The sequence below is a fragment of the Excalfactoria chinensis genome, chromosome 7, assembly GCF_039878825.1.
Source record: "Excalfactoria chinensis isolate bCotChi1 chromosome 7, bCotChi1.hap2, whole genome shotgun sequence".
Taxonomy (NCBI): Eukaryota; Metazoa; Chordata; class Aves; order Galliformes; family Phasianidae; genus Excalfactoria; species Excalfactoria chinensis.
In genome coordinates, this window is record NC_092831.1 from 7,713,187 (window position 1) to 7,834,149 (window position 120,963).

Consider the following 120,963-nt stretch of genomic DNA (forward strand, 5'->3'; position numbering starts at 1 on the left):
GACCTTGCTGCTCTGCTGTTTTCTTGTGCTTTCTATCATGTTACATCTCTCCTTTTGGTTTCTATGAAGTGTTTGAGAAGTCTAAAAAGAAGTTCAACACTCCTATTAGTTTAGCTTCATTTTTTGCTAGCAGAGCAATGTGAATTTGTGGTGAAGCCCGCATAATGCACCTGTAGATTTGGACATGCCATAGGCTTTCCAGATAAGTAAGCTGCAGGGCAAATGTCAGGTTCTTGTGCCCAGATCGCATCTCAGGAGCTTATTGAAACTGAATAGAAGCATTAAGGTTGGAAAGTACCATTAAGTTCATCTAGTCTAAGCCATCCCCACTATACCTGCTGCATCCTATAGGGCTACATCTTCATGGTTCTTAAACACAATATCTCTAGCACTAGTAGGAGTAGAATAGCACAGGAGGTAGGCAAAGTGAGCTGACCCCAACGAGGGGTCAGCAGCTCAGAGGAGCCCTCTTACCCAGAGGCAGCCCAACCAGGTTCCCTCACACCCAGAAAAGAGAACTTTCCTTGGGAGAAGAAGCTGCTTTCTGATTTTTGTTGTTGTTCTTCTTCTTTTTCTCTTGACAAAGAAGTCAGGGCATTACCAAAGGCCCAGTTAACAACTTCTGCTTATCTCAGTTGTATTTTCTCCTCATGCTGAGCTGGGGTGGCTTATTGAGCATTCCCTAAAGACTGAGCAGGATGAGCTCCCCAACCCTGAGTCCCAGGTGCCTGATCAGTCCTGACCCTGTGCTCCCCTTCATCACTGATTCACTGACTGCCTTAGATGAGAAGGGACTGTAAATCCCAGCCAGTCCCGATCCCCTGCCATGGGCTGGTTGCCCTCCACTAGCTCAGGTTGTCCAGGGCTCCATCCAACCTGGCTTTGAGTGCCTCCAGGGATGGGACACTCACAGCTTCTTTGATGGCCCCATGCAGCTGCTCTCTATCTCTGTAATCATCACCCCATGTAGAAATCCCCATCTGGACTTGCTTTATCCTTGCTGAAGTCTGTATGATGAGTTGTATCCCAGCTGTGGCTGGGCTTCTCAGGGTGTGCCTGCAATGAATGGTGCATCTTCATTCATCAGCCTCTTTATGCTGATTGTGCCCTTTGCTCCTTGCTAAAATGTATTTTGAGGAGGTTTTCTATTCTAACGTTATTTTAAAGCAAGAAGAGTCTTGGCAGGGCAAGCAGTATAAAAAAATAATAGCGTATTAATGAAGAGTGGGAGGGAAGGTCACCCGCCTGTTATTTGTAGCACAGTACCTGATAAGAGGTCATTAGTCATTCAAAGCCACTGAATGGCTTTAATTAAAACTGGAGCTTCGAGAGCTGGGTTGAGTCCTCTGAACAGACTTTCAGGGTGAAAAGACAGAGCGAGGGAAGGAAAGAGAGCAGGAATTGACCAAAATGACAATGAGCTTAATTAAAGGCAGAAGGAGCTCCAGGAAACTCTCATTTCCATTCTCCCAGGCTGTTTTTTCTTTTTCCCTGGTGCCCTGGAGCTGCATGGGAATAGCATTTTCCTCACTGAGTACTGCCTGATGGCATTGCTTCCCCATTGCGCTGCACCAGTGTGGGGACAAGGAAACAAGTGCCAAGGCAAAAAGACAGCTGGTACCAAAAGGGGAAAAAAAACAACTCTGCAAAAAACTTTAATGTGCTTTGCAATAGGAGGAAATCAGCTTGCATTAGGAAGAAGGCAGTTCTGCCCTTCCCAAGGGTAAGTTTGGGACTTGCCCTTCGCAGCTTCTCTTTCTTGATTATATCCCCAGCATCTCCATGTGCGTGGGGATGCCAAGAAGCATTGATATATGTGCTCTGAACAGCTGCAGAGCAGACACAGCTTCACAGTGTGAAAATAAAGCAGGGTTTTTGTCCTCTGCTATTTGCTATATACAACATATCATAATTAAGCAACACGAGCTTGCTGCCAGCCTAGGACACTGATGTAGGACTGTGATGTGCTTATGTCTCAGAGTTTGGATATATTTCTATCAGTTGTGTTTATTTCTTCAACTTGTTTTATTGAGAACTGTGGATGACTGGCCTTGGAAATGCTGATGGACTGAACTGTGGCTGCACAGTGTGACACCTGCCATTAGCAGCTGTTTGTTCCTTCCCACGCTAGGTCATATGAGAGCTCTGTGCAGTCCAGGAGCAGACAGAAGCCCCCATCTCCTGCCCCATTACCTGTGTGGGTACTGGGGTAGAGTCTCCTCCTCCCACAACCAGCATCTGCATGCAGGTGGCTGAGGAACTGAACATGACTATTTTGTCAGCACAATGTGCCCTCTCCAGGTAGGGCCACTGAGACATCACATCATACTGTGTGCACCAGGGTAGGACTTTCTGTGCCAGCAGAGCTATTATCATTTCGACTAACACTGTTAATAGGCTGACAAAACACTGTCTACAACAAAAGTTCTCTTGGCCCAGCTCTCTGTGAGGAGGTGAGATGGACTTTTGCTCTCCAGCCATCACATCTCCACCAGAAACACGCTGCTCTATAGCCTGAGCACCACTGCTTTACAAAAGGCATCCAAGTAAGAGCAGTGCCTAATTTCCCATCTGTTTCTCATTTGCTTGGATCTTCACACTCTTAAGCTGGAGAATGAAATGGATGACCTTGATCTGCCTTCTTTTCATTATGCTGTAGGATTTGCTGCTCTCGTTGCTTTGGGAAGCATTTTTGCGACAGATTCTCGACAGCCACTTCTAATTGAGTACTGCCATTTTCAAAGTTGCTGCCAGTTGAAAAATGTACACCCAAGTCTCTTCATAGGGATTGCTTAAACACCCAGCCCTCAAGTGGCTGCAGGTTGGATATGAGGAAGAATTCATTTTCTGGAGGAGTGGTGATGCAGTGGCACAGGCTGCACAGGGAGGTGGTGGTGCCACCATCCCTGGAGGTGTCCAAGAACTGTGTAGATGTGGCACTGAGTGATATGGCTTAGTGGGCAGTCTTGATGGTAGGTGGATGGCTGGGTGAGGTGATCTGAGAATCACTGAAGTTGGGAAAAGAACTATGGCACTGTGATTTGAAGGTGAGGTGACATTTGGGAATTAGCTCATTTCTGCTTTGATGTGCATATATATATGTGTATATATATGTATATTTTCCCCTAATGGAGTGAGCTACTAGGCTGTCTCTCTCCATAAAGGAATGCCTTTCTTTAGCTTTCTCTGATGGACTAATAGATAACGCATTTATTTCTGGCACATGCTTTTATTGGCACGCTGACATCTTTTTTAATATTCTTCCCACCTCAGGTCTCTCCATCAATCCGGGGTCCTCACACAGAGCCTTTTTAAAACACACCTCAAAGCAGAAGTCAGGTTAATATGTTTTTCCCTCTATAAAGAGGGACCATCTCTCCCAGGCTTCCTTAGTCTTATACAAAGGTTCGCACGAAGCCAATCTGAATTCCCTTTCAAGACTCAAAATATGTTTAATCAGAAAGGTATGGTTTTGTAAGTAGATTAATGCAAGACTGATGCTCTGCAGACAAAATCCTGTAATGATTAACATGTGGCATCTCAGACAAGTTCACACTGTGATAGCTGTGTGAATTGCTCAGCAGCTTGCTTGGTGCAATTGAGAGAAATTAGGACAGCCTGAAGCTCACTGTGATTGTCACATACTCCATTGACACCCATGTCTGACTTTTTTTCTTCCCTGTGTCTTTCTAATATTTCTGGCAAGGGGAAGGAGGTCTTGGAGCCTTGTCCTGAGCTCTTTGCAAATCCCTTTCAGATGTGGGTGGGAGGGGAGCAGGGCCAGGCTGCCTGGCTCAGCCTCCTTCTGCCTGGGCTGGCCTCCCTTGCTCAGCCCCACGCACGTCCACCCCCTTTCTTCCAGCCCCAAAATGTGTGTGCTGGATCTTGCAGGAGCCTCACCAAGCAGGGAGGGTCACCTGAGGCACCTGCTGTGTTTTTCTCCCATATTGAGGAACACCAAGGAGGGCCTTGAGGACCACTGCACTCCATAGGTCTCCTAGTGAGCACTGTCTGTCTCTCCTGCCCTATTGCCTTCATCAGCAGAGGAACTCCCTGCTTGGGCATGGTGACCTGTCATCCCCCTGCACCCTACCTCAGCCCTCCCAGCCCTGATGACTGTCAGTCTCCAGCAGAAGCTGCATCTTTATTCAATGCATTTTGGAAGAGGCCCCAGATTCTGGTGCCTGCCTGCACCCTGGGAACATTAGACAAGGTGCAGCACAAGCACTTATACCAGCTCAGTTAATCTAAGCACTGCAGGGAATGTAAACTGGGGTCCTCCGTGTGGAAATTCCTGATGCCATCAAGTGTGCTGCACTGAATTAAAAATATCCATCTTATTAACAAAGGCAAATAATGACAAGCAGATCTTATTATTTTATTGGGTTAGAGTTAAATATTTGACCAATAATGAAAAACTATTTCTGATGGATTTCTCCCTGTTCTCTTCAATCTGTTTCTTTTAAAGAGTATATATATGCATGGTTTTGGTGTTTGTTTTTGCTTAAGTTTTGCCTCCTGCCAGGTTTCCTGGTGGTTGGAGCAGAGGGAAATCATTACAGGTCATACTTTATTATTTCTGTGATTACTGTAGCTCTGCTTGATGTGTGGTTAGAGAAGAGAAATCCTCCAAGGATCCCTCCCTCATCCCTTCTTACTTCTCTGTACTGAAGTACCTGGCATTCACTCAAACTGGCAGTGGGATTAGGATAGAGGACTAAAACTTGTGTGAAGTGGATGGGGCTGTTGGCAAAACACTGGGCCCTGGAGAAAAGTTTGAACTGGGAAAAGAGAGAAAGCCCTCATTCACCTTGATCAGGAAAAGACTGGGAAATGTGTTAGCAGCATGGATGCTGGCATCTGAAGCCCTCTTCAACAGCTTGCTGTAGAAACTCTACTCAGGCATCCATGGGCCTGTGAGAACAGCAGTTTCTCCTGAACTGATAGCATTAGAGGCTTCAGCCACTACTGGAGTCACTCTGGGTTTCCAACTTTCTCAATAAATGTGAGAACCCAAGGGAAGACCTTGAGACTACTGGGGGGGGGAGGAGGGGGAGGAATGGTTTCATGTGAAGGCCTGGAATTAGAGAAGGGTCAGGGCTGTGGGGCAAATTCTGTTTTTATTCATCAAAACACTTTAGCTTTGCTTGATCTGTCATCGCCAGCGTAGCAGGAGTGAAAGGGAATTCCCAGTGAGTTCCCAAAAGGAGCAATGTGTTGGATATGGAAATGGGCACCAAGGGCTGCAGGCCAGTACAAAAGCATTGGTTTTACCTAGAAGGTGCTGCCTGATGCCTGGGGCAAGCAAGCTGCTGGTAAGATCTGAGCATCACACCACTCCCCAGGCACTTGGGCACTTCCAACCACTTTGTTAGACAGAGCAGCATCTGAAAGCATGTACAGGAAAAAGTCTCTTGCTTTGCTCTTTGATCCCAGTTTGTCTACCCTGATACAAGTATTACAGCCCATTCTGTGAGATGATGGGAACATCAGGGTTTTGCTTTTGTTTGGGAAGGAAAAGCAGGTTTCACCCCACTCCTGCCATTTCTCACCAGCTCCTGATTCCCTTCTTCTGGGGTATTTCCTGACCCATGTTGGCTTCAGCCTCAGCTCCATGCTGAGAAATGAAATTATTTATTAAGCATCAGTTCTCCTTGCAAAAGACAGCACTGGAGAAGCAGCAGTTGGTTATCAACCCTAACTAAAGTGAAGCAGCCACACTGACCTAAAGGTGAGAGGTGTGGTTTCCTGTCACCACTACGCCTTGAAGGGTGGCAACATCACTTCCACAAAAGTGCCTTTTCCTCTTCTGACGATTTCTTTCTCCCATGTGCTGATGTCAGTGGTTTCATGCTTGAGGTTATCATTTCCTAGACGTGTGTTGAGCAAGCCCATCTCTGTGGGGCTGTCACTGGGAGCAGGAATGGACCTCACTGGGGAGATGAGGTTTGCTGTGGAGTTGGCAGGAGAAGAGGGATGGGAGCCTGAAGAGCTTCCCAAGGCTGGGCTTTAATGCTAGCATTGCACATCTGTTTTACAAGACAGGTGCTTTGAGTTAATTCTATACAGGCTGCTGTCAGGGATGCTTCAAGTCTGTGTATATAGCTGCTCACATGTCTGCTCTTTGCATTCATTGAGTAAGGGGCATAGGGTGTTTACAGGTTAATGGATTTTCAAGCTGAAGTGTTTGCTGATAGCATTCAGGGCATGGAAATTAGGTCCAGAAACCTTATCAGAGACAAACCATCTTGTGATGTCCTTCTGTGGAAGCCCAAGTTATTAGCTTCTTAATTTGTTTACAGTGATAGACCTACAGTAACACATTAATGTGCGTGCAACTAATTGGGATGTGCCCCAGTGCAAGGACAATATTGGATAATAAACCTCTTCAGGAATGTCCTTCTGAATGATCTGCTGGCTGCTTGCATAGTTTAAATGCATTGTTTCATGTCTGAAATTACGACCACCCTGAACCCCACCTAACCCCAGAGGTTCTCCAGCACAGAGGAGGTGAGGACAGGCTAAGGACCATCTTGCCTGGCTGGGTAGGTTGTGGGCATCCACCTGGGCAGAGGAGACCACAGCAGCACATACAGTGATTGCCTTGCCCAATGTATTGCTGAGCTCTGAGGGTGGCCTGCTGAGCCAACCCTGAACATTCCACTGAGCTGCAGAGGCCAACCTGGTATTAATTCACCTCAAAGAGCAGGTTGAAGTTGTTAAAATATTTTGCAGGTGGTTTCTTGAACTCATGGTGCAGCTGGATCCAGCCTAAAGGGCAGGAAAAAAGAAAAAAGGGGAGAGAAGAAGCAAGTTCTGATGAAATACAAATTAAAATAACTCATGGAAGAGAAAGAAAATCTGGTTTCCATCTCTACAACAAAGCCAAGCAACGCATCAAGCTGGAAAGGAGAGATGTCAGCCAGGCAGTGCTGGGGATTTTATTGCTTTAACACAAGTGCTTTGCCATGGCCCTGGGTGCTGCCCTAACAGCTGCAAGGTGACACATGGGGGTACAAGATCTCCATGGGCCTCATGCTTGTGGGCAGCACCAGGGATGAGGAAGGACGTGAAGTGGAGGTAAATGAGTCCCCAGGCGAAGGTGGGTTTTGCTCCCATGTGGGTCTGAGATCCAGCTGTGCTTCCATGCCCCAGCACAAATAAGGTGTTCAGGTTTTGCATGACTCTATTCTGCATGGAAACATTCCAGGCACTGCAGCATTCCTTGCCACTGAAGCCAAATCCTTTGTTTTTGTTCTTTTTAGTGGTTAGGCAGCCAGTGTGATACCAGGGGCACCCCAATGGGCAGTGAGTGAAGGGATGTGCCAGACCTTACCTCTTCAAGAGCTGCCAGTGGGCAGATCTCTCACAACGTGCCTTGGGATCCCCTGAATTCAGTGGTGCTCCCAGATGTGCGCATGCACCAAAGATGTTGGTCTTCCTCTGGGGAGAACAATGCAAACCCAAAACTGATCATGTGGGTTTTTCCACTCCACAAGACCTCGTGCTTGGCAGTAAAAGGTCAGGCGGAGGAGAGCAAAAGGGGAGACAGTGGTGGTTATAGCATTTGTTCTCCCAAACAACTATCACGCGTGCTGATGCCCTGCTTTCCAGGAAGTGGCTGTGTATCTGTATGCTGGTGGGAAGTAGAGAATTAATTAATTCCTCTTTCTGCCTTGCTTGCGCACACAGCTTTTGCTTTCCCCACCAAACTGTGAGCATGTCAGGATTCTTCCTTCTGACTTTTTTTCCTCTTTTCTCCCCATCCCATGAGAGAGAAGCATGAGTGAGCAGCTGGGCAGGCATTTGACTGATGGCCATGGCCAACCTACCACCAGCACTGGCTGGGGTGCCAAAGCTCACCAGCCTAATTCAGTCTGAAAAGAGGAAAGGATAGGAAAATCATGTGAGAAAGGGCAAATGAAATAAGCAAGTTTATGAGCAAGCCTACTGCTGCAGAAACCAGCTCTGGTCACCAATGGCTTTGTGGTGCACATCTGTCAGATGTGTGCTATGTCAAACTGTGGTTTTGTTTCTGTGGGACTGCAGTGTGACCTGTGGACAGGACTACTATTTCTTGAAGCCCAGCTGCAGAAACATGAGTACAAGTGTTGGGATGTAGAGTAACCATCAGCTTCTTTAGGTGTCATTTGCTTCAATCTATAGGCAACTGCCAAAATGGTGGAGGCTGCTTCCCTGGTTTTCCCAATACAGTCTGTTTATGGCCCCACCTCTTTTTTTCCTCATATTTGGAAGGCCACCAAAGCCCCCCAGATTCTGCTTATTTATGCCTAAGACAGTTTGGAATGTGTTAGATGAGTCTAGAAATGCTGCTATGCTGAAAGATAGACGGGTAAACACCTCTGAGCTAGAGCATCTTTTTAAGTGGGGGGGATAAAGAGATTTATAACTTGAGTTATTTTAGGATAAATTCTTGCCCTCTATCATCAATTACCTGTGGGATCATGATAGTGATGCAGCTATAGTCTATCCACAAAACTCAGTCCAGATGCAGTGCATCTTTGCAATGAGGGCTTGATGAGCATCTTCATCTGAGCATGTACTACTAGCAGCACAACATGGGAAAAGAAGGGCTATGGTGAACTGTAGAACAGCAGGCCTTTCCCCAAGATATTAGCAGAGCCTTTCAGGAGGGGGAGGCTGATGCAGACATGTCCCATACTGTGCTGGAAATTGCTGTTCTGTTATGAATCCTGTTGTTTCAGTAAGTCTTCAACCCAGGACAACTATGCTGAGTCAGCAGTTTCTTTTACTTTTGCTCTTTCTTTCCTGAGTTAGTAATTTCAGTTGCACAATCAAAGTTTATTGCTGCAACCAGTGATAGTGCATCAAGAAACGAAAGATCAGGGTGCATTTGGACTGTCAAAATGTGTTCCCCTACTTTAATGCCTGTGTCACCTGAGACATTGGGAATGGCATAGCCACAACGCAGCCATGAGAGGTGAGAAGATGAATGACTGAACCTGGCCCAGCAAGAGCAGTGACTTCAGGCTGGTTCAGTCACCCAAACTCACGGGATTAGTTTAGCCCTTTACCATGAAGCAAACATCCTAGTTCCTATGCAGCACGTAGCAGAACATTACCAGGGTAGAGATCTCCTCTTCCTCTGTCTTGGTGCCAACCCAGGTCACAGCTGAGTGCTTGAAAGGAGAACACAGAAGTGGATCTCAAAATCCCCACTTATTTTTAGTTTAAGCCTTTTAGAGTGCTATGTTCCAAGTGCAGAAGCAAGGATCTCTGCACTGGCCTGGCTGGGGCTGGCTGTGGATTTCCATCTCCACTCTATGCAAAGCGACACTGCTCTTTCTCCAATGGCCTTGCAAAGTGATGTGGTCTCGGCAATCACACAGCTGAGCGAGGATGTGCAGCCAGGGATGGGGCCTGGTGACAGTGGCTCATCCACACCTCAGAGGGGACAGCAGGTGGTGAGACAGTGGGAGCAGAAGGCTCTGCCCGTTACCTACCGACAGCTCTCGCTTGGCTTGGGTGAGTCACTTCCTTCCACACAATGCAAACTGGCACAGATTTCAGTGATGGTGAAATGTAAGAGTGATATGTACAGGGTATGAGAGAAGTGGTGGTCAGGTGGTGGGGACTGTGTCCATGGGTTGAGGAATTGGTTCAAAGAGACCTCAGCAAGAGGTTGTGTTACACCAATACCGACTTGGGCATCAACACCACCCACCAACTGCTTGTCCTCACAGCTCCTCCTGATTCTTCATCTCTTCTTTCAGTCATGCACCATCACTTTGCTGCTCATTAATGTGGATTTAATCACCACATAGTGTTTCACCTCATCTCACAGGGGACAGATCCTGAAGCTAACATTGAACTAGGGATTTCCTTTCCTTAGGAAGGAGGTTTACTTGCACTAGAAACCACCTCATGCCCAACCCCAAAGTGCAGCCATACCAAATCACTCATTGCTAAACTTCTTTCAGGAACAGAGCTCTGTGGATGTGGTAGCTCTGAGCAAGCACACGAGAGCTGCTGAACATCCTAGCTTGTGGGATTTTTTTTGAGGAACCATTCAAATTACCACATCAGAGTTCTCATAAGTCTATAAAAACTGAGCAAATAGGAAAAACCTATCGGAGAGCGTACCAAAGCAGGAGGCAGAAAGTAAGTTCCTTCAGTTCTCCACTGCCCTCCATCTGATGAGGCTCTAGGTTAGCCACAAGACATTTGCCATGAAAATCAAAGACAGATGCAGAGGAGATGGCAACTCAAGTGATATGAGCACCTTCAGTATTTCAGACAAGACTGGCTTTGCCTCAGCTGCTACTACAACCTTTCAGATTAGTGGTAAGGCTTCTTTTTATTCAATTCATTGATGCAGATTTTATTGGGTCTATGAAGAAAACCACATAAAGATGAAATTTTCTATTTGCATTGAAAATGAAATGTGTCCTTTTTTTAACAGATATTAAAAAGTGTAATTGTTCTTTCTGGCTGAAGCTGAGCATCAGAAAATAGTTTTCCTTCCCTGCTTCAAGAAATGCCTAATTGCACTGAGACAATTTCATGTCTTAACAGTTAAGATACTGGAATCACCAGATCCAATTTGAAAAAGTTTCTCAGTTTTTAGCTGAATATAAATATTTTATTGCTGACTCAACCATCCTATTGGAAAACTAATTAAGCCATTGTACTCTTCTAAAGCTACAACTTAAAACTACTCACTACATTACTTTGGGGAAAAAAGAAACATTCAATTAAGGGTAAATTATTGCATGTCTGAAGTAATTATTAGCACTTCTGAAATACTTCCCCCCCACCCCCCCTTTTTTTCCCCCTAAATGGCAGAATTCAAATTCAACAAAGTATTTTGTTTCTTTTATCTTTGCTGGTGACTATTTGCCTTATATGTTACGACCTGTTTTCATCTGTTCTGCAGTTCAGTTTGTTATTGATTTTTCATTTGTTTTGATGTATGCATGGATCACTGTTGGAGACACGTGCGTGCAGTGCTCTGGGGAGGGAGAACCTGTACTTTGAGCAGCCCTCCTTGAATGGCAGCAGCCTGGGACATAGATATGGGAGGGAGACAGGGTTCATTGGTGCAGAAGGAGAAGTGCCATGTTGACACCGTCACAGGCTGGGTTAGGTCTAGATGGTAGTAAGCGTGTTAGGGCAGCTATGGGGAAGATGCTGACAGTGGATCACAATGCACAATCAGTGCAGGAGGCAGAGAAAGGCTGCCTGCCTGGCTTATCAGACCTTGAAGGAGAGTTTAGGGTCCTAAGCCTGAAGTGGTTGGAAACAAGTAGAGATTGTGGCAGAAGAGACATCAGGATTTCTGTCCTACTTCTGTTGATTTGTAGAGCCTCAAATCCGGAGAAAGCCATCCACATGCTGTACTCGGACTGCCCTTGTCATCTACCTGCTGCTGCTCACAGTTGGCCAGGTGCTGTTGGCGTACAAAGGTATGCATCCACCCCGCTTGTAGCCTCCATCCACCGTTTGGAAGCCTGGGCAGCTTTGCTGGCTGCTCTGGGACAGCACAAGTGTAGGTGATGAGCTCAGAGATGGGAAATCTCTGCAGGAGCACAGCTGCACACAAGGCAAAGTAGCTGCTTCTGCAGGAAGCTCATCCCCAACCCCTATATGTTCCATGCATCTGGGCCAAATATCTGCACTCCTGGCTGACCAAGCAATTCCCAGCCAGATGAAGTTGTATATTCACTGCATGGACATTTTGTTTCCACAGTGTTTAAGATGAAGGAGGAGATACTGAAATGTCAGGAAAATAATGCCTTCCATGCTGAAGAGATGATAGGAAGATCCTATGCCGACAACCTTCTCTTGGAGAAAAACTCCACAGAGAGGAACATGGGACGTGAAGAAAACTGGAGGAGACACTTAGAAAAGGAAATCACCGTAATTAAAAGCAGCAATGCAAACCTGATGATGATGATGAGCAACATCACCCTGCTTGCAGGTACGGCTCAGTTTCTTCATGGTGACTGTTTGGTGGGGAGGAATGGCTCTGCTGCACCACCTGCTGAACCAGGGGAAACCTAGTTCTGAAGGAATAACTGTGGCAAGATTTGGTCTCGTTGTCATGCAGTTAACAATGCTGCAGTGCACCGGGTCCTGACTACAGAAAAATAACCACTATGTATTTGTTTCAGGGCGTCCTGGATACAAAGGAGAACCTGGTCCACCAGGTATGTGGGTAAATGAACTGTAAACAACAACTTCTCTCTTCTTTTATTTTTTTTTTCCTGAGAGACATAAGGTGAGGATTTGAGATTTCAGTTGCTAGATCCAGATCCTACTAAATGCACAACCCCCCTGTGCCCTGTCACAAGGAGAACTGCTGCACACTTTGATTTCTTGGACGCTTCGGCTTGCCTGAGTGCTCCCATGGTTGTTGCTGACCACAGTTTTGTTTCCATCTGTTTCCACTTTGTTTCCATTTGTTTCCACTGTTACCTTGCAAGAGAAGCTAAGGGTGACAGAGAAACCATGGCTGGTCGTTGTCTGCAGTACCCTTCCCAAATCCTCATCTGAGAAAAGAAAGGACCATGGAGGAGATAAAACATTTACAAAGGGTTTATGTGTATCCTGCCACTGGGTTTTCTGCCCCAGGCACAGCAGGACCTGGTGCACAACTCTAGAACAATTCAAACACAATTCCTGAGTTCCTGCTCTTTAGGGGCCCCAGCTGAACTATGCATATAATGAGTAGTGACTGATTTGTGATGGAACGGTACCAGTCATAGGAGATAAATGTCTGCAGTCTGTGAGGATGCGGCAAGACCTGATCTCATGTTGGCTCTGTGCTGAGAAGAAGTTGGACTCAGCATTTTCCAAAGAAACTCAAGTTCCTGTGATCCTGTAATGATCTAAAATTCACCCCTTGTTAGGTCAGGTCTGTATCTCATCCATTCTCAGTTCTTGGCTATGTTGATGAGCTTTTCCAAGGGGGGGTGAATTAAAGAAAAATAATTTTCCATGTCTTCCTGGCTGCATTCACAATGTTGAAACACCACATCCTGCCAAACGTTAATACAGTTCATCAGAGCTCAATAACTTAGTGCTTGTTCAAGAAAGATCTCCCCAGAGGTCCATGTGGGTGGGCAGGTGGCCTGGCTTGGCTGAAGCACAGCTGGTCCCTGCCCAGCACACCCAGCCCAGCTCCATGGACCCTTCTTGGGTGCCTGTGCTCACCTCTGCCAGCTGCACACCAGTCTCAGTGGTGACCGAAGGCACATGTACAAAGGATGATGAAAAAATTCACCTATCCTTCTCAACCATTATTATGAATAGATGATGTGTATCAGCTGATATATGTGTCTCACATCTCAGGGCTGCAGGGACCACCAGGGATAAAGGGAGACCGAGGAATTCAAGGTAAGGCTTTTCTAACATCTGAATAACCTCTGTGGATGAGCATAACGTGGCTTTATGGATTATTTTAAGGGTAGCCTTCAGTCAAGTTGCAAGTCAGCAGGAATGTCACTAGAGTTGAAAGAAATAAGCCTATATAAAATCAGTGCAAACAAAAGCAAAACTCAGCTGGAAAAATACTTGTTTTAAAAGTGAGCTTTTAGTGCCGTTGCACTGGCCATGGTGGGCAGACATCCTCTGCCCCAACACCTCTCTCTAGTACATGGGGAGCTGAGTTTGTCTTGTGCTGTGTGGCCTCCTGCTGACATTAATGAGACATGATACCTAATGCAGCATCATAGGTGTGGTGTTGTCCCTGCAGGCTTACAGGGACTGCAAGGCAGTAAAGGAGATCGTGGTCCTGCTGGCCCAAGGGGTGAACAAGGAGAAAAAGGAATAAAAGGACAGGCGGGAATTCCAGGTAAGGCATCTCTGGAGGCATTTAGGGTCAGGCTGGATGCAACACTAGGCAGCCTGGTCTAGAGGTTCCAACCTCATGGCAAGGGGTTGGAACCAGATGATCTTTAAGATTCCTTTTAACTTAAGCCATGCTATGATTCTTCACTATCCCAGCAATATCCCAGAGGGCAGCTGGGAGAAGGAGACATGGAAAACATTGACTTTACACCATGGAACAGTCCTTATAAAGTTAGCTTTGCCTAAGGAAAGGCACAGATCTTGAATTAGCAGCCTATTCCAGACTAGCACAGTAGCACTTTCACGGTACAAAATAATACAACATAATTTATGTGCAGAAGCACACGTTAGTTCTCACTATAGCAAAACCTACCTCTGAGAATTTTATCTTGTTTTAAAAGCCAGGCTTATATACCTTAAGTAGAAGAGTCTTGCACCATGTTTCTCCCAAGCAGCACGTATTAGTGGTATATCCTGAATAAACCACATTCAACTCTCTTGCTTGGGATGCACCTGGAGAGGAAAGGCTGAATGCAGCACAGCAAAAAGAAGCTGTATGTGGTGCAGCTGAGGAAGGACATTTGGATGAGCTGGCTAGAGATTCCTCAGAAGTATCAGAACCCACAAGAGCTAGCACAGGTCCAGATTTTAAAAAGGGAAAGTGGGAGAAATAGCCAAAGGTGAGGTCTTAGGGATAATTCTGGAGCAGAAGCATGAAGGAGATATCACTCTAAATTAAACAACTTAAAGTAATTCAGCTCTATTGGAATATACTGAGAAGTCTAAGGACAGATGTGGCAATTGCTTGAAAGCACAGGAGTACCATAAGATGTCCTCCATCTCCACCACAGCTAGAGGAAGCAAACATTATAGACAGAAGTAATGGAGGTTTAACTAGGGAAGAAAACCTATTTCAGGGCAGGGATACTTTGGGAATAGACTGGGGAGTTGCAGTGGGATTATTTACCAATGAATGGTAAATGTGGGTATGAGGCCAATCTCTGCCACTGATGCAGCTGGAAGGGGGTGCTATCTGGTTTCTGAGATGATGAATATTTGATGATGATGGTGACGATTATTATTATTATTTACACTTCCTGTGCTTCTTGGTAGGGCAGAAAGGTGAAATAGGCCAGAAGGGCAATCCAGGGAACCATGGACCCATGGGTCCTCCAGGACACCAGGGAGTGCCAGGACAGCCAGGCTTCAATGGTAAGTGCAGGAGACACAGCACAACCTGCCACCAGCATGTGAATACTGTGGTGCAGGACTGTTCTTGCTGAAGCATTTGGTTAAATCCTGCTAGCACTGATGCTAGGATGTTGTTACAGGTAGCGCAGGGGAACCTGGACGTCCTGGGCAGAAAGGAGAAGCAGGTAAGCAGAAAGGAGGTGCAGTTTTTTCTATAGGTATGAGACTGTTAAAGAAAGATTTCTTTAAGAGTGGCATTGCCAGGGTGGTCCACCATTTGGAAGGACCTAGCATGCGTTCTGCCTCCTCTGGGACAACTCAGTCCACATAATGCAGAGTTGGTGACTGAGCTATCTTTCATTTTCTTTCTTCATGTTTTGACTGCTCTTCACATGTGCTGTTGTTTATCACCTCCAAGGCTCAGCTGGACCTCCTGGCCCCCCAGGACCTCCTGGCCCAAGCAGCCCTGGGCAGAAGGGGGAGAAAGGGGACCTTGGGCCCAAGGGCTCTCCAGGTACCAAGCTACTGACATCCATACCCCTTGGCACTCCTATACTGGCTTCAGTTCGTGTGATGGCTTCATCTTTGCTGTTTTGTTTTTAATTTCAGGAATGACAGGCAATATGGGACCCAAAGGTGAAAAGGGAGACAGAGGAGTACCAGGTAAAGAAGAATGAAAAAGGTCTGTGATCAAAAGCATGTGTTGTGCAAAGTATGGGGATGGGATCGGAGCAACAGGGAGGCAGTTTATTGAGTTCTGCCCTCCTGGCTCCATGCATCCCAGGATGTGATGGTGAGCACCAGCCCCCTGCCTGGCTGCTGTGGGGTAGCTGCTCATTGGCAGGTTTGTTTCAGGCATCTGCAGCATGTACTAAGAAGTGATGTTGCCGGCATTTTTACGTAAACAGAAAATGCACAAACAAAGCAACGGTTTAAGATGAACCAATAAATAAATAAATGAAAATCCAACCTCCCTCCCCTGGCACTACAAGCAAATTTTACAGGCTATAAATCTGGTGGAAGACTGACTAACAAGCACCTGTCTTGGCCTGTAGCACTGAAGGCAGAGGTCTCTTAAGAGGCCAGCTTGGAGTGCTTAGCTCAGACCTTTTCTCTGACCTTCCACCTGAAGAAGTTGACCTCACAACCCTGGGCACCCAAAAACCCAGGGTAATGTCCTGGTGTATTTTCTTTTTCACTCTGAGTTTACGTAGTGCACACTGTCAGGTCCAAGTGCTGCACCCTCCTGCATGCACTGATACCTGGATGCCACAGAGCCACCTGGCCCAACATTATGTACTTATATGTATGCTGCACCTGGGTTTATGTGCCTAGGCTTTCTACATGGTCAGTGAGGATCACTTGAAAGTCCAGTCTTTGTTCTATCAGTGAAATTTAAGATGTGATACAAATGACCAGAAATCAATCCACTTCAGAAGGCAACTTGCACCATCTTTATTTTCTGAATGGGTGAGGTCCTCCCTGAACACAGTGGGAAGTAAGAATCCTACTTGACTAATAGATGCCTGTAGTGCAGACTGCTAACGTGGACTCGGTGAAATTCATCATCAGTACATGTTTCCACAAACATTTTAAATCATATAAGTATTTATCTTTCTTTCTTCTGCTGATTGTAGGTATTGAAGGGCAAAAAGGAGTAAAAGGAGACCAGGGACCACCAGGTAAACATTCATTTGACAACACTAAATATTCTGATAATGATTAAGAATGGTACTTTATATGTCGTGTTCCCATTCTCAATATGAAATGCCTATCATGCTTCTCGTCTGGGAAAGGACAATGGCATTTCTGCTTTCCATACAGGCATCCAAGGTCCAATTGGTCAAAAAGGAAGCAAGGGTGATTATGGCAGTAAAGGTCTAAAAGGTGAACCAGGAGTAAAAGGAGCCAAAGGAGACCAGGGAAATCCAGGTAAGGCTGTTTGCTGTGGTGTCTGTGGAGCTAATGGGACATTTGGGCTTGACACCGTATATCACAGACATGGCATAGATTGGCACAAGCTACACCTGGAGTACATTTACAGGAAGAACTCAACAGAAAGATCAGTCTTTCCAAAAGTTGAATCTGAAGAGTATTGCATTTACAGCTTGGGGACCTTTCTAAAGATATGCAAGTAAACAGATACATTGGATTTTCTCAACTCTACCTTCTTCTTTGCGGTCTACAAAGACATCTTGCAATATGCACTGTGCCACTGAGATTTACCTGGCAGTTAGGAACACAAGGACTATTTAACAAAGCCTCTCTTAATTGCTGAATAAAACAGAACAAAAAAGCCCACAATAGTTCAAAAGGGACAATACTACAAAAACTCACAATCCTTACGCTGTTCCTTTACAATCACAGAATGCTTTCCAAAACCCTAAGACCTGTATTTAAAAAGCTTTCAATTAACAGTAAAAGAACCCTCAGACAAAAAGCAACCTGCAGCCCATCTGGGTCTCCTCTGTGCACTCCTTTCCTGGACCTTTGTCTCTAGGAGGAAGGTGGAGGAGGAGAATAAGTCTGTGGGTGATTTGCAGCTCTCCTTCCCTAGAAGGAGGTGGCAATAGGTGCTCTGTGGTGGTAGCTTTCTGGTGATAGAGCTCATCATGTCTTTTCAAGCACAGGCACTCTCTTGGGGAGAGAGTCAGCCACTTCAGTGGGTTCTTTCCACACAGAGACCCACCCAATTACTCAATAAAAAGTAATAACAGGATCTTTCCCCAAGCAACAGTCAAATAACTGTTTGTTTTTTCATCTTGGAACAGGTTCTCCAGGAACGAAAGGCAACAAAGGAGAACAGGGAGGAGGTACTGCACTTTTATTTTCTCTTCTGCCACTTGACTCTGGTATCACAGCTAACAGATCAGGCACACAGCAGAACAGTTACCAGAGCCAAGTGATCTGAGCTGAATAATATCACTGAGCTTAGCCTCTGGAGACAGGACAGGACCCTGAAATATTCAGACCTGAGATAAAAGTAACTTCTGGTTCCACTCCAGCTGCAGCAATGGAGATGGGAACATTCGTGCAGTTTGGGCAGTCACTGCTTCTGTCTTTCCATGCGCTGCTTGCCTCCTGTCCATATGACTAGTACAGTTATTTTTGTCTCCTCTGATCCATCAGGTTCTTCCAACAACATCATACGAATCGCAGGAGGGGGCAGGAGGGGCCGTGTGGAAATCTTTCACCAATTGTCCTGGGGAACAATATGTGATGATGACTGGGACATCAACGATGCCTCTGTGGTCTGCAGAATGATGGGGTACAGCTATGCCATCTCTGCCTACACTGCAAGAGGAGGTGAGTCTTTAGCAGCTGCCCAGGCTGGGCTGCAAGGCTGTCTGCCTGGTTGGGAGATAACGTATGCCCTGCAAGAGCCACAAGCAATAGGAGAGCAAAGAGGATGGATTCAAAGGGGAAGATCAGCCCCCTTGGGACCAGGCTACATGTCATTTGCTGCTTGAACTGTGCCCAAAAGCTTGGTTTTCAGTTCACCAAATTTGCAACCCAACGCATGCATTTGGAGTAGCGCATACTAGTATTTCTTCTGTCCATTGGTGACTGTTTCTTTTGTTACTCATTGTATTTATTTTTCTTATTTCTTTCCCCAAAGGCACTGGGCAAATTTGGCTTGACAACGTGAACTGCAGTGGGGATGAACATTCAATTTACGAGTGTGACAAATCGGACTGGAGTGCGCACAACTGTTCCCACGATGAGGATGCTGGGGTGGAGTGTGTCTGATGGGACACAGGGCTGCACAGGAACCACTGCCCACTCATGTGTTCTGTAAGAACCTTGTTCATAGCATCCATCCAGCTTCTTCATACAGATGGAACCCTATTTTCCATTAATCAGCAACAATAGCAAGACTTGCAAATAACCTGAGGCATCCCAGCTGTCAGAAATCAACTGGAGCTCAGACGTGATCAAGCACATGGCTTTGCCACCTGCCTGCCACTAGCCCACCTTGCAGCAGCTGTAGAGCTGCTCTGCTTTAGCTCAGCGCAATAGGAGAGAACAGGAGAAGCCAGCAGAAAGTGCTGCAGCTTTGCTGGCCAGCCCTTAACACAGTGCTCTTGTCAGCCTGGCCTAAAGCCCGTCGTAAAAAGCGTATATCCAAGACAGAGATCATTATGTGATCTTTTTGGTATGCAAACACAAAAGTCCTTCAGCTGAGATGATGATCACAGGTCAAAATGCAGCCATACCAGCCTGGGATCCAGGTTTAGCACAGATCCTGTGTTTGACCTTGGCCAAGTCCCCTGCCTACTCTGTCAGCATTTTCTGACCTGTTCTCAGGAACAAAACCCTCACCATATCTCATGTATAAAATTAAGTGCCATCAGATCTTTAGAAATGAGATGCTCTACTAAAACAAAGAGATGACAAATAAAAGCAATAAGGGTGAACTATCAACTAACTAGCCTTTCACAGTGAAAATATGGTCCCTAAACCAAAGGCTTTTGCCTTAAAGACTTGTGTCTGAGATAATAGCTGAAAGACTCTTATAACCTAAAGTCTTCCCTTTTTTAACAGCACTGGGCCTTTGGCAGGTGACAAGAAGCATATGTATAAACATTGCATGCACATTGCAGCAACCCACTTGTTGACATTATATTTAACATGTCAGAAATGTCTGTAAGCAACCCCACATCTCTGCACCAGCATTAGCCACATCCGCACTTATCTACACAGCTTCTAGACTCACTTTTGGTGCTCACAAACCCGGATCTAAGTGGAAAAAATGAGTGGTACTGGTAAGAACAGCAGGTGACTGTATGTAAATAAAGCACTGCCACTGCTAGGGAATAAAGGATTTACAAGCTGTATTCCTGTCTTGGTGCTGTTTACATTCCCATTTTCTCATCTTTCTTGCTAATGTAGTATGTTTTGCATCAGACAAAACTGCCATAAAAGGGAAAGCAGCCATGTACCCAACGCTAACCCTTAAATCCCCCCAGAATCTCATTTTGGAACAATAGACATCAGGGAAATAGCTGCTGTGCCACAATAAAGATCAACCAGCAAGGGTTATAAGTGTGTGCTAGGGCAAAGAGCTCAGCCTGCCTGCTCCTCAGCACAGTTGAACCCAGCTATGTCCAGCAGTGACCAGGATGGGGCTGAATAATGCAGAAGTGCTCACATGGCTATGGTTCACTCTGTTCTGAGAAGGGAAATGAACACCCAAGCAGGAGCTTTGGAGGCTGTGAGCTTCCTGCTGGGTTGTAGTCTCACTTCCAGGTGCCAGAAGCAAAATTTCCAAGTCCACCTTTAGCAGATTCACATGCTCACACTAACTGACAACAGTAGAACAAGAGATAAGTTATCCAAATAGCAGGTAATATGTCAGATAAGCACTCTGTAGATCAGCGAGAGCACTGGTGAACTGTAATGGAAATGCTAAAAGTCATGACTTGAGCCAGTGATTGAGCACCTGGTGGGAAAGCAGGGTAAACCCAGGGGAACTCAGGTGTATGCAATGCAAGTGAGTGACCAGAAGGGCTGGAGTCAGGATCCGTCTCTTCCCAGACCTCATTTAAGGGCTGGCAGAAGGAGATGCAGGTATCTCTCTGGAGATCTCTGCCTGCCTGAAGCCTTCTGAAGGTAAGCAGCTTCTTTCCCTTATTTCTGTCTCTACAGCTGTTGTGTTTGAGTGAATCCTCACTTGCTGCAGCCTGGGATCTTTCTGCTCTGCTGTCATCACTGTGCTTTCCATCATGTTACACTGGCCATACACCAGTGCTCAGACCACAGCCAGCTTGCTGCAACATCAAAACCCAGCACGGCTGACAGAGGCTTATTATTGATTAAAGATGCTGCTTCCCGACACTAAGTGGAGCTCAAGGGCCACCACCCACTCTGCTCCTGCTGCTCCGGCACTGCACAGCTTCCTCATCCCAGTTCAGGCCATGCCATGCCCTGGTGGATGCATTTCAAGTACCAGCATCAGCATCCCTCCCTGCTTCTTTTTTCTCCTTGCAGCAAGACTTCACCCCCACATCCTGCATTCCAATGAGAACCAGAAGGGACGCAAATGTGCTTGTTCTCTTTGATGGGCTATAGTGCGTACCAGTCAGCCTAAAGCTGTGAGACAGGGTGAGGATTCCCAGTGACCCAAGTTGCAGCCAAGCAGTCTTCCCAGAATAGTATTGTGAAAAAGGAAAAAAATACCTCTTGTGATTCACTCTCTGGTGTGTTCTGATCTGACCTGGAGGGCACTCGTGTCCCCACATTTTCTTCTCCAGCCCAAGGGAAAGCTTATCAGGAAAGGAAAAGTGTCACATGTCACCATGTGACTGTTGTTTAGGAGTGGAAAAACCCTTGTATCCACAAAAACATAGAGGCCTGAGGTCATCTTATGTGGCCACATCCTCTTCCTCACCAACATGTAGCTCAGTGTTTTCAGTCCCATCTTTTAGGACTCCCAAAGATCCAGCCTCACCATCCCATGGTGGCTGTCTACAACAGCTAGCAAAGAATTGTACAGCTGTGCTTATCGTTCCCTCCCAGCACCAATTAAAAAGATTTAGTTAAGCAAAATTCAATTACACTGTCATGGATAAAAGGGATACAATTAATTAGAAAGGAATAGTTTCCCTTAGGATTACTGTTATTTCCAGACTGTCCCTGACCACTTCTTGTCCAAATCAGAAGAGATGCAGGACAGTTTGGGTCATCAAATGTCACCTACTCACCTATTTCTCCCACTGGGGAGAAAACTGAGCATTCTGTCAACAGGCAATGGTCAGAGACCATTAGGTAAACAAAATGATGTGCAGATCTCACAGCCCTGGAGCTTTAGATCACAGAGGATAGCACTGAGAATATGTGTTAATAAGTCAGGAGTATTGATTTAACCACATCTCAGTGTTGGCATAGCTGTCAAACCACAAAAACAGCAACATGGAGGGGAGGGCTGCAGGTTACCAGTGGGGTGTGATCGGAGGCTGAATGAGATATTCATTGCCTCAACAGAAGTCACAGGCAATTCAAAGCACCACCCAGGCACTGAGGGATGCTGAAAAGCAAAACATTTCTAACTAAAAGCCAGGTCCTTTGGGTTTTATAGCCTCAGGTTTATGCTGAATGCATCCAATACACCCTAGCAAAATTATTAATAATTCCAGATGAAATTGTAAAAAGGCAATTTCATTTGTTCACAGCTAAGATATCGTTCTGTCTGAGGGTTGTTGTTCTTTTTAAAAGTACATTAAAGCCATCATATTAAATGTCAGGTGTAATAAAAGAATGGCTTCTCTGCTCATCTTAGAGAGGTAAAAAATTGATATGCATGCTGGGTATATCTAAAGATCAGACTCATCTTGTAATATATGGGTCACTAATTGCATTTTCATCCCTCTCTTCCAAAGTCTTCTGTTGCTTGTGAATTAGAGTCAGAACTCATCAGCACAAATCTGTGGACAGGTTTCTTAGCTTTCTCTGCTAAACATAATGGTTTTCTTCCATTTCTTCCAACCAGCCTGAGATGCAAGGCTCTGCTCTGAGGGAAGGGGCCAGGCTGGCTCCCACTGGCATTGGTGCAAGGCTGGATGGATACATGTCAGTGCAGGCAGCTGTTCTGCCATAACATCAAGATGAACATAGCCCAAAGTATTTAAACAAACTGCTAGCGGTAGCACCCAGTGATTATCCATTTATTTCAGTATTTGTCTTTTTCAAATGTGACCTAAAATCTATAAGTAATTAGTTATTGTACTGGCTACAGTAGCGCAAAATGCTTTGCTTCATTTTTTATTCAGACTCAGAGCTGCAACTCCAGAATCATTCCAGTCACATCAGCCTTCAAAGGTCTAAATGGGGAGGAAGGGGGGCTAATGCCTTAATATCTTTGAGATTTGCAGGAATATTTGAGGATTTTCTGGGGATTCGGTGCAAGATGAAAAAAGAGTTTTGCAGGCAAATAGAGGAACTTGTGCCTCCAGTTCAAAACGAAAGACACATCCAAATGCAGAGATTTAAATGTTAAAGTGCTAAATAAACATTGCTATTCAACAGTGGTCTTTGTCTTTTGAGTCCTAGGTTAAAACTACTTCACAGGGACTATAAAAGCTCCTTGCTCATCTTTGTAGAAGCAAAATGAATTTTAGCAGTGCAAGTTCCAAAGTGAAAAAGAAATTCTACCTAAATCCCCTCCCAAACAACTGAGGTGCCACACAGGGAGAAGGCAGGAGATGACTTTTGGGGCTGTAAGGTAAGTATGGCTTGTGAATAAGAAAATAGTACACAAACTGCACGTATCCCAGGGCAACTTGGTGTAATATGTACTAATATGGAAGTGGTGATGTGAAGGGGCTGGTTCCATTCCATCAGGGTATCAAAAAATGCAACGGCAGCTCTTCAATGACCTTGTATCTTGCTGCTTTAGGAAATCCTGCTGGAGTCAAGGGATTCAGAGGGCTTTCAGGCTTGGGCCATAAATCACTCAAGAGATGAATTACTGCCTTATTAGAGCAGCTTCATAACTGTAATTCCAGATAAGTGCACAATTAGTCTGATCTCTTCTGATAACATGCCAACAGGAAGAAAAAAAACCCATCATCTCTTGCTAAGCTGAATGGCTATTCAAAGGCACTGCAGCAGACTTTCACAGATGTTGAGGCCAGCGGGACCATTATAATAATCTCATCTGACCTTCTGTGTGGTGCAGGGCAGGAAAACTCACCCAGGAGCTCCTGCATCATCCTGAAACTGTAGCTGGCTTAGCAGGAAGGTGCCTTCTCTTGCTTTGAAGCTTTCTGAAAGCAGAGAGAAACCACCATGAGAAATCACTGTGTTCTAAGAAACCACCAGGTTCTTGGCACATGAGTTATCCTTCTAGCTCTCTCCTACTAACTTCACTCTTAACCTGTGTTGGGGCACTGGGAGTGAGTCAGTGTGCTTGAGTTGAGTGTCATCTCTGGTACTGTGCAGGCTTGTAGGAAGGAACAGCAAGGAGAACAAGTGGACAAGGTGGACAGGTGGACAAGGTGAACACATGAAAAAGATAGTCACAAGGGCATGTGAGCCCTTCTCTCACCCACTGCCCAGCAGATGGACAGGAGACCTTGCCGACTGCTCTAGCACTGAGCAGCTGGGTGAAATAATGGGAAATGACTGCTGTCATTAAAATGTGCTCTGCATAGCGCAGTGCTGGTGACTTGTCTGTCAGCCTGATGTGGTCAGCTCTGTGCCCACAGTGGTTTTACTGGGCAGGGAGAAAGCTGCTCTTTCTTCCTCACTGTATTTTTTTTTGGTGCTCAAATTCATTCAAACTAGATTCAAGGCAGAGCAAGAGTTTTCCTTCACACAGACAACTCCAGATAGCCCACAATTGGATTTTGGAAGACTACAGTATGTGGGAAAGAGGCACATACAGACAGAAGTGCAATCACACTTGCTGGAGCTTAGGGAGAAGAAGAATGCTTGGCACATGCCAAGATCAGGCTGGAAGTGCCCTTTCTGGCTTTAATTCTGTTTGGCATCCAAAAAGGAATTACCGGAAGGTTCTTGCCAGCTGAGGCTCACATGAACATCAGGATTGTGTTGCTGTTCTGGTGGCGCTTCTCTCTGGTTTTAAAGGAGATGCTTTGACTTCGTGGAGTAGCAAAGCGAGGAGCTCTGTGGGGGTGGAAGGCTCTCAACACACTTCAGAAACCCTCCAGACATTTTATGAGTAGAAACGAGATCAAAATAAACTTCAGTGGCACTGTTTGGATGAGTAACAGCTAATTCCGATTACCCATGGCCCTGAGATGAGGATCCCAGGGCTAAATAACAAGGGCATATTTCCCAGATGTGGGTAAAGACTGTTGACTTAACTTGCAAGGCTATAAAATTTCTCCAGTAACAAGCAGGGACAGACTCCTATAGCGATGCTGGAGGGACGGGAAATACCCTGCCTCAGAAGATCTAGTTATTTCTATCTGCCTTCAATAGCTGCACAGTGCTGTAAGTGGGTCTGCCTGCAGTTAGCAGATAGATGGGCGGAGGAAGAATATCCTTCACTTCTGTGTTTATATTCTAGAACTGCAAGGCAAAGGGTGGGGAAGTTCCCTACTTCCAGTTTATTTTCTTCAGAGGCCCTTTCAAGGCATGAGGAGGGCATGAGAAGGGAGAAAAGCATCTCTTTTCACCAAAGGCTACTGTAGTCACAGTGCTCTGGGGTTTTCCACCTCATGGACTGGAAAACATTGGGGGGGGAGGGAGGGGAAAAAAAATCACTTTTTCAACATTTTCTCTCTGTTGCTCCTGGATGTACAGTGCCACTTCTGATCACAGGCCAGCATGTCACTGTGGCCTGTTCCTGCATGACATGCTGTGACCCCGTGGGGCAGATGCAGCACACTGAGGAGGCGAGGATGAAATGTGTGGTCTGGGTAAACACGTGGGGCCCGGCTCAGTGAGGGGGTCCTGGGTGACAAGACTTCAGCAAAAGGCCTCCAAGCATCACCCAGTGTGGGAGATGGAGCAGGGAGCTGTGACCTGGGTCACATCTGCAGCTGGTAGAAATCAACATTGCTCTGTTGATATCTGGGGAGCTATTTGCATTAGCTCCTGCTATGAACATGGTCCCTTTTTGTCCATTTCTTGTTTTGCACAGCCCTCTCAAGCACCGCTTAGCTCCCACAAAAGCTGTCCTAATGATATGCTACATTCACCTCAGCTTTAAATATATCTTCCAAGTGCCAGACCACTGTCTCTAGTATCTTCTCACATACTATAAAACCCACTCCTTTTGAGCATAGACACTTCTCCAGTGGTGGAGTGAAAATCATCCTCTATGTAAATTATAAAACCATAGAATCATTTGAGTTGGAAGGGACTTTTAACAGTCATCTGGTTCAACTCCCCTGCAATGAACAGGGATACCTATAGCTAGATTAGGGTGCTCAGAGCCCGATCCAGCCTAACCTTGAACGACTCCAGGGATGGAGACATGAAATCCATGATGAATCAGACAAGCTGCTGTGCAAAGGCAAAAGCTCTAGAGTGAGCATCCCTTGAGAGATTCCCAAATTTCCTCATCTAGAAACACATGATGCTATGAGTGTAAAGAATAACACGGATTTTGGACCCTGACATGCTCACTGGACTATGAGCACTTCTTTAGGCTGTGCTTTCTTTATCACAGAGAATCTAGATAAAAATCCCACCAGGATGGGTTTTTACAACAGGGAAATAGCAAAAAAAGGTTTCTTTAAGGGAAAAAAAGATCATAAAATTCATGTTCTTCATGGAAACACTTCTGTGGCCATTCTGCTAAAGGAAGCATCTTGTGGCCAGAATAAGAAGAAACAAGCAGTTCCTATGTAGAATTTCATTCTCTTCCAGGAAGTTAAGTGAAAGGAGGAGAGAAATGGCTGCAGGAAGGCCTTGTGAACACCATAGTTGTGCTGATCTGCAGGTGTTTTTTGCAAGCTAGATAATAAAATGGGGATTGAACTCTTATTAATCCAGACTGGACCTCAGCCAGACACAGGGCTGCTTGCTGTTCTTACAGACACAGACTTCAGATCTCCTTCTCTAAACCCTGCTTTCTTTTCCAGGATCCTAAGTGGGAGCTCCAGCATGGTCCTAAAGCCCAGAGTGATTTTCCTTCCCTCCTAAAGCACAGCTGGGATTCAGCATAGGCTTCTGGCATGCAGCATACTCACATCCATGGGGGATGGCATCCTCCTGGGCCCAGTCCCTAACCCGGACTCCATGTGTGGGCAAGAAGGGAGAGCTGAGCAGACCTTCCTCATCCTCTCTCAGGGCATGTGATGCCCCTCCCTCCCTGCAATACCAGAGGAAGGAAAAGAAGACCTGAAGAAATAGAAGAAACATCCTCATATACAGTCCTTGCAGGGCACACAGGACAAGTTGTGGAGCTGGTGACACAAATAGTGAGGGAAAGACAAAGCTCTGCCTTGGCCGATGTGGAGCGCACACTGAGGTGGTTATCTCCTAGGAATTCATCTATGGCAATTACTGAGCTGGATAGCTCCTTCTCTGACATTTGAAGCTTCCCTTAGAAGGTCTTTCTAGGGTTAGCCTAGCAGTGAGTCAGAGGCTAAGTACCTCCTGGAGCCAGACTTCTCTGTTGCTCTGAGTCCCTCTCAGCTGTTATCACACTCATAAAAGAAATCCTACTCCAGTCCTTCCTCTCCTCTTGAAAACCCAGAGCCCACTCAGGGCCACGAGCCTCCTGTCCATCACTCAGCACAGCTCCCATCAGCTTTCTCAGCTGCTTATAGCCCTGAAGTAGCAGCCAGAACTGAACATTGCTAAGAAGCCTCAGGGACTTTTATGAATCCTTCACCACCTCCTTTTCACTGTCAGTAGCAACCCTTGGGTGGGCACAGCTTCCCACTGAGGGAAAGAGTCCCCATCTTCCCACCCCCTCCCCACAGAGACACATCTGAGGGTGAACCTGCATGATCATTGAGCACGTTTCTGCTAGTTGCCCAAGAATTAGGGATGGACTCTGTGTTGGAAATGCTGGGTCTCTGCTTGAAGCAGTGATTGAGCACCTGGTGGAAAGGCAGGGCCAACCCAGAGAAGCTCAGGTGCACGCAATGCTCCTGGGTGACTGGAAGTGGAGAAGCCAGGATGCACCCCTTCCCAGACTTCATTTGAGGGTTGGCAGAGGAGGCAAAAGTATTTTGCTAGAGATCCCTGTGTACCTGAGGTCTTCTGAAGATAAGTAGTTTCTTTCTCTTATTTTTGTGCTCACTGCTGTTGTATTTGAGCAAATTCTCACTTGCTGCAGCCTAGGACTTAGTTATCATTGCTGTGCTTTCCATCGTGTTAAAGACTCACTACTCCTGATGGGCACCAACCTGGGGCTCGCTCTTGCACCTTCTCCTGAGCCTGCTGGGCAGCACACACTACCCAGCCACATGCCCTGCAGTCACCCCCATGCTGATTTTGGTGCAGAAAGCAGCAGAGACTCTCCCGGGATGGTTATTTTAACAAGGCATTTTAATATGAGCTGCAGTGATTATTAGAAAGTGTAATGATTTGCAGGCTTGTGACCCAAAGGCATTATAATGCTGCCATGAAGAGCACTTTATCTGAGCCTCTGGATTGCAGCTTTCTCTCACATTAATACTTCTGCAGTTTAACCCTGATTACTGACATTTCTCTCTTCACCCATCATGCTGGATGCAGTCCCACACCATCCTTCAGTTCTGTGGTATACAACAATGAAGGATGCAGAGTTAGAAAATCATCCAGAAAATGTTGGTGCAAATGCACAGAAGAGAACAGCTTAGTTTTCTCATTCATGTTTCTTAAAAATGATAGGTATTTGAACAGAAGAACTTCCTCCTCCAGTGCAGGAAGACTCATTGCCCAGCTAAACCAAGTACCACAGCTAAGGCTTTCTAACAAAGTATTTGTGAATACTTTTCCACATCTTTAGGGTTATTTTCCTCCTATTCATTTGCACATCTTCTGCTCTTCAGCTGTAAATGGTTCCAAGATGTTCATATGATATAAATTTATAAACCAGATGATAGCTATCATTTACCCTTCAGGGAGGGAAACTCATGTTTTCGCTGCTCTATTGACATTTCTGACCTTTAGTTTTCCAATATTCAGTCTTTTTCACATGAGATCTTGGTAGCTGGCAGTATTTGAAGATACTGATGTTACCAATCAGCAGAAGTCTTTCTTAATATTTTAAGAGCACCTTGTTTGTCTTGCATGACACAACAGTAATGTTATGTCAGCTCCAGTCAACACGATAAGATGAAGAGAAGCAAGTGTGTGAGGTTGGTTTAGCGGAAAATATTTTAGTCACAGCTGAGAAAGGAAGATCCCACCATCAGGTTTACACAGACCCAGGCAGGTCCACAAGCTGAGGTAAATTATCACAGGTCTGCTGGGGTCAGGATGGTTTATACCCACCAGTATTCTTCATGAATGAGGTGAATGTGCAAAATCCTTTGTTGTATCATTTTCTGCGGTTCTCACCGAAATCAAGAGTAATTTAAGGTTTAAGAGGGGACCACCCAGGTTACTGGAGGCTGCTGGTGTCTTTCAAGGAACAACTGTCTTTAAGCCAGAAAAGTGTGCAAGTAAATGGCGAGGACAGCATCCAGCTTTCAGAATGGACAGAGAAAAAGAGAATCCAAATGTACACCATAAGCAATGAGAGGAAATGTGGTGAACCTCCAACAGACTGTCAAAATCATCCATTAATATAAAACCAAAGGAGCTTTTTCATGGAGTCTGGAGTCAGAATTTAGACGCTGTGTTTCAGAAGCAATCTTAGCACAATCAAATTAAACTGGAGGGGGAAAAAAGGAAGCTCACAACAAGCCAAAGAAGTCTTGGCAACTCAGGTACGAGAACTGGAGCAGTCAGGGGCTCTTTCTGTTCTGTGAAAGGTAAAAATTAAAAAGACACAAAATCAAACCTTGATATTGAGACAAGACAGGAATTTCTGTTTTCTTTCCAAAACTGAAAGAAAAGTGTTTTATTTTTTATGGAAAGTGAGTGCTATGGATTTCACCAAGCTTGCATATTGTTGAAGTCAAGCTCCCAGCAGTGCAGAGGTTGTTTCAATGGTGAGGAAAGCATACCCTAGGCACAAGTAGCCAAAAAGGTGACTTAGACCCACCTGGCCCAGTGTTTATCTGTGTCAGTGACTCCAGTTTCAACCTGTTGACCCGGTACTCACGCTGTTGGTAAGGACTTCTCAATATCCCAGCTACTTTCTAGAAACACTGCTGATGGTGACCATCTGTCATCGGGAAAACACGAGAAGGGAGATTATTAACAGACTGGCAGAGAATAATGGAAAACCGGCAATATATTTTACCAAGGACAGATGTAAACACAATGGGGATATTGTTTTGGAATTAAGGGAAGAGCAGGAAATTTCACAGCTCTCTCCTGAGGTTTTTCTCCTTGCCACACTAGTGGGGAAAAAAAAAAAAGCTGGCAAGTGAGAAGACTAATTACAGGGAATAAATCTACCATTTTGTGGAATCTCCCCTGAGGTCTGCTCCTCCTCCATTACTGCTCGATTGCCACCATTACTGAGCGTGAGATGTATGTATCTGCTGCTGCTAAATGCCACAGATGCATCTCTATTATCCTTGGAAGCATAAACTATTTTTTCTAACAATCAATTGCCCAATTCAGAAACAAATATAACGAGCTCATTCTGTCTTACTCATTAGAATCCAACACCAATTCTACTGGGACGAAGACAAAAAGGAAAGCGCGTAGAAACAGCTTAGAAGAACTAAGTGGAGTACTTAATTACTTCAGTAATTTTGCTTCCTGAATTAAAGAAAAAAATGCTTCACAGATGTGGCATTAGGTTTTTTTGTGTTTTTTTTTTCTAAGTGTCTTAATCCTAGTTAGAGAGCTTTCTGTTTAAGACACCAACAGCTAAAAAAAAATCTCCAAAGCCATCCATGTTCATTGCAGAAGGGGAAAATATGCAGAAAACTGCCAAAAATGTCATCCAGGGAGGGAACCTCTCCCAAGATTTTTGTCTGCACTAACAAGAGCTTGCTGGCACTTTTGAATGCAGGCATGTCTTCTGCTGGCAAACCTTTTCCATTCCCTATCTGCAGTAAGATGCGCTTTTCAGCTGGTGTGAATCCAGGTATCGCTGCTCCTGATAGCATCTAAATGTCATTAAAAATCATGGCCTGAGCAGCACTGCCAGCACCTAGCCCTGCACCCCACAGCCTCAGGGAGTTACACAGCAAGTGGTGGGTGACCACCACATCTAGAAGGCATAAAACCCATATGAGCCAAGATGGAAAAGGGAATGAAGGCTCATTAACCAGCCAAACCTGCAATTAGTAGGGTGGTGCTAGGCAAGAGGAGTGATTCATGAAGCGGTGGCTGGCTGGCATGGCTCCTGTCCCTCTGTGCTTACTTCTTTTCATCACAGCTCTTGAGAACTGGCCCAAAGCTAACTGAAGAAATGGAAATACCTTATCAGCTTGAACAGACTTTGGATCAGGTGTGATCACAGTTAGCTTTTCATGACATATTATCCTCTGATACAACCTTAAAAGGCCTTACATGACGAATACGCTCTGGAGATTTTTCAAGTCTACTTCCATCATTTCCAACAGAGTCTTTTCTTCCTTCCTGCTGAGACAACCCTGAGCAGCTTGCGTTAATAATTAAATAAGAGCTGTGCATCAGGAAGGGGAAGTGACAAATCTGCCAAACTCGTTCTGAGATATTTTGACAATCCAGTCTGCAAAGATTGTAAATGAGGGACTGGTCTCTCATTACACTCCTACTCTCTCATGCTTATCTTTAAACATAACACGGATTACGCACCATCCATCCCAGAGACACATTTTGATGTCATAACAATAGTTACGATGCTGGAGTACACAATACTTAACTGCAGACACCTTGGCACCATGATTAACAACCGCTCCTGCCACTGTACCTTCCAGACTCTCATCCAAGGAAAATTTGTCCCTATTAATCACATCCAAGCATTCATAGCTGAAACGCTCATTTGTATTGAGAAGATTTCTAACGTTCATCCCGAATGCTGTGTGTGGCTGCTAACCTTTCAGTGGAGCCCACCGGGAGTTTCTGCTCATTTGTATACAAAGTGTGTTGGACAAAAGGGCAACTAAACATAATTTACCTGGAAGTGAGGTTAAAAGTGGTTTGCCAGCTTGATGGTGTTTGGCTAGAGAAACAAGACATTAATTAACATCTAACCATTGATTAATATTGACTAGCTCTTTTTCCTTCTGCAAGATTTAAGTAGTCTTCTTTGTTTTTTTAGTTACATTTTCCCCTGACCTTGAATATTTTACCAAAATTTTTGGTCAAACACAAGCTTGCTTGTGGTCTGATTGCACAGATAAAGGGAAGATTGTGAATCTCCATTATGGGCTGCAAACACTGCTAATCCAAGACACCCTACTGCACAAAGTGAGATGCCCCAGGATCCCAGTGCAGCACCACTGAAAGCAATGAGCTTTGGCACTGCCTACAGAGAGCCTGTGTCCAAATCCATGCAACCAAATCCAAATAAATATCCAAATCCCTGGTTTCTTCCACAGACATCATGTGGTGGCAGCCTCCTGGTCCCACTGCAGCTGTGACACAGGATCTTCACATGCCCTGACTGCCCCAAACACTGCACTGATCCCACCGGCAGAAGTTGAGCTGTTTTACCCTGAATGAGAGTGAAGCCCTGGCCCCTGCTTTGCTACCATCTCTGTGTATGATGTGATTGGCAGTGTCCCTGCTACCAGGATGTTCATGGAGAGGGAACTTGACATCTGCTCATCCTCTGAAAGCACTGCTCGTGGTTAGAAAAGGGTTTGTTAACGCCATCTCCAGAATTTCCTCCAAAAACTTCCTTCAGGCTGGGCAAAGCCCTTGGAAGTGATTTCTATCACAAACAGAGCAGGTGGGGGAAAAAACTCCAGGAAATAAAGGCAAAGCCTTGAAGCTGCATCTGCCTTGGCAGGCTTTGAAACACAGCTCTTCTCTTGGATATTTTTCAATGGTTCTGTTAACTGATGGTTATTAAAAAGTGACCACTTTTTTTAACTTAAAAGATCTCTTTCCAAATTGCTGTAATTTTTCTCAGCCGCTAAAAATGTGTTGTTTTTTTTTTCCTTCTTGAAATGAATTTTCCATAAATAAAAGACCCTCTGCAACTTTGAAATCTACTTTGATTGAAAGTTATAATAAAAAGCGTTTGAGGCATCCTTATTGTCCTTGTCTAGAGGGACAATGCTTGTTTGTTTGTTGGCAGGGTGGAAATGCTGGCAGTAATGGCAGCTTCAGGAAAGAACTATATTTTTTTTTACAATTGAAACTCCAAATATTTGTACAGAGGGGTCTATATCTCCAACTATATAAATATTAAAGCTTGTTTGACTGTAAGCTACTAAAAGATCTCAATGCGGTGAAGCATCATCCTTGCCAATGCATCTCAATCCTGGAATAATGTATTTTAAAAGGGCTTCCTTTTATTGTGCTCTTCTCGTGGTAGATACTGGAACAGGCAATGAAATGTTATGCTTTCTTTGTTATAGCATGATGTCTGATTATGAGCACAGAATCTCTAAATTTTCAGTAAAAGTTCACTGAGATGTGATTTTAGGAAGGGGAGGGGGAGAGGAAAGTTTAAAATAAGCAACAGTGTCAGATATGGCAAGTGCTTTCAGCCACTTCACAAGGAAAAAAACATGTTGAACTGGTTCGAGCATTTTCCTTTGGAAATTTTCTGTTCTCACTTCCCATGGGATGACTTTGCACTTCAGAGCAATTCTTCTCATTTCCAAGCTGACCGAGCTCTTGCAGGGCAGGTGAAACAATCCCAGCTGCAATGTGATTTTAATCACAACAAATATTCCCAAAACATTTCAAATACTTCATAAAAAGCAGCCCATCCCGAATAGTATGATGCCAAACAGAAAAGCCATAAAGATTGTTTTCCTGCTTCTAACTACAAAAAGAAGATACACAGAGAAGCTCATAGGATAGAGGGTGCTGCTGATGGACACCAGCTTGGGAGTTTGGTTTGGTGTGAGTCATTGTGTTGCTGGCTTGTTGTTTGTTTAGGAATAGATTAAAACAGTACTCTGTCCCACATGGCTTGCCCATTACAGAGCAGTAACCTGAGAATGTCTTGGGCCGTGTTCTGTCCTCTTAACCACCAAACTAGACCAAGCATTCAAGGAATCCAAAACTCAGCTCCGGCCCAAGCAATTGGCAGTACCCATTTCATGAGGGTTGGATCTAGATGGTGTTTAAGGTCCCGTCCTACTCAATTCATTCTGTGATACTATGATTCTGTGATCTTACTCTCAGCTGTTCTACAGAAATGTGTTTCATTCTCTGAGCTCCAGAGCCCTCAACAACATCTTCAAAGTCATCCCACCAAGTTCTCTGTATCTTAAATACTGACCACAGGTGAGAAAGCCTCAACACTGAGAAGCTGCTTCATGCCTTGAATGCTTCCATTATCTGCAAAGGGCTTGGGATTTGCTCCTCAGCATGCATTTTATGAGCAGGCAACAGGAAGGGCTGGTTTTCTGAGGCTCAGGTGAGAGATGACGCATATCCTTACAACAGATAAAGAGACAGATGAGAATATTTTGATACGTGGCCTTAAGAGAATAAGTTATTTCCTTACAATTGAAGCCTGATGTGTTCATAATGGAAGGAGGATGCATTTCCTCATAGCTCAGTCAAAGAAGTCCCAGTTTTCAGCTGAACTTACCACAGAGACCCATTCCCCTGCCAGGATCCATTTGCCATCCCCCAGTGCTTTGTCTGTGCAGATGTTCAAAATCATGTCTGTTTGCTACACAGAAAATATAATTTCAGCACTCATTCTGCAGAATGAGCAAGCCAATTTTGCTCTCAATCCCTCACACTTTCTTTTTGGTATCTCACCCCCACACATATCATAAAATTAATGAAAAAGCAAGAGTCCAGCTCACCTTCTTGCCCAGTCTGAAACCAACATCCTGGAAGGCAAATATGAAACTGAACCCTGAGAAACCCAAATACCTCTTTAGTTGATCAGGTTGACCCCTTAGAAGATCAGGGGTTGGTGGAGCCAAATGCTCACAGGTGCTCTGGTCTGGGTGCCCTTGGCAGATGCTTGTCATGACTGAGCAACTTCTGGCCCTGCAAAAAAACCCTACTCTTCTGTCACTTGTGTTTTATGAACTTCTACAAGCTGCCAAGAAAGAGACTTTGACTAAGGAAACAATAAGACAAGAAAAATTACCTCCAGACCCCATTTTCTCATTCATCCTTGAGTTAATCAGAAGTGTTTGCAAAGGACTCAGGCAATCCAGCCCACGCTGCATTCTGGGTTTTGCACACCCACGTAATCCCACAGGTACACAGCATCACCCAGGGCTGGCTTTGTGACAGAAGGGCCCACCGTGGCCAGAGCTACAGTCTTTAAGAACCACTCTTCAATTAAGTTAAAAATATTCTTTGCAATAGCATAATTCAGAGCCTGAGGCTTAAGTGAAGATTTCTGAATGCCAAATAATCCATTTATTAAAAATAAAGAAAACATCCTTGCTTTATCACCTGCTATTCCAAGGTAAGAGATTTATACCAAACCTCTGCAGAATGCAACTACAGTGACTACAAATGGGATTACTCACAGGAGCTTTTCATACGCAAGTTTTCTGTAGAGCTTGAAGGTCAAACATTAAAAAAGGCTACAACCTTCTTCAAAACAGCAAGGGAGAATGCATTACCTTTGCTGCTGCTGCTGCTTATGCAAGGAAACAATAAATGTCTTTCTTAACTAGCATAAATCAGTCTGTGCCAATGTTTCACAAAACCACTTGTCTTATTCAAGCACCATTTTGCTTGCTCCTGATTGAGAACCACAGCACTGTGCCAAGATGGACAAGTTTAATTCAGTAGCTCAGAGATGGGAAGGGTCAACCCAAAGCCCTCTGGAGGCTGAGCTTTGACATGGTTAAACGAGAGGAACCTGTGGTCACTTCAAGGATCCCTCTCAAGTCTCCCAAATCTAAAGAAGCAACCCTGAGCCCTGCCAAAGGAACGTAACGTGGAAGGAGCTTTGTGGAGACACGGAAGGCATCAAGAACCTGCTTTGCACCACTGGCAATAGCTTCCAGCATCTCAAATAAAGAGCCACAGGCATGCAAACACTGCAAGGCCACAGCAACGTGCTCTCTTACCTTCTTTCCTCCACCTTGGGATGTTGTGCTTGCTCTCCTCATTTCAGGCAGGGATGTGGTGGAGCTGGTTCAGGAGTAAAATGAGCTTACCCCGTTTTCTGCATTAATTACTTGTGGCTCACAAGAGCCCTATGCCAAAAATCACACATCTGAAGAGATCCTTTTCATTTTGAATTATTTTTCAGATTTCTTAACTGTCCACTTCAGCAAATCCCAGTGACATCTATCTTTTAAGAATGTCTTAATTAAAGGCCAGCTTTTCATGACTTTGAAAGACGGCAATGGAGGTGTCCTTTTATTTGGTCACTCAAGACCTATCCCAACCCACTGTGCCATGTGTGGGGACCTCTACAGCTGCCACCCACCTTGCCTCTCCTGGCTTGCTTAAGTAGAGTGCAGATTAAGATTTTTCTTGGGACAAATAGTAATTTACTTTCCTGCAGTTTCCATTGCTTTTGACATTCTGACATGCTGGTGTTGTCTGAGGGAAGAAAAGGTGAGGTGAATGGAAAACCTGGAATGATCACAGATCAGAACAAATGGTTACAAGGCAGCAGCATAGTTGGGCTCCTGCTGCAGTTGGATTGTTCATCTGGGTGGTATCATGGGAAGTCCACAAATAGCTCTGGGACAACAATGTGTGGCGTAGGACTGTGCCCTGTGCACAATGAATGCCTTGGAGAGGCTCTCCCAAATAGCCAGGAATGATTATCCTGCACCCAAGCACTAGGAAAGCATCCAACATTGAGAGGAAGCTTGGTCTTGGCTGGCTGGGCTGACCCTTATTAGTCATGCAAGGTCTGCTGACTTCCAGGAGTCCCCCAGACTTGGCACCCATGTTCTCCTGAGAAGCACGTGGCTGTCTCTTGTGGCTCTGGGGTGTAGGTCATCTCAATTTCTTGGCATCTTCATCAGGTATCACATAGTGACACAGATTCTAAATACTAAATAAATCATGTCTTTCATAAGCATTTATTGCTCATTAGTTTGGACATCGAGCTAATGAATAACTCATTTGTCTTCTAAATCCCTAATGGCCATTAATTACAGAATTTACCCAGCCTCCTTAGAAATGAGAGTAAGAAATCAGCTGTCAACTCTTCATAAGTGTATACAAAAAGCATGGCTATTTTCAAGACTCTAGGATGCTTCGTCAGGGCACTGCAATCATTCACCAAAGTGCTGCTCTTTAATTTCCAGTTTGAAAGCCTCAGAGCTTCTCTCCTGGCAATTGTTAAGTGGCTGAATGATTGCTCCCCACTGACAAATGAAGGGATGGCAGGTCGCAGGTGTTTATACGCATTCATATAAAGTAGCATGAGGCGAGTCGGTGCTGCTTAGACATGTGTGTCACCTCTTCATATTAACAAAGAAAAATACCACAAAAGGTTTCGAGTGTTTTGCTTATTAAGTAGTTGACTGATTGCTCCAGACTGGCAAGTGACACAGGGAAAAGCACCAGGTGCTGCTGCTGTATGGCAAACTGGAGATGCCCAGCTTCCTCTGGGGCTGGCAAATTAGTCAGTAGAGAAGATTAAGTTTTAGCTGGATTAAATACTTCAGACTAAGTGTTATGTGACTTGTTCTTGCCAACCTCAAATCCATCTTGTTACAGAGGGAGCAGATCTTTCTACTCTGAGAACAACAGAACAGGACTTGGCTGACCACTTGAGGCACAAAGGTTTCCATGGAGGCAGACAGGGCAAGGCTCAATTAGGTGTTAGGTGAGGAAGACTTTCCTTGTGTTTACTTGAGCTTGCTGTTCAAAACACCCCGTGGTGGTGGCCTTTGTCCTTGAATTCAACGCTGCGAAAAACACCTTTTCCCCAGTCACTCTGTCCATCCTCTAATAAATATTTCTGCTTTTACATCATTTTGACTGAATCACTGCATGCACAGTGCACAAGCTACAAAAGCATTGCCTGCGTGAAGGTTGGGTTATCTGGATCATACCTAACAAGATCTTACTGATAGAAGGTGCAATAGCCAATACATGGCTTTGAAATTCAAAGCACTCGTTTAATTCCTACCCTGCAATTTAAATATTCAAGTGTTGGCTTATGAATAGAAATGAAACTTTGTATTGGTAAAAGAAAGTATTCAAAAGTCATATTAGATGCCATCCTGCCTCCAGAAAAAAACATACGGGGATATTTTCTTCTATTTATTCTTAATTTTTGAACCTTTGAGGTCAGCTAAACTCATGCCTCCAGGCTTCTTGCTGTAACCCCCCTCTGAGCCATCATCTCAGCACACCGAGGTGACCTGATGGAAGAGCTGACCCACAACAGGGTTTTGCTGCAGCCCATTCTCTGGCAGCCACCTCTGCCTCTTGCAGGCTGTCATGGTATGTGGTTGGGCAGCGTGGTGGTGGACATTCTGTGGTATCTGATGTGGGGTTTTAACAAAAAAAAACATTTAAAACCACCCCCCAAAAATGGCAAATGAGACACTTTTATGACCTTGCTCATGCAATTGCAGAATAGGGCAGTGCTCGCTGGGTGTCTTTGATGGAGTGGAAAAAACATTTCCCAGATAGCTCTGCCTAATTAAAGCTTCATTAACAGGAGAATTGAGTGTGCTGAGCCATTGGCAAAACCAGGCTGTTACAAGCAGGACCTGTGAAAGGCCATGAATTTCACGGTCTCTACTACTGCCGGGTTACAGAGCCAGGGATCGCCTGCAGAAGGTCTCATGAAGATCCATCCAGATGCCATGTGTGTATACAAACACACCTGAACGTATGGCTCTACATTGTCATGGATGGAGTGACTGACACACAGCTGGTGCCAGCTCAGTTCTTCACTGTTCTTTTGGGAGCATCCCAGCTATTTGTTTCTCTTCTACTCCAACTACACAAGCAGCTCTGCTCTCAAGCTTGGTGCTGACTCCAGCAGCTCCCAGCTGACAAGCTGGAACAAAACAACCATCATGAAGCTGGCTTGAAGAAAAATCACAGGGCTGAGTATTTCAAAACACCACTACCAATGAGTAAATACCTTGGACTCATTGCTCTGAGTTTGCAGTGCCTTGGCAAGAGGCACAAAACAAACACAGAAAGCAAAGGCTTGGGCATATACAAAACATACACATGATGAAGCCAGTTGGCTCCTTGGAGCTCTGCCATGACCTTCCCTTTCCTGGGAGGGCTTGTAGTACCCCTGCTCCCCCCCAGCCTCTCCCACCCTTCAGCAGAAATTTAAAGACAAATGAAATTGCGTGCAAGCAGAAGGAAAGTTTTGGGGCATGGGTTTGGCTTTTAATTGATTAATTCATTTAATTAATGGCTTTTCATTTTATTTTTCCCTGGGTTTGTGCAGCCATCTCCCATCCTCCAAGGCACGCACCATATTTGCAGGAGAGCACGGGCCAGTGCCGGAGGTGGGTGTTTGGAAACGGTGGCTGCACAGGGATGCATGCTTGTTCCTTGCACATCCTTGCTGGAGCGGCATTGAGGAGCCAGAAAGTTTCATCATGTCCGAAAGAAAAGAGCAGAGTAATGAAAGGCTGCTCAGACAGTGCGGCAGGGCGCCAAGGTAATAAATCACCGGAAGGGAAGTCAAAACAAACAGGAGTGAAAACTTCGATTTGTGCTGAATTTCAGGCTTGCTTTGTGTTAAATGTAAAAGTACTTGGTGAGAACAACTCCATATAAATATATATATATAAATCTGGGATGATTTTGACAGTTTTTCCACAAAAGGTTTTGTATACAGTGCATCTAAAGAAATAATAATTTAAATATGATTCTTTCTCCCCAAAATGCTTTTTAAGATAAAAAGCTATTCTCTATTTAAATGCAAACAGAAATAATAATAAAAATCATCTTCCAAATCCTCTTAGCAGAAACTCTGGCCGCGGTGTAATGAGGGGGATTTTTTGTTCTTGATTACAATGAGGACCAAAATTAATCACAAAATTTAAAGAAACAGCTGTATTTTTGGCTGGAGGGGAGGGAGTTTAAAAATAAAGTTGGCATAAAGATGAAAACAAAAGACTTAGGCATTATGTTCAGCTAATTAGCTAATTATCCTGTCCTAGCAGTTCTTCTGTCTGCACAAAACTAGAATAGTCTTAAGCAAGTGCCAAGTATTTAGAGAGAATGGAGCTTACAAAGAAGAGAGGGACTGACTTTTTACATGGTCTGATAGTGATAGGACAAGGGGGAATGGCCTTACACTAAATGAGGGAAGATTTAGGTTAGATGTTAGGAAGAAATTCTTTACTCAGAGGTGAGGCATTAACACAGGCTGCCCAGAGAGCTGTTGATGCCCTATCCCTGGACATGCTCAAGGTTGGGTTGGATGGGGCCCTGGGAAGCCTGAGCTGGTGGGTGGCAACCAGCCCACAGCAGGGAGTTGGGACCAGAGGGCTTTATGGTCCCCTCCAACCTAAGCCATTCTATGATTCTGTGTTTATCTCTCTGATACCTTTTTTGATCCCCCTTCTCTCTATAGACCTACTCCTGGTGGATCCAATGTGCCTGTGCTAAGGATGGAAGCCTAACTTGGAGGCAAAGGGCTTGGGGTGGTGGCCGGATATCCACAAGGATATGTCACAGAGGAAAGCTGGGACTGTGATTTGGGAGCTTGAAGTCAATACTTGAGTCATCAGCATGGACTGAGTTAAAGCTTGCAGATGAGAAAATCTGAATAAATGTAGAGGAAGAAGAGAAGGGTGCCAGGATAAAGCTGTGATCTTTAAGGTTCCTTCTAACCCAAGTCATTCTGTCATTCTATGAAAGCTGGAAAGACAGCAGGGATCCTCCAGAGGAGATGCTCACAGCTGGCATGCCAGAGAGACATAGGAGCAGCAGCCAGCCTGCACTGCTGGTGGGGCGTAGGTCAGACAGAAGCTGGGTCCATAGCAGCCACTGGGCACTTGGACCATGATAAGGCTTGCCCTCTGGCCTGCCTGAGTCTCAGCTAGGTGCTGACTCCCATGTCCTTCCCTTCCATGACAGCCATTTCTGCTTGCTGAGGAGCACCAGTGAGCAGGTCGCACCACATACCTGATGGGTGCCATTCTTGGCTTTCAGATCCCACAGCCTTCCTCAATGAAAATGGTGTTGTTTTGACAACCAGCTCCCCAGCCTCCTTCACTGCAAGTTACGTGGATTATTAGCACAGTGTGTCAAAGTGTATATATCATGCAAACCCACACTGATTTCATGGGGTTTGCCCTGCCTTGTATAAGTAAGTTTGATGCGCATGATGCCTTGGTTGGCTGTAATACCTCCTGGTATAGTAATCCTAAAGTAAAATTTAAAAGGAGCTGCAGCAGGGTGGGATATTACCACCAACACCCACCTGCCTCTGCCAAAGGTGTATCTGAAGCAGTCTGCAAAACTCAGAGTGGGCTCCAGCATTGGGGTTGGCTCCTTTGAGCATGTCAGCCAATGCGAAGGGGAGGCTTCCCATTCTCTCATCTGTGCTGGCTGCATCAGGATACATCTCCACATGCCTCCAACAAGAGAGGATGGGCAGAGTCTGTAGTCCTGACCCAGCAGCCTTTTTGCCAGCCACACCAATAAATCAATGCCTACTGTTTCTGCAAGGCCAGTTCCTCATGCCCAATCCACTACATAAATGCAACAAGTTATAATGGTTTCCTAAAACCATCATTCACTGAAGCTCAGAGTAAAATACCTCTTGTCCTTCCCTATGATGCTTCAGTCCTCAATGATGTGAATATAATGCTTTTAAACAGGCATTTTCCCATGACACTGTTTAGAAATGTTCTCCAGAACGAGTCATGCTCTGATTTACAGCCGCACTTCTGCTTTCAGCATCTCTGTCTAAAAGCCTGTCTCACAGGTTTGATTTGCGTGTGGCATGTGGTGCCCAGCAGCACTTTGCTAATCAGTGCAGCACCGGAGAGCCTGGAGCATGCAGAGCAGTTTCGTCATCACTGGTTCAGGTGCAAGCAGAGTTTTGTAAGAGTTTAATGAATTGACAGCATGTCTATTAAGTGGGGAGTGGATGGACGTTCAGACACATGTGATAGGTCTGGCCAGGACCAGGGCTGCTGTGCCAGCAGCTTTGCCTGCAGGTAGTATAGGAAGGTGGGCAAGCCAGGAGCTTATTTACACTCATCATAGTTTGTTCATTACTCAGTTCTCACAGACTTTCTACATGTAAGACTCTTTGCTCTCAGTCAGAGCACCAGCTTCCAGGGTGATTTCTTTTCTTTTTTAAGCTTCCCTCATTTCCTTTTGCAGTGACAAGGGCTGGCACGCTGCATAAAGACAATTTCATACCTGTTTATTATGTGGAATGACACATGCGTCTGTAACTGATTTGACAAGAGACAGCATGACAGATGTTTTACAGTATTTTCCATTGAAATAGTGAGCAAGAGGCTTGCTAGCACGTATGGGACATATTTATATCCAAAACAAAAGGGCAGTAACATACATAGCAAGAAGCCTTGCTCATACACAGCTTTCAGCAAGTTCGTGCCAAGCACTGGCTTCCAGCCAGGCTCACTGCTGGTGCAATCTGGCACAGCCCCACTGACTGCAAGCAGCTGCAGCAATCTGCACCAGGAAGAAGAGAAAGATAATTTTCTCAGTTATGAACCAGAATTACAAGAAGGGGAAAACAGGTGATCTATAGAAGGCTGGGAACATGTAGTATCTCCCGGTGCTGGAGGGGAGAGCTCTGGGCATGCTTACAAGGGCTGAACCTTGTAAAACTGATGATTTATAACTCAGTGACCAACATGAAAACCAATGTGTTCTCTTAGTCATGCTCTGTAGGAGAGATACCACTTCTCCGTGGTATCTCCACAGCACCTTGCACCACCAGGCTCTGGGCTTAGGAATTTATACATCGATTCATCAAGAGGAGAAAGAAGAAATCCCCATCAAGAAAAGATGCTCATTGAAGGACATAGTCAGAAAGCTGAGAGTTACAATGTCCTGATCATATCACTTCACTTTTACCCTGTAAAAAGGCATGTGTAACACAGAGAAACAAGAAGGACATAAACCTTAGTGAGAAGTTCCCATCGACTTACATTCATGCCTATGTCATGAGTTTTATGAAAGACATCATGAAGTTGGCTTGCTATGTCAAGATCAGCATGTTAAAAGAAAGCTCTGGGCTTTTTTGCTTTCGTTAATGAAGGAATCAACTTCTCATTAGTTTTAGCTTGCTGATACTACAGGTACATTCGTTGTCAGGAAATTGAGGTAATTTTGCCTTCAGCTATTAAAAGCAATAGTAAGGAGTATCATATGCTTTGAAAAAAAACACCAATGCTGAAATAGTGGCAAAACAAGAAGCCAGTGTAAGCAAATGGATGAGGCAACAAAAACTGAATGAGTCGTTTTCAAACATTTAATGATTACATGTCAAAGCCCAATTTAAATGTCACAGTGCCTTCTGTGTTCATGAACAGGGAAACAAAATGACTGAGAACTCCTGGCTAAAATAGTCTTGTTCCTGGCACTGATTGATAATCTTGAATGGAGGACTTGATGGATTATGATTTTTGCAAGAGAATCATTACACGCCAGGTGCACAAATAGAGAAGTACAGCTTGTTGACACTTCCGTGCAAAATAAAGCCATTCTAGGAATTTTGATTCATTACGTCTCTATTAGGAATCAATCCACCCGACCTAAATTTTGCATCATAAATCAGATGAAGAACTCTGACTGGAACTCAGCAAAGGCTGCACATCCCTGGTTTAACATCACTCCACTATATCCAGTGCACCATTATTATTCTAAATGCAATAATCTATGCCATATAATTTAGGCCAACTTGATCTCAAAGTAGAGACAAGAGCATTTCTACCAACTCACCTGCATAGGAATTTAATAAGTTTAGGGTCATTATTAGGCTTTCTGAGCATGGGTTATTTTCTCTTTATTTTGATGCTTACTGCTGAAGATATAATAAGACACCCAACCTCACTCATAAAAATAGAAGATGATCATAAAACAGTTTTGGAGACCTTTAAAGTAGAGACACATCATTTTCTTCTTGGGGTACTCTGCAATTACAGCAAATGGGATTTTCTCAGCTGAGTTAGAGGCACCAATTTTCACTGGTTGGCCACAGCCCTTAAGAGGAGCCAGGCAGGTTTGTGTGGTGCTGCCTGAAAGGCTCTGACAACTGAAAACTTCCCTAGAAAAATATCTAGGAGCACGTAGGTCTTGCTGAAAGTCAAAGGGATTCGCATCCAAGTCTGAGGCGTTTTTGAAATTATCCCTATTGGCATCAACCTGGAATTTGGTGTCAGTTTTAAAAGGAAAGATGGCAGCATTTCCTGCATACAATTAGACAAGTTCATTAACCGTGAGGATTTTTTGTTTAACTTTGAGGAGCCGCGTCGCTCGGTCCTCTTTGAGCTGCAAAAGCAAACCCAGGGGTACGGCCTCAGCCTTTGAGCTACGCGCAGAAACAAAATGGGCTTTTGAAAGCTTCAAGCCCATGACAGCTGCGAGAGAGCAATAATTCAGGAAATGTCTTGGGTAAAATCAGCTCAAATGACTCAATGCTTTGTTTTATCATTATGAACATAAAGGAGTTTATTTTAGTTATCAACTGCAAATTCTCGAGGGGCTCCCCGCAAGATTTGATAATAACATGCCTTGAATAGGAATGGCTGCAAGTGGCAGGAGAGTAGCAGTAGAAAAGGGACATTTTACTCATCAGTGTCAGTTCTGCCACTAACACATGAGATTCCCGGCACGGCACTCACACTTTATTCCCAGCCCTCTCTCCATCCCCAGCAGGACAAGTCTCATCCAGCCTTCAGTGCTCTCATCCCTAAATGTCAAGGCTGGTTATTTACCTTCCTATGGAAAATTCCTCTCCCCATAGTGTAAATGCATCTGAACAGGAACATAAAGGCACCTGTCTCCTTCCTGACCCACTCTTTTATCCAGCACCATGGTGTGGATGGAATAAGTGAGCACTATAAATCTTACCTATTCTGTATTCTATGAAATAATACCCTACCAACTTCCCTCTTATCTTCTAATACAAGACAATGAATTCTCTTTGGACTATTCTGATTTTTTCCAAGTTCTCATACGTACTTTCTGAACAAAGAAAACTAAGTCTTTGTACCAAAACTTTTGGAATAAGTGACAAAATTGGATAACAGATCATTCATAAAATCAATTCCCATATCCCTTCAGCATACACCTACTCACTGACTACCTATGGGAGGAAGAAGGTATAAGCTTTAGAAAGCTATAACAACCTTTTTGCACCAGGAAGAGGCAAGGAGGAGCAGACATCAAGCTGTGGGTGGTCTGGGGATGCTCTGCAAGCACTGCACCAGTGACACCTAATATTCCCATATCAAGCACTGTACCGTGTCCTGATCACCAGCAATATCAATGGGTATTTCACAGAAAATAAAGACTTTGCGATAGACACGATTTAAATAATACAGTCTTGGCTTTTTAAAAGGGAAGGAAACAAGCCATTCAAATGTGGCATGATTTCTTTCTCAGAATATTTCAAAGTCATGTCAGCCTATCTATTACCCAAGACAAATTACTTTGACAGCGCTATCTACTCTTGACATCTGAGTTGTCTCTCCAGCCTATTATATTTTAGCACAGGCATAAAATATTGTTCAGACAGTATGGTTAGTCTAAAAGAGTAAATCTAACTGCTTTGAAATGGCCTATTAGGAGATGAACTCTCAGTTTGGCTGCAGGCAGAGAATTAATCCAGTGCTTTTCTTAGTTCTTCAATGGCAATCTTTTCTTCCCCACTAACTACACGCTCTTTATTCTGAGGGATGTAAAAAGGGAGTAATCTTCAGAAGGAAAGGGGGAAGCAAATTAAACAGAAATCAGAGAGGAAAGCATCATTAAGAAATCCTGATAGATGGCATAGTTAGAGGACATGTATCTGGGCTCACCTACAATTGGAGAAATAGAGAGGAGGGTCAAGTTTAGACTTCAGTCCCAAGAGCAATCATGCATGCAGCTTTCTCAGCTCTGTGCATGCCTAAATATTGCAGCCTGTCTCTGCTCCCTGGTGAGGTGCATCTTGAGTGCTTAGGAGCACAGAGGGAGATCTTTGGGGACCCCTTCACAAGAGGCAGATACAGCCCCAGACCTTGTCCCCCCTGCATCAGCACAGCAGAGAGATGCTGCTCAGCTCAGCAAGGCTTTTGGCTGTGTCACAGCTTAACCTTCAGCTGTGAGAGTGGTGCGAGCTTGTGCTTGGGCACAGCATCCTCCCAGGCATATCTGTGTATGTGTTTTTAATAAACAAACAGTCCCAGCTGCTTCAGCACAACTCATTTCAATTCTCCCCTGGAGCTGCTTCTCTCTGTAGCACCTGCCTTCTCAGTGCTTCCCTTTGTATGTTTGCTGTTTGGCTAGCCAGGGCGATTCAGCTGCTTTTATTGTAGCTAATACGTCCCTGGGCAGCTTCTCCAGGAGAGGATCTGAAAGTAGAGCCATACATGCATCCACAAGGCCCAGTTAAACATATCCCAGAAGCTCATGTGTGTGATGGCATCTCATAGTCCTGGCAGATTGTCCCACATCCCCACGGAGCTTGCTGGCTGTGATGGAATGGGCTGTGCAGATGAAGGCAGGCATTGCCACCCTGTGGAGAGAGAAAGGGAGCAGCCTGCTCTGCTGGGGAACTACTGTGCCCCTCTCCAGCCAACCACCCCATTGCTGAGCCCACAGCTATCCCAAAATGCCATCATGTAGGAGGCTTTGAGGGAACTGGCTCCATTCCTGCCAGATCCCAGGTGGCAGGTTTTCCCCATTGTATATACTTGGTCACCCACCACATCCACTGGCTCAGATATATCATAGAGAAGACACAGTCAAAAGTCCCACCTGGTTCAGAGAACTTGAGAATCAGCCACCTACCGACAGCACACAACCTCAGTGAAGCAGCACCCAGAACCCCTAGTTGCCACCTTCAAGGCATCCCTATGTGGTGAACCTATCTTCAGCCCCCTTGCTCCTGGGGGGTGGTGAGGCTTAAACTCGGCAGTGCTTCCCACACCACAAAGTCACTTCTTGTTAAAACACATTTATTGCCATAACAGCTTCACTTTGTGTAATTATCTGTTGATCAGCCTACTCCTACTAACAAGCTTAGCTCTTTTCTTTTTTATTCATTGCCCCCTGATTAGTCTTGAAGATAAATGATAACAGGTGAAACAAGCTTCCTGGGCCAATCAATCAGCCCTGGAGATAGTGTCTTGCCTTGCTCAATGAAAGCCCCCAGTAGCCCTCCCTGTGCAGGGTGATTGCCTCTCCTTCTCCTGGGACTGCAGCAAAAGGATCCTGGAGGCATTTGTTTTGCTTTTTTTAATTGAAAAGTGAAAATTCTCCTAATTAATGATCCACCTACTGGGCCTCATTGTGTCATTACTCCTTATTGATGAAAAAGGAATAACAGTCATGGGATAAATTAGGGTAGGCAGGCACTCTAGGACCTACACAGTTCTTCTAAATGGAATGTGCTCTGTTGTGAAGGACAAAGTAGCATGAAGGGCACTTGGTAAGAATAGGTGGGAGATGGAAAGGGACACCCCAGAACTACTGCTATTGTGTGTGTCTGAGGTACAAACCCCATTCATAAACCAAGAGGAGCTTGCACTCATCCTCACATTCCCTTGGGAGCTGAACCAGAAGCTCTTGTGCTGGTAAGTGGATAAATGAAGTCCTTTGGGCCATTAAGGAAGTAGCATTTTAAAAAATCAGCCCTATGATCTACCTTTGAGAGGTAACTTCATTAAAATCCATCCAGCCTGATACTTCTCCTTTCAAAGCTCCTTACAGTTGTCCATCTATAAACTGATCCCCTATTGACCTTATTTTGTTCTCCTGTTGAGAACCAACTTTCCTAATTTCACCAAAGCCTTCTCATAAAGTACTTTCTATGGAGTGTATTTCCAGGAAGGATATTTACTGCACTTGTGTTGAAGGTGTTTGTTAGCTAAGCCAAGGTGCGAGAGAAGTCAGATTAATCTGGTGCAAAGTTTTTTGGCAATACCTTGCAGGATTTTGCCTTGCCAAACCACTTTTAAACTGCTTGGGACTCTGATCCTTTGTCTTCATAAATCAAAGCAACCTTTCCTACTGTCTCCACAGTCCATGGATCAAACCTGTCTTCTGGCAGCAGCCTCTGAAGTGTCAAATGACTTCCCATGGTCAAATCTTCCCCACATCTCTACCCTGTGAGGTGCTAACTCCCATGTCAGGCTTGTACTCCCCTGAAAGATGGAGAGGACACTAAACCCTTCCAAAGTTAGGAAGAAGAAGTAGGAGGATAATACCTGCCTTTCAAAAATATGTACTGAGAGACTTTCTCCAGTTGCACAAAACCAACCTTCATACAGAACACTGGGGAGCTGAAAGACTAGTGCAGCTCTGTGCTGATTCTGCCCCAGCTCAGTGCACAGTGTGTGCTACAGCAGACATGGTACAGGAGAGGTTACAGCAAAGTCAGACCTAAACTTGGCTCATATGAAGATGGCATCTCGCACAATAGTGAACAAAAGGCAGATTATAAGTATCACTGGAGCACAAACAGTAATCATCAAGGTGTCTTCAGGGCACATGAGCTGTATATGCACACACTGCTATTTAATTGCATTATAAAATGTCTCACCTCCTGAACCACTCCAAACCAGCCATGGGAATTCTGCAAGCCCAGCAACTGTAAAGGAGAGAGACCCATGAAAGACTGGCATTTTTATATAGGCAATAAATCCTACTTCGTGAAGAAACATGTTGAGGTAAAATTGCCAGTGGCTGTTTTAATAAGTATTTATGATACATAAAGGGATTTGATTCATAAATGCAGTAATTATGTCCTTACTACAAAGCAGTACAAATATAAAGCCTCCTACCTATTACACTGAAACTGTAATTGCATCTCATTAAAGAATATAAGCAAATCAAAATTAAAATCTTGGGGGGGAGGGGGCGGGAAGAAGTGTTACCCAAAGTCTTGATGGTTAGAAATTATGGGCTTTCTGTTGTGCCATTCAATCTGTCTAAATACCTCATAAAGTTCAGTGAAGCCCTGAAGATCTGGGTGGTATTTATGCAACCTAGAAGAAAGCTTTGCTCACCTTGGAACTGAAGTTTCCAAAGAGACATGCACTTGAAAGGCTTAAAAGAAATCTTGGCTTTAACCTCAGACAAGTGGGAACTCCACTATGGCTTTCCATGCAGCCTCAACAGAATGGCTCCAGCCATGCCAAAGCCACAAAGGAGGGTTAAGGCCTTCCCCATCCAAACACATCTGATAGACTGAAACAAGCATTCGGCTTTTTTAATCATGTTTAGGTACACACATCTGAAGAGAGAATTGTTTGCACTGCAGAAACAGAGAGGTGTAACAACACTGTGTTCCCATACTGTAGGCACCAGGTGGGTAAAATAATGTCATGTAGAGGAATAACAGCACTGGGGATCATGTGTGGGTCACGAGAGTACAAGAGGATATCTCAGGTTGGATATATGGAAAAAGAGTGGTAAGGCATTGGCACGGGCTGCCCAGGGAGGTGGTGGAGTCACCATACCTGGAGGTATATAGATGTGGCACTGAGGGACATGGTTAGTGGGGATGGGGGGATTTGGTTGGGTTGGACTGGATCTTAGAGGTCTTCGCCAACTTTAATGATTCTGTGATACTATGATTCTAAGAGTCTGGTGAAATCCCTGATGCTTTTGTTCCCCTCCAAGATAACCTCATCCCACACAGCTCTTGCCAGGTTTCCTGTGGGCTCCTTGTTGGGTCATCCATCAATATCTCAGTTACTTTCACTTAAGCAGTGTGATTTTGGGGTGAGGACTTCTCTATCTCACATACACTTAATTCCTGGCCAATATAAGTCTCTGAAGGCATCAGACTCCACTTATGGTTTTAAGGTGATCTCCTTATGACCCACAGCAGCTTTCATTGTTCTATACCAGAGACTAGCCTTGATACAGGAGCACCTCTGCAGCATGTGGGAACAATGCTGGACTTACTGATGCAACTTCCCTACCAAATGTTCTTTGGTCTAATCGCTTTCTTAAACTACACAAACACAATCTCTGCACCATGATCAATTATTTAACAGAAAATGATGCTTCAAGTTAGAAACTAAATACCATTTAATATGCTCTAGGAATTCCAATTGAGAGATTTCGCTGTATTGCTAATGAAAACTTTAACTTTGCGGTATTTTTAAATCTTCCTTGCATACAGATAAGCCAATATCTATATGCTTTCTTTTAATGTCTGGAATTATTTTGGTATTTTAATGTAATCAGTCTTTCTATTTTGAAGAGAGTGCCCTTGCAGGTTATTTGTTTTCTTTCTGTTTTGCAAATTGTTCCCTTTTCAAGACTGTTTGTTTAGTGTCAAGAGGTTATTAAACAAACCAAGCACAGTCCTTAAACTAATCAGCTAGAAGTGACGATAGAGATCAGGAATAATTCAATATTAAAGAGGTTACTTTTAAAACTGATCTGAAAGTGTAACGTGTATGGGGGGAGGGGGAGGCACATGCACATCCCTATGAAAGTTGAAAGGATGAGCTGGAGAAGATGCCTGGCAGCACAAGCCAGGAGACCCCAGCTCATTGCCACACATTCTCCCCAACCAGAATGACACAAGCAAAACCATCAGGGGCTTTACAAAGAGGCAAGAGCTGCTTTTCTACTCCTTTCTTCAGGAGTGCCACTTTCCACACAGTTTTCTCAACAGCCCCTTGAAGTGCAGGCAAGCCTTGGGCACGGTGGTATTCCCCTTGGTTTGCTCGCTTTCTCCCCTCTCCTTCCACTTTCTTGCAGCTGGCCAAAACCAAGAAGGGGAAGGAGAAGGAAGCTGCCCACTAATGGGACTTTTTGAAGGACTTTTACTCATTTTGGCAGGGTGCTGATCCTCACACTGCCTCTGTGAGGACCCAGCCACCTGCTGATGATGTATGTAGAGCTCTGCTGCTGCATCCTTGGGGATGATACCCTGGAAATGCACAGGATCAGTTCTCATCTATGTTCTAAAGTTTCTGAACCTGGGATTGTTCAGTTTTCAGAAGAAGAGGCTCAGGGAAGATCTTATTCACTCGCTACAACTCTCTGAAAGGAGGTTGTGGTGAGATGGGAAGTTGGCCTCTTCTCCCAGGTAACAGCCATAGGATGAGAGGTAATGGCCTCAGGTTGTGCCAGGGGAGGTTCAGCTTGGATGTTAGGAAGCATTTCTTCTGCAGAAGAGTGATCAGGCTCAGGTACAGGCTGCCCAGGAAAGGGGTGGAGTCACTGTCCCCGGAGCTGTTTAGGAAACAGAAATGTGGTACCAAAAGACGTGGTTTAGTGGCAGTGTTGGTGGTAGGTGGATGGTTGGACTAGATGAACTTAGCAGTCTTTTCCAACCTTAATGATTCTGTGATTAGAACACACCATGAAGCACAAGGGAGCTGCACACAACGACACTGCACGCGATCAGGCATGTCCAGGTGCTCACATAGATAAGGAGGGAGGAGATTCCTGCTGCTTTGAGCAGTAGCTGATGAAAAGCCAACAAGTTTTGCCAAAGGAGGTTGAGAGGCCACACTTCTCCACTTTCTCAGTGTTTTTCCTTCTAACTTTCATAGATGAAGCAGCATTTTCATTGGGGTCTAATCCAGGCAGAGGTGAAAGCTGCCTCTGTGCATAAAGCACACATCTGTCTCCAAAAATATCAAGCCAGACCACAACCTGGGCCACAGAAGGGACCGATTCACCCTTCAGAGGAGCACAGCTCGCAGCCTTTATGTCCTCTGACCAGCCACAAGCAGCCCTTGATCAGTTCCATCAGCACAGTGCTGCTGACAGAGGCAGAGCTGAGCACACTGGGGTCCCTGCTTGGAGAGATGGCTCGTGGAAAAGCTGACATGTTGAATTAATGTAAAAACTCCCTCCCATCAGCATTTTGGGCAAAAGAACCCACAGCCAGACTATTTATACCAGGGATATGCATGGCACTTGTCTTCTGTCTGGGATGCTTAGCCACGTTTTCATCTTTAATAATGAGAAAACACCTCTGGAGGTCAGGAGAGGTGGTCAGGGTGGGATACCACCAACCCAGGTGCAGGAGCTTCTGCCTGGGTCCTTCTGCTCTGCTCTATTGGGTCTGTCTTGGCTTTTCTTCTTCCTGACGATGCTTGAAATCAACTTTAAACTGGAATGAACAAAGTAAGCTGCTCCTCTATGGGGATCTGGTGGGTTTACTGGTCTCATTGTAAGGTACAACTTCCCTGTCTTTTTTTTCCTGAGAGGAAGGAAGGAAGGGTGGGGGTGCAAAATCTGGCAAGAAAACTGCTGCTGTCAGCCCGAGTGGGGGATGCTGCTGCCTTTACCACAGATGAGGGATCCGAAAAGCAGAAATGATATTACTACCGGGCCAGCTATCGAGTAAGTGCCACTTGCCTTTCTTAAGCTATTCTTGTTACCACTGTCTTCACAAAGGGGAAATAAAATATGCAATCAAAAATCACAAGTGAGGAATAAAACATTGCAAAGAGGACAAACACCATAGTCTAAGTCTCTTTCTTTGTGACAACCCTGGAATAAACAAAGTTTCTTAATAAATATTTATATTGTTTGCTTATCCTGCCTTTGGAAATAACAGAGTGATTCTCTCACCTCTTTCCCTCTCTGGACAGACTTCAAGTTCAGCACCCCCATACCATTATTCAGAGAAAGCTGGAAAATAAATCCACACAACTACTGAAATACCATTATGGTGTTTAGCTGATAGCACCCATTCCTTGGTTGTAATACCTGGGAAAAATCAAGGTTTTTCATGCAGAATAGACACATGTGTAAATACTGAAGCAAAGCTGCAGTGTAGGGAGTCCCTTGTGGTCAGCAGATTGTCCCACTGGGAGCTGTGACATGAGTGTCTCTCACAGCACATTCACAAGCACACAGAAGCCACCACAGCGATGGCCAGGGCACAGTTAAATCACCCCCTGGCTTCCCTCCTGCTGCCGTCAGGAGCCATTAAGCCAGACTTAACTCCAGCCGGCATCTCCAACCCACTGCCGGCAGCCAGCGCTTCTTTCCCTCTTGTCTCCACAGGCAAGGACGATGCTCCCAGCACCAAGGGTACCATTGTCACGTCAAGTGGCTGGCTGCCAGCTGGATTCTGTTCTCATCAATTTGCTCCTCAACTCCTTCCAACAGGGGACATCTTGCTGGCTCTGGTTTTGCAGGTCTCTACCAACACAACTCTGAAGATCTTTCCTCCAGCCCAGAACTTCAAGGATCTAAAAGTAATGAATGTGACCCTGTCCAAGGCTATTGTCCCAAGAAGTGGTGAAATGATGAGGATGACCCAGGTCAGGTGCAGTAAAGCACCACAGAGGTACAGGAGTGGTGATCAACAGGGTTGGTTTCCTCCTTGCTGGAGGAGGCAGGGAGGTTTGGAGCTGGCTGCCATGAGTTGTTCAGCCATTTTGAGTCTTGCCCAGGGCTTGCAGCATTGCAGCTGAATTTTCTCTCCTTGTTGTTGTCACGAGGTTGAATTTGAGAACAAAATATGTCACAGAGGGAGGCACCTGAGTTGAGCCCTAGGACATCCATAAGATCTACAAGGCTCAGGCCAAGGTGAGGATAATCCATTGCAATATCCCAGCAGGTGCTAATGCTAAACAGTCCTCATTGCACCCAACCCTGCCAAGGCTTTGCCAAATGCTGGAGGAACTGACCACCCCGTCCTTCCACACCAGGGCTGAGACGAGGAGTAATTCACGAAGCTTCTCTGTTCTCCCATATAATTTTTTAGTACTTCCCACATTTGTTTGTTTTCTCCAGTAGTCAGATGATGACACAAACCACTAAATAACATCCTTAAAAATGGGCTTGTCTCGTTTAAACTATGCAGAAGAGTTTAATTACGACTTAGTTCTAGCAGTTCTAACATTCAGATTGCTTAGCACCATTTATTCTGCATAATTTTTCCCACCAGCTCACCATCTTCTCCAACGGTGGAGAGCCACACTGCATTTCGCAGCCAAGCAAAAATTAACATTCAGATGCAGGTAGTACAAGAGGTAGGAGATAACACAACAATATTTGTTCTCATGCTGGCCATGCATCATCCCTCCCCAGGCTGCTGTCTGAGGCAGCACGGATTTCCTCTGGAGCAGCAGCCGGCGTGAAACCATCATGCATGGTCACTGCCTGCACAGAGCACCATGCAAGCACAGGGCATGAGCTCATTAGCAGGCACTGCTTGTTGCACCCCCATCCCCATCCCTGCTCCTCAGTACTCTTTGCACACAGTAATATCTACTTTCAGCCCTAGTTTCTTGCAGGCCACAGACCCCAGTGCTCTGATCCCTCCGGATCATGCTGGTTCGCTTCACTCTTGATGTGCTTGTTATCCTTCTAATTTTGGGGTGAGATCAAGGATGAAATTGCACCTGAGATACCCAACACGAAGGATAACACTGAACAGAGGGGTGGGTGTTTTTCTGTTTTAGTTTGGCTGGCCAAAAGCCTACTGGGAATATTGCAAAAAAAAGCTTTACCCTGAGGATTGCTATCAGCAGGTGATTCTCCACTCTGCAGCAGAACTAGAGAATCACAAGACTAAAAAGACAGCATCAAATCCTTGCCTTTCCTCTCCCTCCCTGCTCCATGCAATGAGGAACAGGCTCATGTTGGTCTGAATTGAAATCATTTTAACTAACACATCACGCAGACCACTTTTGCTGTCAGTGGGGTTCTGCTCATGCACCATCTCTGTGCCCACTTCAGCACCTGCTGAAACAATGCTGCTCCATGAGATCACACCCATTAGCTGTTCCTGGATGTCTGAGACTGCACCAAAAATGCAGATCCCCAGTGTGGTTATTTGGGGTGAAGTTGCTTTCAGTTCCCTATTTCAGACAACCTTAGCCCATAGGAACTGTAGCACTATGAGATATGGTTTAGTAGCTTGTGGTACCAGTGCTAATGGGAAGGTGGTTAGACTAGATGATCTTGTAGGTCCTTTCCAAACTTGTGATTCTATGATTCTGTGCATCTAACAGGAGTATTGGTGATGCCCCCATGGCATCACTGCCCCAGCCCCAGGCTGTCAACCAGCGTCACACAGGAGCACAGATTCCCATGCCCCAACCCCATGTCTCTTTCCCTGTCACCTGCCCCAACACCATCCCTGCATGTGAGCACGTATGGGAAACGCAAAACAAGGGGACCCAAAACACATTATCTCCTTTTTCTTTTATATTCCAAAGCCTCTCTTTCACTGAACACCTAGAAAAGCACAAGGACCAGGACATGCGGCTTACACTAGTTTGCCATTTCTTCAGTCTTACCTCTCTCTCCATCTCTTTTTCTTTCATTCTTTTTTTGGGGAGTGGGAAGGGTGATAGCGGGAAAAGGAAAAGGCAATTTGAATTGCAGTTCCCAGAAAACACCAACCACAAATTAATTCAGCAGCTATTTATCTGATTTGTGCTATGCTGGAGTAAAAGCACATCTATCCCACGCTTTGCTCTGCCAGCTTCAAGGAGCGTGTATATCAATACAAAGGCCTATTGATTACGCCAAGACCAAATCAAATAACTTCATGAGATCTGAGAAGAGTAACAAAAACCACTACTGCCATAAAATCCCATCCAGAGATTAAGCCTAACCTTGACCCTGCTCCATTAAAGCCCTGAGAGCCTGTCCACAGCTCCTTCAGACGTGGAGAATCTCACTGATCAAAAGATGAGTCAAATGGCAACAAAATCTTATTCTCAAGTGTTCTGAGACCAAGAGAGGACTATTCCCTATAATGACCCCCCAGCACTGCCACCTTAGGTAAAAATACTGGAAAAGATTTGAACTGAAGTATTTTTACAGGCTCAGCTGGTGTACCTTTCCTCTCTGCCACCTTAGTCCTCAAAGCAATGCAATGTGCAAATGTATCCTCAGCAGTGACGCACTTCTCCATGGTCTTCTCATCTCATGCCAAGAGCCGAGGTGGTGGTAGAGAAGGTACAGCAGTGACTGGGACCACAGTGGTGTCTTTTGAAGGCTTTATGGTGCACGCTAACAAAATGTACTAAGACTGTGCAATGTGAGTTATAGAGTTGCTGGAATCTATGAGATTTTGCATATTAATTGCAAACCCCCTCCCCAGAAAAAAATGACAAAGGGTTTTATTGGTTTGATTAGTGTTTCAGCTTTAATAAAGTTCAAGTTTCATCTTCATCCAATTGACAAAGTGCAGCAGTGTCACTCCTCCAGGATGCTCAGCCTTCTCAAAGGGAATGCTGAAGCCTGCGACAGCTCCAAGCTCTTGGCTGCAGTGAGTGCTCAGTGGGGACTCAGAGGGGTTGAGCTCTGCAAATATTTGATACCTCTCTCTGAAGGAGGTTTGCTGGAGGCAAAAGGAGCTGCTTGACCCTCTCACAGATGCTGACAGTGTTTTCCCTGTGAAGTGTTTACACAGTGATACTTACTGGGCAAGGACACAAAATGGACCATTTCTACCACAACCCAAAGGGTAGATTCGTTATGGTCAGCCCCAAATACTGCCTAACAGGAACACTGCTGTTGCACCGTATGGTGGCTACAGTTACTAAAGGACAGAGCAAAATTCAGCTTGAGAATGGTTAGACTGATGTACCTGGGAGCAGAATGCATGGAAAATAAGGTACCAGGAGATGAGAAGCAAACTTCAGGAATTCAACTGTACACCAAAACAAAACAGAGGGAACCCCACTAAGGATCTGATCCCCATCACCTCACACATTGGCATGCTGCAGCACAGCACCGTTAATGCAACGTTTCAGAAGAAACAATCTGTAATGAGGGAACAATACCTGAAGAGCAGCTCCCTCCCCAAGGAGTTAAAACATTTTCTGCATTATCATACCATCAATATTGCATCCTCAAACTAAGATTGGACAAAGACTCGTTGTTCATGAAGCCTGCTCAGAGGGGAGCTCACGTCTTCAAACACGTTATCCTCCCAAGCATGCTTCCCCCCTCCTCAGAGGCAGATCTCTCTCCTCTTTGGGATGGCAATCACAACCCAACACTCAGGCAACAAGCAATTTGTTGACAAAGAGAAATGCCAAAAAGGAAACATTTCAGCTGCATTCAAGACGGTATTTTTTTTTATTATTATTATTTGCTTTTCTGGACATGATTTGGCAGCTGTGAGCAAAAAGAGGAGGCAGGATGCTGCATGTGCCCCCTCCCCATTAGAAGCACAGCCAATGCTATAGGCGAGCTATGCTCCCATGTCAACATGCTCACAGTGCACTGGAGGAAATAACCCTGCATTAGCAGGGCAGCAGATCGCAGGCATCAGGCAGGTCCTTTCTGGTTCTGACCTAGCCAATGCCATAAAGCACAGAACAGGAGCAAATGAAACAGAGATATGTCATCAGCCCCCTGCAAAGAGAATCTGCAGAGCTGTGCTGCACAGCGTAATGGTTAATCCAGGATGTCTCATAATTGGAAGAACTCAAAGAAGATGGGCATTTGTCTACAAACATAATGCACAGTTCCTCCAGAACCACACTACACAGGACACTGCAGCGGTCAGCTCCTTAAGCACCAAAAGCTCCAGTTTCAACCTGGAACTCGGAGGGATAACATTCAGTCAGAGAATCGCAGTATCATAGAAACACAGGATGATTGGGTTGGAAGGGAACTTAAAGCCCACTCAGTCCAACCCTGTGCTGTGGGCTGATTGCCACTGGATGAGAGTTGCTAAGTCAGGGCCTGAACCAATGATTGAACACCTGGTGAAGGGACACAGCCAGCCATGGGAGCACAGGTGAATTGCATACACCTGTGTGGCCAGAAGGGCTGGAACCAGGTTCCACCCCTCCCTAAGCCTTATTTAAGGGCTGACTGCCATGAGGAAAGTGTCTCTATTTGGGGAGCTCTCCTTTTGGGGTATTTAGCAAGCCTTGGACCTTGGGATGGGTAAGCAAGTATTTCTTTCTTTAACTAGATTGTGACTGTCACTCTTTATTGAATAATTTAGAGCTGGCTATCTGCAGTTTTTGTTCCCTCTGGTCACTCACTAGCTCAGGCTGCCTAGGGCCCCATCCAGCCCAACCTTGAGCACCTACAGGGCACCCACCCACAGCTCCCTGGGCAGCCCGTGCTTGTGACTTACCACCCTATGAGTAAAAAATTTCTTCCCCACATCTAACCTAGATCTCCTGCCTCTTAATTTAAAGACATTCCTCCTTTTCCTATTACTATGAGATCATAAAAAAACAACCGAATTTTTCTCTGGTTTGTAAGCTCCCCTCAAGTACTAGAAGGTCACAATGAGATCTCCATGGAGCTTTCCCCTATCCAAGCTATACAAGCCCACCTCCCTGGACCTCTCTTTATAGAAGAGGTGCTCCAGCCCTTTGATCATCTTTGTGGACCTTCTCCAACAGCCCCTCATCCCTCCTATGCTGGGAGCCCCAGTCCAGGACACAGTACTCTGGATGGGGCATTGCAATAGATATTCAAGTCTAGGTTACCAAATCACACAGGGTGTTTGCAGACAACCAGCATTGCCCTCTGCTGGCCTCCTCATAATGCTTTGATGGCCTGTGACAAACAAGCTGCCCAAGAGGATCAGGATAGGGCCTTCTATCAGTTCCTCTGGTTCATGATGCTCTCTGGGTGGAGTGTGGTGACTTCCAGGGAAAACCAAGAGGTGACCAAGGAGCACGTATTTGAATCAGCATAGACCTGGCCTACAGAAACAGATCTGGTTGAGAGAAGCAGGCCCTGTTGGCACGTTAGCTGTAGCTTGCCATCAAGCTGCTCAGCTTGGAGCTCAGACATGGAACAGCCCCAGAGGAGGCTCTCACCACTGTGCCAGTGCCCACGCGGCTGCCATTTGTCTCCCATCATCAATCTTCCCCATCTCTGTACAGCAAAAAGGACCAAACTCTTTGGAGCCTCAAAGTCAGTGAAGATGCATTTAGTCTTTATTTCATTCTGACAGGCTCCTTTATCCCAGAGATAATACCGAGACATGGGATCTTAGCTGGAATTCTTCCCAGAGTCCAATCCAATAAAAGCAAGGGGAAAAAATGCCATGTTTTAGTTGGGGAAAAAAAGGTATTTAATAGGAACATAATAAATAGATTTACATGACTTATTGTATTAGTCCTACACAGACTTTGTTAATGTGTGAAAAGAAAGAGGCCATGTGAAGGCTCAACAAACCCAGCCTCCCTGCTTTGTGTGCTTACAGATTGAGCTCATCTGGCACTGGGAGCCCTGAAGGAGACAAGCAAGGAGATGAGCAAGCATTAAATCTCTGAGAAAAATGGCCACGGTGAGTTCCAACAGTGGGAAGCCTGAGAGCAACGTGTGGCTCAGTGCACGTGCATAAAGCCACAAGGCACAAAAAACAGCGCCAGCAAATGGAAGGGAAGAAGAGCCAGGTCAGGGGCTCTCCTGCTCCACACTGCAAGAGGAGGATTGAGGAGGAACCTGTGGAAACCTTCCCTTCCACAGCGCAGGGTAAGGGATTCCCACCAGGGGCACAAAGATCCAGGATTTGTTGCTGCAATGCCTTGCTATGAGAGCACAAATACCTACTTTTTTATTATTATCTGAACTGCTTTTATCATTATTTTGAGTACACAGCTGGTTACAAAATGAGAGGCAAGGACCCCATGTTATGCTTGTGGGGTTGAGGTAGGATATTAAGAAAAAATCCTTCTCAGAAGGAGTGTTGAGGCGCTGGCACAGCTGCCCAGGGAGATGGGGGAGCCACTGTCCCTGGAGGTGTCCAAGAACCATGGAGATGTGGCACTGAGGGACGTGGCTAATGGGTATGGTGGGGATGGGTTGGGATTGAACCAGGTGATCTTGCAGGTCTTTTCCAGCCACAACGATCCTATAATTCTATGGATGAAGCTGGAAAAAAAACCACAACCTGCACCCCGAGGTGCCACTAGGAGAACTCTGTCCCAACAGCTGTGATGGGAACAGCCCCCACACCCCCCAGAGCCATTGCAGAGCTCTGCCAGGAGGAGAGGAGTGGGAAAACACACGAGCAGCCAGGAGACGATCCTTCCATCGATTGTGTAAACTGTCAGTGGAGTGGCAAGGAGCATTTCTTTTTTTTTTTGTTTCTATCCCAGGGAATAATCCAGCCCGATAATTAGTACATAAGAGATAAGTGGAAAATGAGACATCTTAGCGAGGGTGGTTCGAGGCTCCTCATGACATTGATAATGTGCAGATACATAGATCACTGTCGGGGCAAACCGCCACCACAAGCCTGTGTCTTCCCATTGCCTCATCAATCCATCATCTGCTTAGCTGCTGACACCTTGGCAGGCACACACCACCGGCCCCGCATTAGAATTGCAAGGAGCGGGCTTCACCGGGGAATACAGATTTAAAAATCTAAGATTCAAATTTGTTTAAGTATTGTGAACAGCAATTCCCTTGCAAGGCATCTTCGTTGCCCTTTTGCCAAGGGGGAACAGTCGGGTCTTTGTTAGAAGTACAAATTGCTTCTTAATGCAAAGGATAAAGCGGAGCCCGGGCACCTCCTTAGAATTCCTCCTGGCTCCCGCTAATGCTGCTGCATGTCAATTTTAATTTTTTGAAATTTAAACCGAGGGCTTTGTGTCTAAGCTCCATTTCGTCGGGAGGAAGAGGGGGAGGAATAGTCAAAAAGGATTACAGATCCGGAGGGAATCGGGGATCCATAGCAATTATACTTCATTTGGGTCTGAGACGCTGCTTTTAATCATATTCTAAATGGTACAAATCGACAAGGCGTTGGAGATTGATAATTGTCAGATGTGTGTACCCGGTTATGAACTCTGCTCCCCTTGGTCAGGGGAGGCTGGAGGATGGGATGAAGGCAGGAACTGCCTCCTCCCTCCTGGAACAGGGCATGCTGTGGCCCTCTGTGCAGCCAACAAGGGGACACATCCCACCAAGGGCTGACAGGGGACTGTGAGAGCACAGCCATTGCTGGACTGCCCGGTGTGGGGCTGGAGTGAGCCCATCTCAGATGTGAGTCTGGACAGGGATAGTACAGTTAGTGGAAGTGAGAGCAAACAGGGAGTCAGCTTCTGTAACTCATTTAACTCCCTTGCAGTTAAGAGATCCTATTTTACTCAATCAGCAGGGCAGTTCACCCATTGCTCAAGGAAGAGCCCAGGGCTATGCACACCATCACACACCTTTACAACAACATGCTGTGCCCAGGATTCACCAATGTAAGCGGTGTGAGTTGGGTCCCATTTAGCTTCTCTTGTCCCCATCCTGGACCTGACTGCCAGTGTGGCTCAGCCTCACATTTGCACTGAGCTGCAGGGGCTCACCTCTCCCCCCCACACACACACTGTCTGACACAGTGCTGGATCACAGCTTTCCCTCACTGCCAGCAAAGTGATTTTTGTGTTCCTCAGCACCTCTGGGTCAGGCTCTGCCCCTGTGAATGTTCAGGAGATCCACTCTGTACACCCACCTCCACCCCTTACTGATGCTGTGCCTTCTTTACAAAATTACATAAAGGTAAAGGGCTTTTTCCTCTTTCTCCTTTTCTTCCCAGACCTCTTGGGCCACAATTGTGACCTAGACAAGGTGTCCCATCCGAACTTTTAACATCACTGCAAACCTAAAGGGCTGAAGTAGCATCTCCCACCCCCTGCCACCAGCACAGGGCTCCTCTGCAGCACCAGAAGAGACACAGAGCGAGAAGCCATTGTCTAAAAACATAATTTAATGTGATATTTCGGTGAGTGTGGTCAACGACTTGAGTTCTTTCGCAGACAGGAACGGGTTTGACGTTAGTGACATCATCATTCACACGAGCATCGCATTGCACAGAAAAGTTTACATTTGACCCCATACGAATGAAGTAGCAGAGGAAAAAAAACATGGTCCAATGCCACATCATGAATAATCCATCTGAAAATTCATCATTGTAATTAATCTTCATTGACAAAAAAAATAATCGAGCAGTTCAAATGCTGTGTATGGCACAGGCTGAACTCTGAATCTCTGATACAGTGTAGGAACCGCTTGGGTTTCTGGCTGCGGGTTCCTGGTGTGACACAGAACACTGACATGGGGACGGGGGGTCAGGGGAAGGGGGTGGCCAGGGAGGGGTCGCGTTGTTCACGTGTATTTTGTTTCCACGGGAAAATTAGAAAGAAAAACACAGAAACCGATAACGAAGCTGAAGTGACCCGCGGAGAGCAGCAGGGAACCGCGGCACAACGGGGGTCAGAGCGGATGCGCGGGGTCGGCTGCGCCACGTCGCTCACCGCGCTTTAATCGGGGTATAAAAGAAAGCCAGAGAAAGTGCTGTACTTATTGTTGTTGCCCCCGTGCGCCTTGCCTCCGTCCAGCTTGACGTACACCTCGTCACCGGAATCCAGGTGCAGCACCACGCTGTTGCTGGCGTAGTCGTAGTTCTGGTCGGCGTCCTGCGCGATGGCGCTGGCTCGCACCTGCGGCACAGCTCTGTCAGCCCCATCCGTGCCCCCACCGCTCCCCGCCCGCTTCCCCTTTCCCCCCATCGCGGTCGTCGATGCGCGCCGGCCCCGACGGCGGGGGCCGCTCGGTGGGAGCGCGGCGGGGCCGGGACGCGAGCACCCACCTGCCCGTTCTTGCAGAGGTCGGCCCACATGCTGGTGCCGTCGCCGCCCCGCATGAGGATATGGTAGGTGAAGAAGTAAATGCCGCGCACCTGGCAGGTGAACTTGCCGCTGGTCGGCTCGTAGTGATTGCCCAGGTTGGTCACCACGTCGTCGAACTTGAGAACCTCGTAGCCCTCGTGGGGACTCTTCAGCCCCACATAGAAGGCGATGCGCGGCCCCCCGAAGGCAGCGCTCAGCCCGCCCGCCGCCTCGCCGCCTGCCGCCGCCCCTCCGCCGCTGCCGCCGCCGCCCGTCCCCGCCAGCGGCAGCCCGGGCAGCCCCGGCTTCCCCGCGTCCCCCCGCTCCCCCGGCGGCCCCCGAGGGCCCGGCGGGCCCGGCTCTCCGGGGGGGCCGCGGGGTCCCGGCTTGCCCGGCCGGCCCGGCTCCCCCTTGGGTCCCTGCGCGAAGGGCGGCGGGGGGTTTGCCCCCAGGTCCTGCAGGGCCTCCACGGCGGCGGTGCTGCCGGGGCCGGGCGGGCGGGCGCCGCTGTAGGGGTCGCAGATCATGCGGCAGGTGCCCATCATCTCGTAGTGGGCACCGCTCTCGGCGGGCGCCTGCAGCAGCAGCAGGGGCACGGCGACGAGCAGAGCGACGGCCATGGCCAGGGCGAGCCCGGCGGCGGCCAGCAGCCGCCTCCTCCGCTGCCAGAGCCGGGCGGCGAGAGCTAGCAGGTCCTCCTTGCCTCCGTGCGAGGTAATGGTGGCGCGGGGGCCGGCCGCTCCCTGCGGGGGGGGACGGCGAGAGAAGGCGGTGAGCCCCCCGCCGCCGGCGCCTCCCCGCTCAGCCCGCTCGCCCCGCCATGCCGAGAGCCGCCGCCCCGCTCCGCTCCGCTCCGTTCCTTCCGAGGGGGCGCAGAGCCCGGGGCGCCCGGCGGGGCAGGGCCGGAGCGGGGGCGTCGCGGAACGGCCGCCCCTCGTCGCCGCCCCGACGTGCGGGGGGAGCGGAGCTGACCCACCTGCGGGGCCAGCGCCACTCGCCGGGGCCGCGTGCGGTCAGCTGCCCCCGCGTGGGGCGGGCAGAGGCAGGGGAGGGGCGGCGGGACGCTCCCCGGTGCCCCCCTGCTACCCCCCGGATCCCTCTCTCGTCCGTCCCGTCCCGCCCGCCCCTCGCGGTGCGATTCGGGGATTCTCAGGCGCAGCCAACGAGCGGCCGTCTTACGCGCGGTGACATCGTCCCCTCGGCTCCCGCTGCTCCTCCCGTCCGGCCGCGGCCGCGCAGAGCCGCGCGGAGAGCAGCGCAGCGGCACCGCACGCCCCTTCCAGCTCAGCACCCCCCCACCTGCCGGCTGCCTGGTGGGAGAGCGGCGCTGCGAGGAAATACCTTCCTCGGGATTCACGTTGTGTGGGTTTCCCTCTGTGTGTTGGCACCAAACCAAGCGCTCGTGAGATTTTTGTGTTTTTTTTCCCACCTCCCGTCCCATAAATTGTAATTCGTTGCCTTTGATTTTCTGATTAAGTGGTGGTAGTGCAGTGGGAACTCTCCCAGCGTTGCGTTCCTCCTGGGATCTGCCCCCCAGCATCGGGGCCAAGGTGGGGGCATGGGGACCGTGTGAGGTCCAGTGAGACCACTGCACTTGGGTGGGAGAGGGGGGAGTTCAGAATGGGTACTGCACGGCTGAACACAGCCCTGGGACCCTTCTGTGGGCTCTCCTTGGAGTTAAGGAGGGGACAGTAGGGCTCTCCCAGCAGGCATTAAGCTGAGGATGGCATCTCTCACTCGCCCCGGTGTTATCCTGGAGTCACTCAGGTTTCGCTGCACTGCTTCTGGGGTTAGGATTAAGCCCGGGCCCTCCAGAACTGTCTGAATCTTCCATGTCTATATATGTAAAGCTGGAAGGGGAATTAAGCCCACAAATGCAAAGCCTTTCCCCGGGTGTCGTACTGGTAGTCTTTATGCTGGAGTAAGGGTGTCTATTACTCAGCACAATGTCGCTGAGTGTTTCAAGAGGCAAAGTTGTGACAAAGCTGTAAATCCTCTTCCTCTCTTCTGAATTAACAGTTGCATCCTACTGTGTTATTATCAGCCCCCACACTTGTCCAAAGCCTCGTAACGTGACTTCTGATCAGTGTTTCTGTTTCAGCCTTAGTCTAATTTTCCATATATTAATGGCATTCAATACAAATACATCCTCCAACAAATCACACTGCTTTGTTGATCATCCCTACTGACGCATCTGCTAATTTTCCTTTTGTTCAGGAATTTGTCACTAGCTCTGCTCTCCCTGTGTACATGAGCCCTCTCTGTCCCCCCCCCCCCACTGCGCTCTGCAGCCCTCACCAACATCTCTAATCTCCTGTTTTCCAAAGGCAGCCGCCACACCGTCACTTTGCTAAACCTTTTTCTGAATAATTAAGTTCCCGTATCATTTGGGCTCTGGTGCAACTTCCCTGTTTCCATCGGCTCCCTCCTCTAATGAGGTGGCCGGAGCTGGGAACTTTATCCCAAGCAGAGCTCGCAGGTCCTTCTGCAAAGCCGCAGTAATTTGTAGAGCAGCGTCTGCTTTGCTCGCAGATCAGCACAGGCGGAAGCAGAAATGTGCTCCAACTTCCAGCAGAACAGTTCTTAATAAGGGAAGTTAAGCACTCAAACAAGCAGGCAGAGGAGATTATGAAGATATCGGCGCTGAAGTGTCCGATTCCAGCAGTTTTGTTTAGGAATAATTTAATCACTGCTCTGTAATGCAGTGAGAAGGACTGAGCGCCTCATTAATCCCTCCGTCAGATTGCTTTAAGGTAAAGAGTGACTTCAGCATTGTCTCTGGAAGGATCTGTTTCAGCCCTAATGCAGCAGGTGTCACCAAGGTAGCCCTGTGGTGGTGAGGTGGTTGCTACCACCAGTCCTACACTGTGACTTATCAGGGGTAAAAGCACTGTGATGTGGAGATCCAGTTTTCCACCTGGAACTGCTGCTTCACTGGGTCCATGTCCTTCCCACAGCAGCTGGCTTTGTGTGGCTTTGTGTGGCTTTCTGCGGCCACGATTGATGAAAGTTTTGGGTGACGTTGCCCTCTGACCCCCTGAAGTGCTTCATTCTTCCCCTTTCTCATATCACATGACGGTTTTTATCACCGACTGAATAAACTGAAACTCTGGTAACACATAACATATGCACTCCTGATGCTAAAGTGCTTAGATCTCACTAGAACTAGATTCAGGGTGTGTGTGTGATATGATTTCCATTCGCAGCGTATAGAACACGAAGATACTAATTGCTTCTACTTGATAACATGCATAAGTTTATTTATCACCTGCTGCCATCCCCACAAACATCACTCTCTTGGTTTTGACCCACCCTGGGGTTTCTGGCAGCAGCACGGTGCTGAACTGAATGCCACTGAATGTGAAGGAACCCTTAAGGGAGCTCCCATGCCCAAAACAGACTCAGAGTGAGGGCAAATTCAGCCCTCCTTCCCCAACCCTCTGCTTCTCAGTGTGCTCTTACAAACTGCTTGAGGAGAAGCAGGTTGGCCCTAGATTTGTCTTGTTCAATTTGTCTCCTTGGATAACTAACGCTTTTCCAGTGTGACTGCTGGGATAACTCCGCACTGGCGATACAACCAAGCATCTGTTTCTGTAATTGAGCTGGGGCCTTCCGTACAACATACAAATGATGAAAGCACATTTCTGGTAAACATCAGATTAACTCCAAGCGGTGAAGACTGACATTTTAACAGGCAGTTGGATATCAGGGAATTTGGAGATCTAGCAGGAGGCAGAGATCCTCCCCGTGCCTTCTGAATGTAACACATACACATTTGGTCAGTGTGCAGGTGGATGAGACCAAACCCTTGGCACAGCCTCCTGCTGAGCATCACCGTTCATCTCGTGAGCCCTCTGCAGTGCCTCGAGCCTCTGTGACTTCTGAAGAGGGAATGGGAAGGATGGAAGGTCAGAGAGCTAAAATCAGCCCCGTTATGCATGTCCCTTGTCTTCATTTAGCAACGTTTCCACACCCAACCATTAGGCTAATTATTTCTATTCTGTGAAGGGAAAAATTGCTGCGGGGATTTGATGTGCAAGGGCAGCTGGTTTAACCAGGATGAAAGACAGACATTATAAATACTTCTGAAGCGCATTTGGGCTTCCCTCTGGGAGTCAACTAAACCTGCAGTCAGGTACCAGAGAGAATTCATCCCCTCAAGACAAAGACAAGAATAAAATTAGGAAGGAATAATAGCCAAATCCGCAGGTGTGACAGATGGCATTGAGCGGACATCTGCGGCATCGCGTTCTGCAACCACCATCAACTTTTCCCATACATCCCTCAAAAATTAAATGCATCCCTCTGTTAATCAGGTAGCATAAAGAGGGAGATGTGAGGGTCAGAGAGCCAAAGCCAAGCACGTGCCTTTGGGATGCTCAGCCATCAATAAGCAGGCTAACAGAGGCGGATATGTTTGAAAAAGCCAGGTTAACCCAAGAGAAAGGTTGATAAAGGTGGCTCCGTGAGACTTAAAGAAGGTTTGATTAAAGCATAGTAAAATTATCCCAACATATGTAGTCATCAATGATGATTGATCCGATATGAACGCAAATTAAAAGCATGACAATGGGCTTTATTTAGAAGCATTCTGACCTTCCTCGTATGACTCGTGTCCTGCCGTCTCGTTACTTGTCACTCTCAGTCACTGTATCTCGCTTAAATGAGAAGTGTAAGCTCTCCAGGGCATAGGACTGCATCTTTTTTTTCATCTGCTCTGTACAACAATGCGGCAGGGAGACTCCTAAAACTGTTACACAAAACACAAACAGAACATTTGAGCTCCAGCTTTGCACTTGAGTGAATTCCTTTGCCAGGAAAGAAAAATACACATCTCTTGTGTGGGTATCAGCTGGAGGTTCTTTGTTCACATAAGCCAAACGTAGACTAAATCACAACCATGGAAAAAGCAGAGATCTCCTTGGCGATGAGGTTTATTAGATTCTGGTGTGTTTCCTGAGAGAGAGCAGTGGAGGCTGCAGTGCTTGGGGTTCAGAGGGCAAGGCTGGGCAGAGCCAGTGACTGCACTGCAGGGCTCCGTCCCCACTGGCAGGAAGATGGATGCGAAGCCCAAATGGTCTTTTCTGTTTTGCTCCTCTATGATCCTTATAAGAGAGATTGATGCTGACAGCATCCAGGTGGCGCGCCCATGACTCAGCTGTCACGTCACCGCTTACAGCTTAAAGCCAGTGAGTCAAGGAATGAAAAACAGGTGGAAGGAGGAGGAGAGCCCTCCTAAAGTGCTCACCTCCAGCCATCTCTCATCGAGCAAATGGAGCCAATTGCAGACCATGGAGGCGAGGAAGGAGAGGCAATGACAGAAGGAGCTGCTGGTCACCTTGCTCCAACATTAGCAAGCATCCTCCGTGCCCTGTATGGTGTGGAAGATAAGCCTGGGGTGAGTTAATGTGCTTCTCTGAACCAAAAGTGCCCAAGTTATGTGGTTGGTCCGGGGCCTGCTGAGACTTGTGAGCATGCTGTGGCTGAAACAAGCATTAAATCCATCAAGTTCAGCTCATGTTAGGCAGGAAAGGTAACCTCACGGATGTCTGGCTATGTATTTTCATCAACACAAGGATTAATGCTACATGTCTGACTTCAGATAACACCCTCAGTTCTTTCTGAGAACGTGTCCTCAGTGCACTAGTGATAGCAATGACACTTTCTCCAAAAAGACAGCAACAAGACTCATTGGAAGCAAACTCTTAGGTTCACATGTGCTTCTGAGACATGGCCGTGCTCAGGTTCTATATGTGGGCCTGATTTTTTACTCCTGCCTTGCCTACAAGGCATCCCTTTTGTAATTCATGGCAGCAGAAGGTCACTAACATCTCTAGAGGTGGGTACTCCCCACTGTCACTGCTGTGGGCATGATCAATGACTAACACATGGGAATCTCTGCAGGAATGGAAACTCCTCAACTTCCACAAACCATCTGTCCTCCCCAAAAAAGCCATTTCACAATGTTTGATCTTAATTTCCCCACTGCAGATAACCTCTGATTCCTTTTCTTATCTATTATGGAGAGACAGCACAGGTGATTCCCTTCCTTCTCATGGCAGACTTTCACACATTTGACAGCCACTGCCTTACTTCCCTTCTGAAAGCTGGGTAACCTCAGATTACTCCACTTTCCTTAATCACTGGTGTTTTCATAGAACCTTAGAATTGTTTGAGTAGGAAAGGACCCCTAAAGGCCAGCTGGTCCAACCCCCCTGCAGTGAACAGGGACACCTACAGCTCCATCAGGTGCTCAGAGCCCCACCCAGAATGACCTTGGTGTCTCCAGGGATGGGGCATCCACTACCTCTGTGGGCAATCTAATCATAAAAAACACACACACAAAAAAATGCCAGCTCCATCCATGTAGAACTTCACATTGAAACAGCCAGGAAAGGGGAAGTATTCACTCTGCTAACCCCTTTTATCACAAAACAAGGCAACCGCTTCCTCCTGAGGAGCTGCAAACAAGTGGAGTATCGGATTCCTGGCATCATCAAGAGTCCTAGCTGCATCTCGATTTAACCACATTAAGCCTTGCTGGAGGCTAAAAGACATCATCTGTCTGCATGCCCCTCGCTGCCTGCTCACTCGCTGTCTGTGCCACCTAGGATGCAAATCAGGCGGTTCTTTGGTTTTCAAACCTGACTGCTTCCAGTATGAATGACACATCTTGTGGTGACACAACTGCTACAGGGTCGGCAGGAATTGTCTGAAAGCCAAGAGCTCTGTCCAAAGGAAGGGAAAGTGGCAAGGATATAGTTATGTGAAGTGAATGTGTAAAAGACATCAACTCCGAGTCTGCAAGGCACAGGAACTGAAAACGTGTACATTTTGTACTGTCCCTGCCAAGGAAGCCCATTTTAAAAAGTGCTAAATCATGGCACTGGTTGTGGTGGGTAATGAATCTCGATCTTATTGTGCAGAGCTGTGATGTGCAGAGGAACAAGGAGAGGAGCTTTCAGGCTCAGCTCAGTTTGCATGGCACTTGGGACAGCAAAATGTGAACCAAGACTTAGCACCAGTGAATGCTGCTTACAAATGAGAAGTGCTTGCAATTAATTACAGCTTCGTTCTCTATTGAAGTGTATTTATAATTACTGTTTATTAACATAAAGTGGACCGTCTTCTTTCCAGCAATTCAGAGGACATTCAGAATATCAGGAAACCAAGGTTATTAGCGCAAGTTTTAACACTTCCAGAGAATATATCTCATAAGCAGCAGAAATATTCCAGACATTGGTTGAGGCGTCCAGCATGAAATGGATGACATGGGGACCTCAGTGCTGTGAAAATGGCTTGATGTGAACATCTCCCTTCTGCAGGCAGCCATGGACTGCTGCTTGGCCTCGTGTGTTTGCACACAGGTTCTCAGAGGCCCAAATGGGACAAATGCTGATTGAATCAGGAAGTAAAATTGGATGCCAGTGATTTATGGGGTGTGCAGGTGGCTGCCCACTTTAATATATGGCACTTATGGCATGAGAGTGTTAATTGAACCTACACTGTAAAAAATTATCTCTGTCCAAAGTATGGAATTACCTGGGAGGATTTATGCAACAGACATAAAATCCACTGGAAACAGTCTAACCTTTGTAAGGCTTAATAAGTTTTCTACTTATTTACAGAAATGTCTTAATTTATGCAAAATGAATGCCAGAGAAAATGCTATAGATTTAGTCGGAACCAAACTCTTGCTATTTATATACCCACGTGGCCTTATTCTGCTCTGTTTTACATCAGGAGTAAAATTACTTGATCGGTTCCCATTCAACCTCTTTTACATTCTTCATCCATCAGCACATCTTACTCGGTGCACCTACAGCCCACACAACATCACCCTGTCGTTTTCCACAGCTGTATCACTGAAGCATCTCAGTTTCTGCCATATGCTCATGAATGCAACCTTAAAATAACCCCCAAGACTCATGTGGGGTTGTTAACCACAGGTTCTCAATAAATGAACTCCAGCAAATCTTGCTGGACATCTTTCAGATGCCGTCATCCCATCCATCTGCTTCACCCCAATGTCACAGAATCATAGAATCATTTGAGTTGGAAGAGACCCTTTAAAGGTCATCTGGTTCAACTCCTACTGCACATTTGGCAGAGGGAAACTGGGGCTCCTCCAGTTCCCAGCTCACATTCCCCAAAGCAGGCAAAATAACGCAACACCAAATCCTGCTGCTTCTCCAGAGATGAAGAATTATGCATCCCCAGCAAAGATCCCAGTGGCCTGTGATGTCACAAGCCAGTGCTACTGCTGTCTCAAAGGGTGACACAAAGGACTTCAAATGCTCCCTGGCAAGGAGCAGCCCTCATCTCATGGGCAAGGGAGAGCATAGGGTGGGGACAGCGGGCAGGAAGGAGACTGGAGATGCGGCCGCTCTGGGCTGGAGGCCAGCATAAAGCACTCCTTGTGCAGCCCCTAGAGGGAGTCCCTGTCCCAAGCTTTCTCTGCCAAGAGACTCAAGGTCAGTACCAGTCTTATGGAGGAGTGTCCTCTACCACGTTGTGAACTATCTCATCTCCTCACCTTCACCGGCATTTCTGCTTTTTTTCTTTTCTTTTTCTTTTAATGCTGCCGGTGTCATTTTCCCCACCTGAGCTGTGTTTCATTCCTCCTGTCCTCCCTTCTCTCCATTCCCTGTTCCAACTCCACCGGGATTCCCTCACATCCCCAGATCCCATCCCAGCACTTCTGGGCCCTGCTGGGTCCTCCTGGTGCTCAGTGGTGTGACTGAGATTTACCAGGGCTCAGAACATCACCCAATCCAACTTATGAAATAGGGCCTGGAGAGCTCTGCTATCAAATTAGAGCTTCACTCCAAAGCGTGGGGCTTCTTCCACCCGAAACAATTTGTCTAATATAGATAAATCATCTGCTTTTCTATAAAATTATTCCCAAGCGTGACTGCTTTCTTTCAGCTGTGAATTTACATTGGTACATATGAGCAAATCTATGTGACCATCTGTACACATCAGCCACGGGATGGAAATCTTTGAAGCGCTAATGTTTGACAAAGTCCTCATCAGCTGGAAACTCGAATCTCATCATGGAAACCCTTCAGAAATCTCAGCTGTAGACACTGCAGTCTGTATTGCTTAGGATGGTAACAGGACTAATTTGGATGTCGTTCTGTATCACAGAGAAATTTGATAGCAATAATATTTCATTTACTTTTCACTCCAACAAAACTCCCTTTCAAAGCAAAGCAGCTTTAGCTGAAAGCAATGTTTTACATCTAAAGAATAATAACAATAATAAAAAGATCTTTGGGTTTGTTTTCTCAGCCAAATGGCACAGATCCGAGGTGTGTTTTGAACCTCACCACACCAAAGCTACACTCTGTGCAGCACTGGGGTATCACACTGTCCTTACAGGATAGCAACCTACTGGGGCTGTGCCACACTTGTGCAGCAGCAACCAGAAAAATCCAAGTGTTCATGTCCTTCCCTGTGTCTTCCTGCCAAACTGGCATTTGGGGACCTCAACATCAAGCAGTTCCAACACCGCCAAGTTTATGCAGCATCTCAGTTATCCTTTAATGGTGTACTTACTTTTTCTCAGAAGAGAGTGGTGTCTAATCACGTCAGGATTTTCTTAAGCAATTCTGCCTCGGGGTGAAGACTGTTTTTTTGTACCACAGCAATAGATCTGTATGGCTTTAAGAGGCAGATTCTCCTAACACTCAGGGCCTGGCTTAGAGGAGGCTCCTGAACTGATTCTGTCAAGAAGGGTTTGCATTTTCTCCAGGGCTAGTTAGGAAAGGGGAAAATCTAAATGCGTTTTGACATTTGTATTTCGAGTGTTATCTGTCAAATATGCCAGGGCCGGATCACAAATTTCCTGAAGATTGCTGTGGCTCTCCACAATATCAATAGCAACCTGGAGCGCAGGCATGACCCGAGCAGAGGGCACATTTGCAGAGTGCAGGGATAGATGCTCCCAGGATTGAATCCCCCAGGTTTGTTATTGATTCCTCCTGTGACATCAGGCAAGAGTCCCCATCGACCACAGAACCATGGAGGAGGATTTCTGGTAATCCAGCAGTACCTGATTAGATCTGCTTCAAGATCTACCCACTCCATAACACTGCCATTTCCAAAGCACCGTGCCCTAGCGCTCCGGTTTAATGTCATGCAAAATCCCAGTGTTATATGACATTAAAATTCATTGTGTTGGATGCATTTCTAGGTTTGATGTATTGGCACTGCTGGCAAAACAGCGAGAGCTCACTGAACGCAAGATGTGTTTAGCTACATTGTATTAGCTACATTGATTTGTAGACGGGCAGCGTACAAATTGATGGCACGCTGTACTTGAGCGTTGTAAGTAAAGCACCAATGAAATGTAATGCTGTGCAGAACTGTGAGTTGTTACCGGTATATTAATAGCCAGGCTGCACTGGGATGAAGAGATATTTGTGCTTGCTGCTGAGTGCTGTTGGGCTCCTGTGCAGCAAGGTGACACCGTTCTGTCCAACCAGGGGGGACAGCTGATGTGTGCTCATCCCAGGGTTGTCCAAGGATCGTCAGTTCCCTAAGCCCTGTTGTAAATGCCGTCAGCCATTTAATTAGGGATAATTAGTCACTGCCCCTCATCTCCTCTAAGTTTGTGTGGGCAGCAAAACCCAAGGTTCCCAGACTGTGCATTGAGCTCCTGGGTAGCTTGGATTACACATAAGACCCCTTGCCCAACGAAAACCTTCACATCACATCCAGGTTTTCTCCCTCCTTGTTTAATCTCAATCAGTCCCAGCACCTCCCACTCCCCAGCCTGTAATTTACCCTGCACAGAAGCACTGAGCCGCTGTGATCCTTCCTCCCCAGGGGTTACAGCATTCATCACTGCCACTGTGAGCAGGAGGCATTGGCCACCACAAGATTGATGGAGTCCCTGGAGTGTAGGTGGGACAGCGAGGTGGCACACAGCACGACTCTGAAAACATTGCTACCATCCATTTCATGGCACTGATGGATCTGAATACTGGCTGAGTTTCTGTTATGAATAGTCTACTAAATTTATGGGACTTTTAAGATCCATGTTTTAGCTGTAATCCCACTTTCCTACCAAAATCAAATGCCTTCTGAATCCTCTGTCATTGCAGACATCACAAATAGCTAAAATAACCCATCAATAATAAGGAAATACAAGGGGTAAATTCACTTTTTTTCAGCATCAGCAGGATGCCAGGATGCAGAAGCAGCTGTGAGTGCTGCGCCGTGACCCCATGTCTGCACTGCTGGAAGCATTGCTGCAGAGCCAGATGGAAACAGTCCTCTTTACTAAACTTGGGATCAAAGGGTTTGTACATCCCAGACGCTGCAGATGAGCCTTGAGGGACACAAGGCAGCAAGGGTGTAGGAACCTTCCTTGTAGAACAGCAGGGATGTTTCTGGAGGCAGATCGTCCCAGCACACAGACCTGAAAAATAAAACAAATAGCATTTCTACACCAGAAAGGCTCCCAGCATGTGGCAGCACAGTCAGCAGCCCCTGGACAGCCCCAGTTTCAGCCCAGGCTCATGAACAGATCCAAGATGGATGCATGTCCACTTCACAGAATCACCAAGGTCAGAAGAGCAGTGAAGGTTAGTCGTTTGCTTTAGCTACAGTAATGGGAGGACGGTTGGACTAGATGATCTTGTAGGTCCTTTCCAACCTTGTGATTCTATGTGTCTATGATTCTGAGTGTCAGCTATGGGATGTGTACCAACAGACTGAAAGAAAATTAGAGCTGAGGGTTTGGGACTCTCACTCACTGTCACTGTATCCAAATATCATTTGCAGAAATAATCCTTCATGTGAGATCTTGGAAAGAAAACTCATAACTTCAGGCATTCCCTTCCATCAGAGCATCTCCAAGCAGAAATGAAGTCATAATCCCTGGAGGTGTTCAAGGAATATGTAGTTGTGGCACTGGGGGACATGGTTAGTGGGCACACTGGGGATAGGTTGGGGTTGGACTAGATGATCTTACAGGACTTTTCCAACCTTACAGTTCAAATGTAGCTGGGATTTAACACTTCCCTGTCAGGGCTTATGATGCCCAAGGCCACTGTGCCTGGCATGGTGAGGGATGCTCAGCACTGCTGGACCAACCCTGGAGGGCAGCTGGGATATGGCAGGGACAGTTGATACATGGCTGGGATATGGTGGGACACGATGGGGACATGGCTGGCACACAGCTGGCACACAACTGGAACACAGCTGGGACACTCTGTGTTGGCTTCTCTGCCTCCACTGGCTGCAGCCAGAGACTCACCGAGGAGTTTTGCTCTCTGCCTGTAAATACCTCAAAGCATTTCCCCTTGATGGACGCATTTGCGGTATAAATAGTCATGTCCTCTTTATTTCACTCCAAGGTTTAATTAATATATAAATCAAATGCTTATAAAACTCACAAATGCTTGGGAAGATGTAAAATTTAATTAGTTTGCCCACACAACTCCATATGTCAACTGTTAGCTCAATTACTCTTCGCCATGAAATACTGACTGCGCTTTCCCATATTAGTAATTTCCTTCTATCTCAGAGTCATGCTTAATCAACACCCTGAACCCAACACACACTCCTGTTAAATTAAATATTGAGCACAAGGAGCGAGAGCCTCCTTAATGAAATCACAGCTGGATTTTGTTCTGCAAACCGCTCACAATATTGGAGCAGATCATGGTCCTAAGGGCATAGGGCCCGTCCTCCCCAACCCCAGCAAAAAGTGCTCCCAAAGTCCCTTCCTCTGAACACCATGGGACATTGTCCTGCCTTCTGGAGGGCACAGGGATGGGGATGGGGACAGGAATGGGGATGGGGACAACAGGCACCGGGATGGGGATGAAGATGGGGATGGAGATAAGGATGAGAATGAGAATGGGAATGGGGATGGAAGCAGGGATGGGAACAGGTATGGGGATGGGATTGAGGACTGAGATGGGGACAGGGATGAGGATGGGGAGATGGGGACATGCCCATGGCCTTGTGGCCAGCAAGACACACAGCCTGAGCCACTGGGAGGAGGACACTGGTCACTGGATGTGCTGTAGAAAAGGGTGTAGCTACCAAGAGGAAATTAGGAAACCTGGAGAAAGCACTTGAACTTCAGCCTTTTATTTCCTATTAGTGCTATGAATAAGAACTATTCATTGTCCCTAAAACTGTTCCCTTATCAACTGTGCTTTCAGTAGCTGATGCACAAGCTGCCAGCATCACCTGCCCCATGCACAGCACAGACACCCCAGCCCCAGCCTGCTGCACCACAACACCTAATTCTGACACTCTCTGGACAAATTAACGTCCTTCTGTCAGCAGCAATAATGCTGGGAACATAAAAACATTTTATGAAGCTCTCGCATTTTCCTATACATGGGCTAAATAAGCTCATCAGATTGGATCAGAGCCCCATTTCTCTGGGGTTTGCAACCCTCTTCCAGAAAGGTTACAGTTTCAGTGGGAAATCACTTTGGGTAGTTGTTACTCTATTATTTATTTATTTATTTTTAAACTGTCCTGATATAAACAGAACTGGAACCCAGATACAAAATAACATGATTTTCACCCTCCAGTTTCTTTCTCCAGGCAATCAGCCTGTTTCTTTATTCCAAATTAGCTCTTCATATTCGAGTCTCACTTTATTTAATCTTCTTTTTCAATTAAATTCAATTGTCTGTGATCTTCTTCACTTCCTATGCTTCCCTGCATTGCTAATACAGACAAATTCTGCATTTGTTCCTTTCACTTTTATTTTTTGCAGTTTTCTATCAGCCTGGTGACGCGCTGCTGAAGCACAGCACTTCCTCTCCCTCATGCCAGCCAGAGCAATGGCACACCTATGCCATCCACACGTATGGAATGGTTGCTACATTGGAGGTTATTTGGAGGTGGGACACCTTTTTGCACCAGACAAGCTCCTCTGACCCAACGTGGCACTAATGCCAAAGGAGAAGACATGTCCCACTGCTTCTTGAGGAGTCCCAGGCTAGTCCCCAGGCTCAGCTGCTTGGCCAAGGGTGGATAAGGGATAAGATATGAGCGTGTTGCCGCTATGGAAAGGCACTGATGTTGTTCTTTGCCTTTCTAGATGATAAATGTCTTACATAAAGCATGGTTTGAACCATTGGTTACCAGTACTGATGGACTTCAGGCAAGATGATGCTCTGGACTTCGGGTGTTCAATATGTAAAACACTGCATACTGAGTGAACCACAGCACCTGCAGTGGAGCCGCAGGGCAGCTCCGGGCCATGTGTACTTGTTCTTAAGAAACCCTTTTCTTTGGAGTGCTCCATGACAGTCAGCACAGGAGCACAGCCACCATCCCACATCAGCTCCACACCTCCTGCACACATACACCACCCTACAGCCCCCAGGGATCCCCACCTGGGCAGGGACCTCGGGGCTCAGGGAAACTATGACAAAAAGCTAGAAGCGACTCCCATGTACATTTCAAAGACCGAAAGACCAGAAGGCAAAGAAGCAAAGCCCACGGTTTTATTATTTTGAATAAGCAGAGAGCAGATGCTGTCCATAGCTTGCAGCCATCAGGGATCATGATGGTTCACAGGGATGCACCCACAGTCAGACCCATACCCTGAGCCCCCATGCTGCACCAGGAGCAGGAAATTTGGGCACACTGTATAAATCCCTGCAAAAACCAGGTCTGCATGGGAAGAACAACCCCTTCATTACTGCAGCACTCATGGAAGCTCAGATAATTAGGAGGTTCTGGAAATCAAAGTGATTTCTATTCTTTTAGTTAATTAATTCAGGCTTTTATCTATGAAAGTGGAGATGAATCAAGGCTCTGCTCCGGGCAAAGAGCAGCGATGTGCTGTTCTGGGCATGGGGAGTCGGCCACAAAGAAAGCTGGTACAAAAACAGTGGTCCAAGCCATGTATTCTAATTCACCCACACAGGTAATTAACAGAAAACAACCCCGACACTGTTGGCAAGGAGCTGCCTGGAAATGATGCTCGTGAAAGTAAAGCTCTTCTCAACTTGAACGTTTTATTCTCAGTGTTTTCTCTTTTCCCTACTAGATGGCGCCTGCAGACAGGCAGCTCCGGGCTGAGCATCGTACAGGGTCCACCAGGAAGGGCTGATTGGTAACATACTTTTTTCTCCAAAAAGCCACGTAGCTGCCATAGTGATAACTGGAGCAGTGCCACTTAGTGGCAGGAGTCCATTCTCTGTCAGTGCTGCGTTCGTTAACTGCATTCTCCCACTGACCTCTCCAAGTCCCCTGGCTGAGGATGGAGGGTGACCCAAAACAGAGCAGAGCAGGGATGGTGGTAGCAGTTCTTAAGCTACAAAGTGGTGCCAGGGATGAATAAAGAGGCACCTAGGTGTGGGTTATCCTGTTGGGCGCTTCTAGTTCAGGCATCCCTCCAGGTACCACTTGGGTGCACTCGATGCTGCATCTCTGGGTGGTTCACCCAGAGCTAAAAGGACACCCCAAGCAAAATGAAGAGCATGTCCCTGAGTGATGTGTTCATCAATGTGCCCCTGGTCCTGGAAGCAGGGAGCAGCAGAGGGGAGGATGAAGAGTGCATTATCTCCTGTATGTGGATTTGGGGAAGGTGGAAAAGTGGATGATACTTTGGGGACACAAAGAAAAAAAAGAAGAAGAAAAGTTTAGTGTTTTATGAAAAGGGAGTGAAATTGCAGAAGTCAGTGGATCTCAGCACTTTGGGATAAAGGGATGTCAGAGGAGCGGGTGTTGCTAAGGGCAAAGATGGGATGCAGCCCTGGAAGCAGAAAGGAACCAGGTAAAGGGAATCTCAGTGACTGAGGGAGGGAATGGAATTGACTGAGAGTTCTATAAATAAACTAAAAGGGCGAGAAAAGGACAAAAGTGTCCTTTATGTGATCATAGAATCATAGAATGGCCTGAGTTGAAAAGGACTATAATGATCACCTAGTTGCTATATGCAGGGTTGCCAACTGGCAGACCAGGCTGCCCAGAGCCACATCCAGCCTGGCTTTGAATGCATCCAGGGATGGGGCATCCACAACCTCTTTGGGCAACCTGTTCCAGCAATGATGCAGGAGGACAGATAACAAAATCCTAAAGGTGAGGCCGAGTTCAACGATTTCTTTCCTCGAATCCGCACAAAACGCCGGCTGTAGCACGGCAGTCACATCACCAAGACACGCACAGGACAGCTGGCCACCTTTATCTGCTGCTGGACAGTCCCACAGCCCGCACCGTCACCTGTGCTACCGCCGCAAGACGGCAGGGGCCTCCGAGATCAGATTGAAAAGCATCGGAGCGGCGGATAAAGACATTCCCAAAGATGCGTTTGAGCCTCCCAGGGAAGGGGATCCAGAGGGGTCTGTGTTAAATCCCCGCGGCTCTGACCGCGTTATTCGCCCTCTCTCGGCAGCGTGGCACTGAGCTGCCGCAGGGAGCTCCGCGCCGTCGGGGCGAGGCCGGTTATCTGCCCCGCTCCTCGCTCACAGCCCCACGAGCAGGTGCACGGCCGCTGATAGCACGGCCACGGCCGCACCGAGCCGCACCCTCCATTAAAACGAAACGCTCGCCGGCTCCGAAACGCCCTTATACGTGGAGAATTAAGGACTCCTGCCCCGAACGGGTCCCACGTCCGCCGCGGTGCCCGGCGCTTAACCTCGGCGCGGGGGCTGCAGCGGGGACGGGGCTGGAGGGCGTGCGCTCCGCATCTCCTGCTGTGCCGAGCCGCGGCACGCCGAGCCGTGCCTCCGGGGCGTGCCGTGCCACGCCGGGCCGGGCCGGGCCGGCTGATCCGCTCCGCCGGCGGCACATGGGCAGGAGGGCGGAGCCGCGGGCTGACATCAGCGCGCCTCGCTCGCCGCCAGCGGCCGCTCCGCTCGCCCTCCCGCTGCCCGCACGGCGCAGAGGTGAGTGACGGACGGAGTGCCGTGCCGGGGGGCTGCAGCTCCGGGTCCCGTTGTGCACCTCAGCCCGGCGTAGGTGGGGGGGGGGACGGCCCGGGGCCGCGGGGCCTCCGCCGCTGTCGGTGCCGGAGCCGGGCGCCGGATCGGGGCGAGGGGCTGGCCTGGCGGCGTGGCGGGGCGGTGCGGGGCCGGGGGCTGTGCGCGCACAGGCATGGTGGGGAACGGGGCTGCAGGTGGCTGCCAAACGGGAGCTTTGCAAACGCTTCGTGGATATGAATGACTTCTTCCGGCACGGGAGAAATCGGGCAGTGAGGTATTAAAAGAGACAACATCCTGGCCGGGGCCACGCGGGCCCGCAGGGTTGAGCAGCGGGCAGCTCTGCTGCTTCAGTGTCCCTGGGGGTTACTATAAGGAAAAAGAGTCGGATGCGCTGCGCTCTGACTGTGGCTGTGCCGCAGAGTGACAGCTGTGACGGAGTTGGAGGGGTGAATTTGGAGCAGGGCTGCCCCATAGGTGGGGTGGTCCGACGCAGGTTGTGCCCGTCGGTGGGACGGCCCCGGAATGGGGACAGCTGCGGGCAGAGCACCGAGAGCCCCACAGCACCAGCCCAGCGCTGCAGGTTGAAATGGTGCGTTGGAAAGTGCTTCGTGGGGAGAGAAACCAGAGACAGGAGATGGGGAACGCCACTCCTCCGGTATCAGTGTTCCTGCAGGCTGAGGAGATGGAGGGCTAACAAGATTGAGCCACTTTAAATACTTTAGATTTTAAATCAGGCTTACGTTTTCTCCTCTTTTAAAATCCCATTTACCATAAAACAAATGTAAGGCAATGCGGGATCCAATACTCAGTGCGCGGATTCGATTTCCTTCATAATTGTGGAGCAGAAAATGTTGGTGACTCAACAAGTCTTTGTTTAAAAAGAAAACGCAGCAAGCCCCAGGACAGCGTGCTTCTTGAAAGCAAAATGTGTGTTTGCTTTGCTTTTTACTTTTGCTTTTGTTTGCTTTGCTTCTTATTGTTAGGAGCTCTGATTTGGCTGCGACCTCGCAGCGCTGCAGCCATAAATGAAAGCAGCTTTAGGTTCAGGGGAAACACATTTTATCCGGTGGTGGAAGAAGAAGGGCAGCAGAGGAGCTCTGAGGTGATGGGATGGGTGGCTGTGGCTATGAGATATCGCATTGTGGGATTAAAGCCCATCAATTTGTTATCCAGATGTTTAGCATCACTGATTACAATGAGGTTTCCTGTCAGTCTAACAACGAAGGGCAGATTTCCAAACTTTAAGTTACTGCTTCTCCATAGGGTAGTTTCCCCTGCAGTGGACTGCAGGGTGCTTCCCATCTTCAACTAAGTGGAATGTAGCTTTAATTGAATGGCTAAAACGTTTGGAAAGCAGTGATGCGGGAGCCAACATCCCATCTCAAAAGCTCTTGGGTTCTCCAGAGCCCAAATCAGTGGAAGATTTTAAAACATTTAGCCAAGGTTTCAGGAATTCTGGAACTCCTTCCATCTTTTTCCAGGTCCTCAGACTTCCAGAAAGTCTGAAGTCTGGATTTGGTAACATTTGCATTTCGGTTTAGTTCACAGAATGGACTGGGTTGGAAGGGACCTGTTCCAGCACCTCACCACTCTCATAGTAAGGAGCTTCCCCCCAACATCCAACCTATATCTTCCATCTGTCAAAGCCATTTTCCCTTGTCCTGCTACTGCCTACCCTTGTTAAGAGTTGACTCCCCTGCTGTTTGTGGGATCCCTTTAGGTACTGGAAGGCTGCAATCAGGTCACCCCACAGCCTTCTCTGGGCTGAACAAGCCCAGCTCCCTCAGCCTGTCTGTTTAAAGGAGGTGCTCCAGCCCTCTGATCATCTTCATGGCCCTCCTCTGGACCCTCTCCAACAGCTCCCTGTCTTTCTTGTACTGGGGTCCCCAGACCTGGACACAGTACTCTAGATGGGACCTCATGAGGGCAGAATAGAGAGGGACAGTCACCTCTGCAGCCTTTGCAAGAATATCCTAAGTGCTCCCCACAGACCGTGGTCTGCCAATATGGGTCTATAGATAATGCATCCACAGTGGTGTGCTGATACCAACCACTGCCCATCACTAACAGGTACCTGCTTGAGTCAGGCAGCGTCAATGAGCTCCTTATTGCAGGGATGGGAGGCAGCTGGGGCCCTGTGCACACCGTGCATGCCTGGACCAGATTTCTCTCGTGCTGCAGAGCTCACCAGGCAGTTGTTGTGTGCTGCTGCCATAACCGGAGGCATTTCCTCCCCAGATACTTCTGTGCCCATTGCAGCTGCTCAGTACAGAGGTGTGTCCGTGGCATAGCGTGGATGTGCCTGAAAGGCACACAGTGTGTTCAAGCAAAGCAAGGGCTGCACTCAGGAGTCACCATATGATCTCTGGGCACCATCCTTTATGTTCCTTTCCTTGAGAAGCTGCTTGCCATCTTCTTGGGCCACCCTCTGCCTCACAGGGCCCTGTGCATCTCCCAAGTCGCTGTGAGAGGCAAAACCAGAGGGCATGCTGATCTTGGAGGCCCTTCTAACAGGCGGCAGCAGCCAACCCAAATATTTTCCTGTACAGGCAGTGCGATTCCTCTGCGTCCTTTCTGGAAAGAAAGAAGTTTTTGAACAGCAGGGTCTGGCAGCTCCCTGGGGGGATGCTGGGCTCAGGGCTCACCCTGCTGCTCTGCTGCAGGAAGGAGAGAGCTCAGAAGTGAGTGAGTCACTGCAAGGCAGTAGCTAGCATGGTAAGAGCAGCAAGCAAACGAAGATCCCAGAAGAAAGGAATAGAAGCCATGCAGGATTCTGCTACAGCATTTATGTTGTCACCTGTTCCTTGATGCTATGTCAGCATCAGCACTGCTCCACCAACACCTCATGGTGTTTCAGGTTTGTGCTCCCCATGGCCTTTAGGTGAGACCTCCAGGCTTCCCAAACCTCAGATTCCCAAGTAAGTTCTGTCCCAGTCTAGGTCCCTTTCAGGCCTCTCCACACCGTATCAATGTGGTGGGCACCAGCAGCACAGTCTCTTGGTATGCCAAAAGTTTGTTTTCCAGTTTGGTCAAGCCCCAGCCAGTACTGTGGCTGGGTGACTTTTCTGCCTAGCATCAGTGTTATTCATGTAGCCTCACCAGGCGCCCACAGGCTGGTGCATCTCTATAGGAAAACTGTGGCCAGAATGTCTGAGTTGGTGCGGGAACATGAGCATGGAAAATTCTGGGAAAGCCTCTGCTTTCCCCTGTTTTGAAACATGTTTTTGAGTTCTGATCACGGTAAAGAACATCCTGTGGTCAGGGACGTGCCTTTGGCTTCCAAAACCAACATCCTCAGTATTTATCAATGATTAAACTGGAGGGGGTATGGAGTGGGGAGGGGGCTGGTAGCTGTGTTGTCATCAGTGGGCAGTGGTGCAGGGAGGGATGTGCTTGCCTCGTGGGTGATATAGGGGAAGTGATTGAGAGAGGGGCTCATTAAAGACTGGGACAAAATGGAGGGGAGATGACAGAGAGCAGGGCATGCGCTGTATCCCATTTGGCTGGACTGACCGACCGCACGGACAGCAGGTGAGGGACCGGCCAGGCAGCACAGGGATGGGGTTAGGGGCACGGCACAGCAAGTCAACAGTGCTGTGTGGTTGTGCAAAAGCAAACAGCGCTCTGGGAGGTAGGAACAGGGAGAGGGTTGAGGGTGAAGCACAGTGCAATGGTGGGGGCACACTGCAGTGCTGGAACCCCTCAGCAGCTCTGTTCCCACTGTGTGGCCAGGGAAAGCATCAGCACCCAGCAGATGGGGACCTGGGGCTGTCTCAGGGCTCTGCTGTTGGCATTTCCTCATTCTCACAGCCTGGCTGGCATCCTAGGGAGGTTTGCGACATCACAGTTGTGGCTGAAGCAATACAGACGGTTGGTTTATTGCTTTTGCTGGTTCCTGGTTTGCAGTGGTGGGGAGCTAGCTCTCTTTGCTTTGGAAGGAGAAGAAGGGAAAGAGGTAGCAAGCCTGTTTTCTCCTTCTTCCCTCACCTGTGAGCTATCTGCAGGGCAGACGTGTTATTTCCAGTCAGCCTGGGCAAGACTGGGAGAATTCCTGAACTGTGAGCAAAGCTGAGATTGACTGGCTTTGGATAAGCCCTTTTCTTGCTTAAATCTGTGCCAACCTCAGCAGGTACATGGTACTGGCTGTGCTCTTTGGAGGGCCTCTCTGGATACAGCAGAGACTTAACGTGCTTTATTTCCCCTGGAAACAAAGCAGCTGTAGCCAAGACGTAAGTATTTCTGTGCACAGCAAGACCTGAGCAGAGACTTTAGGTGCTGAATGCATCTCTCCAGCTGAGACTTTTTGGTGCATCAGCTCCATGGAAAACACCAGGCTCTGCAAACAGGAGCTCCAGGGCTTCAGTGTCATGGGCAGCACAGGAGGTGCAAAGGTCCCTGAGTGCAGATAGATGGCCTGGGGGCAGAGATTACCCCCACCCATAGAATAATGGGGGGAACCATACTCCATGGCATACAGGAGCTGTCTTGGTGCAGACAGTGGGACATTCCCCTCATTCCACCCTGGTGCCCATCTGAGGATGCAGATAATCTTTATCTCAGATAATTCCCAATATCGAAACTGAAGGCCCAATGTGGCTCTGTAAGGACATGCACCGCAGCTATTCAAGGCTCAGTTGTGGTCAGTCTAACTAAAACCTGACCCCAGGGGAAGACACTGAGTGGTTATTCTGGCAGGGTGCTGCCTGCTAAGTCTATATGTGAGCTGAGCTCATAGATGAGGTTTGGGGCAGACAGGAGCCAGTTTCATTGTGCTGCACAGCACCATGGCGAGGAGCTCCTTATGAGATTGCTATCATGTTCTTCAGCACAATTTGACTCAGTGATATGCTTAAGACACTTCAGTTATTGGACCTATTACAAAACCAAGTTGTCTTTTATCTGATAAAGCAGAGAAATGGATCTTGATTATTTTTCTTTGGTCCAGAACTGAAGCAGAGCCCGTGCCATGCCTACATAGGGACAACCTTATTGAGGGTTTGCATGCCAAGCACCAACTGCGAGTTAAGGGAACCACGAGGCTGTAGTCCTCTGCCCACAATAACTGACAGGGTCCTGTAAAGATGGTCTCGTTGTTAAACAAGTGGTCAGGGATATCTGGGTCTTCCCAGGCAAACTTTCTGGAGCCCCGTTATCGCTGGTATCTCCTTCCCCATGTGTGTGGAAGGAGGATAACGATGGCACCAGCTTCCCAGATAATGCATTATCTGAGTGCAGATTGACGGCGCAGGGAGTGCAGCCACACCTGGAGGGGCTCCTGCAGCAGCTCAGCCCAGAACGGCCGTCCTGCTGGAAACCACTCAGAAAGCTGTGTTTGCTTGGCACCCAGCCTAAGCTAACAGCCTGCCAAGCCTCAGGTGCAAAACATGTAGAGTTATCCCTGCTTTTCTTCTGCAGAGCCCTCCCACCCTCCGCCTGTGCAGCAGAGATTTGACTGCTTCGGTTCACCCAGCTTTTGTCTGTTTGATCCCATTCTGCCTTCTGTTCTGTTTTGGTGTGGTGCCTGGTGGAGTGAAGCTCCTGATCTTGCTCGCTGCTATTGTACTGCAAATAATACAGCCACTGAGATGGCAATAGGTGAACCACACAGCAAAGCAACAGGCACGCTGGATGTGGACTTAGCATCCCCGTGCAGTGATATGAGGGTGTCATTAACCATCAGTCTGAAGGGCAGCTTCACATTGCACTTGGTATTTTAATTACGGAACTGCTGCCCAGTTAGGATTGAAACTAGTTGACTTCCACTGTGCTGGGCTTTAAATCATTGTGCAGCTTCCTTGCTAAGACACTGCTCTCCTTGAACTTCGTGTGCTGTAGCTCAGCAGGGGTACAGTTTCCTTGACAGGGAAGATCGATAAATGAGGTTTACCCAACGCTGCAGTGCTTGGGCTGTGTCTGGCTTCTGCAGCCTTTCTCGTGCTGATGGCTTCTCTGCCTCAGGGTGACATGGCAGCAGCATGGCCCCCTGGAGGGGCTGGTGAGGCCATGGGGAACAAGTGGATGCCCCGACCCTGGAGACACTCAAGGTGAGGCTAGTTGGGGCTCTAAGCACTTGATGGAGCTGTAGGTGTCCCTGCTTGTTGCAGGGGGATTGGACTAGATGGTTGTTAAGGGTCTCTTCCAACTCAAAAGATTCCACGATTCTATGAAATCCTGTCACCCTGAGCTTTGCTTTCTGTCCCAGTGGCCAGGAGCCAGAGACATCTCTTTCTTGAAAGACAACTTTTCATGCTTTCAGGTTGCTGAAAAGCAGAGGGTTGTGTAGGCAAGGGAGGTGGTTAAGCTAAACAATAGTGTGGGCCCTAGAACAAATCGCTGTGGGCATGAATACACCTAGGTGGAGCAAGGAGGTTTCTTAAAAGTAAAGCAGTGTTTTTGATAAAGTGTGTGATAAGCAGGGGCCAAAAAAGAAAACCCATCTCTTCAGACAGAGCTGGAGTATTTACAGTGGGATTTTGCAGCCTAGCTGGTTATAGCTTCACTGCATTGCTCTTCAGCCTGGCTGGGATGAGGGCACAAGGCTTGGCATGGACCTAAGCTCCACCTGTGGGCTTGCTTCTCATTTGGGGAAGTCCCAAGTGATCTTGCCTTCATCCTCACCTAAGTGTTTCTGTTCTGTGTTCAGTTTATGTGTTTGTAGTGTTATACTTGTGTTGTTTTTGCAGTGTCTGTGATCTGTATGGTCTATACCTAATGTAGGGGTGTGTGCACAGGTAGCAGCCTTGATTAGACCACTGACACAGGTGCAGAACCAAGTCTGCCTTTGGGCACACAAGCCCTTCCACAGGTCTGGAGCAGTAGCAGAAACCTTCAAGGTAAAATCTTAGTAATTCTCTTACCAAGCCCATGAGAGGAAGCTGTATGATATGAGTTACAGCTCATTAAAGTGTACTCGTAGTACTTCTTATGCCCATATGCAGCCCATGGCATGTGCTAGTAGTAATTTGGGTGCTCAGGCACTTTGCATGAGGATTGCAAACTGCTTGCAACAAAGATTGGCTGTTCTAAACAGTTATCACACCCAAGCTTGATCTTCTCTTTGACTTTCCTAAATCTCTTATGAGCCTATTGGAAAAACACAGATCCATGGGGAAAACCCATGACAACCCATTCTCATTATGAAAATTATTTGTACCATTATTGCTCCAATCCCAGAAAAGCATTGGATAAAGAGCATTTCCAAAAGCCTTTGATAAACAAAGCCCATTGACCAGGTCACCCTGTCCTACTGGTCACCTTCACTTCACCAGCTATACAGCAAGTCTGTACTCAGCCAAGACCAACCTCTTTCTTTTCCAAATGTATTTCCCATCTGTTAATGCTGGTCTTTATTACCATTTCTACCAGCGTGCCCAAATCAAAAGCCAGGTGTCCTGATGTGTGAGCTCCCTGGGCTACCTCCTGAGCGCTTTAAAAGTCTGGTGTCCCTTTGGCCATCTGCCATTCTTTAAGCTTTAAGCTTTAAGGTGACACATCACAGGAACAGCCTGGCAGTTCCCTGATTGAGCTCCTCCAGAGCTCCAGGCTCAGCTGGTGTGATGCTGTTCATTTTATTGATTTGCTTAAAGCCTCTTCATGGCCTCACTATCTGTTCTTCTATGGAGAGCAGAGTGTTACAGGGCAAAATTCATTAATGTTTGTAAAGCTCATCAAGATCATTCGTGAGCATATCCCATCATATTTTAATACCTTTGTTTTTTAATGTCACGAGAAAGTTCTCCTTGAAGAGATGAAGCAAACAGACCCAAATATTGGAACAGGCAAAGCCCACAGCTCTCTTCATTTACCACTTGGAGGACACTTTCATTCCACCTCAAACTCCCCGCTTTGATGCTGCTCCCACAAATCAAAAGAACCCCCCAGCTCTCCCAGTAGTGTGCCCAGAGATCCCCACACATAATGGGGCTTTTCAAAAGATCTCCCCTGTTCCTACAGGGCTCCAAGAGCTCCTGTGGCTGGTGGCTGTGAGGATTGCTCTGGCTTTGCAGTGTGAGATGCAAGTAAGAAGAGCAGAGGATGGCTGAGTGCAGGTGTTTGATCACACGAACCTGTGAAACTTGTCCCTAAGACCATTTCTGTGTTGATGTCTTGTCCCCCTCCATTGGTGGCTGGATGTCACTGCACTCATGCTGGTGGGTTTAGTAGGTGGGTCTGGGCTACAAGGACCCAGCACTGTGCATCTACAGTTAGGCATCAGGGAATTCCCTCCTTCCCAATTCCTCATGCACTTCTATTCATGCGGTGTTAAGTGGCATTTTCCCCATGGCTGCAGATGTGGTCTGAGTTTCAGCAAGAGCTTCACAATGAACTTGCATTTCCCCCTTTTTTTTTTTCCTACCAGGATGTCTGGAGGAGACATGGCCAAGCCTCTCCTTGGCCACAGGAGCACAGAGGGTGAGCCCAGCATGGTGCCTGCAGCCGGCCGCACCATCGGTGTGCTGGGGAGTGGGGACTTTGCACGTTCGTTGGCCATCCGCCTGGTGTGCTCCGGCTTCAAGGTGGTGGTGGGCAGTCGCAACCCAAAGCGCAAAGCCTGCCTCTTCCCTTCTGCAGCAGAGGTCACCTTCCAGGCTGAGGCGGTGAAGAAGACGGATGTCATTTTTGTGGCGGTTTTCAGGGAACATTACTCCACGCTCTGTGACCTGGCTGATGTGCTGGCGGGCAAGATCTTGGTGGATGTCAGTAACAACACCGAAATCAACCACCACAAAGAATCCAACGCTGAATACTTGGCCTCTTTGTTCCCAGCCTGTACTGTGGTCAAGGGCTTTAATGTGGTTTCTGCATGGACGCTGCAGTCTGGTGCCAGGGATGGCAATAAGCAGGTAACGCTTTCTCCTGATACGTGCCATATACCAGCTATTTCAGTAGCTGAGGTGTGACATCAGTAAATGGCCTTAGGCTCATGAAGAAGGGGCATCAGTACTGGTTTTGGCATCCAGAAACCATCACACAGCTTGCACGTTTCTTTGATCAGAAAAGAAATACCTCTCTTACTCCATGCCCTGTGGTCTCTGTGTAAGTGAAAAATATCTTTTAATTGTCTCTCTATTTAAACACAGCCAGTAAAGCAAACTGGTGGTATGCATAAGAAAGAAGACCTGTCCAGGAGAGAGGTCTTTGGCAACCACAGTAAATCCCCATCAGAAAGTCTGCCAGAACACATGATGCTCTGCGATAACGTAGGCTTCCTTCAGTGCAGCATCCCTCCTGCCACACTCGTTCCCACCACTTGATCTCTTTGCCCAATGTGTATCTTTCCATTTGTTGCAGGTTCTGATCTGCTCCAATAGCCAAGAAGCCAAGCGTACTGTTGCAGAAATTGCTCAGGTCATGGGATTCACCCCTGTAGACATGGGCTGCATGTCCTCAGCCTGCGAGATTGAGAACATTCCCCTGCGCCTCTTGCCAGCCTGGAAAATCCCCATCTTTTTGGCTCTGGGGCTCTTTCTTTGCTTTTTCACTTACAACCTGGTGCGGCAGGTCATCCACCCTTACATCAGGGAGCAGAAGTATAAGTTTTATAAGATCCCCGTCGAGGTGGTCAACACTACGCTGCCATGCGTGTCCTACGTCATGCTGTCTCTTGTCTACCTGCCCGGCGTGCTGGCAGCCTGCTCACAGCTCTACTATGGCACCAAATACAGGCGCTTTCCAGACTGGCTCGACCAGTGGCTGCAGCACAGAAAGCAGATCGGCCTCCTCAGCTTCTTCTGTGCAGCCCTGCATGCTGTGTACAGCCTGTGCCTGCCCATGCGCCGCTCCCACCGCTACCAGCTGATTGAGACGGCCGTCAAGCAGGTAATGTTGGCACCCTTCAGTTGGCACCTGTAACGATCTTGCGGGCACATCCAGAAGTTGGGTAAGAGGGCTTTGATGCCTTTGTGTTCGCTTTCCAAAGGATTTGTTTGCACAGGAGGTGTGTCCTCACCACAACGCACCTCCAGTGCTGTAACAATATAATGCTGAAGAGCTGGGCATAGTCTAGGGGAACAAGGAAATGGGAAAGTACCCTACTGCCCTATTGAGGCTTTCAGCGGTGCTTATCCAGTGATTATATCCAGAGATTGCTATACCTTCAGGCAATTCAGCTCTACATCTCAGCAGTGCCATGGAAGAATGTGATTCTGCCTTCCTTTGTCACTGGCTTCTTGCTGCTCTTCCCTGCCTCCTCCTGGGATGGTGCAAGAAGCTCTGTGCAGCCCAGAGGTGAACCAGATCAAGGAACTGTCCCTAGACCTGTCTGCTTTCTGTGCTGGGATGTTTCTCTAGTGCTCCTCACTGCAGTCTCCCAAGCACTTTTTCCAAGCACAGGCATGGAGGCAGCTGGAAGCAGGACAGCTGGTTTTGGGAGCAGAGCCTGCTCAAAGCATCCATCAGATGACATCCCCAGCCTCTCAGTTCCAGCCTGGCACAGCCCCTTCTCAATTGCTACAGTCACGCATTAATCTCAGGCAAGCATCCTGAGTCCATTTCCCCTCTACCTCCTGTTTTCTAGCAACATCTTTGTTTAGTAAATTAAGCCCACTTAATGAGCTAAAGAAGATGGTTCTAAATGTTGTTCTCTGCCATGAAGCCTAAAACCCATCTTCCTTTCCATTAGCATGAACAATTTCCCCCATTAAATGCACTTAAAACAAAGGTTATTAGGAGACTACTGCATATTCAAGCATCTGTATTTGTTTTCATGGCTTTGAACTGACTTCTCATCCAATTATCTTTCCAAATGCAACTGTGGGTCTTGCTGCTGTGGTTACAGGCTATGGGAGCTGCGAGCATCGAGCAGCTCTTCCCAGCAGGCTGTAGATCTGATCCAACTGGGACAAATGGCATTGGCACCTCCCAAAGGCAGAGGCCAGTAGCACTGAAGTTGGGATTAGGAACCAGTGTTCATCCAGGAAATCTGCTTCCAAAATCAAAGTGAATACACATAAAATTCAATTCCTCTATTCCTACGTGCTCCATTTTAACAAAACTTCATTGTCATGCCAGGCTATGGAGAAGAAGATGAATATCTGGGTAGAGGAGGAAGTCTGGAGGATGGAGATTTATATCTCTGTTGGAATAATTGCCCTGGGCTTGCTGTCGTTACTTGCCATCACCTCACTTCCATCCATCGCAAACTCTCTCAACTGGAGGGAATTCAGTTTCATCCAGGTAAGGCTGACATGTGTCAATGCCAGAGAGGGGTTCTGCAGTCAGCTGGTGTTAGGGACACTGCCACTTGTCCTGGAGGACATCTCAGGGCAGCGGGACAGTGGTGCTTCCAGGGGGTCACGCTGGACTTGTGCTCTGCTGTGTCTCGGGGAAAGGAAAATGTAATGCATCATGTGCATCCACGTGGAGCTTAGTGGCAAGCTTTGCATGAATGAGTCTTTAATGTGCTGGTGGAATTTCTTTCTCACCCTGCTTTTAATGGTGCTAGCTAGAGATCCTGAGCAGAACCAGTACGGGTTTGCCTGTGTGATGCCCCCTGCAGAATTCTTTGGGATTTTTCCCCCTCAGCCTGCATCCATGAGTAGTGCTGTGTTCATGCCTGAAGTCACACGAGGTAGAAAGCTGTGCAGCCATTTAGAAAAGGCAGTGTTATTCTCTTCTCTAAGGGAGTTGCTAAGTCTGGGCCTGAACCAATGATTGAGCACCTGGTAAAGGGACACAGCCAGCCATGGGAGCACAGGTGAATTGCTTTCACCTGTGCAACCAGAAGGCATAGAACTAGGTTCCACCCCTCCCTAAGCCTCATTTAAGGGCTGGCTGCCTCCAGGGAAGAATCTGTACCTGGAGATCCTTCTCTTATGGAGTATTTGGCAAGTTCTGATCCTTGGGATAGGTGAGCAAATTGTTTTTCTCTTTAATTGGATTGTGACCATCACCTTGTGTTGAGTAATTCAGAATTGGTTATCTGCCATTGCTTTTTGCCATACCTTGAATGTTCATGATCCCCCTGGGAGCTAGCTGTTGTGGGGAGGCTGCAGAAGGTGGATGGATAATCTATGGGGACAGCCAGTGCAGGACACAGATCTGAATAATCAGTGAAGGGCATGTCTTCTAAAAAGTGGGTTAGGAGTGTCTGGGTAGCTTTTGTTTCTCTCAGGTTGCCCAGTGGCTTAGCAGCAGACTTCCCATTTGCAGGGATGTCTAGGCTCATGAGGACAGATCTCCACAGCAGCCTAAGTAGTGGTCCCAAACCCTCTGCCCAAGGGCTGTTACTCTCATTGATACATACAGAGCAAGACTTTAGGCTAACAGGGACAGCAGGGAAAAAACTTCAAGTAGCCCCTGCACTTCAGAGCTCATTTTGAGGCCAGATTCCCTGAAAGACACTCACCTGTTGTATCACATAATCCCATCATTAACTGTGCTTCCTACAAGGCTGCTGCTTAGCTTGCACCAGGCTCTCAGTGATGCTGCAGTGCCCACCCAGCATGCACAAACCCCAAGGGTTCCCCCACAACCCCTCTGTACACTCAGGGGTTGGAGCATGCAGAATTAGGGCATGGAAAGGTGGATATCCATCATTCATTCTCCCTTGCTGAAGCTCTTCAGCTGCACATAAATAATTCAATATTCATTAGAGCAGGAGTTTGAAGCCTGCTCTCCCACAAGTGCCCTGATCTCCAAGCTAGTAAGCCAGTTCATCTCTTTTTTTTTTTTCTCTTCTCTTGCTGTGAGCTGTTGAGTAGTTATTTACAATGCATAAAGAAGCCTCACCTGGAGAGCCTGACCCCAGGAGACTGTCCCTTGGGGAGAAGGGAGACCCGGCTTTAAATCTCTCTTTCAGGAGCATATTAATTCTCAGCTCCACATCTCAGGGGAGCACTGCAGCCACTGGGACATCAGGTAAACTCCTGTCCTGGCTTAGGCATTTCATAACAGGAATCCGAAATAAAGGGAAATACTTCCTTACAGCCTGGAATGAGGCTCTGAAACCTCCCTGCATCTCAGTCTGCCTCCCCCCGCAGCTCTCCTGGTGGGTGTTGCTGTTGTGTCGTGCAACACATATGGTATCTTCCACCAGCATACATTCCATGACTGTCTCTTCTGCCCTTTGACATCTTTCCCTGGGTCTTTCCAATGATATGTCAGCTCTGGCACCAAGTACGCGATGCTCTACTCCAAAATAGCTCCTGGCTGCCCCATAGAGCTGCTGGCTGGCTTAGGGCATGGAAAAATCACTCCTACCTATTTCTGTAGATGTGAGGAGAGACATGGCAGCACAGCACCAGCTCCCAGCTGATGGCATGCAGGAGATGTACAAGTGGCATGGTGCCCAAGGAGAGGATTAGAGGCTCTAACATACTGTTAGCTTCCAGGTCAGGTATAGCTTGTTTGGTTTTTTAATGAGGAATGTTTGAGATTACTTTCTTGAATAAGTTGGTAATGCCAACTTGAAGAAATGAGTTACAGGTACATCTGCTGTTCCCAGGTGCTAGAGGGTAACATTCACATACAGCAACTCAACTCTCCTTAAATTAATGCACTGTGACACTGTGATGTAAATACAAGGGGTAAAGAATGAGGCTGTACTCTCAAGCCCTGGGGGTGTCCGGCACTTGACCCTATTACAGTACATGAGAGGCATTGTGGCTAGTTGTGAAAAAGGAAAGACCTGGAAAACACAGCATCCGGTTTTGACTAATAAAAAATATACAGGATCTAGACACTGGATAACAGGAACAATTCATATGCAGTTCAAATTACAGGAGAGATTTTTAAGGTTCCCCAGTGATTTATAAATCAAATCTAATTGGCAGAGAAGTGAAAGTGCATATGATTCCCTTTATCTGCCCACCTTGAAAAATCCTCTTGGAATTTGAAGGTTGGGTTGACCTGATTTCCTTCTTAGCTCATATACTGTGGGATGCAGAGAATCTGTCATCAGTCGCTTGTAGCCCTCCTGATGATGAAGCGAGAGTGGGCTTCCACATAGCTAACAGCTCTACAGGACTAATGGCAGGAGAAGTCTGAAACCTGTATAGGTTAGGAAGGTGCCTTTTGCCTTGGATGCTGCACAGGCATTTATAAATGAGCCGCTTGTGACAGAGTCACCTTCACTGATGCATTGCAGTACATCTCCTGGATGCCGAGGAGAGGTGGGGGAGAGAAAAATCAATCCAGAATGGGCAGTGCAAGCTAGACCTGCATTAGAAAGATCCCATCTTCACAGAGACAACTCCCAGAGGGCTTTACCACCTTACCTTGGCAGCAGCCCTGCATTCTCCATGCTTTGACAGTGTAAAAGGCCTGCTGGCCCCAGAGAGTCCTGGTTTGCCTCACTGCTGTGCTCTGAGGAGCTGCCAGCACTGTGTCCAGCTGCCACCTGTTCACCTGCACATTTATTGCCAGTTAGCTCTTTGTTCTGTGTGCCCTGCTGCTGAGCACAAAGGTGGGTCACTGCACAGCTCTGATGTTTGGTTGTCTTTTGTCCTACTAATTTCCACTTCTGCTTTTCCCTGGTGCCAGCAGCAGTTGAAAGAGAAACTGTAGAAGAACAAACTAATTATCTCCAGCCCTGACACCTCTGCTATCCATGGAGCCCCATCTAGAGGCACCCTGCACCCAGTGCCAAAAGCACCTGCTGTTCTCAGCCGTCACTCCTCACCTTTTCCCCAGCCCTGCCTTATAGCCGTGCTCTGCTGTACAGCTTCCTGCTGGCATCTCTGGCCTCCTCCCACCCAGGGATGTTCTACCTGTTGGAGGGGAGCTAAGAGTTGATAAATGATGGGTGAGACATGGGTTGGTGCCCACTGTTAAGAGCATTGTCTCCTTCAGCTGCACGGTGTAGCTCAGCAAACACCTTCATTTTCCGAGTGAAGCAAATTTTGACCCTATTTAGGCTTGTTTAGGGCTGAGGAACCAGATAATGGCTTTTGGGTGGATATAATCTTCAGCTGATGGGGTTGCAGCTGGCTCTGGGAATGAGCTTGAGCACTGCTGGTACAACACAGAGAGAAGAGCTCCCTAACTTGGCAGGGCTTATGGACACCCACATGATGGAGAGGTGCCGTAAAAGTGAAGTACATAGATATGGGGTGTATTTTAGAGATCTTTCCTTATCTGCCCAGTCCACTCATCTACTTCAGTAATTCACTCTGAAGGGTAGAGGAGCCTTGATCTAGTTTGTTGTTAACAACACAGTACACACTGAAAAGTTATCTGGGATTTAAAATGGTTTGTCAGCCATCAAAACCAGGAGGGGGTATTTTAAAGGAGGTAGTTGTCCAGCTGGCAATGTGGATGACAATGTACTACATCCACTCTTCTCTTTGAAAATACAGCTGGTAGCCCCTGGGGAGGGCTTGTGATTGGAATGAGCTCGGTCACCACCTCTGATGCAGGCAGGAAACCAGCAGCAAGGGGACAGTAGTTAGAAAGAAACCCATCAGGGCTGTTGCTCACCTCCAACCTGAGTGCTTCTATCTTGGCACACTGCAGTTTTCCTGTAGGTGACAGCAAGTCTCCGGTTGCATTTTATTCTATCAGAGAAACACAGGAATACTCACTGCTTTCTCTGCACTGCGTACTCTTATGGGGAAAAACAGGCATGAGGTCATCTGCTGACTGCTTTGTGTTACTCTTCCTTTTAGTCTACCCTGGGATTTATTGCCTTGGTTGTCAGCACCCTGCACACCCTCACATACGGCTGGTCGAGGGCCTTTGATGAGAACCAATACAAGTTCTACCTGCCTCCCACCTACACCCTGACGCTGCTTGTCCCATGTACTGTCATCCTAGCAAAACTCGCCTTCAGTTTGCCCTGCATCCAGCACAGACTCCTGCGAATCAGGAGGGGCTGGGAGAAGGGGAGGTACGTCAAGTTTGTTCTGCCCAGTGCAACAGGAGAGTATTCGAGCGGGGAGACTTCTAGCAACGTCTGATGGAACCCCAGGGGTGGCAGAGGATTTCAGAGCACTATCGACATTTCTATAAGGGTGTTTCTTTTTCTTAAATATATGTATGTTTTGGAATAATTCTATTGTGGGTAAATAATAAAATCTGGTGACTTTAGAAAACAGACTACCATGAAACTAGTTTAGGCAGTGGTATTTAAATTATATTGCTGGTTCGCTAGGACAAATATTGCCTTAAAAATCACTGTGAAAGCTGAGCTAGCAACACAAATATACAGGGAAAAGTGATGGATTCTGTCACTGGAGATGCTGGTTGGCAACTCTACAGCAGTACTTCTCTGTTGTTTCCTTATCTACTCTCATGAATATCAATGGTTTTGTTCTTTTTTTAAATATAAAGAAGCACAGATTTTTCTGGGCTTTTTGACAGCGAAGACATCCTGCTTCTTGAGCATCTTGATCAACATGAGCAGTGAGCTTTAGAAACACAACTTGTCCCTGCCTTTGGTCTCCTTACTGAAGTAGCCACATAAGCAGAACAATATCCCTGTTATGTAGTGTTTGCAAGTTTTACTAAAGGTGTCCAGACTTGACAGCAAATCCAAGTATCTGCTTTCTCAAATACAGACAGCAGTACTGGTCCTGTAGGCTATACTTGGTGCGCATTTATAGGCTGCAGAAATAAACCACCTTTGCTACCAGTGTGAAAGCATTTGGAGAGAGGGATGACCCTAACACCCACACTCCCCATCTGCGCTGCTGTCTCTGAGATGACAACTACTGCTGCTGTACGTTCTCTGTTTTACTAAATCCATTTCAGGCAGTGTTTGATGGAAATAGAGTGAAGAGAAAAAAAAAATGCGCCACTTCACAAAATTTCACAGAGAAAACCAAATCTCTACATCAAGTATAGTTTGAAGCTCTTAGAAATCATTGTCACCTGAACTTAGACAACAAAACAGCAGCTCTAAAACTACTGGCTTCACCAGCAGTGATAAGGTCTTTGAACTGTCTTGCAAAGGGACTGGTGGGTCTTGACCACAGCATGAGAATACAGGAATTGTACACGTGGGGCACCATCCTGCACTGCCTTGCACCTTTAAAAGTCACTTACTAGACCACAAAGCACGTATCAAATGCTTTTCTTCCGACTTCACACATGCTTTGGATGAGGTCCAGGGCAAGAATTCTGCCCTACTTTCCTTTGCTACCTTTCACTTTCTATTCCTTCAAGCTCTTGCTCTTTATCAGAATGATTCTTTAGGTTTTGGAGATCCAAGCCATCCGTATAGAGAATGGACAGCCATTCACAAAAGCTCATTTAAAAGCAAGCAATTGAGATGCCACAAGAAGACTACCTCAGCAAGACCAGACCCAAGGACATGGGTGGGATAGCCTAATTTCCTTGCTGTTAAGTAAAAGGCACTACTCAGCATTCTGCTTTCCTTTGAAAAACATGTCATCAAATGAAGTGTTGTTTGTGGGACCAAAAAGCACCTTTTAAATGACCAGTTAATACAAATGGGAAAACATGGATCAACTTTGGGGCACGTAAGCCTTTCTATGAGCCAGTACTGTTCTTGTAAACTGGATGATTTTAGACAGAGGAACTTCAGAGTTCCCTGTTCAGCCTTAAATGACAACGCTGAGTAATACTTTCCAAGTACTGCTCGAGCTGCCAATAATAATATCGAGGGGTTTTAGGTTTTGCATAAGGCTTACAGTAAAGTCTGCAACCACCACCTCCTTTCACTAAGCAAAAGGAAATCGACACAAGGGAAATGCCAGCTTTGCATAATCATCTGGTTATTTTTTTTTGGCAACAGAGGGAAAGGGACACTATGAAAGTGACCCTTTCCGAAAGCTGCTGTTATTCAGGTTTCCCCATCCACCTTCACAGCCTCACCCAGTTTAGCACCTCATCGAATCACTCACCAAGCAGATTGATTGTGCAGCACTATTTAGTTGTGGATGAATGGTAGGCTAAGTTTCCATGTGGATTTGATGCACTTCCACATGAGTATGATTCCACCCACTCCAACATAACTCATGCTTGAGGGAAAATTGGCTTCAGCAAGCTTCTCTTCTGTTTTATCATCAAGCAAAGTCAACATAAAAGCACAAGTTTGCACATTTTATGTTTATAATAAAGTATTCCAATGTCTTTTTTTTTAAAGAAGCTAAGCTGCTTTTCATGTCCTTAGGTCAGGCAAGACAACTGCCTGTTGGCCAAACACAGAACAGGAAGGAACAAGCATTACAGAGGCTTGCAGGCTTTGTATTCAAGGGGTAAGGTGTGGTTTTACTGTGGGATGCTTCAAGGCTAAAGACTCACCATTTAGCCCAGCAGAACAAAGGTTGCACTTCAGCTTTATATACACAACTTTCACACCTATGTGTCCTTCCTGTTGATGGCAAAGGGGCAGTTTTCACAAGCAGAAGTAGAGCTGGGCACTGAATATAACTCATGAAGCAGCACAGTTCTTTCCAGTTTGATGCCAACCTGTGACAGATGAGCCAGCTCAACAACCCCTCAGCTCCACAGCATCTATTAAAAGATCCATCACACTGCTCCAGGTAACGCCAACATACTGACCAACCAGTCATTGTATCTTTTGAAGACTGAAACCAATTGGTTTCTAAACACAGAAGCGCATTTCAGATGGTGCCCTGTATACACACCTGGTCTCTAAAACCTTTGACATGGGAGTTTGGATCATTTATTTTGATTCCGGAAGACTGAAAAGGAATTTGAGGTGGTTTTGAATGCTCATTTCCCCACACAATTTTGTGGAGAGGGGATTCTGTGAGGTTAGCTTAAAATTCCTCAATGAATTGTTTTTATACTTAGAATTTCTCTGTGTATACACACATACACAAACATATATATTATTGCAGAGTATGTAGCTGGAATGTAAATTCTTATATTTTCTGTACTGCCCACAGTGTGCCTCTGTGATTTGTAAGAACCAACTGAAGAGCTGTAAGGCCAGTTTTACTGGTCTCTATAGTTACATAAAAGATATTCTGAACAAGTCTATAAAACTGAACTCCTTTGCATGTTTTCACCCCCTCCAACTAAACACCATTATTACAATGGCAGAGAGTAAGGGGATTATGTGCAATGTAACAACCCAGAGATAAAACACACCAGCAGGTAGGTTCTTGCTATCAAGCCAAGTGAAGATGATCCTTGCTGTGACCCAGCATGCCAAGGCCTGTATTACAGAGCTGCTATGCACACTGGAGGCCACAAGTGCATACAAACCTATATTTCATGACGTAAGGCTGGAGGTATTACACAGCAGTTGCAGCACTGGAACAAAAATAGCTTCATTCAGTAAACTGAAAGTGCTGTTGATACAAAGTTCAAGGAAGAGGGACATCCCAATGAGGTTTATGGGACTGGAAACTAAAAAAAAGGAGTTTCATTTTGTTCTCCGTTTCTTAAATCACTTCCTCACAGAAGTGGGACACCAGATCAACCAACTTCTGGATCTGCAGCACTGCATTTTAATGAGCTAATTTGTAAGTTGATTTTAATGAGTTCATTTAAATTCCTGTGCAGAAGCTTAACCTCTGCAGGTACAGCTCCCTCACTCCTCCTGGTTTATAATGCAAGGCTTTTAACAGTGCAATTGGTTTCTTGCTCTTTGGGGATTTACTTACAAAGTGATATATCAAACTCCAGTTAAATCTTTAGAGGAATGCAGCTGCTTCAGCACCTCTATACGACGTGTTTCCGCCAGGATCTCCAAGATGGCTTCCACCCCTGTGTGAATTGCTATGAGCAAGCAGCAAAATACTGGTAAATCCCTGAGCTCAAAAGGTCCTGCACTAAGCTAGTGGGATCTGCAGACCATGCTTCAGCTTTGAGATTTGTTAAAAGGGGACCATTTTCCTTCACCTGCTTATTGCACCTGAATAAGAAGCATCAGTTTTTGCACAGGCAGTCAGGCCCACTGTAAAGCTGAGCGGGCAGTGCACAGCAGGAAGGTGCCATCTGTGACGAGAGACAGCTCTTGTTGGCAGAGTGCGCAAAGGAGTTTCTTATTCAAAGCCTAAAAATAACTTGTGTACAGCCAGGCAGAAGGATCACATAATACAAGCCACAGTATTAGAGGAATCTTTCGAAGACTCAAAGTGGAACTACAGCCATTCCCCTAGAAAGATAATCTGCTTTAGATTTAGAAACCTCAGCAGTGGGAGATCTACCACAGCTGCTGTTCAGCTGGTTAGTTATTCTTGTTATCTGTTTCCCGTACGTGATTTGCAATTAGCTAGCTTCAGCTGCTGGTGCTGCATGCCAACCTGCTGGCTTACAGAGCCATCCACAACCAGAAGGCTGCTTTCACACAGCTGTCTCAAAAACAAAGACACTGTGTGAGATTCGAGTCTGCTTTCTGGAAGACCAGGTTCCTTCCATTTGGTGATGGGGAAGCATGGAGAAATTGCCATAATACTGTTAGGGTATGAGGCAGACACTTCTAGACTGCCGCTTTGACTCTAAAAGCAACAGATGTGCTCCAGTTGGTTGGATGCCAAATGCACACACAGAGCCAAAGGTGTGACCTCAAAGTCTGGTCAAAACCAGACTGCTGCCATACCTTCCACTTAAATCATCTCGATCCATAAAAGCAAAGAGGCTTCCCAAACTGGCCTTAAAGATTATGTTTAAAGCATAGAAAAGACAAAGACAACAGTAACATACTCTGAATGTGATTTCTTATGCTGTGCCATTGGCCCTACTGACTCTCTGGATAGCAGAATTAAACCTTCCTGTGATGTGAAACGAGAGCAGACAGACATGCTCTTGCGCTCCTTGCTGACATTCCTGGTACACAGCAGTACGTCACCTGCCAGAGGGCAGAAATGGACACACAAAGATAAATTCTATTCTTAACCTACACTGTCATACTGAGCTCCTGAATGCGTTCACCACCCACAGAAACTCTCACTTCTGGCTTGCTTTTGGCTTACCATAAAGAGAACAACCTATTGCTAGCAGAGAAAGAAGAAGTCAGCAAACAAAAAATACAATCCATTATCTGATCAGAAATATCCTACCTACAGGCAGACACGAGTTTTATGGTCCATCCTTCCCCCCCCCGCTGCTGCATCACCAGCCCAAACACCCACCCACCTCTGCTCTCAGCCATCTGCCAGGCTTCAAGCGGAGCGCTCAGCAAAGCACAACCAGGTGCTGTGCAGGAGGAGAAGTGGGAACAACACCTCCCAGGCACGCTGCATCGCACACGCAGCAGGCACCCTTGCAACCAGGCAGCATCTATGCACGCTTCAATCATCCAAAGCATAAAACTCTGCACAGTGCTTGGGTTTGGGCTCCAAAACTCATCTCTCATCTCAGCTCATCAAAGCTCAGGAAGCGTGGCACAGTGTGAAGTTCTCTTCCTCCCTTGCCCTACAAGGAATAGTAGGAGCTTAGAGTCAGAAGCATGGAGGACACATTTGTTGTGTGCTTAAGCTGTGTCGCTGAAGATTTTTTTGCTCTGTTTTGCATGTGTGTCTGTTCCGGGTGGTTTTCCTTCTGTTTAAAAAATAAATAAATAAAAACTGCATATTGAAAGTCTACTTTACAAAACCTCAGCAAATTAACACTGATCTTTTCCAGACAATTCCTCAAATGAATGTTCAGCAAATGCCTCCTCGCAGCATGCAAAGATTTAGACACGCTGGAACCGGCTCTGCAAAGGATGCTCTCTAACAAGAGGAATTTAAGCACTGATACCAGTTCAATTTGCCGCTCTTTGATTTTAATATAAAAAGAAACACTTTCCGCAAGGAAAGTCTCGGCTTTCATCACCCGAGCCCCAGCGCAGACTTTTGCAGGCTAAACCAATTCACAGATAAGCACTCTTCCTAAATATTCACCATCTCTTGGCTTACACGGATTCTGTAGAATGAAAGAACAGGCTATGCTGACACCTGGTGGCTTTCCCTGCAGTCAGACATGGTTCATGGCAATAGGTTTTTCACTGGAGTTTTGCATCTCACATGCAACCTCTCTCCCGTTTCCTTCTAAGATACAAAGCATTATAAGAAAAACATTTTTGTTTTCACTTATCAGTGGACAGTGCTGTCCCTTGCAAGTCCTTTCATAAAGCAACAGAAGATCCTTTGTTGTGCATAACTGGCTACATCATAGAGGTGGTCTCTTCTTCATTTCAGAGGATATTCTTCCACTGATCTAAAAAAGTGCATTCACTTCCACAGAGAACACTGCTATTGCATAGCACTAAACCACTAACATGCTGTAAACATCAGAGATGGCAGCACAAAGCAAGGGGAAGTGGCAGGGAAAACAAGCAAAGTGCGTCTGCTTCTCCAACATCATGGTGGGAAAGCAGGCAGCAGGAAAAAAAGATATCAGTGTCTTCTTAACATGAAGAGTGGCAAAATTATCTGCTGTCCATATTTGGTTGATTCATTACTCATTTGCAAATCCTTGCCCTGTATTACTACGAAAAGCAAATCCTGGAAGGAAGATCTGGTGCCAAGTGGTGCCAGGCAGCAAGGCTGAGCTCAGTCCAACAGACTGTTCAATAAGCAGAAGCGTGCACTTGCCTTAAGCATTTTTAATGCCTCCAGCCAGCTGCCAGTGTCTCTAAAGCCAAGATTGTATCAGTCTTACGAGACCAGGAATGAGTATCAGATGTTCTGTTTTCTCATTCTTGTTCTTTGAACATTCAGGATTTCTTAGCTCCCAAGGACAGGGCCCACAAATGTCCTGTCATCGCTGTGTCAAATGATGGACTGTGACCTGCAAGTTCATTTTTAAGCGAACGATCCATGGGGATGTGTTGAATACTCGGAATGAAAGAGAAACATCACAGCTTATCTCTGGATCAGCTCTAAGAACGTTTTCATCAGATAAAGCAGTTCCTCAACTTTAATGGTGGTGATCTCTGAGGACTCTTCTGTGTCACTGGCAGCATTTCATTCAGCTGTGCCAACAAGTTCTTAGCTCTTGCATCTTCAAGGAGCAAGTTGACTATATCCAGACAGAAAACTACACCAAAGCAACGGCATGCAAAAAGTACGATATATCAGAGCCAGAAAAAAAACAGCACACACAACACATCTGTTTCTGCACTCAATTCTACAAAACGATTGAAATGCATAATGATATAAAAACACTATTTTCATACCCTTAGTGGTATAAAAAGCAGCACTATTCCAGTGTACATATGAGCCTCTAGAGCTGTACATTCGAGATTTTCTGTGTTTATTCACTTACAGTCACCTTTTCTTCCTTCTCATGATAATTCCTTTCCCGATTTCCTCTCTTCTCCTTTAGCAGCTATTCATCCATGCTTCCTAACCAAAGCTTCACTCTCTGAAGCAGGTTTCATTCTCTGAGAAGCATCGTAGTACCCCAACTCCCAGTTTGATCACTATTCCCTGCTACAGATCTATAACCAAGGAGAAGATCCACCCTGGATACTGCTCTTTTTGCTTATAAAAAAGGGTGGTGAAATGTTCCAAGGATGTCATATAGTGAGATGAATCCTTATTAACCCCACAGTGTCTAAGAATAACAGTAAAGCTATACAATCTACCCCACTATACATTGTGGAGAAGTCACCTTTGATCAACAGCGATTGTGAACTGTTTACAGCTTCTGCCAGGTTAACAAAGCATGGTATCAGCTATTTGGGTGGTTTCCTTTAATATACAGAGGATTTCAAAACAACCAGAAAGAGAAAAGAGGCCTGGACTGAAAGATGAGGGATAAATTCTCCATAAATTCATCAGAGCAAACACATCAGCATTTAAATACCGAGAGTACACGGCAACATGAGTCTGCTTACAGGATAAATCTACAATCTCCCTTTTAGTAACAAACAACAACATGGCAGACCTCTTTCACAAGAGAATAACACTGTTTGAAGCAAAGCTGATGGTAAGTGTGGTAGAAACGCTGTCACAGCTTGAACCAGTGATTGAGCACCTGGTGGGAAGGAAGGGCCAAGCCAGGGGAGCTCAGGTGCATGCAATGTACTGAGTTGACTGGAAGGGGTGGATCCTGGCTCCATCCCTTCCCAGACCTCATTTAAGGGTCAGTAGGGGGGAGGTAGGAGTATTTTGTCTGGAGACCCCTGCCTATCTGAGGATCTTACAGGCTTTCTGAAGGTAAGGCAGCTTCTTTCTCTTATTTTCTGTGCTTACTGCTGTCACGTCTGAGTGCATCATCACATGCTGTGGTCTGGGATCTTGTTGCTCTGCTGCCTTGTTTCACTTTCCATTGTTTTACAGTAAGTAATAGCAGCTACCTGTAAGGTCTCCAGTCTAAGCCACAGAGTTGTCAGGAAGGATGATGAAAATGAGGTGGGAACAATGCATTGGCCCTACATCTAAAGCAAAAAGAACTTTTCTTTAGAAGCTTTAGCAGTCATACATCTGCTTTCACTATCACATCAATAAAAAAATAGCAATCAAAGTTCTAGGAAACTGTAAGTTTACTTCTCTGGAGAGTCCCTAGTGGAAATGGTGTTGTCAGCTCTGACCCAGAACTGAGGGTAGATGCATGGGTTTAAAGCAATTGCACAAGGTCTCATTTGATTTAGCAAAGCAAAGGCAGAGAGCCAGAATCATTTCTATTTCAGTGTAGAGAGGCTTAAAGACAGTCCCAACTTGGCAAATGTCTAGAAAACAGTTTTGTAACTGTCTTTCTAAACTAGACGTATGACTGCTTCTTCTTGTTCTTAATTTGGTTATTGTTTTTAATTTGGTTAATTCCAGGAAAGTCTGGAATTACCAAGAACTACCAGATAGCAACAGAACATTTGGCACTTGGAAAGTAGGAAAGAATCAATCCCAGACTTACAGACATCTGTTGTGCAGACTGGGCCTTTCTTTACAAAAAAAAAATGCAGTTGTATTTGTGTTTTATTCTTAAAACTGAAACCTTGATCCTTGAGACTACTTGGAACAGTGCCCAACTGTTATTGCTGCACATTGAATACCTGGCAGGACTCGAGTTGCTACCTTGGATGAGAAGGTGTCCTCACAAAGCAGTGTAGTAACAAGCAAGCTTGTCCTGGAACACAAAAGCCTCTAAACAGTCATTTTCTGTTTCAGCATGCTAAGGAGGGCTGGGAGAAAGTATAAAGGAAAGCTTTCACCAACAGAGAGCCTGAAACACTTGCCAGTCTGTACCATTCAAACAAAAGAGCCTAAACAAAGTGAGTGGAGTAAATCTGCTACTTGAAACACGGAATTTCTCTTGTCAAGCTCTCTACGACAGTCACAAAAAAAGATTCCGTTTTCATTAGAAGTTACTACCGAGAGGGGTTTTTACTGTGCGGTGTATAAGCTCAATATGGAGCTGACATAATACTGCTGTGGGATCATACTGGGAATGTGTGCCACAGGTCAGAGCGTTTGCACTGCCTCCATTGTGAAAGGCAAGCAAAGGGAAAAGAAATGTGAGAGGAAGGGGAGGGGTGGGGGGGGAAAACCACGCATGTTCCCCAGCCTTCCCTCTCTCAGTCTCAGCATATTGGCAGAAATTAATTTCTATAGGAAGGGAATTGCACTGTTTGCAAAGCAATCCTCAAGGATTTATTGATCTTTTAAAGAAAAAGTCATTAAGCAGGGCAAGGAAGATTTACAACAAGTATGGGAAAACAAAACAATCTCTTGGGATCTTCACCAGGCCGAAACAGGATTAGCTTTGTAGTTTCTGTAATCTTCCTCACAGAAGAATGCTAATTCGGTCTCATTTGCTAGAACAAATAAGAAATTGAAGATTTAGCATATCAGACAATGAACCACCACCAACAAGCAGCTATTTGGAGCCTTAGAAGACAACTGGCGACTTGTTGGTCAAAGACAATTATAAATCACCAAACATTTCCTTCCTCCCACCACCTCGTATTTTTGCTAAAGAGATTCCAGGATTAAATGCGCAGCTTCACAGTGTCATAAGAACAGGAACCCGAATACATCTAAGTACATAAACAAGATTCCTCAAGATTAGTTTAACGTAGGCTACAGAACTGTCTGTGTTGCATTCAGCAAATGAAGCGATTGCATTTCTAATGCCTTCAAATGCCAGAAAAATAATGAAGCGTAACTTTCTCTTTTTTGTCTTTTAGGGAAGGAAAAGGAACTATTTTCTTCCATGAAATTAGCCCGTAGGTATAATAATCTAATATTTAGAGGATCAGTAGAATATTTTACAGATCACTTTACATTCTCCCTCATGACCCATCAAAATATGTGTCTGAAGAAGTTAATTTTTTGCCCTGCTGATGATTAATTCATGAGGCTTCAACAATATGCAAAGTGAAAGACACAAATTGGCTTCTCCAGCAATACCTTCAAATACCTCTAATTATTCACAGGGGATATGGCAGAGCTAAAGGACCCGCAAAGGTTCAGAGCAGTCACAATTCTTTCAACCCAGTAGGTCAAGGACTTCCTCTTCTAAAACAATAAGTCAGCAACATTACTAATTCAGAACAGAGACAAATCTGATGGAAAGCCTTCACAATTATTAAATGTGGATTTCTTTAAGGTGCTGAGCCAATAAGTTCCACACTTGTTTTTTAAATTACATCTGAAGTTAATGAAGACTGCCTGCCTTGTAAAAAGAAAAGGTAGGGAAAAAGGAGCAGAAGGGGTTTTAGAATCTCAACTAGAAAACAGACAAGACTGTTAGCAGTGAATATTGAATGCTTTATTACATAAACCCTACTGGAAAAGAAGGCAAGCACCAACTTTGCTGACTATATCATAGCTGTAATAATTAATAACCATGACCACAAAGGCTTTTCCAAGGATACTTATCTAATGTCCTCATAACTTATAACTCTCCTAACCTAACCCTGTAAAATGCCAAGGATGATCAATTGCGGCTTAGAAATAACAATCTGCAGGTGTCCAAATTTCTCAGGTTTTCTAACAGAAATTGTTTTATTCTAGAAAATCTTGCCCAGACTAGATAATGGAAAAAACATAATACACTCATAGGAGGTTTCAAGTCTAACTGATGTAAGTGTATGAAGTGACATCTAATGGTATCATGCTTTACTTTGTTCATTTCCCATCTTCCACTTCTCGTGGAAGGATTGCTTCAAGATTTTAATATGAAGACCCAATGCCTAACTTAGCTAATTTTCTGGTCAAGATATGCTGGAACATATCAAAATTGTATAGTAGCCTAAGCTGTTTCCTTAATAAGCCACCAAGCTCTCTATAGATAGGCACAGAGCAGTCAGCTCTCCTCTAATTTCCTTTCACTACAATATTTACCTTGATGTTCTGATGCTTGTTTTGAGATCACATTGAACTGTTTCACTGCTGTAGCTGCAGCTCTGGATAATGCCAGCTCTACTGTAACACTTGGTGCTGTCATCACTCCCTTGCCTGAGCTATGTTGCCACTTATCTCTTAGAATAAGATAGATAAGAATCATGCTTGAATGAAGCTTCTGCTAACTAAACTACAAATCTACAAGGCTGGAGTGCCAACAGTCCTCCTTCCTGATGAATTATTTTTCTCCCACCTGAAAAGGTCTGGGTTAGTTTAAAGAAAGCCAAAGAAGGTGACAGTGTTTGGGAAAGGCATACTGAGGCAGGTGTGGTACATCCCAGAGAAAAGCATTAAAGAGATCCCTTCCCTCTTCCCCCCCCATATCACCAAAAGTCAAAGAGTAAATGGCCAAATAGCAGAAGCTCCACAATTTGGAACCTTTCAGGCTATATGAGACAAAAGAGCCAAGAAACCCATGAGGAAAGAAATATATGTATTATTTCAGGGAAGCAATCAGAGGGCTTCAGGAGCAGGAGGGAGCTTTCTTTGACTCCTCTGTACTTAGAGTGCAGGGAGTTAAGCACCACAGCTAGGCAAAGACACAATCAAATGTGTGTGTGTCCATGTCAAGGTGGAATGCAACTACATTCCCTGAAGTGCCCTGCTGCCACAAAGTCATTCAGCCACATTTATGAGAAGCCCAAAGGACATCCAGGGACCATCAATTTCATCATGACAGATATTTCTTTACATTATTACCAAATGACATGCCCTATATGCAATCCCCTGTCAAAATGTGAGAAATCAGGTCAAGCTTCAACTTCATGCTACGTTCAGCACATTCTCTAAATGACATTACTTGAGCTTTCCCATGCAATCCGACTATCAAGAACTGTATGTTGCACACTAAAACAAATCTAATTTTATTTCATTATTCCAAATTGGTTCCACTACTTACATTACTAACCAAAACAACAGCTTAAATGTTACCGATAAGACTAAGCAGGCATAGTACTAATAACCTATCTGTCAATCATTTAAAATTGCTCTCTGCAGAATTATAAGCATGCCTTCTAAAATCACAATTTGCATTCTGAACATTTGGAGCACGGATACCTGCTGCCCCCAGTTCAATGATTTGAATGTATATTATCCTGCCTTCTTCCCAGAATAATTATCAAGTAGTGTAAAGAGCATCAGGAATACCATTTACTTTTCAGCCGGCTATCCAAACATAATCAGCCAGTTATCAGTTTAATGACAACCACAATGAACGGCACCTTCAGTCAATATAAGTGTCCTCATACCTACTCCAGCTGCTTTCAGAGTGCTGTCTTCTTTCAAAATCAGTTTGTCATCATCTTCCAAGCTCACTACTAGATCGCCAGTCTACAAATTAGAGAACCAGAATGCAAAGATAAGAATTTACTGTCTCTGTTCCAGTCCTGTTGTACAGTGGCAGGGGTCTGCCTGCATTAAAGCATGTAAAAGGGACCATACCTTAGATTTGTGAGCTTGGTGAATAATCTTCATTGTATCTGAAAGAAAATACAATGTTTTCCTAAAATAAGGTTTAATATGCAGGAGATGCTGGAAGTTACACTTAGGGAAGAAAAAAGTAACAAAGGGGTATGATTGAAAAATTCTTTATTATTAACTATTGTACGTATTCAGTCTGAAAGAAAAAACCTTTTGCTTTCCCAATCTTGCAGCCAGTCTTAATCCAGTCGTTTCAGCGTTAAGGCACTACAATTTAAGGGGCTTCTGCCTATTGTGTGAATTACAATAACTAAGTAACCATCCCAACTGCCAGTGAAATATTCATATGTTGAAATGTCAGTTTGGGTGTTCTAACCAAACAGGTTTTACACATACAATTGGGGCAGGACAAACAGCACTAATGTGCTGTCACCTACTACAGCTAAGTGGACAAGAAGCAAGTGATGAAGACAGTAACCTGATGGCTTCAGACCATTCCTCCAAATCTTGATCTTGCAGTTCAAAAACTGCAGCTTCTTCTCATCATAGCTACATCCTTTCAATTGCTTTTGTTGTTTCATCTCAATTTCATTCCAGTCAATTGTGTTCCCAGGTGTTTTTTCTTTTCCTTTTTTTGGAAGTGGATCCTTCATGGCGATAGATATGAGGTGGCCTTCTGTCTGTGTAATACTGACCATACTGTTCCATGTTTATGGGAGGAAAAAGTGAAGAAGCTGTCTATAAGACAAGATGACACTCAGACCAGCATCGTCAGCAAAAAGGAGGTAATGGCAAGGTAGAAAGTTGAGAAGATGGCCCAGACCTCACACACACAGAATGGTGTGTACCAAGGCACAAGGTGAAATCTGAAAGTCATAAGCTTAGAGATCCAAGTTAGAGCACCAGCCATGAGGAAAAAAGTGACAATGGAATATATGAGATCAAAGGAATGAGGAGCTGCTGGATTCTGGAGAGATGGAAGCCAAAGCAGTCAAGATGTTTCTCATAGCCAGGTCCAACTGAGACTGCTGGCACTACTAAACAAAGAAGAAAAAAACCACCTAACTCCTAGTAGCACTGTTCATGCAGAAGTCTTACTGCCTTTTCACCACCAACATACAATAGAGACAGTAGAACACACAAGAGATGCCAAATCATGAGCCTAGAGGGATGATTCACAGCCTATGGGGAAGGTGAGGAACTTGGGCTTGATTTTTTTTATCTGTGTGAAAATTTCAGCATAGCTGGCACCATCCCACAGAAATAGGCCCCCTCTGACTTGCCTAACAGGTTATAAAGTTCTGTAATGTTTTCTACTTGCATTATGCACAGTCCTACGCAGCACAATCAGGTGCTCAGCCACAACAGATGCTCTGGGCAAAACTAAAAGTGATGAAAGAACTAACACCAGGGACGGGCAGCATCAGGCATGTAACTGCAGTCCTAGATGGGACTCCCTCATCCACTCAAAGCAAGAGATATCAGGGAGAGGAAGGGCGCCTCCAAATTCAATCTATTAGGACATCAAGTATTACATGAAAACAATAATATTCAACTCCTTGTTCCTGACAATTGTAAATCTTAACCCCTAACTTCTACTGTTTTCATTTCACACCATCTGCTATGAGCAAGAACACAATGATGTGCTTGGCTTTTTCTCTTTTTAATAGGCCAAAATAGTCAACTGCTATTTGCATGTATTAAATAGGTTTCTCAGTCAGTTCTTAGAGTCACTGAAGAGAAAGAAGCTTGTAACTCCAGCATATGGGAGACAGGTGAGCACCTGTAGCAAACCTCCAAGGGAACTTTCAGAACTGTTGAACTGTAGAGAAGGTACGTGACTGATGTCTGAGTTACCACACTCCAAGAACTGAAATAATAAGTTTATTTTGAAAGCACGTTCTGTCCCAAACAGATAATAGCACACAATCATGCAAAGCTTCATATAAAGAAACACAAACATTGTTTTACATTAGAAAATAGATTGAGCCTAAATTTGATACCAGGCTATTTCACTCTGTCAGCTGTTACCTAAGAGCTTTCTTATCTACTTTGAGCAATGTTCCCCTGCTCTTCTCATATTATGTAAAGTATTTAAGAATATGAGCCTTATGCATTTTCCTTCTACTGCCTAAAGCTCCTGCTTCACGATCCTTTTTGACCTTGCAGTTAGTAAAAAGACACTGAAATGCACAAACAGAACCACAATTTCAAAGTGTTTGAGGTCACAAGCCGCTCTGTAAAGTACAAACAGAGCCGAAAGGTGCCTATAAAAGTAATAAAAATATTAACATCAAAAAATACTGCCATCAATTACCAAAGAACACATAGCATTCAGCCTGATTCAAATGAATAAAGAAGCTCAAAATAATGGTCAGGTTCTGCAGGTCCTGGAGGTATAATTCCAACTTCAAGTACTGCAAATATAGGCAGGTGCTGTAACCAGCGTGATTATGTGAAAATAGTTGTCTCCTAAATTGTCTAAACTGGTATAAAAGATTACAGCTGTGTTTTGATGGGACAACTTAAGAGAAAATACCTACCATACTTGTAAGTTTTAAAAGGAGGAGGAAGTCCTGTTCTTGAAGGCACATCTGTTTAAAATAAAATCACAAAATTAAAATGAAGTCATCCTTCTAAATTTCTAGTAATGAACGTGGGTGCAATGCACACACACTGGACAGCAAAATAAATCCTCAGCACAGGAGTGTATTGAATACAGTTTGAGTATTAAATACTGAAATACGGCATTTGGCTCAGATTCTGCAGTTAGTCCATAATGGCTTAAATTCACTCAAGCGTGAAGTCCCTCTGAACTGAATGATCCATGCAGACAGCAATTCAGTGCAATTAGGTTATGATCACAGGAGTCTGATCCTTCAGAAATCTGCCAGAAACATCCTGTTAATGGTTCATACAGTTTGAAGTTCAGCATCTCTCACTATTTTACACCACCAGCATCCTAACAACTATCATTCCTAACTGAATTGTTCAGTAAACGCAGCTTTGCTAACCAGTCACAACAAGGAAGCCAAACAGTAGAAAATTAACTCTTTAGGTATATGCAGTACACAGCCTCCCTGGCGTCCCCAGTGACATCTAGGTATTTAACCAGGCATTGTGAGGCCCAGCTGCTATCAGTTACTTGGCAGCAATGTGGCTGAAAGCAAAAATCCAGCGGTTTAGAAACTTATCTCAAACTCCTCCTTCAAAACAGATTACAGAAAAGGAAGGAAACATGGATTTTGGACCAGGAACAGTACTACCCATCTGTGAATTACAGCTGGCTCAAGACAACAGTTTTGTCTCAAGTAACAGTGAATTACAATAATGCACACATCAAAAGCAAGAGGGTTTGGGGGTTTTTGGTTTTGGTGTTGTTTGTTGTTGTTTTTTTTTTTGCATTTTCTTTTTCATAACTGCAGCTGTACCATATGTTCTGAAAGTGCTTGTAGTTTCCTTTCTTTCCGAAGATCTAGCCATGCCAATCACTGTCTACTAGAAAGGAAGCTGCTGAAAACACAATACAGCTGTGATGCCCAGGGCAACATCCAAGAAGTTGCTCAAATGTGATCAGTTGCAACAGTTCCAGACTTGTTTAAGCTGACATCATGCAAAAAATCAAAGCCTGTTGATCTGCACACCTTGAGTGTCTCCATTTAGATGTGAAGAAATATACCTGCAAGATTAGTTAACACCCTAACTAATGAGTTGCTACATGGGCTGGTCTGCATCTATTAACCTTTAGATACACTGTCACTTTCAGCCAGGCTCTGGAAACAAGGTCCATAGAGGAGTAAATCTGCACCACAAAGCTCGAGACAGGACAGAAACTCAGAAGCAAGCGCGCAGACCTCACTGTGTCAAAAACAATTTTTCACATTCCCCCTCTCTTTTCACAAATAGCAAACAGAATTTCATTCCCACATTGCACACAGTGGTACAACTCCTACGGATCAAAAGCTCCTTAAAATCTATTGATTTCCCCCAGTTAATTTCTGAATAGCCGCCTGACAGCACCGCTCAAGGAGCCCGAGGCATGGAGCCAAGTGTAGCAATGCCCTTGTCTGGCAGTCAAAAAGGACAGAGCACTTGGAGGATTTAGGCAGACAGAGCAGTACACTCAAATGTGAGCATGGCAAGCTGACCATGGAAGCTCTCATTAGGGGCAGACCTCTCATCCAAGGGAGGAAAGCACAGGGGACAAAATACAGATCTGGCATCCCTACCAAAGCCACAGAATTCCCACACTTTTTCCACTTTGCTTTCTAATGTAGGGACGACAACGAAAAGGACAAGCAAATAAATAACAATCCCTTACCCTTCTGCACAAAAGCGATGAACTGCTTCACTGTCTGATCCAAGTTAACTCCATGATAAACCACAGGCCTGAAATTCCGGTGCTCAAAAGAGCGAACAAGACGAACCGTGATGGTCGAGTTTTCTGCTGACATGAGAATCAATTTTAAATGACCTGGGAAACATCAAAGAGAGGAACTATTTACTTTCCTCTGTGCATTAGCACAGCTGGAAAACAAGCTGTGAAAGACTCGGCGAAAGACTCAAACATGGGGAGACGTTGAATAGAAGCATGCCTCTCAGGACTGGGCTCGTAGTGGTTCTATAGAAGCAGCAATGGGATCTCAAGCAGTAACCTGGGATTTACGTTAGGGATAAATGCAAGTGACCTATTTGTTGCTTAGGTGATTTTACTGGCTGTACCCTTGTGCTCTAAAAGTGCGTACCCACGTGATCGAAAGCAAAGCCTTTTAAATGCATTTGTGTTATGTTGATCCATTACACAGTGTTCCTTCTCACATCCTTTCAGGGACTGAGAACCTCCCCCCACATCCATGCAAATAATGATCCTGGAATGCTACAGCACAGTGAATGGGGTTAACTTATAACGATAGGTAGAAAGAACGGCTCTACGTGCTTCACACTCCTCGGATAGAGAGCAGAACTTTCAAGGGCTCTGTTTTACCAGCCCAGGTCCCTCTCTAAACAGGCCTACCCGCTCCCTCCCCTCACACACCCACGGACAAATGGCGACTGCCCCAGACCCCGGAAGAGGAGCGTGAACAGCTCCCAACCTTACCGCAAGGCCGCAGCCGTTACTTCCGGGTTTCACCCTCCGTCCCGCCCCCTTGCACAGTCTGACCAATCACATCCGAGAGGTGACACGGATCATGACCAAGCCGAGCCGCGGGATTGGCTGCGAGGCGCCTTGTCCCCGCCCCTCACTCCTGACCGCCCCGTCGTCGGGCAATGTCCAAGCCCCGTGCCGAGGTGGGAGGTCTCCCAAAAGCTCGCCCATGCGGCGCTGCCTTTCCATTGGCTCTTTTCCCGATTCTCCCCGCCCACTGCGAGCTCCGATTGGCGCAGTGCTAGCAGCTGCGCCGGGATTGGCCAGCGGGCTCGGTGGCGAGGGCTGAGGCGGCAGAGCGGCTGGGGCGGTGCGGCAGTTGCGGTGCGCGGCGTTAGGGGTCTGTCGCCATGTCTGAGGTAGGGGCGGCGGCAGGGTCGCGGGGCGGGCGTGCCTTGATTTCCCCTCCTTCCTTCTCGGTGCTGATCCCTTGCCCCGCTGTGGGGCCTTTATCCTCCCCAGGCTGCGTTCCAGAAGGCGGCTGAGGAGGTGAAGCAGCTCAAGTCTCAGCCTACGGACCAGGAGATGCTCGACGTGTACAGCCACTACAAGCAGGCCACGGTGGGCGACGTGAACACGGGTACGTGCCGGCCGACCCCTCAGGCAGCCCGACAGGCGGAACCTGGCCCTCGGGAGCCGTGACTTTGGGCCCACTTGGCGTGGGTTTGTGTACACGTGGACCCGTAGGGCTGCAGATAAGGGCTTGTGCAACACAGGGCTGGCTGTGCTGCGTGGGAAGGTCTGGGAGGCCTTCGTGGTACCCAAATAATGGCCTTGGGAATATTTGGGCACCTCCGTCAGTAAGGGGGCTGCTGAAGGCGGGGATGCTGCTTAGTGTGAGCACATTTAAAAGTAGTGCTGGGGAACTAGAGTGGGAAAATAACGCAGGGTGTGTGCGCGAGGAAGAAAGCTCAGGGAAACTGCAATCAGATGTTATGCAATCAAATATCAAGCTGCAATCAAATATCATGGAAGAGCCGCAGCAGAAATACCTCTGCAGAAGCGCTGTGCCAAATCCTCGCTGCTGCCTGTGGTGCCGCTTCAGCTCAGACGGTGACCTGCATTTAGAATGAACCTTGTCTCTAGTGACCTTGTGTAGCACTTGAGAAACCAGAGCTAGGAAGAAAAGGGGCATTTGGTTGGAGCTCTGGTCTCCTGAACTGGTTGCTTCCGAAGGTTACTGAGTGTTGATTGAATCCAAAGCAGGCAAGGAAATGTACTGGAAATGGTAAGTGTGGGCGGATGTAGTTGTTTATTCCCCCTATGGCAGACTGCATCAGGGGGTGAAAGGACTGAGCTTGATTTCAAGATGTAAACCTTTCGGTGTGGATGGATCTCAGTGCTTTTGTTTACCAAAGCGAAGTGGTGCTGTCGAGCTGCTGGTATTCTGACATGTCTGTAAGTCATTGCATCACAGTGGAGCAGTAGCTGAGTTGGCTGGGGAAAGCGGTCTGAGTAAGAGTAAGCTGATAGGTTTTTGTGCTGGAGGAAAGTACAGTTGCCAGCTATTTCTGTGCACAGCACAAAAGGACCACTGTGGCTAATGGTAAGGCTACTTACAAGTCCTATTCAATTGCTAATCCCAGGCACTGTATTTACTGAGACAGAGGAGGTAAAAACAGAATAGATGTCAAATGAAGACTGATTATATACACATCCACACCTAACACTGTTCTTCTCTATTTCGCTGCAGTGTGGCTTGTAATTGAGTTAGAATGCAGTGCCTATACACATAGGATGACAGAACAAAGCAAGTACTTTGTTAGAAATATACCATTAACTTGATATTTTCTAAGCTGTATATTACTGGCTGTTGATTTCTTGTCTTTGGGCATTTTATGACCTTAGGATGTTGCTACTTCACTTTAGAGCTGCTGTTCATTAGTCAACTTGTTTTCATGCCACAGTATTCTTTTCAAAAAGCAGAATGAGAAACCAAATGGCACCATTTGATGCTCTTCTGTTCAAATGCTGCTGTCTTAAGGGAATTTGACAGAGAGCTTTTCCATTGCTGTCAGTGGCAGGTAGGCTTCTGACTGCAGGTTCAGAAGTGGTAGCTGCTAAGGTGAAACAGAGTACTTTATCATGGTTAAGAGCTAAATAGCCTTCGGGAGAAGAGTCAGTATGGTCCACAGCCAGGCTGCATAAACTATTTGTACTGCTTATTCTTTCTCTTAGATCGCCCCGGTATGCTTGACTTCAAAGGCAAAGCAAAGTGGGACGCCTGGAATGCATTGAAAGGTAAGCATCTAATCGGAATATCTGGGATATTTGCTGAGGAGTAACAAGTGGTCTAAGCTATGAAAATGAGATTTTTGTAGTGTTTTAACCAAGCCAGCACTACATCTAAATGCAGTCTGAGTTGTTTGAATAGCTTTCCTACAGTAACTGGGTATTGAGGTAATAGAGTTAAACCACTGTTTAGTTGTTGTCCATACAAATATAACTTTGCTGTGGAATGCTGCTTTCTCATATCTGTTCAACAGTTTTGTTCAAAACTTTGATACTGGCTTCATAGCCAGGTGACCCTATTAAGCTTCTCTGCTTTGTGTTACTGTGCTGCAAAGTAGTATAACAGGGAGCTGTGACTTGCATGTAAATAGTATCTTAATGCTGAAGACTGTTTTAATTCCAAACTCAGAACTGAGTGTCTCTACACTTGTGCAAGGTACTTTAACAAAGACTCGGGGATCTTTTATATAATGTAATTGTACAGGTGCAGGCTGAGATACTGGAAAAGATGCCCGCTGAGGGAGTTATTCTATTGCTGATCACATTTCTTCTGTCCAGCTACAGCAGAGAATTCTATTGAGTGTGGAGAACTTGGCAGTGGTTCTAGCTGAGAGAAAGGCAAAACACATGCACTGTAGTAAGTAATACGTCAGAAAGTTGTTCCTTTAATAGTAACTTGAGAATGCATTTGTATATCAGCAACATCCATACAGAAGAGAGTAAAAACTGAGAAGTGTTCAGATATGTCTCTCAGTAGTCAGCAGAACTGTGCATAAAGATGTCTGATCAGGCAAATAAACAGTGATGAGGAGCATAGCATGGATGTATTTGTAGATGAGCAGGCTCGTGAATCTTGCAGGGGAGAGGAACAGGAGGTACAGCTGTTGTGAATCGAGCTCTGAGCTGATGAAGCTGATACAGTGTTGTCACCAGGCTTCAGTTGTCACTGCATTTGCGTGTCCCTGCTCAAATAAAAGCTACCTCAGGGCATTTGTTGAACCGCTGTATGTGTTCTGACTGCTTCCTATGTTTGTCTTTCAGGAATGTCCAAAGAAGATGCAATGAAAGCTTACGTAGCAAAAGTGGAAGAGCTAAAGGGCAAATATGGTATCTGAGGACTGGATAGAGCAGCTGTTTGCACACCTGAAACATGCCTTATTCCTAATACTGTGGAAAACTGATTTATGATGATGATGGTTTTAAATATGAAGTATACTGTAGCCTGTTCTCATAATGCCTGTAGTTCAGGGGGAGGTCGCGTACCTGCCTAATGTACTGACACCATTTGAATTGTGAGAACGAAATAATCTGGAACTCATTAAAGTGCATTTGATACTTTAGCTGTTGTGATGCTCATCCTCTAGGAATTATTCTGAGCTCATTCATGAGTGGCTGTGTTGCAGCTTTTCAGTTCTGAGGTTAAAGCAGTGGTTAGCAATCACCTCTCCAGTCGTGCCGCCAGGGGGCCTTAGTAATCTGTTTCACTTAGTACAAGCTCATGTCCAGACCGATAATGCCTGGCACTGCTTTGTGTGCATAAGTGGGAGTTTCTTGTGTGGATAAAACTCAGTAAAGCTGGAGCGCAGAGATTGTCACTGAGGCTGTGTCTAATGCTGTGTATGCTCACAACACGGTGCTTGGTCATTGTTGCCTGAGGTATTTGGATTGATTCAACAACTGCCAAATGATCTTCCATAAAACACTTCTTGGAGATGTTATCCCTGAACAGCAATGTTAGATACGGCAGATACTGAGGATCTGAACACAAAACTTTCCCTGTGAAAGAAAGAGTTCTGCAGACAGATGAGCTGTTGATGCCCACAATGCCTTGTCACTGCAGGTACAGAACATTAGTGCTGCCATGTACTACAGCTACACTGAGGGGTGAATCACTGCTTTAACACGGCTCTTCAAGGAAGACTTGAAATGAGAATCAGCAAGTCTATAAAGCCCACAGTTGTAACAATCTGAAATAGCTCCTTAGCTAGTCTGTCTGCATAGCGCGGTCTGGTGGAGCTGCAGCTGCCAGAAAGGGAGCTTAAAATGTGACACTGAGTCACCTCAGCATAGGGCACGTAAGAATGAAGTCTCCACTTTGTACAGGAATAAGGCATACTAATTGCTGCTGTCCTGGATAACATCTGAATGGATGAAGAATTGAAATCATAGCACGTTCAGGAAAGGAACTGGGTTTGTTTTTTCTTCTCCCGAGGATCACTCACTCATTCCTGTTGGCTTTTTTTTTTAACCTGGGTAAGTAGTATAAACATTTGGAGGCTTTAACTTCCTCTTGCATCCTCTGTTAGTTATTTGACATCAAGGGCAATATTCACTTTGCAAAACACGAGTAAAAGCAGACATTCAGCTGAAGAGATTCTTAGCTCGTAACCAGCCCTTTTATTTCACAGCAGGCTCTGTTGTGCAGCTGTATTTTGTCAGGCTGGCCAGCAGTGGAAGATTCTGCCAGCTTGTAGCAGAACACAACTCACAATGGAAATGCTTCCACTTCTCCTTGTTCGCTGGAAGCTTATGTACTTGAACGTGCTTTGCCAACGTGCTTTCTATCAAAACTAGTATTTGATTTTTTCAGAAACACTGACTTTTGAGGACAGTAACATCAGTGGTCTTTGTATTTAATCTGCCTGCTGGCAATCAGCTGTACAACTCAGAAGCTGTGGAGTCTGAGTAGTTATAGAAGCTCTGCAATAAGAGGTGGAAGGTACTGATGACTGTAAGCAGCGTTGGGATGAGAAGCAGCAACACAAATATGGATTGCACAGCATTTAACTTGAGAAATCATTACTGAAAGAAGCGCTGAGTGCTGTTCCTGAGCTGACCTCCTGCAGGCGCTCTCTCTCCAGGAATGCTGTGTTGTCTGTGGATGCTGCGGCTTGGAAAAGGCTGTGAACTCCATCGAGGTGCTGGTGGTTTGGCAGCAGGGTGAATGTCTTGTAAACGTGTGGGCTGTGTGGCTGTTGTGAATATATTGCTGACTTACAGACTGCATAGTGTGTGCTGGCAGGAGGAGATAGGATATAATGCCTTGGCAATAGCAGTGCCACAGCAGGAGTGGTTTCAGGACGTGTGAAGGCAAATTTGTAGATAGAGGTGATTGCTTTTATTAAACTAACACAGTGGTACAACTGTAAAGGAATGTAGCCCTTCTTGATATTGAAACAGAAGCAGCAACAAGTCTCAAATCAAAATATAACTTCAGAATCACTGCTCTGCCTGACATAAGACACGCTTGGATATTTCTGGGCAGTGCTGCAAAACAGGGGGTTGTTCTGACACCCATTCAGGGAGCTGCTGCTATTTCATCTGTGTTAGACAAAAGAAAGGACAGCAACACCCCAATCCTTGCTGTGTTTGTGGAAGGAAAAGACAAGCTTTGGAACAAGCTGAACACGCCGCAGGTCAGAGGCCAGCTGGCATACATGCTCTCAGGTCTGCTTTGCTGAGTTTGCAGTGCACGCAGAACGGAATCTGGACTTTGGATAAGGCAATAATAAATGCTAACTCGCATGTGTGATAAGATTTCTGTCTGCTGCACTTCTACTGTTAGTTCTTGCATAGAGAAATCAGTTGACTGGTACCCAGTGCGATTAACGAAACTATAAGGGGGGTGGGGAGGTGTTTGTTTTCCACATTGTTTTTTTTCTCCTAAGTTTTGCTTGCTCTTACCAAAGACTGGAAGATGCAGTCCTCCTTCTGTAGCTCTAACAAATCCCTATCATTATGCTGCTTCAGGCCCATAACAGATTGTTCATCCCGAGAAGCAATTTCCTATTTGACTGCAAGGCAGTGTGAGGGGAACTGCAGAACGTGACCATCTTTCTATCAGAACTCTCCAGTCCTAATCTGGAGTGACCGTGTTTCCTAATACCACTCTTTCAACCTTTGAACTTATTTGACCCTGATGATAGTGCTAAAAATAAATGACTGTTGTGTTTGCTGTTTCAAATACAGGCAGCTATCTAGAGCGTGCCCAGAGCTGGCAATACTGGGCAACACCAGTTTGAAGTGAGTATCTGAGCTGTATGGGCCATGTTGGTGGGATTGATTATTAATGGAAGGCTTGGATGGGTTTCTGAACACCACAGCTAATTTCAGAAGTTATTCTGTCTTGCAAGTTGTCAGCGCTATGAACTAAGGCCAGCTGATATCACATAGACACCTTGCAGTCCTGGAACCTCTGGTCCAAACCCCTTGAGCTCAATAAGTCTGTGGAAGCAGTGATATGAAAAACAGCCTGAATGTGGAATTGGTGGCTCAGCAGCTCCTTTCTGCAATAGTCCTTGTGTTAGTAAAGACTCTCATAGCTCCAAGTACAGGCACCTGCAGTGAGAAGTTCCTTATTGTCATGAAATAGAGCCCAAAGTCCTGACAAATTGGGATGTTGTATAATCTCTGCCCATTGGATTCTAAGTCACACTTGTTCTGTTTGCAAGTCTGTGGACTGCCTCGGGCAGGTGATTCCACACCCTGACAAGCATCAAAATGACATTGCTTAGCTGCCATAGCCGGAGACACCTCGCTCATCTCCACCCAAGAGTGCAAGACATGGTGTTCCCCACATAGCAGTGCTGGGAGGAGAAGGCACTCTGCTCATCTGAACTGAGCTCTGAATCAGAAAGGTATGCCCACTACTTCAATGTACTTGGTATTTATAACTTTGAATATGTAGCTGCAGTGAAATGAGTTCTGCAGAGTGTCCTAAGCCAGTGAGTTATTGGTAGAGGTCCCCACAAAGAGCTCAATGCAAAGAGGAACAAGCAGGCCTTTGATGTTGGGTCTCTGTAGTGCAATGCGGTGGTAGGTTCCGGAATACAAAATGCACTCCCTTAAGTCAGTCCTGTTTAAAATATCTCCTCTTGTCTTTTGCTAGATTTAGATCTGGGAGTCGCTGTGACGGGCAGCGCATTAACAACATTTTCCTACAAGTTATGAGAGCCTCAACAGCTGCTGCATCATTTGGATGAATGATCCCAAAGCTCTGCAGCGGGATGTTGGCGATGCGTGATGGCCCCTGGCTGGGTGTGTGCCGTAAGGACGTTGGCAGCAGGGAGGCATGCAGCCAGGAGGCAAAGCGAAACCATCTGGCCCAGGAGCCATCTCCTCTTTACACGCTCCACTACGTCCCTGTGCATGTGAGAGCTGCCCTGTCGGTTGCAGGGACTTGCAGCCATGTGAGGAAAACTGTGAGCTGAAGCCTTTGTGACAAGGGGTTGGTATAAGCTGTAGGGCCCCGGTACAGCCCCAAACCCCCTCCTGACACATTGGTTGCCTGGGGCATGTTTTGCTGAGTATAACTGTGCTGAGTTCCCAGAAGCTGCAGAACTCGAGCACTTCTGCCAGCAACCAGCTGACTTGTTACCCCGTTCCAGAAGCTGGGTTTGGGTTGAACCCAGCCTGAGCTGGACACAGCTTCTCAAACTTGTATTTTTTACCTAATGGAAGGGAAAAAAAACCAACATGATGAGGCAAGACAGCTTCTTCCTCCTCATAAAACTGCCTACGTTCACATTTTTGGGCAGATGTGAAGGAAACCATCTTGTCCTTCCTACAGCCCTTTGGCATCTCCCAAAGGGTCAGCCCACAAGGTGCTGAGGACCAGTTTGTCTCCAAGATCAGCCCAAGTTCTGGCTGGGAACTCAGCTTGAGATAGAAATCTGATAGAAACAAAGATGGAAATTCCCAGCTGGGTCAGTTGCCACCTCAAG

General features: G+C 46.2%; 5 protein-coding genes and 1 long non-coding RNA gene across 13 annotated transcripts; 4 read left to right on the plus strand and 2 right to left on the minus strand.

Moving 5' to 3' along the window:
• The first annotated feature begins 9,293 nt into the window (after positions 1 to 9,293).
• MARCO (macrophage receptor with collagenous structure) lies at positions 9,294 to 19,861 on the plus strand. Of its 2 annotated transcripts, none has more exons than XM_072342056.1 (15): positions 9,294 to 9,507; positions 11,346 to 11,447; positions 11,732 to 11,962; positions 12,156 to 12,191; positions 13,336 to 13,380; positions 13,739 to 13,837; positions 14,947 to 15,045; positions 15,165 to 15,209; positions 15,443 to 15,538; positions 15,634 to 15,687; positions 16,662 to 16,706; positions 16,849 to 16,956; positions 17,796 to 17,837; positions 18,154 to 18,330; positions 18,644 to 18,914. In XM_072342056.1, exons 1-15 carry the CDS (start codon positions 9,306 to 9,308, stop codon positions 18,772 to 18,774), a joined length of 1,512 nt encoding a protein of 503 aa, XP_072198157.1. In that variant the 5' UTR covers positions 9,294 to 9,305; the 3' UTR covers positions 18,775 to 18,914. The 2 variants fall into 2 exon arrangements, with proteins under 2 accessions (XP_072198157.1, XP_072198158.1); XM_072342057.1 differs by lacking the exon at positions 9,294 to 9,507 and adding an exon at positions 10,116 to 10,326 and having other exon boundaries at positions 18,644 to 19,861.
• A 37,730-nt stretch (positions 19,862 to 57,591) lies between these two features.
• Positions 57,592 to 61,373, plus strand: LOC140254900 (uncharacterized). The gene is made up of 3 exons (XR_011904336.1): positions 57,592 to 57,639; positions 58,922 to 59,193; positions 61,250 to 61,373. It is a non-coding gene; the product is annotated as an uncharacterized lncRNA (long non-coding RNA).
• Positions 61,374 to 61,400: 27 nt separating this feature from the next.
• Positions 61,401 to 63,585, minus strand: C1QL2 (complement C1q like 2). Of its 2 annotated transcripts, none has more exons than XM_072342042.1 (3): positions 63,501 to 63,585; positions 62,303 to 63,064; positions 61,401 to 62,153 (listed from the first exon to the last, which is right to left on the minus strand). In XM_072342042.1, the coding sequence occupies exons 1-3, from the start codon at positions 63,510 to 63,512 to the stop codon at positions 61,974 to 61,976; spliced, it is 954 nt and encodes a 317-aa protein (XP_072198143.1). In that variant the 5' UTR covers positions 63,513 to 63,585; the 3' UTR covers positions 61,401 to 61,973. The 2 variants fall into 2 exon arrangements, with proteins under 2 accessions (XP_072198143.1, XP_072198144.1); XM_072342043.1 differs by lacking the exon at positions 63,501 to 63,585 and adding an exon at positions 63,298 to 63,386.
• Positions 63,586 to 79,114: 15,529 nt separating this feature from the next.
• STEAP3 (STEAP3 metalloreductase) lies at positions 79,115 to 98,144 on the plus strand. 5 transcript variants are annotated; one of them, XM_072342248.1, is made up of 5 exons: positions 79,115 to 79,198; positions 87,594 to 88,077; positions 88,526 to 89,053; positions 90,245 to 90,409; positions 94,840 to 98,144. In XM_072342248.1, the coding sequence occupies exons 2-5, from the start codon at positions 87,595 to 87,597 to the stop codon at positions 95,128 to 95,130; spliced, it is 1,467 nt and encodes a 488-aa protein (XP_072198349.1). In that variant the 5' UTR covers positions 79,115 to 79,198; position 87,594; the 3' UTR covers positions 95,131 to 98,144. The 5 variants fall into 5 exon arrangements, with proteins under 5 accessions (XP_072198349.1, XP_072198352.1, XP_072198350.1 ...); XM_072342251.1 differs by having other exon boundaries at positions 93,719 to 98,138; XM_072342249.1 differs by lacking the exon at positions 79,115 to 79,198 and adding an exon at positions 82,717 to 82,765 and having other exon boundaries at positions 94,840 to 98,138.
• A 2,711-nt stretch (positions 98,145 to 100,855) lies between these two features.
• Positions 100,856 to 113,053, minus strand: C7H2orf76 (chromosome 7 C2orf76 homolog). 2 transcript variants are annotated; one of them, XM_072342050.1, is made up of 6 exons: positions 112,961 to 113,053; positions 112,184 to 112,336; positions 110,406 to 110,456; positions 107,884 to 107,921; positions 107,691 to 107,772; positions 100,856 to 104,852 (listed from the first exon to the last, which is right to left on the minus strand). In XM_072342050.1, exons 2-6 carry the CDS (start codon positions 112,314 to 112,316, stop codon positions 104,776 to 104,778), a joined length of 381 nt encoding a protein of 126 aa, XP_072198151.1. In that variant the 5' UTR covers positions 112,317 to 112,336; positions 112,961 to 113,053; the 3' UTR covers positions 100,856 to 104,775. The 2 variants fall into 2 exon arrangements, with proteins under 2 accessions (XP_072198151.1, XP_072198152.1); XM_072342051.1 differs by lacking the exon at positions 112,961 to 113,053 and adding an exon at positions 112,898 to 112,922.
• A 178-nt stretch (positions 113,054 to 113,231) lies between these two features.
• Positions 113,232 to 116,580, plus strand: DBI (diazepam binding inhibitor, acyl-CoA binding protein). Its single transcript, XM_072342052.1, has 4 exons — positions 113,232 to 113,367; positions 113,471 to 113,588; positions 115,187 to 115,249; positions 116,282 to 116,580. The coding sequence occupies exons 1-4, from the start codon at positions 113,359 to 113,361 to the stop codon at positions 116,353 to 116,355; spliced, it is 264 nt and encodes an 87-aa protein (XP_072198153.1). The 5' UTR covers positions 113,232 to 113,358; the 3' UTR covers positions 116,356 to 116,580.
• The last annotated feature ends 4,383 nt before the right edge of the window (positions 116,581 to 120,963 follow it).

Bases quoted from the DNA above. Each gene is read 5' to 3' on its own strand.
- C7H2orf76 (XM_072342050.1), bottom strand. From the start codon at position 112,316: ATGTCAGCAGAAAACTCGACCATCACGGTTCGTCTTGTTCGCTCTTTT. The intron at 110,457-112,183 runs GTAAGGGATTGT...TATTTTAAACAG, and splicing joins CATCGCTTTTGTGCAGAAGG to ATGTGCCTTCAAGAACAGGA. The intron at 107,922-110,405 runs GTAGGTATTTTC...ATTTTCTTTCAG, and splicing joins TTTTAAAACTTACAAGTATG to ATACAATGAAGATTATTCAC.
- STEAP3 (XM_072342247.1), top strand. The intron at 89,054-90,244 runs GTAATGTTGGCA...TTGTCATGCCAG, and splicing joins TTGAGACGGCCGTCAAGCAG to GCTATGGAGAAGAAGATGAA. The intron at 90,410-94,839 runs GTAAGGCTGACA...TCTTCCTTTTAG, and splicing joins GGGAATTCAGTTTCATCCAG to TCTACCCTGGGATTTATTGC.
- C1QL2 (XM_072342042.1), bottom strand. The intron at 62,154-62,302 runs GTGGGTGCTCGC...GCTGTGCCGCAG, and splicing joins ACCTCTGCAAGAACGGGCAG to GTGCGAGCCAGCGCCATCGC.
- MARCO (XM_072342056.1), top strand. From the start codon at position 9,306: ATGCAAAGCGACACTGCTCTTTCTCCAATGGCCTTGCAAAGTGATGTG. The intron at 15,210-15,442 runs GTAAGCAGAAAG...ATCACCTCCAAG, and splicing joins TGGGCAGAAAGGAGAAGCAG to GCTCAGCTGGACCTCCTGGC. The intron at 15,539-15,633 runs GTACCAAGCTAC...TTTTAATTTCAG, and splicing joins TGGGCCCAAGGGCTCTCCAG to GAATGACAGGCAATATGGGA.
- DBI (XM_072342052.1), top strand. The intron at 113,589-115,186 runs GTACGTGCCGGC...TCTTTCTCTTAG, and splicing joins GGTGGGCGACGTGAACACGG to ATCGCCCCGGTATGCTTGAC. The intron at 115,250-116,281 runs GTAAGCATCTAA...TTTGTCTTTCAG, and splicing joins CGCCTGGAATGCATTGAAAG to GAATGTCCAAAGAAGATGCA.